At 39.2% G+C, this 144,179-nt stretch overlaps 1 protein-coding gene across 1 annotated transcript; it reads right to left on the reverse strand.

Annotated features, from left to right (window-relative positions):
- Positions 1-462: 462 nt before the first annotated feature.
- LOC136866382 (BSD domain-containing protein 1) lies at positions 463-94,392 on the reverse strand. The gene is made up of 7 exons (XM_068226852.1): positions 94,231-94,392; positions 87,777-87,893; positions 78,364-78,519; positions 59,691-59,876; positions 37,343-37,478; positions 15,068-15,451; positions 463-2,047 (listed from the first exon to the last, which is right to left on the reverse strand). Exons 1-7 carry the CDS (start codon positions 94,390-94,392, stop codon positions 1,944-1,946), a joined length of 1,245 nt encoding a protein of 414 aa, XP_068082953.1. The 3' UTR covers positions 463-1,943.
- Between the last annotated feature and the right edge of the window lie 49,787 nt (positions 94,393-144,179).

The following is a 144,179-nucleotide window of genomic DNA, read 5'->3' on the forward strand; positions in this document are numbered from 1 at the left end:
AAGATACTGAAGGGAAAAGTGTATGGGAACAACCCTCATACAACAGAAGAAATACAAGAGAACACTGCACAAGTCATTTCGAACATCACATAAGCGCTTTGCCAAGTGTCTGCAAACTTGTTTACCGAGGTGTCAGACGTGTTTGACAACCGTTAGATTTTTTAACCATTTGTTTAAAATCAAAATAAAAAACATAATATTTATTAACACACTTCGTTTTAATAACACTGATGAAGAAACGCTTTGGAGAATATCATGGAGTACGGTGCAGCGGGTTCAGTTGTGTCTGAGTGCAGGTGGAAGTCATTTCCAACATTTACTCTGAGAAAATTATTCTGACACATTACGAATGAATGCTGACAATGGCTAATAGTATGAAAAAATTCTCCTGGTAGGCTCTTTAACAACTCCAGTCACATTTTATAATTCATAGGGGTTCTCATAGAAATTAAAGAATATAAATGGCTTTTAAAAATTTATTTGTAACAATTATAACTGATATCTGGGTGAGGTTTCCAATGTTTCTGCAGTTTTTACATAGGACTATAATTTAGTCCACAAAAATAAGTCAAATTCACTCAGCATATAGTGCTTTAGAATCACTCATAAATAGTATGTACAAATGTTTAGTATTTATATTCTCTCAAATAAACCAATATTATAACTTTTAAGTTTTAATAGGGATATTCTGGCCTAAATCATCAAACTGTTTTTGTCTTCCAGTTATACTATATCTTAACCTAAATAAATTTTAAGAATTACAGGTCAACTACAAAGAGGAAATTATATTTGACAAAGATATTGATAAAGCTGCAATGATAATTTTATGGAAATATATCTGCATAAAATTCAAGATGTTACCAAATTATGTAAGCATTTCATGTCATTTCATTCAAGAACCAAATTCCTAATAAATACTGTAGCAACATTCTATTCCTCTTGAATTCAAAACTTATTTACCATCAAAAATGTTTTACAAATATATACAGTATAATTTTTAAAAGGTGTGGATTGTACATTAAACATATACAGAATATCTGTAATGAGAGATTCACTAGCTTCTTTCTGTGAGCAATGTTCTTTTTTTTTTTTTGAATTGGCACTAGAAAATTATTACCTCATCCATTAAAAACAGTACAAATAACATTAATAAAATTTAAAAAACCCTACATTAAACCATTAAATGTACAATATAAATATGCATGTTTATTTTAAAATTTGAAATGCTCAAGTAAAATAAACAATTTGACAAATTTAAAAACACTGGTATAGAAACTTTCACTGAAAATTAATTGTTCACAAATTTTCTTGATCATTGGTAATTGCAAACAGATAAAAAGACACAGGTCATGACTTGCCACATATACAAATAAAACAGTCAATGCACCTTGCAAAACAATATGACATTTGACAATGATTATAACAAAATCTCAATAAACATTATCAACATTAATATACAGCTTTAAAAAAAATCAGTATGAATCTTTAGAGAGAGTCTGTCTTCTTTTCAGAAACATTCTTGAAAGCAGTTAATTCACACATAACTTCTATTTAAGAATATCATATTGGAGAAATCTAAACCAACATTATATTCTTAACATGGTGGCTGAATGTATAAATCAATCAATATTCTTTCTTGAAAATTATACTAGGAATCTTTACCAAGAAAACAAATTAGACAACTCCATTGTTTAGAAAAAGAAGCTGACTCGACATATATTTCAGTTACTCAGATGAAAAGCAAGACAATATAAAAGGTATTTTGTTCTCCATATACATCAAAAAAGAAAAACAATGATTCAAATAAATTTTGATACAGGTTTTGTGCATCGATCACATAATTCATATGGCGTTCATTCAATCCAGATAACTGAAGTGATGCAAATGTTTTACAAATAAATGTACCATTTACAAATAAAATGATAAATTTGCACCTATTACAATTATGCTCTTACACTTGCAGCAGCAGCAGCAGCATGCGGTTCTGTTAAATCTGCTTCTGGTTCATCAAGATCAAACTCTCTCTCCCAATCTTCATCATTGCTCTCTGGGGAAAGAAAATTGCAATATTATTAAATATAAATCTATATTTTAGTGAATGTGCAAAGATGTGAATGGATAAAAACAAAGAAAGGAGAATATAGTTTCAGCATATAAAGGTACTGTTCAGAGCTCACGTGTTTGGTAGTGTAGGGTGAAGCAGGGAGGAGGGGGATGTTTTAGCTCCCATTGCCATAGCAACCTCATTCCTACTAGGTAGAGGAAAATATAGGCCCGCACTTTGGACATGTTCTGAGCTGCCTTCTTGGTGTTAATCAGTTAGTATCTGCACTCTTATAAAGCCACTATTATCACTCGCTGTTGTATTTATTTTTCTTTTGTGACTTCCAGAGAACGTTCTTTAATTTTATGACTTGGTGGATACATTTTCTACCTTCATTAAGTCTACCGCATGCAAAAAATGGAAAACAATTTGTAGCAAAACTAGATACATATTAGGGAACATTATTATGCACTGTGAGCAGTAGGGGGCAGATGCTGAAAGCTGTAAGATAAGTAAAAAGTGACTTTAAAATATTTGACAAAATTGAATTCTGGTGACTGTGTGACAATGGTTTTGCAAGAAATATATCCCTGTTCGATTCACGGCACAGTTCATGTTTTTACAGAAATAATTATCTCCTTATTTACTTGGAAGCGTATATAACATGGAACATGAAAAAAATGAAAATCATCAAGTTAATTCTTAAATGTTATCGAAAACCACATTTATACGAAACTTTCCAAACACAAAAGAAAGGACTGAGACCTGAAGAACTAAATACAATAATGCATTTTCATTTTTAATAAAAAGAGAACTGAAATTGTATAGCACTCTTTTTCATATTAACCCATTGCCATGCAGTTATTTTCCTTGAAAAACGTACCTTTGGAACACGACTATTTTTTTTTTTTACATTTTAATTTATAGATGCTAAAATTGTTACAAAAGCATAGTGCATCAAGCTAACATCATTTTGGGTTACAGTTTAACTTCCTACAATTAACTGAAGTCTTTTAACGTATGGTACACCTTGAAACATCCATCCACATGAAGGGCAGCTTTGCATTTGTTGCACTCGAAGCCCTTCCTTGTAGTCTCATTGGTGTGTTACCTTGAGATGGGCGTCCTGTAGTAGCATAATCAGGAAGGGTGACATCTTCCAGAATTTGCTCTGTAACGCTGACTCGGAATTATGAGAAGCTCATTCTCTTTTTCCTTGTGCTCAGCATGTCATGTGTGTAGCTAGAATTCTGCAATTCCACATCCAGCAAGTAGAAGTACAATTTCTTGTACCCTTTTACATACCTACGCATGAGAGAGTAAGATGTTAAGCAGTGGTCATGCGAATCCATGCCAACCTTTCCTGAATTGTAGTCCATTACAATGTTTGGGTTTAGTTTCTTCTTTTTACTTTGGCCATACTTCTTTTCAACCTCTAGAAAGTGTGGTGTAGCATGTACTGTTGACATCATGTAAGCAGATTTCTTGTCAATCCATTTTATAGCTAAGATACCACTGGAAGAGGCGAATGTGAGGTGGGCTTGAAGGTAGGTGGGATGAACTTTCTGCTTGGTCGCATTTTTTCAGTTGAATTAGTGTCCCTCTCCAACAATAGCCTGGATAATGTACGAGAACTGTACCAATTGTCCATGTCTCCGAACATCAAGTAATTCTTCACAAAGTTCAAGTACTACCTTTTCACTTGTAAACAGCTGGATTTCATCCCCTGCCCCCTCCACAGCCTGGTTTTCTCTTTTTGTATAAACCTTGAAGTTCCAACAATATGCAGTCTTAGGCTCACATACTTTGTAGATTTTCAAACCAAATCGTGCCATTTATGAGGGATTGTATAGGACATAACCTAATCTACCTCGGAACTTCATGAGGTTTTCATCAATAACTACTTTTTCACCAGGGGTGTAAACTTTCTGAAATATGCCCAAGAGGAGGTCAATCACTGGTCTTAGTTTTCTCAATTTATTCCTTCCTGTTTCTTGTGAATCTGTGTCAAAGTGTAGACATCTTTGTATTGCTGCAAATCTTCGGTAGGGCATTGTTTTCCCAAATATAGTGTACTCCAAAACCTTTTGTTTAGTCCAATAACTTTGCTGTGTTGATTTCTTTGACTGTGACATCAATATACAAAGAGCCAAGGCCGACGAGAAAGACAGGCCGCGGCGTGCACGTCATACTCTGAATGGCACGTGACTCAGACGGTCTTACTGTAGAGAATTCATCGCCAGGCTCACGCGAGAGACTATCGTAGCGTGGTAAATAAAATACATTTCAGCGCATTTCAACCTACTAAAAGAACACTACTGAACTACAGATCAAATGAAACAGTCTCTTACTTTTTTTTTTTTTTTTTTTTGCTAGTTGTTTTACGTCGCACCGACACAGATAGGTCTTACGGCGACGATGGGACAGGAAAGGGCTAGGAGTGGGAAGGAAGCGGCCGTGGCCTTAATTAAGGTACAGCCCCAGCATTTGCCTTGTGTGAAAATGGGAAACCACGGAAAACCATTTTCAGGGCTGCCGACAGTGGGATTCGAACCTACTATCTCCCGAATACTGGATACCGGCCGCACTTAAGCGACTGCAGCTATCGAGCTCGGTGTGTCTCTTACTATCCTTGGTTGAACAAAAACTAAAAATCTTACTGAGGTAAAGATATGCACACTCAAGATAATGTTAATGGTTAATAACATTCATGTAAGAAATATCTTATTGAATCCAGGGTGAAAGGTAGGCCTATTGTAAGGTATTTTCAATCTGGTTTCAGCATCATATTTAATACTTAAATTATGCTCCCTTCCTGAAAGTTACCTTGGAACCACCCCATTCAGTTAGAAATTAGATGAAACATAGTGTCTCTTACTAGCCTTGGATAAAAAAAAAAATTAAATCTTACTGCAGTAAAGAAGATATGCACACTCAGATAAATTAAATGTTGCTCATGAAACTGGCTAATGTACAATTAAGCCTATATTTACAATAACATTCATGTAAGGAATATCTTATCGAATCCAGGGTGAAAGGTAGGCCTATTGTAAGCTATTTACAAGTCTTACATTTGTTCCAATCCATACCTGGCTTCATCATCATATCTAATACTTAAATTTTCATTTTCATATATCTGTAATTAAACAGGATATGAATGTATTAATTTATCCAACTCATGTATTGCAGCCCAACATTGCTGAATGAAGTGAAGAACGTTGAGGTTATATACACATTTTTGTAAATAAATACTTACTTACACATCCACACATAACACTATGAATGTAAGGAACTGTTGCACAACACCAACATATTCACATACACACAAAATTTCCATTATTTCCTTCCATAATCCACAATAAACTAGTAATACCACTGCAAGAACACATCCAATAACCAGCTTCACTCTACCATTCCTGGGACTGGCATTGTCACGTGACTTTACCGGGCCATGGCTTGTCTTTCTCGTCAGCCTCGACAAAGAGCAAAGTGTGCTTTTAGCTCGTGTGGAGTGACTGAGAACTAGCGAGCTTCATCATAAGATTTTTTCATTGCTTTTTTTTAAAGCAAAATCAACGGTTTTATTTCCATAGGTGACTATGCTTCGCAGTGATAAGAAGAATATCATAAGGTTTCTTTTCCTCTACCACAACATTATGTATATATTCCACTTCCACATCTCATCTAGACTATGAATTGTGAATTGTATCTACGTTCTTGAATACTACGAAGAATATTTTAAGACTTCTTCTTCTCGTATATTTCTACAGCTAAGTGAACTAATTTCTTACAACAAATGTGTTTTCAGGATATTCTATAAAACATTTTTCCTCGTGTCAAAGTTCATCTTTAAAACAACTGTGTTTCAAATACTTTATTCCACATGCGATATGGCTGAAGATGACCTTTAAATAGGTCGAAACTAGTCCCATTAAATATTTAATTAATAAACACTATTTAATTTGTACTGAATAGGTGGAATAACTCACTTATTATTTTATTTGTTTGATTTTGTGCTGATAATTCTGTACTCCGCCTGAACAAAAATCCTGGTTTTCCTGCCAATGTACTTCACTTGTACAGGGTGGGGCATGGAAACTTCCTGTTTTGTACATGTGGGGAGGGGTTCAGTGGAAGGGGCGGAGTGGGATATTTGTATTCCTGCCAGTCTCAGTCGTGAACATGCTTTGGTCGAAGCAGCAGTGTGCTTTTGCCGAGGAGGCATATTTCTCTAACGGTCGGTCAGTGTTTGCAGTGCAACATGCCTTTCATCATCACTTCGATATTCCTCCACGAGGTCAAGTTCCTGATTGGAAATGTGTTTTAATGTGGGTGGATGCCTTCAGAGAAACGGGGAGTGTCTCCAAAGAAAGGAAAGGACCTTCCAAGACCATTAGAACACCTGAAAATGTGGACAAAGTTCATGTGTATATTCTGCGGTCACCCAATCGTTCTGTGCATAAACAGGCAGTTGCCTTGGGATGTCGTCCCGTTCCCATCGTTAAAAATTCTTCACTATGAGCTCCATTTTCACCCGTACTAAATGATTGGGGTCCAACAACTTACGGAGCAGGATTATGTAACCCGACAAACATCATGTGAACAGCTGCGTGACACCTTGCGGAATGACGCAGTTGTGTTGTTCTCTCATGAGGCACATTTTCACCTCAGTGGCTGTGTGAATAAATAGAACATGCCATATTGGAGTGCAACGAATCCCAAAGAACTTTATGAGAGGGCCCTTCATTCGGATCGTGTCACGGTATGGTGTGTCATATCAAAAGTAGGGAACATTGATCTATACTTTTTTCCAGGAAACAGTCGTGCTGTTACCGTCAATTCTGACTGTTATGTGACAATGATCCAACAATTCTTTTTACCTGCTCTCCAAGAAATGGATCTTGACAACGTGTGGTTTCAACAAGATGGGGCCACAGTCACACCTCCAGGGTTTCCATGGGTGTTTTGAGAGCAGTCTTCCCCGAACGGCTGATCTCCCTTCAAGGGATGTAAACTAGCCTGCACGCTCGCCTAATTTAGCCCCTCCAGATTACTTCCTATGGGGTTATCTCTACTCCCTAGTTTACAAAGATTGTCCCAACACCCTGGAAGACCTACGGAACAACATCCAAGCTGAAATTGACAATATCCTGGTCGATATGCTTGAAGAAGTGATTCAAAGTTTTCGAAGTTGACTGAATCAGTGTACTGACAATGGAGGGTGACATTTAACAGACATTGTGTTCAAAAGTGTAAATTCAAATTTCCAATGTCGTGTGGTGGGTGGAAAATAACAATAAAGTTGAATGAAACATGTAATGTGTTTTATTGCATTTTCAAAACAGGAAGAATCCACACCCCACCCTGTACCAATTACATCTAACTTTAGTCTATCAATTTCCTTTTTCAGATTCTCTAACCAAGCACAACGATTCAAACTTTCAACATTCCACACTCAGACTCACAGAATATCAGTATTCATCTTGCTAATGATTAACCACTCTTGTGTAGTTTCCTCCTGGAAATCCGAATGGGGGACTATTTTACCTGGGAGGGAGCTATCATCAGTACATCATTCATACATACAGAGAGAGCTGCATGTCCTCAAGAGTTAGTTTCCTGTTTCTTTCAGCTGTGTAGCAGTAACAACATGGCTAAGCCACGTTAAATATTATTAAAAGGCCATATCAGTCAATCATCCAGACTGCCAACCTTGGAACTTCTGAAAGGCTGCCACCACCCCCCCCGCCCTTTTCGATGAACCATTTATCAGTCTGGTCTCTTCCCCACTGCAGCAAGGTCACATGGTTCACAGAGGAGGTGGAAATAAGTACAGAGTAATTATTGGTAAAACAAAACATTATGAACAATTTATTTATGATGTGCAAAATTTCCCAACAACACCACACAGTACAAGTATGCTTGATCAAGTGCCAGTTTGCGCAGGAGCTCGGATGACTATGCACTTGCTTTGGCTGCTTTTTGTCTTGTCCACAAGAGGAAAACATTACAGAAAAACATTATATGTGGTGCAAAGAGTGGTTATTGAAAAGAAATACCTATTCAGACGTTAATTTAATGAGTGAACTGAAGATATATCCGTGTGAACGACGTAATTCTCTCAGAATGAATTAAGAAACTTATTTGAACCTTTTATCACTCGGAACACCTTTAATTAAAAAGAAAGACATGATCATGAGAGAAGCCATAACCCCCCCCACGAAAGATTAACAGCAACATGATATAGATGTCGATTCCCATAGGGAACCTGAAATATTTGTCCCGAATGAGTAAATTTATAATACCAATATAAAGTAAATTTATAATACCAATATAAATGGTCCGTTATTGGACATCATAAATTTTCTAGCTAACTCATTCCTGGTTGCCAGTTTCGTCCCAGTGTGCTAAGTCGGGCTCATCAGTTGGTAAATGGTACACCCACCAAGACGCATGGCTAGTGCAAACCGTGGAGGCCACTGGGTAGGATATTGGAACCACCGGCAGTGCCAACACACTATGAGAGACTTTGTCTCATTACCAAAAATTGATGCCTGCCTGGCCATCAGATGATGATTCCCATAGGGAATCTGAAATATTTGTCCCGAATGAGTAAATTTATAATAAAAATATAAGTGGTCCGTTATTGGACATAATAAATTTCCTAGCTAACTCATTCGGGACAAATATTCCCGATTCCCTATGGGAATCAACATCTATATCATCTGATGGCCAAGCAGGCATCAATTTTTGGTAGTGAGACAAAGTCTCTCACAGTGCATTGGCACTGCCGGTGGTTTCAAGTAGCCTATGCAGTGGCCTCCACGGTATGCACTAGCCATGCGCCTTGGTAGGTGTGCTAGGTACCAGCTGATGAGCCCAACCTAGCACACGGGGGTGAAATGCTGGCAACCAGGAATGAGTTAGCTGGAAAATTTATAATGTTCAATAATGGACCATTTATATTGGTATTATAAATTTACTCATTCGGGACAAATATTCCAGATTCCCTATAGGAATCAACATCTATATTAGCACACTGGGGCAAAACGCTGGCAACCAGGAATGAGTTAGCTAGAAAATTTATAATGTCCAATAACGGACCATTTATATTGGTATTATAAATTTACTCACTCGGGACAAATATTTCAGGTTCCCTATGGAAATCAACATCTATATCATCTGATGGCCAGGCAGGCATAAATTTTTGGTAATAAGACAAAGTCTCTCATAGTGCACTGGCACTGCCGGTGGCTCCAAATAGCCTACGCAGTGGCCTCTACGGTATGCAATAGCCATGCATCTTGGTGCGTGTGCTATTTACCAACTGATGAGCTTGACTTAGCGCAGTGGGCGAAACGCTGGCAACCAGGAATGAGTTAGCTAGAAAATTTAGAATATCCAATAATGGACCATTTATATTGGTATTAACAGCAACACTGCGATTTCTTGCGACCGGAAGGAGTTATGAATACCTCAAATATTCAACTATAATTTCACCACAGGCTCTTCCCACTCCCAGACCTTTCCTATCCCATAGTCGCCACAAGACCTATCTGTGTCGGTGCGACGTAAAGAAAAAAAAAAAGAGTTATTTACGAGGTGCTGAAAAAAGGATTATTTGAAAGGAAGTGAAACACCTGTTGCCTTAAATTATTATTATTATTAATTTTAAATTTATTGGCCACATTGGACCACTTGAGTCTTCCATGTACACCTTTTCTTTGAAGATTGTGCGGTTTGATTCTTCTTGTTCAGTACTACTTCATTCATTCTGATCGCAGTGTTTTTAATTCGTATGAAATCTCTACAGGCCTTCTGTGCATCATTTCAGTTGAAAATTTGTGATTCTTAAGAAGGGCAGTAATTTTATTCTTCTTCTCTGCATTTGTAATTTTGAGTCCAACTGTTTTGAATACTATGGTGAATATTGAAAATAACAGCAAGGGCAGCACATTGCAAGGCTAACTTAATTTTCATTAACAACATCACGAGTCTATTTTCTTTACTAATTTTGCATGTAGTAGTACTTGGCGGTAGATTTAAAAATACGGTATATTAAAAATTTCTTTGTTTGCACCAGCCAGAACATTTAATTGTGCTTCATCAGAAACTGAACTATAACCAAAAAATCATCTTTCTTCACATGGGGAGTCAGGCCCATACAATTTACTGACATGTCTAGGTTTAGCATGTAGTGTGTGAAAAGCGGATATATACTTGCTTGTGTGCTGACACTATTTCCATCCAAAACACAACTGAATTCAAAATTGCTTTCTGCATCAACATTTCTGTTTATCTGAGTTTGGGCATCAGCTTTCATGGTCACTAAACTGGCACTCTATCTTGCAGATCTCATATACCAGGTGTTGAAATTACTAAATTTCTATTTACACTTCTATTCTTCAATCACACAAATCTGCTGAGAGAGCCTGTTCCTGCTGACTTTCTTCTGTAACACTCTGGAAAGATACTTGGTACATATGCTGGACCTGCAGGATGTTAAGATTTACACCTTTCTATGAAATGTTTGCTGCAGATTCTCGATGATTTTGAAGGTGCCCACAAAGTATCACCTGCTCTATAAAATAAATTGTGTAAATGTGGTAATAAAGCTTGAGCAATCTGTAAATGCAAATATTATTTTGAACACATTTTGTAAAATTTAAGTTTGATCTACATTAAAGTTATTTGAATTTCTGTTGTAACGAGTTCAAATTATTTTGTGACTATCTGGTTTCATAATATTACAGATTTATGAACTATTTCTGTAGGCTATTAAGACTGTGTTCCGATTTCTTGTCATCTAGGTCTATTTCTGTAAATATAATACTTATCCACTGACTTTGGTAAACTATAAAATTTCACACTTTGCTCAGTATTAAGGTATCTATTATTATTCTAGCTTTCATTAAGACTATTGTGTAATAGAATATCTCTTACTATTATGATGTGTGCGCTTCAAAAATAAGGAGTACGGAGCTTACTTTGCAAGTATAGCATTAGTATAATTAATTATTTGGTTGTAGCTGTTAACCTATTTGTAAATTATGTCCATCCCCAATTACTTACTTCTTGTGATTTACTGTTAAGATCCACTGTCTTTTCATATCCATTTTGTGAGGACATGATGGAAAACTATAAGATTTCACACTTTGCTCTGTATTACAGTATCTATTTTGCAATCGACAACAAAGAACATAGTACTGCCAGAACGTTTTGACATTAAAAAAATAGTACTCTGAAGATGAAACTATAAAAGGATTGAATAAATACATGTAAATATATGAACTCCAACTTGTAAACATACGTACTCCAACTCAATGTTGATCAACATGCCTCTGAGTAGTTTTCGTAATATCCAACCACAGCACCACATTGCTATACACATAACGCCTTTACTACAAGTCTCAGAAAATAAAAATTTGTGTGGTTTGACGCCTCCTCTCCAATTTGGGCAAGCAACACCACATTCATCACTTTCAGAAATTTCTGTTTACTGTTATTTTTCTAGGACCCGTCACTGTCACCACTACCAATAAATAAATCTGCACAGCGTGGCATGTCTGAGTCACTTTTGCTCTTGCTTCTGTTCAGCATTTCAGAAATATCACTGCTTCTTAACAAATGGCTTTTCTGCGACATGATTACTGCTACCAGCTTTGGCTTGGATGGAGATGGGCAATTCTGGGATTTGCACTCAATGTTGAATAGAATGTGAAGTACAGTAGAAGTCCGCTATTCCGCTATAGCGAGTATGGTATATAACAAAAACCCTGTTATAACGGCAATGTTTGCCTGTCCCTTCAAAATTCCTATATTAAACTGTGTATCATCCTTCGGTTACAGCGAGAGCCCTATCACTGACGCATCCATTATTAAGAGCGATTAAGCGCTCACAAATTTTTTTGTTACTGATATTTATGCACCCAGTCATTATACTACAAGTGATCGATCATCTTTGGTATAGTTTTCCCGCTATGTCCACTAGCATTACAAGTTGTCCATTTCATGACCGTATCGATGTTTAATCAAGAAGTAAGTATAAATAACCACCTAATCGATACTTTATTAATGCCTCAGGCAAAATTGAATAAAATTAAAACTTACAGGACATGTTTCGACCACTTAGTGGTCCTCTTCAGCTGTATAAATAAAGAACTGAAAAGAAAAACATTGACAATAAGCTCTCTCAGCGACATTCAAAGGCAATGTCAGAGTCGATTAGTAATAGCCTACCCATCGACTGCTGTTCCGTAAACGAAAATGAAAGAGGAGAACATGTTTTCGTAATAAATGTGTAAATAACGTGTCCAATAACAGTTGTTAACTCGTTAAAGATAAAGGCTGAATAAACGATTGCTTAATTTTAAAGCTAAATACTGCAATTAAGTAAGAATGGGATACACCTCATGATATGGCAGAGTGCGTCATTGATTACAGAGGTCAGTTTATATTTTCTTGTGTCCGTTAAATTACAGAAAGGCTATTATCATGTAAATTTATAGCGAGAAGGTTATAATTTCTCGACTGGCGCTTGAAGTATGTTTACATCAAACATATAGTACAGTTAAGTTAGGATAGGTGATGCTGTTTGAATAAGAAAACGGAAACGTTTGTCACAAAATGCGATCGATCATATTCAGTACGGTATAGTTTTCTCGCTATGTGCATTTGCGAGATCTCTCGTCAACATTTGTTGGCGATGTTAAAGTTGATTAGTAATGCCCATCGAATGCTGTTCTCTAAAGAACATTGGAAATGAAAGAGGATAACATGTTTTCGTAATAAATGCGCAAATAACGTGGCCGATAGCAGTTGTTAAGTCGTTAAAAATAAAGGCTGAAATAAATGATCTTTTAATTTTAATGTTATATACTGACTGAAATTAAGTAAGAATGTGATACACCTCAAGATATGGCAGAGTACATCACTGATTTCAGAGGATAGTTTACGGTAAATTTTCTTGTGTCTAGTTAAATTTCAGAAAGGAGGTGCGTTTGAAATATGTTTTCATGATACATATACGGTTAGGTGACGCCATTTGAAGAAGAAAACTGAAATGTTTGCCACAGAAGCCTCTGGAGTGATACAGTATTTCTCCGAATCCAAGACGACGGTTTTTTTCCTCAAAATCTCATGTGAAAAATCAAGGGTCGTTTTGCATTCGCGGCCTGACAGTAATGAACACCACTGGCAAATACCTCAGTAACCACGTCGTTTCTTTTCACCCCTGCGCGTCCACACACAAAACTCGTTGATAATAAACGACTGCCTCTTTATCATACATCGCTAGCTGCGGCAACCGGTTGTACAGTGTCTGTGTGTAACGTCACTGGATCTCGGGAAATAGTGAAGAAAATAGTGAAGAGAGAATGACATTCTATTATCCTCTACAAAAACGTTTCTCCAATCAGCAGAATGGCATCAAAACATGCCAGCTTTCGAATTCTTAGAAAGACCACGGCTATTCAGAAGCAGAGTTATAACGCGTCTACTGTACCTGACGCTTAGTAAAATTAAGTTTTATAGACAGCAGGAATATTTTTGTGATGGATCATTCTATTGTAAAGATAAGTGGAATAGGTATTGCTGGCAAATTTACAACGAGTTCTCATCGATGTTATGATCCCAATTTTAGGTTAATGGCTATTAAACACTTGGAATTGTATAATAATTGTGCAGCCACAAGAAAATACGGCATAGGCCCAACTAAAGCCAATATTCGGCGTTATCGTGTAGGTAAAGTTAGCTTAAAAAGGCGTACTGTACAAAAAATGCATTCAGTGGCACGCAACAAGGATGCTTTAAAGAATTCGAAGATGAAATTGTGAGGTATGTGCACAAAAAAATGCAAGGGCGGAATTGCCATGCCGTGGCGCAATAAACTTGTTCGTTGACCTTCAAAGCCTGCGATTAGGCCTATACATCGTTAATTGCTGAAGTTGAAGAACCCGGCAAACGAGACGTGCGTGTAGCAGCAGCCAGTTATATCTGATGCTGAGTGAAAGTAACAGTTTTATAGTAAGCAAGAATATTTTCCTAATGGATCGTCGTATTGTAGAGGCGTGTGGAATAGGTATTGCCGGCAAATTTTCAACGTCTTCTCTTCGATATTATGATGCCAATTTTAAGTTAATGGTTAATGAAATAAAGAATAATTGTACAGCCAGAAAAAATATGGCATAACTAAAGCAATGTTTGGCGTCGACAAATAGTCTAAAAATGCGTACTGTATAAGAAAGGCATTCATATTATTTTACAAAGCACATTTTAAGCCTGATTTAAATTTTTTTGAAGGAAAAAGTGGGGGTCGTCTTGGATTCGGAGGAACGCAGTAATATATTTTTTTTCAGAATGAATTTAATTGTACACTTTCACGTAGTATCGGATTTCGAAAAATAAACAAGTAAGCCGTAGTGTGGATATTATCCGCGAAAGCACAAGTTTTGAACAAACTGACTCCCGTTTCATACTGATTTTACTGTGTAAGGAGGTTTTCCCAACTTTTATTTAAAAAATCAGATATAACGACAATCCTCTATACCGAGTATATTTTTCGTTGTGAATACTCGCTATAACGGACTTCTACTGTAATTGAGATAATCAAATGCAGTTTTCCCTGCTAGAAAGATTAATTCTTCCTCATTCAAAGAATAAATAATGTGTCATGCTATCCCCTGGTAGAATATCTAAAATACAGCTTAATCTGATCAAACTCATGTTATGTCTCGTGCAATATTACATGGCTAGAAGCCATGAATGTATACCAATGAGTTAATGAAGAAAGAATCATAAATTCTAGTACGATGGAAAAAATGAGTAGACTTTAGTGGAGGCAATAAAGAAAAATCACTTTGTCTCTGTTTTGATATTGATCAGATGAAGAGTTTTCTAAGAAGTCTCATACCTATTTGATCAACAGTTCTAATAAATGTAGTTTGCTTGTAGAGATGTTCATAAAGTAATTTCACACTACTCACCAAACGGAATCTAATCCAACCGATCCACCAACTGACTTACCTTTATCACCGGAACAAGAGGATGTGTGACAACTAATTCCATCAGCTGAAACTATCACCAAATCTTTTCTTTCTTTTGTTTTGAGAAGATCTAAGTCATATTTAACAGCTACTCCATCTCTGGATTCTGATTCCTTTCCGGTTTTCACATGTGATGTAGTATTGGATGGATCAGAAAATTCCTCCAGTTTAGTATCTACTTGTGCAACTTCACTAATGCCACTACTTGATGCAGAGTAGTGATTGTCTTTGAAATTTTGCACCAACAAGCTATCATCCTTATTACCATTTCTGTGCAACTTTTTGTCCTCACATTCTTTTTCATATTCTTGAAGCAATCTAATTTGTTCCTCTTCTGAGAGTTCAATGTTGGTAGCAAAGTCTTCTGTTAAGAAACAAGAACAAACTGAATTACAAAAAAACAATTCTTTTTAATTCATACAACATGTAAAGAATAACTGAATAAGAAAGTTAAGGACAGTGAAGGGAACAGATGGAGGTATGATGACAGTGATGTGAAAATGGTTACTCTTTAAATTTTAGACCATATGATGAATCTCTGTGCTTGTGTTATTGATAGCATTTTCACCTCTTAATGATGATGATAATAATAATAATAATAATAATAATAATAATAATAATAATAATAATAATAATAATAATAATAATAATAATAATAATAATAATAATAATTGTATCACGGGTACACCTTCTCCGGCTATTTCAACTGCGTGCCTTCTTTAGGGCCATCTATTTCAGTGAACTCGAACTTTTAAAATTTTCTAAAACTTTCTTATCCAATGGTTAGATGGTACTGCCATCTATTATCTAGCGACCTCCAGTGGACTAAACAAAAATTAATTTCTGAACATATTTCAGTTGTCGCAGTTGGTAAACCTGATTGTTTGTTTATATGTACCTAAGTTGTCAGGACCTCACCTGGTTCCTCCTCTAAGGTAATCTGCCTATCACATGCCTGTAAGTTCTCTAGCCAATCAAACCTGGGGGACCGGGCGAGTTAGCCATATGGTTAGGAGCGTGCAGCTGTGAGCTCGCATCCAGGAAATAGTGGGTTCGAATCCCACTGTTGGCAGTCCTGAAGATGGTTTTCTGTGGTTTCCCATTTTCACACCAGGCAAATGCAGGGGCTGTACCTTAATTAAGGCCACGGCCGCTTCCTTCCCATTCCTAGGCCTATCCTGTCCCATCGTCGCCATAAGACCTCTCTGTGTCAGAGCGACGTAAAAGCAAATGGCAAATTTGGGGGAGTGTATGGAAATTTAGCCTATCAGCTCTCTGGGATTTAATTTAATCTGGAATTTTCCCCTACGGAGCTATTTAAGGAGAGCACTTTAGGGCAGTCTTGTCTGATTTGCTTTGGTTATTGAGAGTGCGACTTGACACGAGGTGAGAGAGGGCAGGAGGCAGGGTGCGGCTGGCTTGAAGAAGATTCAGCGCTAACAAGTAATGGCAGAATTTACCCAAACATGTGACTGAGCCGGTGTGTGTTCGAGGGGAAGATTTCAGGAGTTTTCTTAATATCTAATATGTCATCTTTTCATTTTGGGCTGAAATGTAGGACCTTCTGTGCAGTTTTCGGACTCTGTTTATATTCCCTACTGGGAAAATGTCCGGCTCCATGGCTAAAGGGTTAGCGTGCTGGCCTTTGTTCACAGGGGTCCCGGGTTCGATTCCCGGCAGAGTCGGGAACTTTAACCTTAATTGGTTATTTTCGCTGGCACGGGGACTAGGTGTATGTGTCGTCTTCATCATCATTTTATCCTCATCACGACGCGCAGGTCGCATACGGGAGTCAAATCAACTGGCGAGCCGAACTTGTCCTCGGACACTCCCGGCACTAAAAAAGCCATACGCCAAGTCAAGACTGGGAAAATGTTTCATGTAAGGGAGCACGAGTGGTGACCCTCAGAACTCTCCTCTTCTTTTTTTGGAACTGGGTGACTTAAGTTTTCAACCTCTAAATTTTGGATATTTTGTCTCAGTCTTTAAATGTTCCCCCTTTACCCTTTTTAGTATGGGATCAGCCTCTGTGTCATTGGGCCTTAAGCCCACTTACGTTCTTGTCTTTTTCCGAATGTTTGTTAAGAAGTGCTAGTGTTTTGCCTCCTTGCCTTTTGTTAATGGCCCGTTTTGTGTAACCTTTTCTTTTCCTTCTTACAGCCTTGTTGTATGGGTAATTATGTCGCTGTAAATTTTTATGGTTCTTCGGGTAACCATGTCTATACGTTCAGATTCCCTTAAAGAACAGTACCTAGAACTGATTGTGAAACTTTGTAATAGACAAGCCCACCATGGGACAACCACTATGAAGTGGGGTCACCCTAGGTGTTACTGAGTGTAATTTATATTTTAAATAGCATCTGAGTGCTTGATTGAGGCTACCTCTATTGTATCTTGGAGCTGATAATCCTAAAATCTTGTACCTGTTCGGAGCAATTATGCTCCTTCATAATATTGTACCTGACAGAGAGGAATTATGCTCTTTTATATGCAAGTTAACAACTGGGAGTTTCTCCCAATTAATCTTGTACCTGATCAAGGACTTCTAAGTCCAATACATTGTTGGAGCTGACAAGCTCGTTGTTAATGTGGATATCCCTCAGTAATATTTCTACTGTTTCTTGCCATATCTTACTCTCTCTCAATTTTAAGAAAGGAGCCAAAGGAGCCAAATTTTGTTAAAGTAAATGTTTGCTCTAAGTGATCCCCTGTCCAGCCATTCAACCTACGCACTTCCCATTGCTCGGTGAGCAACGGAATCACGGTAATAATAATAATATATGGGTAGTGGGGATCAACCTGGGAGTCTTTATGACTCTGGCAAATGGGAGTGAAATGCGTTGTTGCCAGTCATCTGCAACATGAGAATATTGGATTCAGCAAGTGAATCCAACTCCAACTAGCCTCCTTGACTCCAACTCCAGCACATAACCTGCAAGAGGTGCTCCTGCTACACAGAGCAACCCAGTGGAAGGTTGGGTAACCAATCCCAGTGGGAAGCTGGGTCGGTGAATCTATTAGTACTGGGGGCTTCAACGCTTACAACCTTGATAGTTAATAACTCATCACCTTCGGGTGAACAAAACTTACACACTTGTGTGACAGACTGTGTCCAACATGAAATACAAACTTAAAAAAAAAATAGAACCCAGGTGGTAATCAATTCACCCTCGCTTATGAGGGAGTATGTGGTTCGTCGGATTCTGGGTGGCCTACACCTTCCTGTGACCCAGTTGGAACTAAGAGAAACCATAAAAGGAACATCACATACCTAGCTATGTTGAATACAAACTCCTTGATTAAAACTGGGAAACCTAAACACACACCTGAAGTCCTGAACGACAAGAACATTAGTGCAGCAGCCCTACAAGAGACTAGGGGTCGAATTCATAGACAGCACTTACACTTAAGTGCCCCTTATAAGCCAGGTTTTATTTCATATTACCTACTTAAGTGTCCCACTTATTGCTATAAGTGGACCTCCCACACACACTTAAGTGTCTCACTTAAGTTGCAGCAAGATGGAGGATGATTTTGCTGAATATGTTGCATTTCATTCATAGAGTACTTTCCGTGCACACAGTAGAGATGAAAAATTCTGTCGAAATGTAATGTGACCAACAATTTAAAGAAGGTTTCCTTTCAATAAAGTGAGAGTTATAAATATTCTTGTTCCTTTCATTGAGAGAGTGAACATAATCTCTAGAGGACTCACTATCTCACCATTAATGAAGATATTGTTTTGAGATTTTATGCCACCTATTAATTTCAGGTTGTTGTTATTATTGTTATCATCACTATCATCATTACTGGTATTTCGCTTAATTGGAAACGTTTTACAAGTTTATAAGTTATCAAGACTGTAAGCCTATGGAATAGTAGAGAATTATACTGACTTATAAGAAAAATGAACGTGTTGCACTACCACCATTTATTTTAAGGTTGATTTGTGCTAATTATATCAGGTTAGTCAACCAATTGTTTGCCGGATTAGATCAGAAGTTTCTGACATTATGGCATCGCACATCAAAACATAACTATTTACAATTTATTGGGGAAGTAATTAGGCCTATTACAACGTAGCGGCTACGGATATATTGTATTTGTTAAATAATTAAAAGCGTTGTAAGGCTAGATATTCTACAGTTGGATGAATATTTGTATAGGTTCAAGTACCTGGATAACTATAAACATATTATATTAAGAAGAAAATTAGACTGGGCATTTTCGTAGTTTGCACTGTCCACAACAAGTTTTCCCCACGTCATTCATATTCTGATGTGAAACTGCGTTGGTCTACCTGTTCTATATTATGTGCATGTACTTCGACACAAGTTCTTGCAGGTGCCGTCTCAGTTTGCTGTTTTGTTATCAATTCTGATAACCAAATACAATATAGATGATCTTTTAACCTAAAAAATTTTGCGCGATGGGCATAATATATAGCACTGCCACATCTTCAGTGATACTGTATTAATGAGCGTGCTCTCTAAGTGCCGTCTATGAAATGTAAACTCATATAAGTGAATACTTATTATAAGTGATCCCTTATTACTTAAGGGTTCCACTTATGTATAAGTGCTGACTATGAATTCGGCCCTAGGTTCCAGGACAAAGATTCTCGAGGATACAAGATATATAGGGGAAAACCTGGTAAGAGAGTCATGCAGAACACAGCCTTCCTGGGGACTGGCTTTGCAGTACACCAAAGACTGGTTACAAGCATACTTGACTTCTCCTCACCCAACAACAGAACCTCGATACTATCCTTCAGATGCAATAATAGAGGATACTCTATGGTTTAACTTCCATCCTCCTACCAATAACTCCAACAGGAAAAACCCAGAGATCACAGACCAGTACTGGGACATCCTCAAGGAAACCCTAGATAAAGTCCCACATCACCCACATAACTATACTGCTGGAAGATTTCAACGCCCAGATCAGGAGAGAAAGGAAATACCAAAATACTGTAGGAAGATACCCTGCCCACAGGAGAACCAACAAGAACGGGGAACGCTTAATCAGCCTATGCAAAGTATGGACTACTCTTGATGTCCACAGCCTTCAAATACCTACCCAGGAAGGCCATGACATGGCACAGCTAAAACAGCATGTTGGCTGAGTTCCAGATAGACAGACTATGCAGCAATAGACAGGCAGCACCGCTGCAACATTACAAACATCAAGGTGCTAAGAGGAGCCAACATCGACTCTAATAATTACCTGTCCCTGGTAAAACGAACATAAAGCCACTAAAAAAAGACCAATGGTATGTTAGTGAAAAACAAGAAGATCCCTATATTCGATACCACCATACTTGAAAATGACAGCACAAGCCACCAAGAGAGACTTAATCATAGCAACAGTAGGATTAACATCACTGCAAAGTGGGACCCCACTTCGGGATGCCATAATAGCAACGGTACAGAAGATGATCCCCTATAGACATAAGGAAAATTAGCATCCATGGTGGTCCAGCGAATGTGATGCAGCAATAGAGGCCAGACAACTAGCATGTGTCAAATGGAACTAACATAAAAACGAAGCCAACCTACAAGCCTTTGTTACATCACTTCCAGAATTATAAGAGGGGCAAAGAGGAAGCACAACAAAGTCCTAGTCAATCAAGCAGAGGAAGACTTCAGAAGGAAAAACTATAGAGACCTATACATGGGCCCCAAACAGCAGATGACCCAGTTCGTTCCCCCTCCCTTACATCTCCAGAAAGCAGACGTATCACTGTGCCTCAATGACAGTGAATGCACAAAGTCCCTAGGAGACTACTTCCAAGCAATCCTAAATGCCGGAGAACCTGCCCAACGACTCCCAGTTAGAAAACCTGCTAATCCTAAGTATATCCCTCCTCAACATACGAGGAAGTAAAAAAAATCATAACACACCTCAAGAACAGCAAAGCCCCTGGGGAAGACAGGATAGTAGCAGAAATGTTGAAACCTTCAGGCACATGCATTAAGTGATCCTTGACATATGGGCTAGTGAGAAGCTCCCAGATGACTGGACCTTAGCCGCTATCCCTCCGATCCACAAGAAAGGGAACAAAACAGACCCCGGCAATTACAGAGGTATGTCACTCCTTGCGGTCACATATAAAATCTTTTCCAAGATCCTAGAACGGCATGTAACGTGACATTTTGACAATGAGTTAGGAGATTACCAAGCGTCGTTCAGAGCATCGAGATCCTGTATTGAACATATCGTCCCTACTCTGGCAAACTAGCGAATCTGCAAATTGTTAAAAGGTTAGAGGAGCTGAAAGAAGTAGTGATTACTCATGTCAAATCAATTTTTATATTTAATGATTGGTTTTATGTGGTAGGCATACAAAACGAGTTGCAGACGTGAGACTTTGTCAGAGGGTAGACAATATATAACCAATAAAATCTACACCAAAACTTCAGAAGTACAGATTCCCTAGTTTGTCACTTTCGCTAGTTTGCCAGAGTGGGGACGATATATAAAACCTCAAGACATTATAGCATAAAGCGAGCCAGACAGTGGGTAGTTACCTTTGTCAACTTCCAGAAGGCATAAGACTCCATGGATAGAACAACTCTCTTCAAAATCCTAAGGGAACTAGGACTCAATGAGAAAATAAAAAGGTTAGTGCAAGCCACCCTGCGAAACACAACTTCCAAAGTAAAGATTAGAGGACAGCTATCAGAGAGATTCCCAATCAAAACGGGATGAGGTAAGGCAGCCGGGATCTCAAGTGCAGTAGAAGTCCGCTATAGCGAGGACGGCATATAATGAGAACCCCGTTATAATGACAGTTTTTGACTGCCCCTTAAAAATTCCTATATTAAACTGTGTATTATCCTTCAATTACAGTGAGAGCCCTACAACTGACGCATCTGTTATTACGAGAGATCAAGTGCACGCGATTTTTTGCATTACCAATATTCATACACCCAGCAATTATATTGAATGCGATCGATCATCTTTGGTATAATTTTCTTGCTATGTCCACTAGCGAGCTCTGTCGTCGATATTCAAAGGCGATTTTGGAATATATTAATAATACCCGTTGACTGCTGTTCCATAAAAACAAATCGAAATGAAAGAGAAGAGGTTTTCGTAATAGATGCATAAATAATGTGTGATAGCAGTTGTTAACTCGTTAAAAGTATAGGGTGAGTAATCGATCGCTTAATATTAATGCCAAATACTGCATTTAAGTAAGAATGGAATACACCTCAACATACGGCAGACTGCATCATTGATTTCAGAGGTTACTTTATAGTTTCTCGCGTCTGGTTAAATTTTGGAAAGGCTATTATGATAATGCTTGGGACACTTCCTGGTTCCCTTAAATTAGGTTAGGTGACACTGTTTGAATAACAAAACTGAAGCGTTTGACACAAAATGCGACCTTTGGTATAATTTTCTCGCTTTGTGCACTTGCGAGCTCTCTCGTCGATATTTAAAAACGATGTCGGAGTCGATTAGTAATACCCGTCAACTGCCATTCTGTAAAGAACATTAGAAAAGAAAGAGGAGAATGTGTTTTGTAACAAATACATAAATAATGTGGTTGATAGTAGTCGTTAACCCATTAGAGATAAAGGCTAAGTAAATGATCGCTTAATTTTAATACTATATACTGAAATTAAGTAAAAATGTGATACACCTGAAGATCTGACAGAGCGCATCACTGATTTCACAGCTTAGTCATGTCAGTTTACATTTTGGTACGGCTATTCCCATGTAAATTTACAACGAGAATGTTATTTCCCTACCGGTGTTTGGAATATGTTTTCATGGTACATATACGGCTAAGTTAGGTTAGGCGACACTGTTTGAATTTAAAAAATGAAGTGTTTGACACAAAATGCGACCTTTGGTATAGTTTTCTCGCTACGTACACTTACAAGTTCTCTCATCGACATTCAAAGGCAATGTCAGAGTCGATTAGTAATACCCGTTGACTGCTGTTCTGTAAAGAAAATTCTAAATGAAAGAGGATAACATGTTTTCGTGATAAATGCATAAATAATGTGGCTGATAGCAGTTGTTAACTTGTTTGAAATAAAGGCTGAAGTAAATGATTGCTTAATTTTAATGTTATATTCTGAATTTAAGTAAGAAAGTGATAGACCTCAAGATATGGCGGAGTACATCACCGATTTCAGAGGATAATTTGTATTTTCTTGAGTCTAGTTAAATTTTGGAAAGGCTATTCCCATGTAAATTTACAGCGAGTAAGTTATCATTTCATTACAAGCGCTTGAAATATGTTTTCATGATTGTATCATACGGTTAGGTGACGCTGTTGAAGAAGAAAACTAGAACATTTGCCAATGAGGCCTCTGGAGTAATACTGTAATTTTTTCAGAATGAAATTAAACATACACTTTCACGTAGTATCGGATTTCAAAAAATAACAAACGAGTAAGCAGTAGTGTGGATATCATTTGCGAAAACGCAAGTTTAGAACAAACTGATGGGCGTTTCATACTGATTATAATGTGTATGGGGTATTTCCCGACTTTTACGGAAAATCGGATATAACGACAATCTGCTATAGCGAGTATATTTTCTGCTGTTATGAATTCTCACTATAATGGACTTCTACAGTACATTATTTAACTACATCCTGGAAAAGATTATCAGGGAATGGACCAGATCTCTACCAGTGTTTAAGAATGGGGGTCAAAGCAGACAACCTTTGCTGATGACCTGACCTTATTAGCATACGACATAAAAGAGGCCAAAACGCAACTCCAAACACTACACTCAATAGCCGCTAAAATAGATCTCCTGATCAACATTGGAAAGACCGAGTTCATTACCAATATCAAAGGTGCCCCTGGAACAATGAAAGTCAAGGACACCGAGCATATCAAGAAAGCAAAAACTGTGAAGTACCTCAGAATGTGGATTTCAGAAGACCTTAGTGAAATGGTTGGTCTCGAACAGAGAAGAATCAAACTATACTACGTATACCATGCCTGGAGAAAACTGTACACCTTAAAACACCTATCGATGAATGCCAAACTAAGATACTATAATGCAATTGTTAGACCGTCAGTCCTCTACACAGCACAGTGCCTATATCTAGCTAAGTAGCTCCACTAAGAGCCCTCAATGTATTGACTCAGGACCGAACCTGCCAAGCTGGGCTCAGAAGGCCAGTGCTCTACCATCTGAACTACTCAAACTGGCACTTCTCATCTCCCTTTAGTAGTAGAGTAATGTTTCATTCATAAACCTTTCTTGATAAATATCCTATGCAAGAGAGTGAGCCACACCAAAATCTGTTTAGTAGTTCTTGAAATTAGCCTGCACAAACACGACACACTTACCACGTATTTTATTTTATATATATATGTATAGATATTATTGGTCATATATTTATGCTAACAATTAATAGTTATGATTGTGATGCACCTTACAGACATGTGAAAAATGTCAGCTTCATTCAGCACCTCACTTACTATATCCAGATTACTTACAATACTTTATATGGAACTAGATGCCAGTAACAACGAGGAGAGGGGAATTCACATTAATTATCATGTTTACGAATTATTCACTGTTTAACAGTCTCAGAATCGATGTACTGATGTAGGCTTTCATAGCCAGTTAACACGTTCATTCCGACGTGTGCCATTGGTGGTACACAATTAAAAAAATTACCTCTCAAAAATTGCTTGGTATATAGCATTGCATTCCTTAAAAGACAACATTGGGTTTTTATTTAAACAACGTTGTTTTTCACATGAAACCCCTTGATCAATGGTCAGTTTGGTATTATAACAGTTTTAGAGACATTTTACGCACTTTATTTGACAATAAGTGGCAATCTCATGCTATCGTGTGCCACCAGTGGTACATGCAATTTCATGGTCACTGAAGTAGATTTTGAAGATTTTTAATTTCCAAAACTGCTTGTATGAGTGCTACACCTCCCATAAGCAATCAGTAGAGTGCTCCCTCAATGTATCTATGAACCTCTCACGTTCGACAATAATGAAACACTTTACAGTTACATTGTTTACGGTCTGCATCGTTTTCGTAGGCCTATCGCATAATATGGTACTTTTTGCTGGAGCTGTTTTAGGAAAAGTAAAACCACATTCCCGTTTTAGTTTGTGGTAGGCCTACATATTTATTATGGATCCCGATGAGATTGAAGGAATTCTAAATGAAAGTACGTGTGTCTGAAGTTAGGACATATTAGTATCTGGAAGAGAATATTTACCATTAGACACTGAAAGTAATAGTGACCTAATTAATGTGGTAGAAGAAAGTGAAGAAGAATGAAGTTATTAAGAAAGGAGTGATGGTAAACCAGTACAAACGGTGGGGTGAACTGACTTGAAAGCCATGTGGGGGAAGTTCCTTTTTCTGGACATTCAGGGCTGCAGTAAGATTTGAAACACACTCCGACCAACCAGACGAAGTGGACCAAGAAAAGAGGTCTATCTACCTGATTACAGTGCCGTATTATAAGAACAAATACGAACTGGACGACATAGAAGTGAGGGGTCTCATGATCGGTGCGAGAGGGACAATCGCTAAGAAGATGATAGAACTGATGAAGACCTTTAACATCAGTACCAAGGAGTTCATCGACTGGGGGCTGAAAGCGCTCAGGGGTTCTCTTTTGATACTCAGACACCACCTATACTCGCCAGACTGAGAGTCGCCAGATTGAGACATAATTTACTTGTTTTATTTTTGAACTAAATTGTTTGTGTATTCTTTGTCTTTGGCAGCCTCCAAGTGTAGGAAGATTTTGAAAATAAAAAGCAATTTTTAGGTGATGAAATCTTAGATAATTGTTTTAGAAACCAACAGACATGCACGGTGAAAAGGCACTCACTAATGGCTCACCTTCCGTTTAGGAAGGACTGTATGAAAGAAGCTGTTTGGAGTTCTTATGATCATGGGCATTTGTCCTTCCCCCCCCCCCCAAAAGTACTGGTCTAACAATCCTATGTATGGAAATGGGGTTATAAAGAAAACTATGACAGTGATTTGACACCCTGCTGAAATGCTTGCTTTTCCATAATAACGAGAAATCAACCATTGTTGAACCTCGTCTAGCAAAAATCAAAACCTGTGTTTTCTTACACTATAAAAGTCAATTTGCATTGGAATTTAATAAATCAACCTTATTATAACTATACACAATTTTGTAATCTTACAGGTTGTTTAATAAATGAAATGCTATTTTTTCATAATTAAAGGAGGTTACTGAATGACTTATTTACAGGCTTTTTTTGCATCAATTTTTGTTATATCATGTACCACCGGTTGTGCACAATGTATAGAATCCTAATAAACCCGAAGCATTACTCTATTCCCTTGCACAAAATGTGACTACAATATAAAGCAACATGTATCTTGAACCACATTGTGCGCCACCGGTGGCGCATGTCAGATTTTTGTGTGTATTACGATTTCACACAGTATACATCATGGTACCTCAAACATGTTTAGAGTATGCACTGTAGATTAATGTCTGAGATCATCATCATCATCATCATCATCATCATCATCATCATCATCATCATCAGAGCCTGATCAACCCCCTTTTGCAGCAAAACCCTTCCCCCAAGGTAACTACACTACTAGGTAGGCTACTCCAGCGGTTGAAGCTCCCACTGGCTGGAGCGCTATGATGTCACGTGATATGAACGATAGCGAGTAAGGTACACAGTCGCAGTACAGCAAGCCTGTTAATTCTCAAACCTGTGAAACATCTTCCCAATCTTTCATCAAATAATAATCTGGTTTAGTCCGATTCGATAAGTAATGGTACTTCCAATAGAGTTCAAAATAAGATGAGTGAAAATGCGTTAAATTTTGTCACATGCTGAGCAGGTAGAACATCAAATATCAAATACATGACATATAATAAGATAAGAAATAAAATATTGCAATGCAACTCAAATTGATTCATTTCTTTGCTGATGAAGTAAATATTTAGATCAAATGGCATAGGAAAATATGCATCATAACGACATTTTTATGGAATTATATTAATTAAAACTTACGTGTCAGGAGACTTAATCAGTTGATGAACCAACCCAAAGCTTACCTTCCTACTGGCATTTTTTCTCAGTGCTAGGTCCTTACTCTTTGCATTTAAATGCCGTATCCTATTAAATGTCCTGGTCCTTACGTAGAGAAAAATTATTTTGTCATGGAATATTGGAAATTTTGACTTAATAATAGAAATAAGAGTTTTCATTATGTTTTTGCATCTGGATATAGCCTGACCGTGAAACACACCAAACGTAATTTCAAACTGGGCTATGTTTTTTGACCACTCATGACTGGGATGGGTGAAACCCCCTTTTGAAATAACCGAGATCCAGTTACAGGTCTCTTCTCGCAGCAGTGAAGAGTTTTCTTTCAAGGCACTAAGAGTTTCATCAATCAAGCGACACTTGAAAGCCACATAACCCGTGCGGTATTTTGGGGAATCTTGGGTGACATCCTCCCCTCCTACCGACTGACATGAACTCTCCTCTCTTAGCAACTCGGTTTCGACATTCTCGACGAACAATTCAGTTTCTGAAGACTCCTCAACAATGTCAATGCACAGTTCATTTGTGACAAAGAGATTTAAATTTTCTTCAGACTCGCGTTCCACAATACTTGTTGATGAGCCACTGAAGTCTTCTCCGACCGACGTGCTTCCAGATAAAGGAATCGAATTTGCATTTCCTGATAATAACAGTAGCCTAATTCCATTTCTCACTTCAAGTAGAGTTGGGTTGTTATAAAAAGCTCCCAACCCAAGAAAACGAGATAAAACGTTCTCCAAACAATCCTGGTTTAGGAGCGATGTTAGTACACAATTAGAATTAAAGAAGGTTCAACCTATTCAATACAAAGTGTGTTGTACAAGGTCTTCACAACATGTTATTTATTATTACTAGTACCAGTTTCGACGCTTAATGGCGCAACCAACCAACCAACCAACCAACCAACCAACCAACCAACCAACCAACCAACCAACCAACCAACCAACCAACCAACCAACCAACCAACCAACCAACCAACCAACCAACCAACCAACCAACCAACCAACCAACCAACCAACCAACCAACCAACCAACCAACCAACCAACCAACCAACCAACCAACCAACCAACCAACCAACCAACCAACCAACCAACCAACCAACCAACCAACCAACCAACCAACCAACCAACCAACCAACCAACCAACCAACCAACCAACCAACCAACCAACCAACCAACCAACCAACCAACCAACCAACCAACCAACCAACCAACCAACCAACCAACCAACCAACCAACCAACCAACCAACCAACCAACCAACCAACCAACCAACCAACCAACCAACCAACCAACCAACCAACCAACCAACCAACCAACCAACCAACCAACCAACCAACCAACCAACCAACCAACCAACCAACCAACCAACCAACCAACCAACCAACCAACCAACCAACCAACCAACCAACCAACCAACCAACCAACCAACCAACCAACCAACCAACCAACCAACCAACCAACCAACCAACCAACCAACCAACCAACCAACCAACCAACCAACCAACCAACCAACCAACCAACCAACCAACCAACCAACCAACCAACCAACCAACCAACCAACCAACCAACCAACCAACCAACCAACCAACCAACCAACCAACCAACCAACCAACCAACCAACCAACCAACCAACCAACCAACCAACCAACCAACCAACCAACCAACCAACCAACCAACCAACCAACCAACCAACCAACCAACCAACCAACCAACCAACCAACCAACCAACCAACCAACCAACCAACCAACCAACCAACCAACCAACCAACCAACCAACCAACCAACCAACCAACCAACCAACCAACCAACCAACCAACCAACCAACCAACCAACCAACCAACCAACCAACCAACCAACCAACCAACCAACCAACCAACCAACCAACCAACCAACCAACCAACCAACCAACCAACCAACCAACCAACCAACCAACCAACCAACCAACCAACCAACCAACCAACCAACCAACCAACCAACCAACCAACCAACCAACCAACCAACCAACCAACCAACCAACCAACCAACCAACCAACCAACCAACCAACCAACCAACCAACCAACCAACCAACCAACCAACCAACCAACCAACCAACCAACCAACCAACCAACCAACCAACCAACCAACCAACCAACCAACCAACCAACCAACCAACCAACCAACCAACCAACCAACCAACCAACCAACCAACCAACCAACCAACCAACCAACCAACCAACCAACCAACCAACCAACCAACCAACCAACCAACCAACCAACCAACCAACCAACCAACCAACCAACCAACCAACCAACCAACCAACCAACCAACCAACCAACCAACCAACCAACCAACCAACCAACCAACCAACCAACCAACCAACCAACCAACCAACCAACCAACCAACCAACCAACCAACCAACCAACCAACCAACCAACCAACCAACCAACCAACCAACCAACCAACCAACCAACCAACATCTTCAAGAAACATAATATTAAAATTTCGTTCAGAACCAACAATAGAAATATAGAAATAGTGCACAATTCCAAGTCAATAAACAAATCCGACATTCACGCAAAGTCAGGCTGTTTTTACTCATACATCAGACAGACTGGAAGAAGTTTCAAAATACTTAGAACACGTCAATGCCATTAAGTATAATAGTTTTTCTGCAATAGGCCAACACATACATGACTCAAAGCATAATTTCACTACCATAGAACAAGACCTAGAAATTCTCAAGAACATAAACAAAGGCCCTTTACTCGATGTTACAGAAAACTGTTTTATTCATTTACACCAATTTTTCAATCCCAATCTAAACCTCAATGAAATTTCAGAAAAACCTAATATTCTTTTCGACTTCCTAATTGAAGTCTTTAGAGGCATCAAATCCACGAAGAAGAAATTGATCTTTTACGCTCTGCACAATGCTCACCTATGTCGCACACTACCACCACTCCATCCCCCTGACCCGCCTTAAACTCCGCCTTCCCATCCCTTCCTCTCTCCTCCCCCCTCCCTCTCCTTTTCCTGCCCCTCCCACCACACCTCCACTCACACTCAACTTACTTACATCCATCTCACTCGTCCACAACCGTTCTCACAACACACAACCAGCACGCTGAACAAGGTGAGTCCCATATTCCATCACATTCGGCCGCGAACCCATCTTTAGCTATCCATTTCATTAACTTAGCTTTTCTTCCTTTTAAGCTTCATCACCTATGTTGAGCTGAGACAACCTCAAAATTCAACCTTATTCAACCACTCAACGTCAGGTGTACCGGCCTTAAACAAATATTTGATGGTCTTGCCAACCACACACAACACTGGACCTGGACTTACATATCTCCACTGATAACAACAGAAGAGTGGACAATTTTACCGCATCGTTTTATTATTATACTAAGACTTTTACTCTCATTCATCAGACCAATTTTATTGTACAATACCTACCTGCCTCATTAGACTATAACGCCTCTATGCGTTATATTATGCCATCATATTTTACTCGTTATTCATCTAGCTCTTAATGTAAAAACAGTCAATCATTTGTACTTTGCAATGCATGTATCATGTCTACAATTTTATGTTGTGTACCCTGCCCACTTTGTGATTTCTAGCTGATGATGATGCCATTAAGTGTCGAAACCGGTACTAGTAATAATAAATAACATGTTGTGAACACCTTGTACAACACACTTTGTATTGAATAGGTTGAACCTTCTTTAATTCTAATTGTGAATCTCAGTTCAATACAGGAAAATGAAGTTCTTAACTTATAGCGATGTTAGTATGTAAGAAATACCTTGCTCTTTCAGGTTCTCAAAAAGTCAGAGTAAGGACTTAATTGAAATTACAAATTCCTTCTGAAAAGGCAGTAGACTGTTTCTTTTGCCAACCCTTATTTGGGAGATAATGTCCAGAAATCTTTTCAGGGTACTTTCTTTGCTGTGAAGATCAAGTCCGTAGCCACTTCTGAGAGGAGTTTTATGGTCCTTGGGGATTCTAGAATTTAACACACTGAATACGTCATTAACCAACTCGAATAACTCACTTTCATGGTCTTTATGCAGGAAGTATTTAACTGCCTTAGCAGAATGCTATGAAAACAGCTGTGCGGCTAATCGTACATTTTGATGACATCGTCCAATTACACTCAGGTGAACATAATTGATATGATATGTTGGTGTTAAGTCCCCACTTTGTTGTGCTAACAATTCTTGTATCATACCACTACGTAATTCAGTTCTGTCGGGCAGCACAAAACCTTCATCTAAGAAAAGGTTCCTCAAAAGCTTTTAAAGATGAGACACATCACAGAAAACCCACACTTTTCTTAATTTGTCCACGGGATTATAAAAAAAAAGTGTTGGTCATATTTACATGCAGCTCTTTCCACACTTTAGCATTTTTCCCTCCCATATCACATGTTACGGCAACCACATTAATGTGGCAAGCTTCAATGTTTGTTATAATGTCCTGCAGAAGTTCGGCTGTCATGGTCTTGTCAAAGTCATAATACACAGGTTGTTTCCATTGAGAAAACAAACCTCGAACCATGACAACAAGGACATTCCTGTACGGAAAGTATTACATCATTTGCTAAATCATAACAAATATGAGAGTCAATATTCATCTCATCAAAACTCAAAACAGCATATTTTTCCAGGCCTTGAAAATTTACTGAGTGAAACTTTAATAAATGGAGCACTTCCTTCAAAATACCAGGTCTGCATTTCAGCTTTGTATCCACTTCTGGAATGTTGATCTAGCAGGTAAAGGCGTGTTTCTCTTTCTAAGGTAAGCATAAGCCTTCTTAGAAAGTGCCCTTAATGCAAGAGCACTTGCATTCTGAGGACCATTTCACTCTTTTCTTCGCGCTTAGAAGACACCGTGTCTGTCCCGGTGTAAAACATTTTGACAGTAATTTCTCTACTTTTTTGATAACATGTTGTGTCACTTTGGGTGGTGACGGTCATCTTTTGACTGATACGATATACCATGGACCTCAACATTTTTTAAGCGTGCCTTTTGTAGCTTTCAGCGTCACCAACATAACAGCATGCTTCCTTTTTTAATGCTTCGACTTGTCTTTGAAGTGTTTCCATTTCCTTGTCCTTATTATCTTCAATTGAGTCTGTAATAGTTGACTGGTTGAGTTTCCTCTTCCTAGGGGATAATGTAGTCAGAGTACACATCACCCTTTTCCTGATATTTTGACCTTTGTGCCGTATATCTCATTCAGTGGAAACCTGTGGAATGCCAATACATACGTACTTTAGAACAGTGTTTTGGACACAATTAGGCCAAGGTTTTCAAAGCAGCTTATACCATTAGATTAGAGGACAGATATGGAAGTAAAGAATACATACCTGCGATGTAGTTTCACTTGTACTAGGTCCTCCATGCCAGTTGGGAATAATTTGAGATGGTACAGCATCTGGGCAAACCTAAAGGCTCATTTTTCATATCTCGCTCGTAATCTGTTGGAAGAGAATGAACAGAATATACGCGAGATACGGATTTAACTTATCAGTTTGCTTACAGCGAGAAATCCACAAACGCTTCAACTCGTCATTTTTTGGAAACTATGATACATAACACCGGTAATTTAAATCCATAATTACGACACTGTGCCACAGCACAATAAATACGACTTTTAACGTTTCCACTGATCATTACACTGCACAGGTTCACACCAGACCAAAGCACAAAGCAGAACTAACTGCACAGTTCGGTTGTTACATGCCAGAATTAATATAGGATTCGTCAACACAAATATTATTTTATATTGTTATTTAGTATTGTTAATCATTACAAAGTTATGTTTAAATTTATTTCATAATTCAGACGTCTTATATAACTAATTAACAAATAATATTTCTCTCTGTCAAAAATAGCTATTTAATAAAAAGTAGGTCCTCTGAATGAAATATTTGAATATTTAAATAAACATAATGACAGTTGATGGAAATATGACCATAAATATAATGTATTATTTATTATTCGAGAAAATTAGAAGCAAAGATATACATAATGTAGGTACAGGTCATAAATATCTTTAAAACTACTAATTTAAGGGTAACTTTTTTGAAATACATTAAATCATTTTGGAATCCCTTCCCCACAAAACCAAAAGAAATAATTATAAAACTAATCAGTTTAGAAGTGTAATTTTACCACTTGCTCTCTTAGTTTGTGGTCGCCTCATACTGTGCATACTGCATACTAATATTTAATGCATAGACACATTATCATTTGTGTGTATTACTATGAGGTCATTCTTTGTGTATCAAGGCAGGAACGTTTTTCGCTGATTGAATATCCTGAGCAGCTGAAGACCCTCTCGCTGGAGGCACTCGTAGCGGGTATGTTAAGCACTTTTTTCACTACACAGGCAAGTCGGCAGCCTGTGCAAATTTTTTTTCACCACCGCAGTATATTTTCGTCACTAATAAATTCTTTTTGCAGGTACCTACTGACCTCATGATGTATCATTGGTGAATTTACCGCCCAATCATCAAATTTTGCTTTCTTACGTTGCACTGAATTTTCATTTGAAGAAGATGGGACTTCTTGTCTATTTTGATTGGGTAGCTGCTCTGAAAATATACATGCTCAAGTTATTGATATTTTATGTTAATGTTAGAATATTAAAAATATCTAATTTGCATAGGTATAATACATAATAATAAAGAAGAAATAACCACAGAACCTTACCTTCAACACATTTGTCGAGCTGCCTCAAAAACAGACATTTGTTCTCCTGCATTTAGTTTCTTTAATGTGTGATATTTAGGCACCAAAAATGTTGCAATTCTGTGTAACATAATGACTTCCATTTTCTGCTCCAGGAAGACACCACTGGTTTGTTTCAAACGCTTCAAGTACTGAAAATTAATTTAGTATGAAAACATTTTTACATTTAAATATCAGAAGACTCGCATTAAAATTTAAAAGAAATGAAATATTACCTGTTCATTGTCATCCTGTGGAGAACAATGGGCTTTTAAGGCATAAAACCACGGAAGGACCAGATGTAAAGTCGGCTCCTCATCACCCTCAAGATCAATTGTGGCTTCCTTAAATGGCTTAAGAAATGTTATAAGCAGGCCAGTAATGTCCTGATCATAACCGAGCATTTTATCAGAGGCACCCTCCTTCTTTAAAATAGTTCTCACAGCACCTATCTGGGAGTGAATTGATTGCAGCATGTCAAAATAACTGTTCCACCGAGTGGAAAAAGACATATAGTGCACACCCTTGTAATTATCTGTCCACAGGTCAGTGGTACTCGCACAGATACCAGATTTAATAGCATGTACTATATGGGGAAGCGTTTTACTGTACACTTTGTCCACGGAAGTTTGTACCTTCCTAGCACCTGTGACTCAAGACGGTATAACATTTTAAATATCCATCGAGCCATACTTTTTGCCCATTTCTATCAGCGTTTGCCCTAAATTTAAAAATCCCTCACCCTCAATAGTTGTAAACGGTCTCAAGTCTTTGGCGCACGTTTCCACGCACTTGTCAGTCACCAAGTCCTTGTCCTCTTTCAAAATATTTTTAGACTGTGGAAAAATTGGGTCAAATTTGCAAACATGTCGCAACATACTTGAGGTCCCTGAATGGGTGCCGAGTAGCTTTTCGCAAAAATTGCACTGCAAGTAACCTACTGGCTTATTTAATACCTGTTCGTAAACATATGAAAATTTTTTCCCATGCTAGACTTGAGCCCTGTTTTATTGCTAGAATAAATTCATCACTTTTTAATTTTTCTTCGATTTCCTTCCCGGTTGATTTGCTCATTTTCCTGCTGGTTCCACCTCAAACTACAATAGAGCTGCACTTGACGCAATACATAGCTACACTAACATATAACGGCACATTCACGTTGCATCGATAGCAAATTTCACGTTCACTCTTGTCAAGTCCGGCAGTCCGAACGGGTCCCAGGCAGTCAGGCTTAGGGAAACCCAGGTTTTGGTTTGCTATGACTAGCGCGCTCAGTACATGTGCACTCTTGCTTTGCTGACACTCAAGCTAAGCTGCTTTGCTTGTTGCAAGCCAGCTTGGGGCAAGCAAGCCTGAAGTACAATTTGTACACCCTTAGTCTGCCTCACTACAATGGCCCACCTAGTCAACGGATGTCTCCTTCTAGGTTACTAGTCTGTAACTGCCTTTGTCCATTTCCAGGGATTAGTTCTTGCTACATGCCCAGCCCAGCTCCACTTCTGGGACCACTCCTCCTTTTGAACGTCCTTTAGACCAGTTTTAAGTTTTATGACATTGTTACAGAGGAGGTCTCTCAGAGAAATGGACAGTAAGCTTCTTTTCATCTTTTACTGAGAGACTAGAAGTTGCTTGACCTGTCTTTTAGTTAGGAACCAGATCTCAGGACCATTATGAGAACGGGCAGAACACAAGTGGCCATTATTTCCCTTCTGATGTTAATCAAATAATCATTCTTGAGAATGAAGTTAAATCTTCCAGGCAATTACTGCTCTTCTCCTGATCTCTTTATCCAGCCTCCTGTAAAAGGACACTGTCTGGCTTTAATAAATGTATTCATCCATGTATTCTGTTGTCTCTCCGTTCAATTTTATTGGTTCCTCAAGGCTATTTTTCATTAACATGGTCTTGACTTTATTCATTAGTAATCCCACTCGCTTACAGTGCTCATGAAGGTTACTCAACATAAACTGAAGTCTGAGCGATTCTTTGAAAACAGGACATCATCATCTGCAGCATCATCTGAGACTTATAGTGATGCTAAGATCAGACCAGATTTGATGTTTGTTCAAAAGGAGGATTTGTTGAGTTTATCAGTTTATTTCATCACTTTTAAAGTCTGTGGTGTATAGAGAGCATGTGTAGGACTAAGGTAAACATGTCAAGAGTACCCATTTCTGCTACTGAACACTTTGAATTGTAAAATTCCTGCAAGGTGGATGGCAACAAGCAGATGTTGTCACTATGTTAGAGTGAGTCAGAGTGATGTCTCCAGAGAGTGGGAAAAGTTCAGGGAGATATGAATGGTTGCTGATCCGCCACTGCTACCCCCTAATTTTGCCATGATATCTGGAGGGCCACTAGAGTAAATGTATCAGATCAGACAACATAAAATTGGTGGTACAACAGAGTATTGATATGAAGGAGACCTATGCCAAAAGCTCCTCTTAAAATTCATCTTAAGGCAGCTCGTGTGATGTGGCCGACAACTCATAGCCCATGGCATCATAACATCTCTTTTCTGATGTCGTCATAAATTTGCACCCACACATAGGGCATTAGAGTCTGGAGACCGTCTGGCGAGAAATGGAATGAGCCCTTCATACTGGAGTGCCATCAGTAGCTACAATGTTCTGTCATGTTTTGGGGTGGAATCATGTTTGGTCAACGTACACCTCTTAATTCCTATCCAGGGTAACATGACTGGTCTGGCAAACATACACAACATCCTCCAACCTGTAGTTCAGGGCTTTACACTAGTAGATGATAGTGCTCATGCCCAACAATCCAAGGCAGTAAATGAGTTCCTCGATATGCACAGCATACAGCAAATGGTGGCAATAACTTCCACAGTCAAACGATGGTCCTCCATAACCTGTTGCTCCACTCAAACAATCTTGTTCTCAGATTGGCTTGCCTGAGGCTGTTTTAGTTCAGTTACACATGACATTCTGCCTTAGTTGAATTTTAGTAGCCATGAGCACAAGGTTTTCATGTCCATGACACCATCACTACAGGTTTCACTCAAATGATGATGATTTTCAATTAATATGATACCATGCAAGCAGAGAAAATGGGTGATACCTGGTTCTTGGAACGTGAAAGCTGCCATATTAAGTATCCAAAATATCTCTGGTTTCAAGCTGCTGCCACATGGCTTCTGTGAGCCTGATGATGCAGTCATCTGTGTCATATATTCACAAAGGATATTCATGTGTTTTAAAATGTGTCCCATGTTTCTGCCTATCATCATTTTGAAGAAAAAATGAGGAAACCTTAGAACATGAATGTACCTCATTATGAAGTTTGTTTTGACTTTATACCATTCCAAATTCATTTAGATATACAAATAAAAATAATATGTGATTACAATTGCCAGGCTTGATATGAGAATGGGAAAACAAGTAGACACTGAAAGCATGGCTCCTACTCAATCAGGCTTAAAAAAGTGTAATCTTATTGATTTACCTTTCTCCCAGCATAAATTCTCGGCCGCTTGCTTCTCTCTCTCTGCTCTCCTTTCAAGAGCTTCCAGACGAGCCTCTTCATCTTCCAACAGGGCTTTGGCGAACAAGTAGCGCTGCCAGAACAACGCATGGGACACCTAGACATCCATACTTACATTTAAATGAAAGGAAATAATTCTCTGGAATAATTGGTGTTTTAGTTACACAATAGAGTCCACATTCACAAAATATACTGTCTTAGGATGTATAGGATATTAGGATGCATTTGGAGAGAAAAATAATGACTTGGGTAAAGCAGTAATAATACCTATACTCAAGGAGGAGGATACGTGACAATTATCAAAGAATCACACTCATATCTCAGGTAGCAAAATTATTTGAAAGGGTATTAGAAAAGAGAATGAGAAGGAAGGTGGAAGGACAATTACAAGAAGAGCAATATGGCTTCAGAAATGGAAGATCAACACTAGACCCCATCCTCAGTATGAGGCAGTTAATGCAAAAACATCGCAAATACTGAAGAGATATGGTGATAACACTCCTTAATTTACAAAAGGCTTACACCCAAACCAAAGGTATTGAAAAGTAATGCAACAGAAAGGATTCAGAAAACAAAGAATATATGCAGCAGTGTCCAGACACATGTGGGGAGAACAGAGCAGTTTTGGAATGAAACTAGACTATGACGAGGAAGTGAGCTGTCACCACTGTTATTCAATACTTCACATCAAAGCCTGCACGGTTCCTATGTAACATTGCATCATCCATTTTCGTGAAGCAAATTTACTGCAAGCCATAAGACACATTTATGTTGAAAAGCTTCAACTTCAATACAAACAAGAAGTGAGTGGCACCTTCAGTGTTGCCAATTTTAAACTGAGTTCACCAAAGATTCGCTAGAGGGCTGACATGATAGTAAATATACCCAAATCTATGAAAATACAAAGTGTGAAGAATTAGCTAGAAGGCTGGAAAGTTAAAACTTTATTTCTTAAATAATGTTTTAAAATGTTGGCTGAAGTTATGTGGTTAATTAGAAATCATCAGCAGTTATAAAAGAGAACCATATAATATATGGGTATTATCCTATGACCAAGCTTCTTCAAAAATATAAGTTGTAGGCCAACCGGTGGATTAAGCTCATTTTTTTTTTTTTTTGCTATACGTCGCACCAACACTGACTGGTCTTATGGCGACGATGGGACAGGAAAGGCCTAGCAATGGGAAGGAAGCGGCCATGGCCTTAATTAAGGTACAGCCTCAGCATTTGCCTGGTGTGAAAATGGGAAACTACGGAAAACCAGTTTCAGGGCTGCCAACAGTGGGATTGGAACCTACTATCTCCCGGATGCGAGATCACAGCTGTGCGCCCCTAACTGCACGGCCAACTCACCCGGTGATAAAGCTCAAAAGTACCCTCCTGGTCTCTCAGACTGCCAACACTTTGACATGTGGGGAATACGGCAAAAGGCCATTTAAACATTTTCCTACATTGACATGGTCAGGAGGATACTTTTGAGCCTAATCCACCGGTTGGCCTACAACTCATATTTTTTAAGAAGCTTGGTTACAAGATAATACAGGTTCTCTTTTATAACCGCTGATGACTTCTAATTAACCGCATAACTTTGCCCAACATTTTAAAACATTATTAAAGAAGATAAAATTTTAACTTTGTTTAAATTGGTATTATCAACAAATGGGACACACACAAGGAACAAATTTGAACTGAGTGACACACTTCAGACATCCAGTCCAACAGAAATTGTTTACAAGTGGTTAATTTAACAAAACTTTTATTTGAATTTCACATGTGGTGTTTTAAGAGTCTTCTACTTCATTGTTATATATTTTAATGCCTGTCTTATGTTTTGTGATAATGTATATGATAAGGGATTCTAATGATTGTACCGATGTTTAGAATTATAAGGCTGAGGATGACCCCTGGTTGGAATGAAACTGGTCCCTTCAATAGTGAAATGATCTAAAATCTATTTGTCATTTTACTTATAGCGTACTGAAAGGTGGATAACCTCCTACCTATTATCCTGATTACATGTCAACATGGATAAAACGTTTTCTTAACTAATGAGAACACACCAGTTCTGAGAGAAAATTTCCCCACCCATAATACCACTTCTCAGCCACAATATAACTCCTGTTACAATACAGTAAAATACCAGTATAACAACATTTTGGGGACCTCAGAAATTAATTTGTTATATGAAATTTTGTTGTACTGAAATAAGTCAATTCTTAAGAACTCACCCATTGCTAAACCTGTCGAAGAATCTACGATATTTCAACATGAATTTACACATAAAAACCTTAATACTGTATTTATTAAATGAAAGGAAAATTAGGATATATATATATATGTACAAATATGAAGTAATGATATAAAGTACAGGTATTTGCAAGAAGTTTTCAGCATCTCAAATTTTACTCTGTACGGTACATTATGTCCTCGACTTTATTTTTTGAAAACGTCTGTAATTTTCTTCTGAACACTCCCAGACACAAATATTCAAGATAGTCAGCAACCACCACACTTGAATTTAACACAGATTCTGGCACATCACTTCGTGACAGACGAAAATCCTGGAGACTATGGGCCATGCTGTTGACTGCATAAGAGTCAAAGCCTGTTGAATACTTTGAGGCACATCTTCCCCTTCCACCTCATCATCACATGGACTCCTATCACTTATAATATCTGCCACAATCTCTTCTTCAGTGATTTTCTTTTCCACTAACACAACACAGTCCATGTTGACATAATCAGTAGGATTTACACTTGTTGGCACATCCAACTTTTCACACAAATGCTTCCAGTTCTTCTCTGATTCTGAATCCAACTCTTCACTTTCTGCAATGTTATCTTCTCCATAACCCACTTCAGCTTTTCTAAAGTAGTTCCTGATTACCTCTTCTTTCAGCGATCTCCATGCAGCACTCAACAACTGCATTGCTTCCAATAAGTTGAAATTAATGTCTCTCTCTAAGGCAATGTTACATACGGTGTAGCATATGCCAGACCACACGAGCTCGGTAATGCCACTTCACCACATGGATTATCCCCTGATCCAGTAGCCGCAGGACTGAGGTAGTGTTAGGAGGCAAAAATAAAACTTTCACACGCTCCAAATGGTGAGGTACACAATTCTGAGAGGAGCAATTGTCTCCTCTTTTCAGCCTTCATCAGGCGTTCCAGGCACAACAATCACTCATCGAAAATCACTGATGTCATCCATGCCTTGTTATTGCGCCTATATTGACAGGGCAGATACTCCCTTGAAGCACCTTGGCTTCCCAAACTTCCCAATTATGAGAAGCTTCAGTTCATCTGTCATCGTGGAGTTGGTGCAGAAAAGAGCCGTTATCTGTTCTTTTGAGCGTTTGCCCCCAAAACACTTATTTCCCTTGAATTCAAGGGTTTTGTTCGGCATTAATCTGTAGAATAATGCAGTGTCATCTGCATTATAAATATCTGTCCGTGAATGTTCTTTCGAGGCAGCTAATAGTGTCACCATCCGCCATGAAGATGCAACTTCCTTCGGGACACTGTTTGCTACACCATTTACAACCTTGTGGGAAATACCATCTCAGAACCTATGAAGCCAACCAGTGTTCCCCACAAATTCAAGAAATCCAAGTGAACGTGCACAGGATCGTTGCTCGCTTGCATAACAGCGGGTCACTGACAGGAATGTTTCTGGTCCGCATTTCGACAAATCACATATAAACGGCTTTGTCCACCTCCTCATAGTCTGCTGTCTTCATCTTCTTTGGTTGGGGGCCAAGGGCAAAAGCATTAATATTCTGCTCTATCTTACTTTTCTGTTTTGGAAAAGTAGATAGTGTTGAAGTGCCATCCTTCTTCGCTATTTCTCCTTTCTTTCCTCCTTTCTCTACTTCCCGAATGTTTCACATTTTTCTTTTAAAGAAAACTGCTTTCGCTTCTTTTGATCCATGCTGGTGAAAGAGTTAACTGGCATACTAATACACATGTTGCTTCATGAACGAAAGATAACAAATTTGTCATGATGAGATGTGAATAAATGAAATGCAGCACTGAAGGCAGAGATGTGAAACTGTAATGTTCGTTTGTTGATTGTAAATGAGGCATTCCTATCCAGTTTATCTACTTTTTATGTATTGGTTACTTTGAAATTAATATTAAGCTCAACCAATTGCATACATGTATGGAAAATGGCTACGTGAACCATATCCCGTAGTAAACATGAATGCTGTAATCCAAGACGTGAACCCCAATTTTTAAAGATAATTTTATTAATAGAAAATTGGCTATAATTTGCTTTTTATGTATATGAAATTAATCCTACATAACGACTTTGGCCGGGATTCTGTGACATGTATAATGCAATGGTTCATAACAATGCTTCACTATCGGACAAACAGAAATTTCATTACCTTAAATCTACACTTTCAGGCGAGGCGGAAAATCTCCTGCAACCTGCCGCTTACAAATTCTAATTACGTCATTGCATGGAATTTACTTAGTGAAAGGTTATGATAATAAACGATTAAGGCGGAAACACATTACTGTCACTTCACGTGAGTTCGTGTGTTATCGTGGCACAATCGAACCTGTCAAGAAAGATGTGCTATGCCTTTTCTATACTGTATGAAATGTAGAATGATCACACTGCACTAATGTCACGGCTGGTGACAGGCTCTTCATGCGGAGCACAATTTTCTGCTCTTGCACATATCTGGCGACGTGAAGTGCGAATAGAAGCAGTTTCTTTTAGGATATGGAAGAAATGTTAATTGAATTGGTGCTGTGGGTGCATGAGAATCTGTATGACATAGGTTCGATTAACTATAGAAATCAGTAAATGTGGCACGAGGCATGGTACAAAATAGGAAAGGAGTTTAGACCACACGTACTAATTTTACTAGGCACTCATTTGTTGAAAACAGTCCACAATTGGGCTTATGATTGTTATCCCAATAATAATAATAATAATAATAATAATAATAATAATAATAATAATAATAATAATAATAATAAATGAAATGGCGTATCTAGTTTTAATAGGATTCAGTTGTTGAAAACAGTCCACAATTGTACTTATGATTGTTATCTCAATAATAATAATAATAATAATAATAATAATAATAATAATAATAATAAATGAAATGGTGTATGGCTTTTAGCGTTGGGAGTGTCCAGAACAAGTTCGGCTCACCAGGTGCAAGTATTTTGATTTGACGACCGTAGGTGACCTGCGCATCATGATGAGGATGAAATTATGATGAAGGCGCATACACCCAGTCCCCGTGCCAATGAAATTAACCAATGATGGTTAAAATTCCCGACCCAGCTGAGAATCGAACCCGGAACCCCTGTGACCAAAGGCCAGCACGCTAACCATTTAGCTACGGAGCAGTACATAATAATAATAATAATAATAATAAAAAAATTAAGTCCTACACAAGTTACAAATAATCCTGCTGAATTAGAGATCAGCGGGCGAGTTGGCCGTGCGGTTAGAGTCGCGCAGCTGTGAGCTTGCATTCAGGAGATAGTGGGTTCGAACCCCACTGTCGGCAGGCAGCCCTGAAGATGGTTTTCCGTTGTTTCCCATTTTCATACCAGGCAAATGCTGGGGCTGTACCGTAATTAAGGCCACGGCCGCTTTCTTCCCACTTCTAGTCCTTCCCTATCCCATCGTCGCCATAAGACCTATTTGTGTCGGTGCGACGTAAAGCAAATAGCAAAAAACGAATTACATATCCAGTTCATTTCTTCTTTGTCAATTTATTCTTCCATGACGAACTGTTGGTAATTGCCATGGCACAGAGTCTTCAAATGAGTTGAATTATTTTTTGAAATTTCCCATATCTGAAATGCTTGTGCAGGATTCCTCCGAATAAGTTGCAAATGCAGAGCGTACTTCGGCCAACAATTTCATCCTTGATGAGATTATGTAAGTAGGTGAATTCATTTTTTTTTTCAGCCTGAAGTACATCTGAATTTTTTCCGGATGCCCATATAGCTTCCTTATTAAATTGTAGTATTTACCGCAAATTACTTTCATGCACTCACAGTAGTTTGCGACAGACAGTACTCATGGCAACAGAAACATCACAGGCAATTAAAAGATCATCAGAATCCGATGAACTGGATGTACTATCGTAGCTTGCCATCGGTCGAAGTATACAGTGATCTGTGAACATGAGGACAGTGTGTTTCCTGTCTTCACGCCGCATGCAGTGACATCATCAACCTCCCCTCCACACTGACTCAGCTCAGAGATGGTTCACGTGAAGTGACAGCAGTGTGTTTCCGCCTTTAATTGCAACTAACCACATCCACCAGCTTTTATAACCTATAGCAATCAGTAAGGAATCTGCATGTGAATTAGCCAAATTGATTAATACAGTATCAAGCAATATGAACGCATTAGAAGCACTAGACATATAATTACTGAAAAGCTTGATCCAACCACTCGTAAGGCATGGGAGCTGATGCTTAATGATGAACCACTCCCTTCCTTTAAGGATTTTATTGCGTTCCTTGAAAAATGCAGACAAGTGTTGGGAAATTTACAACCCAACACAACAAGCAAAACAAATGAAACAAGGTGCACTAAACCTAATAAGCCAGATAAAGGTAGGCACTTCTCAAATGTCGGTAAAAATGCTTGCACACACTGCCAAGGCCAACATCCTTTGTATAAGTGTTATGATTTTTTTAAGCCTGAGTATTCGCAAAAGAAAAACATTTGCTCTTAGAAACAGTTTAAGCGTGAAATGTCTGAATACAGGACACGAGTCTAATCAGTGTGAAAGCAAGGGTATGTAAAGAGTGCCATAACGTTCATCATACATGATTGCATTTTGATAACAGAAGTCATCAGTTCAGTTCTCATGGAGGTAATTCTAATGCATGTGAGAACTCGCGCGGTGCTGAGAGTAACCCAGGAGTTATTTCAGCATCAGACAGACACAAGTATCACATATATTACTAGCCACAGCTGTCATTTAGGTCAAGGGTATTCATAGACTTGAATTCTTGTGCAGAGCACTCCTAGATGGCGGATCATAAGCTAGTTACATTACAGAAACGCTCGCTCAGTGACTTAGATTAAAGCGGTCATAATGAAATGCCTATATCAGGAATTAATAACACTAGTGGTGATGTCAGTATTACCTTGAGAGATAACAAGTACTCTAACAACCTGACTTGTTCAGGGTTCTCAGCCAAAAAGTCAAACTAATTACCATGACATTTCCCTAACAAAAATTTGGCATTTGCACAATATTTAGCAGCCACCTCCACCCCCATTAGCTGTCCAACACACACCTGTACACAATATTTATTACTCAAATAGGAAATACCACATTTTAAACAGTAGAATACATATAATTTAATAATGATCTGCCAGATAATAATAAATGTTAATACATTTTATTTGAAAATGAATAATGAAAGTATTACTATGAAAATTACTAATGACACACAAGGTTGGTAAAAAAAAAAAAAAAAAAAATGCAGCACAACAAAATTACACACAGTTTTTTTCTGGTTTTGAGTAGGCATATTTTATCTTCAATTCTGGCTTCACATCACTTATTCTTTGTTTCTCAGCTTTTTTCCTGTCCTTTTCTTTGACTTTCAGGTATATCTTCTCCAAGTAACCCTGGTATTTCTTATGAGCACATCTCACTGATAACAACATTCTATGATTAATTGGTATACATCTGACACCTCCATAGTACAAAAAAGAATCATACACTTGTCTTTGGGAATAATTGACTCCTCATGCATGTTTTTTTTTACCAAAATTAATTCATTTATAGAAAAGCTATTCTCCACTGCAGCATTTCCATGAGACAGTATGCGACAAAGGCTTTATTACTTGCCAAAGTTCACTATACTGTTTGTTTTCTGCTAAAATGTCACCAAAGAAAATGTTTAAACCCATACCATCATGAGATATCGAGATATATTCTTTGAATTTAGTGTCCAAAGCTTCCTTTGATTTACAACAAAGAGAAATAATTACATTGTGCTTTAGCCACAAGTTATTCTGTTAGCTTCACGCAATACTTCCAAAACATATTCCTTTCGGGTCTGATCAAGACTTGGTTGCTGATATATGTGTGGTCAAACTCGTAAGACCTTTCACTAATCTATACTTTAAAGGACTCTTATCCAACTGTTTTGTAACAACTGCCACTAATATTTTCTGATATTCGTGTTTAAAACTAAGAATTTCTCTATCTGACAATTTTAGTTCTTTAAGTACCTCTTTCGTACTAAATCCAACATCAACTTTAACCTACCTCAATTAAGTTTGTTGGGTGCTGTAGTGTAACGGTTCAAATCCCGTTACAAGATGATATCTGTACTTTTATTATTTTATCTGTATTATTATTATTATTATTATTATGTCAGTATTATTATTATGTTATCTGTGATATTGTTACTATTATTGTAATTATCAGTTTTATTCAATTCGATTTTGCAATTGCCTGTTGCTTGCAAGACTGTACTTAGATGTATGCATATATACGTATGTGTAGAATAACACTCAATACCTGTACAGTGAGAATTGTTGTATATATCAGAGATTGGATGTGACATTGGTGCATTGTGCAATATTGTTGGCGATTCTGCCAAGTCATTGCCACGCCATGGCTATGTCATCGTATTTAGTTAGCACTGAGTTCACTTTCTTTGAGAAACCCAACGAGCCGGCGGCGGTTTCACAACTGTATGTAATATTTGCCGCGTTGTGGGAGTATGTCATTGTTATTTCTGGAGATTACGTAGCTGTGTCAACCAACGTCTATATAAGGTGGGTGCATATTGTAGCGTGAGTCATTAGTTATACGGATGCAGTACAGTGAAGAAGTCTACTAGATCAAGAGGCCTTAGCTGGTCAGTGAACGAGTGTGAACGAGAGATGGTGAAGACTCAATGAGCCATTAATTATTGGTCATTGAGAGAGTGAGACCAAAAGGTTGGTCGCTCACTCAGTTGAAGACACGGACGCAAGGGCTTACCATGAAGTCAGAGAAGGCAACCCTGGACCTGCCAAGAGGTAATACCATATTGACTTACAAAGAAGTCAGATGATATGGAGAAGAAGCAGTCATAAGGATGTATCACCAAGTTAGGCGCGACACATCTACAGTAAACACCAGATCAAAGGAATACGTCGTAATTACACTCAAAGTGTTGAAGGTACAGTCAAGTGAATCAGTGAGGGAAAAATTTCGTATAAATTGTTAAATGTCCGGTCAAGAAGAATTCAAATTCATGCCTAGTTTCTTTCAGTTGCAATGTCATAATTTCATATTCTCATCTGTTTTATCGCAACAAGACTCACTATTTTTTGATATATTATTTAAAGAATATATATTGTTCTATCAAACGAATTCATAGTTTTATTTCATTAACAGTAAAATATCTTAACCTCAAAATTAATGGGGAAACCAAACGCCAATCTCCTTTTCCTAGAACTTATATGGTATGTTGTCAAAAGTAAGCTTATTACCCCACACCCTAGAGATAGTCAAGAGTCTCATTCTATTATTGCTGCACTGAGTGGTAGCTGGCGCCCTTCAAATAACGTATGTGTAAGTAAGCAGGTAACAAGTAAGTGTGAGTACAAGGTCCAACAAGTGTGTATTTTATTTAATGAATGTTAATTTTCAGATTTTGCATTTTAAATGCAGATATTCAGATTTTTCAAGTTAAATGCAGATTTATATGTTTGTAAATTTAGTCAGACAGTTAGGAAAGTCACAGTAGATCAAGCAAAATCACACTCCTAATATCAATGGCATTTGCCATTTTATTATGCTTGACAAAGCGATTCATCAAACTTCTTAATAGTTCATTCAGATGGGAATACAAAAATGGAGCAAGCGGTTTGATACTCTGAAATCCCCTAAGAAAAGGTTTTAAAAAAATGCTAGTTTTCATTTTATAAAAGGGTCTTGGATTTGTTCTTTAATATTTTCACAGGACACTTTCTGGCAACTTAGCATTTGTAACATATGCCTTGATGTGGTGAAATACTTCTAAGGTTCGTTCCAAACAATGAACATTTTCAAGCCATCATACTGTACAAATACTTCAGTGGGAACACTGTACTACCAGTCACTGCAGTGAATTGCGACCGGCGAGCTGGTGAATCTTTGAATAAATAATACATGTTACGCAGGAATGAATTAAGCTCCCACTTTACAGTCATTATGCCTGTTTTTTTGTTTTTTTTGGCTAGTAGCTTTACGTCGCACTGACACACATAGGTCTTATGGCGACGATGGAATAGGAAAGACCTAGGATTTGGAAGGAAGCGGCCGTGGCCTTAATTAAGGTACAGCACCAGCATTTGCTTGGTGTGAAAATGGGAAACCATGCAAAACCATCTTCAGGGCTGCCGACAGTGGGATTCGAACCCACTATCTCCCGAATGCAAGCTCACAATCGCAAGAGCAACTCGCCCGGTAAACCTGTTTTAACAGCTCCATTGATGACATGCAAACCACACACTCCCAGGTTCAATAACTTTTTCCCATCAGGATTTTCTGTCTCCATTTTCACTTCAAACTTCCTGAGAAAGCTCAAGTTCACATTAGGCCCATCCATTGAGACCTGCAACAAGTTTTATCTTTGAAGAGGTTGCAGTCCATGATTAAATTTCTGCAGCAGATCTTGGCGAGTAGCACGACCCAGAAAAGCACTGTTCCAATATCTAAAAACCACTCAATGACTGTTGATATAAAAAAAAAAATCTGACAATGAAATCCATTTGCCCTTCTTGTGTTACCTTACTGAGTGACTCATGAAAAGAAACTACATAGTCGTCACAAGTTTTCAAAATTATTTGTTAATAACTCACCGAAATGTGGTGCAATACAATGATTAATCACGTAGGAATACTAACTTTCATCAAAGGTGAATTTCAATGCAATTGCATTATCTGGGAACATAAGTTTAAATGTATCATGTATATCTGCACATGAGCTCCACTTGTATTTACTAGCAACAACTTTTAATGCCCATAAAATTTCTGCTTTGGCTACTTCATCTTTATTAAAATAAGAAGTAGCACAGTGTACTGACTTTTGACTTTCTATCCTTGCCTCAGTCTTTATTGTTTCTGTTGAACTAACATATGGTATGACAGTGGCATTACAAGAGATCCATATCCAATGTCTACACTTCTTGTTTCTGTTGACTTAGTACTTGACTTCTTACTTCAGTTTAACTAGTGCTAGGTTTGACAAAAAATGATGACAATAAAGGCTGTCTTGATTTAATATTCTGAAGCTGAGTGTGTTCTGGTCCAGTTCTATGCGAATTAAATGCCTGGCACCACATATTGCTGAGTTTAAACTTCTTTCTGCACACATTACAGTAGACTTCAAATTTATTGTCCGGTACATCACTGAGACAATCTACAAACCCTGGATTAAGGGTTGAATCCAGCCACTGATAGTTGAAAGCTGTTTTTTCTTCCCAACTTATCTAATGCATAGCCCTAATCTGAAACAAAAGAAAAGCATGTTAATTGTACACAAAAACTATATCAAAGCACAAATACATTTATCTCAGCAATGTGAAGATACTCTGCTGGGATAAAAATATACTTGTACAGCTTGTCAGGGCCAGAGCCACCACACACTGTTCAGCATTTCAACAAACTCATCTTGTTTTAATGCTGTCATAGCCTGAAACATGTACAATTTCAATTTAAAAAAATAAAATTCAACTTACCTCTCAATTCATCACTTTTCCTCGCTTCAAAGGATTCACAGGTTGCAGTTTGTCATCACCGTCATCAGTATGAATTACCTGACACATAACAAATTTGAGTCAACTTCCCTGACAATCCTGGACTTTCCAGGTCGCTTGGAACCCTGTTGTTTTATACTACCAAGTCCTACAGGACAAATGTCTTCTACTCACATTGATGTTAGTGATTGGAAATTCCCCAATGACATTCAGTTAGCTGATGAACAATTTAATGTACCCTCTACAATTGACATACTGAAAGGGTCAGACCTTTACCCATATTTAATTAGGTCTAGGTGTTTAACCAGAACAAGAATTATCCTGTTTTACAAGAAACTCAACTAGGATGGATTCTACCGGATGCATGCCAATGAAGAGTCAGTACAACAGTACTACATTATTTCAGTCTGCACAGCCCAATGTAGATTCTCAACTTAGAAGGTTCTGTGAGCAGGAAGAAATCACATACGTTCCTCGCAGTAAGGAAGAAGAAACATGTGAAGAGCATATGAAGAATCAGCGAGGGATGAACGTGGTTGTTTCATTGTAAAATTGCCATGGTGAGAAAATCGCCCACCATTAGGAAATCACTTAACAACGCAAAGCATAGATTTCAACTTTCAGAAGGAAAACTATCCAGGAATGCCAGACTTAGAGAAGATTATACTCAATTCATGAAGGAATGCATCGATTTGGGTCATATGCAACCAATCTCCACAAATTCTGACGACAAGGTTCTTAATGACAATTTGCCAGAGAAGGGGATTTTCTACTTACCACACCATGCGGTGGTCAAGGAAACCAGTTCCATGACAAAAACTAGAGTTGTTTTTGATGCTTTGGCCAAGATGGCTACTGGACTTTCCTTAAACGACACACTGTTAGTTAGACCCAACAAACAAGATGACTTGTTTTCCACTGTAATTAGATTCGGGACTCACACTTATGTGATAACTGCTGATATATTGAAGATGTTCCGCCAGGCCCTCATCCATCCAGAAGATTACGATCTGGAATTCCCCTGACAAGCCACTACGTCATTATCAGTTACTTACTGTGACTTATGGTACAGCTCCAGCATCGTTTCTTGCAACAAGATGTCTTACTCAACTAGCCCGTGAAGAAGCAGCAAATTCTCAGCATACTGCTAAGATACCTAACAAACCGAGATATGTATGTTGATAATTTACTCACAGGAACAGACGACTTAGTTGAAACACAAGGGTTGCAAAGGGATTTAATACGTACATATTCTTCCGAGTGGAAGATTCATGTTACACAAGTGGTGCTCTAATCATTCCTCACTTCTTCTGGAGATTCTTGAACATCAAAGATAGACGCAACTTCTCTGCAGGTTTGATCATGATGGAATTAAGACGTTGGGATTACACTGGCATCCGTCGCAGGATACGTTTTAATTTGAGATACATGTTGAGTCACATATGGGCAACATAACGAAGAGAAAGGCTCTTGCTATAATCGCCTCAATTTATGACCTACTTGGTTTATTCTCTCCAGTTTATAATGTCATACAAAATATTCAGGCTACAATTATGGCTTCTTAAACTTAATTGGGACGAAGAATTTCCAGAAGCGCTAAATGATAAATGGCAAGCTTTGTACAGTCAGCTATCACTGTTGAATCAAATATCAGTTCCTAGGTTTATTAAGGTTAATGGTAAAATAACCAGTGTAGAGTTTTATGGATTCTCGGACACCTCAGAGCAAGGATTTGCTGTGTGTCTATATTTACGAAGTGAAAATGGTAAGAGAGAAGTTACTTTCCATTTGATATGTTCTAAATCGAGAGTAGCTCCATTCAAACAAATTTCCATTCCAAGACCTAAGTTACGTGGCACTCAACTTCTCGCAAATTTGATAAGGAAGACACTTCCTGCTTTATGTTTGAGCATAAATTAAATTTATTTGTGGACGGACTCGACGATTGTACTCTCTTGGCTAGCTGCAATCCCTACAAGGCAGAAGACTTATGTAGCTAACAGGGTTTCAGAAATACAAGACTTCACTTCCGACTACACATGACAACATGTACCCTCAGAGCACAACCCAGCTGATTTACTATCAAGAGGAACACACACATCGGATCTGATCGGTAATTATCTTTGGTGACATAGACCAGCATGGCTTATGAGAAACAAAGACCATTGGCCAACTCAGCCAACTTCAATACCTGAAGAATCACTTGGTGAGGAATGCCAAGAAGTGACCTATTTGACAGTCACACAACTGACTGAGGATATAACTGCAAGATTTTCATCATTAATACGACTTCAGAGAGTATTAGGATTATGTCTATGATTTATTCACAATCTAAGAAATTTTCTGTCTAAAAAAAAAAAACTGGATTTCTAACATCCGATGAACTAGCACTCACACTTCACAACAGCCTGAAGTTAACCCCGTCAATAGCCATAGCTACGGAGCTTAAAGAACTCACAAAGGTTTCTACAGTTCAAGCCAAGAGTAAACTTCCTAGCCTACACCCCTTTTTAGACAATACTGCTTTCAACAGGGTGGGCGGCAGGCTTCAATGATCAAAAACATAAAATAATCTTGCCTTCTATGAGTCATTTAGCTAAACTAATTATGCAGCATGAGCACAACCGACTATTGCATGCGGCACCTCAATTAATTAATTCATCTCTACGTACTCCATTTTGGATCATTAACAGAAAACATATCATCAAGAAGATTGTGCATGCATGTATAAGCTGTTATCGCTTCAAGGCTGCAGTGTCTCACCAGCTGATGGGACAACTTTCTAGCTCCAGAGTGCGTCCTTCGCATCCATTCTACAACTGCGGAGTTGACAACACTAGACCCTTCACAATTCGAACCGGTCAGAAAAGCAGCAAGGTAATGGGTAAATGTTATACTGCTGTTTTTATCTGCATGGCTACCTAGGCCATACATATCGAGTTGTCAGTGACTTCCGATACCTTTATCACAGCCCTTCAAAGATTTATGGCACGTATTTTAGGGGTGCTAATAATACCATAGAGGCTATGTACAATCTATTCAAGGACAGCAATTTTCAAAGGGACATGTCTGAATTTTCATCTACTCGTAGTTATGACTGGCATTTCATCCCTGCAGATTCACCCCATTTTGGAGGACTTTGGGAAGCCGGAGTTAAATCCATGAAGTACCACATGCGTAGTGTGACAGGTAACCAGTGTCTTACATTTGAAGAGATGTGCCCAGTGTCAACACAGACTGAAGGCTGTTCGAACTCTCAACCTTTATGTCAGATGCCTTCTAGTCCTGATGACCCACAAGTTCTTACACCCGGTCATTTCCTTATTGGTGGTCCTATTGTAGCACTTCCTTACCCTACCCTAACTGATATTCCTATGAACAGTTTGTCCAGGTGGCAAATGGACTACAGCAGAAGTCCGTTATAGAGAGAATTCATAACGGCAAAAACTTACTCGCTATAGCGGATTGTCGTTATATCCGATTTTTCGTAAAAGTCGGGAAAACCTCATACATATTAAAATTGGTATGAAACGGCAATCAGTTTGTACAAAACTTGTGTTTTCATGGATAATGTCCACACTACGGCTTATATGATTGTTACTTTTCAAAATCCAATATTACGTGAAAGTGTGTTTAATTTAACTCTGAAAAAATTATAGTTTCACTCCAGAGACTTCTGTTGCAAAGTTTCAGTTTTCTTCAAACGGCATCATCTAATCTAACCGTATGTGTATCATGAAAACATATTTCAAGCACATGTAGAGAAATAATAACCTCCACGCTAAAAATTTACATGGGAATAGCCTTTCTGAAATTTAACTAGACGGGAGAAAATATAAACTATCCCCTGAAATCAGCGACGTACTCAGCCATATCTTGAGGTGTATCAAATTCTTACTTTATTTCAGTATATAACATTAAAATTAAGCGATTGTTTACTTCAGCTTTTATTTCTAACGAGTTAACAACTGCTATCGGTCACGTTATTTAAGCATTTATTACAAAATGTGTTATCCTGTTTCATTTAAAACTTTTCTTTAAGGGGCCCATAGACGTGCAATATTATTGCGCAAAATGGATTGTGCAATATATTGTTAGCTGCTCATACACGTGCAATATCGGGGTTTGTGCAATATAACTGATAGTGTGTACTTAATATTGAAGGGTTGTACAATATATTGTGCAAATCGGTCACAGACATACAATATGCGTTGCAATATATAGTCAGTCCATGCCGTTATTTTCTTTGGTGAACATGTTGAGTGACACTGATCTTTGCCGCGTTTTGCGCACCGTGGGCGTAAGTGCCAAAAAGAAGCAGAAATGGAAAAGAAGGACATGGGTCAAACAGTGGTTTCTTTTCTTTTTTTTTTTTTTGCTAGGGGCTTTACGTCACACCGACACAGATAGGTCTTATGGCGACGATGGGATAGGAAAGGCCTAGGAGTTGGAAGGAAGCGGCCGTGGCCTTAATTTAGGTACAGCCCCAGCATTTGCCTGGTGAAAATGGGAAACCACGGAAAACCATCTTCAGGGCTGCCGATAGTGGGATTCGAACCAACTATCTCCCGGATGCAAGCTCACAGCCACGCGCCTCTACGCGCACGGCCAACTCGCCCGGTAACAGTGGTTTCTAGACAGAGAAAGGTACACTCATGAAAATTTACTCACCGAACTGAGAAAATGCGAGCCAAATGATTTTCAAAACTTTCTGTGCATGAATGGTGAATTGTTTGATGAACTTATCGCTTTGGTTACGCCTCAAATCGAGAAAAAGAATACTATTATGCGAGATGCTATTCCCGTAAGTCAACGTTTGTCTATAACCTTACGTTACCTCGCCACCGGGAATACCTTTGAAGACCTCAAGTTTTTAACTGCTGTTTCACTGGCTAAAATTTTCAGGAAAAAGAACAATGTCACATATAAAACGGATAATAACACTAATAAGATAATTTTCAATTCAGATAAGATAGAGAATAAATGTATATTCAATAAATCAGGAATTTACAAATTAACATGCCAAGCATGTAAACAAGGATACATAGGACAGTCTGGTAGAAGTTTGGCTATAAGGTACAAAGAACATGTTAATGCGGTTAAACATAAAAGATATTCGGCAATGGAAGAACACATGATTGAAATGAATCATAAATTTACAGACATTTCCAATGACATGAAATTATTACATTTGGCCAAAAAGGGAAAATTAATTAATGTTTTGGAAAATTTAGAAATTTACACAAAAAAAAATTTTTGAATCAAGTTTAAATGAGAGAAGTGCAGAAGATAACCCACTGTATAGACTAGCATATGATCATTTAAGGAGCAAAAAGAGGAAAAGAAGAAAAACTTGAAGATCCGAAATTTATATAGTATTCTCATTCAGTTCAACCAAAATTTTACGTATTGATCATTTTTTAATATTTCTTTTTACTCTTTGATATGGTGTATTAGGACAATACTTCTTTAAATGGTAAAACAAAAGATTGTGTGATATTGTTTTGTTCTTTGATCTGACCACTGAGGAAGGGAATGGTTGAGATTCCCGAAACATGTTTGGTTTAATAAATAGTTTTTCTTTCATTTAATGAGTGTATTGATCAAGGCAGATTCAAATAAACTATTTTAAATAGTTATATTATACATTAACAACTGCTATCGACCACGTAATTTACGCATTTATTACGAAAACATATTCTCTTCTTTCATTTCAATTTTGCTTTACAAAACAGCAGTTGACGTGTATTACTAATCGACTCCAACATCGCCTTCAAATGTAGACCAGAGAACTAGCAAGTGCACATAGCGAGAAAACTATACCGTACCGAAGATACTTAATCAAACTTTGTGGCAAACGTTTCAGTTTTCTTATTCAATCAGCACTATCTAACCTAACTGGTTCTGACAAAAGTTTGTTAGATTCAGATGGTGATTTGAGTGATGTGGTTGACATCGCTGTACGCGAAGTCCTCAGTTTGTAATCAGATACGATTGATAGTGCGCAGAATGGCAATCTGCATGTCACGACTAATACAATGCAGTGGGAAACCTATCTAATTACGTGGGTCAAATAGAACAGTTTATAGGAAACCCAGGACCTCAGAATGATGCAGTTGGGGAATGTGATGGTGTGACGGTTTTTAAGATTTTCTTTACGGACCAGTTATTGGAACTATAGTTTGTGAAACAAATTTATATGCTGAGCAAAGAATCCGATCTAGGGGCTTATTTCCACTTCATTCCAGAATGCGGGATTGGAAACCAACTGACAAAGGACGAGATATACTTCGTGATTGCTCTTTATATGCTCATGGCTATAATACAAAAGCCTATGTCACAAAGCTACTTTTCTAAAAGCTCTATTGTGTCCATGCCAACTTTGGGTCAGTTATTTCAATGGATGTATCTGAATCAATTAGTAATTTTATGAATTTCAACAACAATGAGGCACTTGATCTATATCAGGGACTCAACAAACTTTTCAAAATTTATCCGATTATGTTGTGTACTACAAACAGAAAATTCGTAGAGAGACAGCGTTTCGGTGTCCAGACTGCAAAGCGGGCCTCTGTGTTGAGGGATGCTTCAAGACGTTCCACACCAAACTCAAATATTAAGGTAAGATACCATCATATTATCCAAAAGAATGGAGTTTTCTAAACATGCATGTGCAAGTTTGATTGAAATCCGTACAACAGTACCAAAGTTGTGCTGCTTTGAATAAAGCCTTGCATGAATCTGGGAAAACTTAAACACTGCGCTCAGAACTCATCCTGCAGCACAAAGATGACCGGGCACTTAAATCCACCGCACTGAGGGGTTAAGCAACGCAGTAAATGGACAACAGCTGTTGCCAACATCGTGCCAGGGATGCCTGTACTCTTAAACCAGTACAGTGGAAACTAACTGTGGTAAACAGAGTTCACGAAGGACCTGATGGACTTATACCGAGTAGTTGATGTTCGCACTCCTAACAGTATGCTTTGCAAAGTAGTGAACAAACTGTGTCCACTACCCACTGAATGATGTAGTGATGTGTTTTCTCTTCTAGATACTTAATTCCAGTATATTTGTGTTGTATATATGTTGATTTGCATTTGTGTATTTGAAGTAACTTGGAACTCTCAGTGACAGCAACATTCAATGACAATGATTTATACAGTCTCATATTTTATATTTCATATTGCATATTTCATAATCTGTATTTACCATTCAGTGTTTTATATTTCATGTTCTTGTTGTGCTAAGTCACGTTCGATATAGGTGGATGGTATGTTTGGACTCAATGTTTCCTACAGTTGCTCCTTGGAGCACTGGGTGCTGCTTTTTCTGGCCATACTTGTACGAGATTAGCACTTCCACTTTTGATACGTGCTGTGCGGATGCCATGTATGTGACGCGATATCTCTTGCCTCAACACGAGGCACAATATATTCTTGTGTATCAATGCCAACCAGCATTTTTTGTATCAAATACAATTTTAAAATTACACTCCACTATTTTATAAACTTGTTTGCAATTTATTTTAACATGTTACCAGAAACTCTACAGCACCTTTAATGTAAACACATTCCTTACAGTTGGCAAACAAATGGAACATGTTAAAGTACTGCATGAGTACCAAATAAAACTTCTAGCAGTCCAAGAAACCAGGTTAACTTCAGAAGTAGTATCCATTATGAGTAACTACAGAATACTGAAGTGTCTACCAGACATAAGGAAGAAAAAGTCAGGTAACAAGAGAGTCCCCAACCATCTTGGGAACAGCCTTCTTTGCTCACACATCTATAACAGATGCCATTACTGATTTCACGCCCTCATTCCCAAGACTTTCGATTCTAACCTTTAAAGGTGAAAACAAATCTTATGTAATCCTCAATGCCCATACTCCAAACAATGAGGGTAACAGAAAGATTCCAGAAGTCCACAAATTTTGGTCTGTATTTGAAAGATAACTATGCAAGTACCTATCATCAAGTAAAATATCAAATGAACAGAAAATATTCAATGAACAAACTGGAAAAGAAAAGAAATATAGGAAAATAGTTGGAGGATATCCAGGCCATTAAAGGACAAACCAGAATGGACAAAGGCTGACTGAAGTCTGTGATTCGTTCAGTCTGAGGTTGATGTCACCCCGGTTCAAGCAAGAAACAAAAAGGATGATGATGATGTGGAGATCACCGAATCCAGCTTGGGGGAATTTCAAATCGATCATGTGGCAACATCCAGTGCCAAGGGAATAGTGTCAGGGTTCAAAAGGGAGCCAATGTGGAGTCAGACCACTACCTACCTAGGGTGAAGATAAGGTTCATACCCAAAACCACCAAGAGAACCCCATTTAAAATCAGAAGACTTACGGGAGACGAGTTGAAAGTCAATCAAGAAATTATGCAGGAGTACCAGAAAAAGCTTGAATCCTTAACTCAATCTAAAGAAGAATCCCCTCTACCATCACTCAGCCTATAATCACTTGGAGGGATAGTCGGCTGGATGTTGTAGTATATTACTGTGAAAATCAGTAAAGCTCACGCAGTGAGAGTGTAATTTTCAATAGCCACTCAGCCTGGCTGTAAGAGAGTTTACCTGTACACTGAAAATCAGGCTTAGAATTAATGTCATTATGTGTGTGAAAGTCACGAATCAAATGCTGTTATATCACGTGCTGTCATCACTGTCATTTTCACTTTCTACTTCACTCAGTGAATTGAATCCTCTGCTAATATTTAAACAACCTGAATTTTCACAATTTGTTCAATTTTAGTATCATGCAAAATATTTCCAGGTTTCTGCCTGTCACTGCCTTCTGTATCTCACACAATAAAACCTCGTTAATATGTTTCTGCAGGGAACAACAAAAAAGAATGTGTTAGGTGAGAAAATGTACTACTGAATATACAAATAAAAACTATCCAACAGGGATATGGAAAAATAGATAAGTTTTCCCCGACATGAAGGCATTTCACATTGTGTATCCGCAGGTACATTGAAAACTACACTTAGCATTTCTAAAGATGAGAGGAACGTATTGAAAGGTATGAAAAACATGAGAGAACAAATATGAAAACCTTTTCTGCTGGGGCTTATAAAATAATAAGTGCACTGAACAGTGTGAATAACCATCAAACAACAAATACGAAAATATGTGCATGGGGCCAATAAAAATATCAAAGTATTATTGCAGTTCACACTCTGTCTAAAACAAATGTTAGAAGAAGCCTTTATTTCAGAGCAGTGGGTTATTATTATTTTCTGGTCACACTCTTAAACAGTGAACTGGAGGTTACACTCGACCAAGTGCAATAGAGAAGAATGGCCGCCATTTTGAATAAACTTCGACCAACTTGAGTCGAAACTCGAAGGTGTGAGTTCAACATTCGCGACCTTTGCACGTTTTAAGATGTGGACACCAGTCCACTTTTTGACATGTTTTAATTTTGATTTTATTAGTAAGGAATTGCACTATTTTTTCCGTATCCATAACTAGGCTCTCATAAGACAAATATGCACCACGCCCGTCAATTTCACATGATTATGTTCTTAATCCAGATATAGGCTACTGTACCACGGAACAAATACACTTCTACATGTACTAAGCGATAATAGCGAAAATTTGTGATGCGACAGGTATGTTTATATGTTCCTAATCCCGATATAGGCTACCGTATCACGTAACAAGTATTCACTACACTTCACTGTACCATTCAACACAAAATAAATTTCTAACTTCTGAATGAAATGCGAAATACACGTACAAATAGGCTCACTGTGTTATTCAGCAATCTCCCTGCTAACTGGCAAGCAAAACTGAACATTCCTGAGACTAATGGCTTGCTTCCCGAAGGTGCAACTTATCCTGTGAAGCTCAGGAATTTAAGGTCTTTTTCCGTAATCACACAACAGTGGCGACGGCTCTTACCCTAGCTGGAAATCAAGTTTCCTTCACAAGCGATGACAAATAACATTTTCAGGGCTAGGAAAAATATGACCGCACTAAGCAGTAATAGCAAAAATTCGTGATGCGATAAGCGAGGTATTTTTATATAGATCTAATACGATGAGAATCGGGAATTCGAATTTACAATGTAATAAGCGGGAAAACGTGTTAATGAGGAATGCACTAACAAGGTTTCACTGTATTTCATTATGCCTGCATTAACTCCTGCAGGGAAGAAACTGGTAGCTCTAGCCTCAAGGAACTACACATAAAAGGAAATATGTTACTAAGATCCACTATGCTTAAGTACACTACAGATGTGAAGTGTCCAGATATCACTTTACTATGCCATATGTGGGAAAGGGTACATAAGGTAAGGAAAAAATAAAAATAAAATTTTCATGAGCTTTTAAAAAGCTAGGAATGTAAATTATGTGAAAGGACAAAGTATAGAGTAAATAGAATGAATAAACCACTTAGGGAAAAGGCAGGAAGAGGACAGAGTTATTTCAGACTATTTAATACATTACACATTCTTAATTGCAAAATATCAAACCATCACTTCCATAAATTCCATCTTAATTTGCCAATTCATAAGTGAAATTTTAAAATATTTTTCTTTACCTGCTCTGGCACTAGTTTGTTGTATTGACAATGAAGTTCAGGACTAGCAGCCATTAGTTTTGATAGCCGTTCAGGAGTCAGCTGGTCCTCCACGATTTCCAGCCATGCTTGGTACTGTGGTTTACTGGCCTCATCGGGGTCAGTCAGGAATGTATTAGGATCAACAGTCAATGCATGAAGTTTTTTCTGAAATACAAAAAGAGAAGTAAAACATTTAAACTATTAAGTTTCTAATTATTTTCTGGTCAAAATAACTATTTATTTTTAAAATAGAAGAGGAATTTTGCATTATACAAAATAACACTTGGGGTAAAAAGCAGGAACAAGACATGGTGATTTGGACTGTCGAATATTTTACGGTCTGGTTGTATAAAACTTTTGATCTGAGTTTAAAGAGGAAAAATGGCTGCCAGTCAAGTTGAACTTCGATTTTCCGTTGTATAAATGCTAATCTAAGATCATCTCGTCTTGATCCAAGTTCAGATTTGACTGCCGAATATTCGTCGGTTAATCTCCTTGAACTTAGATCATTATCATTCATATTAAACATTGAAGTAGACCTGAAGACTTGAGAAGTGTTTCCTTGTATCGTATCTGCGTAAGAATACCGTACCTTAATAATATCGAGGTGTGTTATAAATACATTGAATGCTAGTAGTTAAATAATATTGCTAAAGATCGCTCTATTTTTTCAGAAGTGAGGTTATGTGAATATAATATAAACAATAGCCTACTGCTATACCAACATGTTCTTACTTAGTTTTCTATTATGTTTCAAGTTTACAAAACAAAGCACATATATTTTCTTTAGCAGGGATGTCAGATTATTCCGACTTTTCGTCTGATGAAGAAGAGTTGATTTTACAACGAGCTCCTCGCGTCTTTCGGCACAGACGGAATCCGATTATTGAATTGTGTGAAATGTTCAAAATAAGATTTCGTTTATCGAAAGATTTTGTGGAACGACTGGAACTAAAGTTAAGGGACCCACTACAGAAACCTAGTCAAATAAATTATCCCCTGTCACCCATGTGTATGTTCCTAACAACTCTTAGGTTTTATGCTACAGTAAGTTTTCAAATGGTTGTTGGAGAGCTCTTTAACACTGACAAATCAACGGCTTTCTCTTTCAACTTTGATGTCACCATATTGGTTCTTTTATTTTCTATTATATGTTTGTACCTTGATAGTACAATATCCACCAGATCGCCATTTTCTTTCTGTGTAAAGTTCCTTCCATGTTTACTTCGCGAGATTACAATATTATTTTCTTCTCCTTCTTCGACAGTCACGGCAATTTCGTATTTCATTTGTTGACAGTCAAGGCCAGGTCAATCCCACTATTTAAGTATTATCCAACGGGCCAAACTATTTCGTATTTCATTTGTTTTGCGGTGTTGCCATGTCCAATTTTTTGAACTCCGATTACATTTGAACTACACATGTGTAAACCGAGTTCAGTTTTATACAACGCGATGAAGTCGTAATCTCAGTTCATTTTCAGAACTAAGTTCTTAATTGATCTCCAGTCAGATGTCTTTATACAAACGGGCCTACGTGTTTTAGTTGCATAAAATTAAAATGAGACTGCCTTTTCACTTTTGTATATGTGTTTGAAATTCAGATTTTGTTTCCTCTGTACTACTGTTGTAAACTGATGCCAATTTCATTTGTAGTCATATTATTTAAAATATACATAATATTGAGCAAGCTGACTCATGATCCCAATTTCACAGCTCTGATTCCAATTGAGGTAGTCTATTTTTGAAGGGTGGTCAAAAATCTTGGCTCTCCATGTCACTGTTGTTGGCATGTTAAAGATCTCTGATGGAGCATTCAGTGTCACCCAACAGAGTTAAAATTATCTCAGCCATAGTCTCCAAAGCCATAAAATTCTTCTTTCGTTGCTAGATGGAATGCTGAAATTAGTAGTCAGGTCATCTAGATGGCACCACTTCAGAAGGCCTGCGCTATGGTAGCCAAAATCACCAGCCTCCACAAAATCGCCCCAAAAATAGGATTACAATTATCCTTTGAGCAAACTGAGATCAAGCCCATGAAATCCCTAAGCATAAATAAAGTCTTCATAACCGATAAAAAGAAATTAATGTAGATTTAAATAGCTTGGAAAATTCATCACACACAACTTAAAAGAAAAAGAAACATGGATAAACAGGACTAACAAAATGAAAAAAGCCCAATTTCTAACCTGGTCATGGTATAATAAGAAATGCCTGTCAATAGACACTACAAAACCATAACTCTCCCAGAAGCCATGTATGCTTGTGAAACCCTGTTCCAAATTAAAAATGAAAGAAGAACTGAGTAGATACTCAAAACTGAAAGAAGAATCATCAGAACTTGCATAAATAAATAAATAAATAAATAAATAAAAATACCAGATCAAAGAAGTCTGGAGAATCGTTTCTAATGAAATTGTCTAATGAAAGATTGACCCATTCACCAGCACAATGAAGAAAAGTATCTTGTATTACTTTCACATCTTGCAACTGCCAGGAAAACAGATTTTTTGATAACTAGTGATGAGAAATCTTGAAAAGATGACAGGAAATTTACGAAGATCTCAAAGCAGCTGGACTCGAGATAGCAGATGCAGAGAACAAAAATAAAATTAACATCCTTCTTAATTAAGACTCACAAATTTTCAGCAGAAATGATACATAGAAGAGCTATAGCGATTTCAAATTAAGTGAGAAAATTACGATTGGAACGAATGAAAAAGTAATGGGCAGATCACAAGAACCGAACAGTACAACCTTCAAAGAGAAAGTGAATATGGAACAAACTCAAGTGGACCAATGTGGCCAATAAAGTTAATAATAACTAGCTGAAACCCATGAAGACATGACAGTCAATGGGGTAAATATTTATTGAAAGATTTCCTTACATGCAACATTCCTTATACTTTTTTTTTTACAATTTTCTTTACGTCGCACTGACACAGATAGGCCTTACAACGACAACAGGAAAGGAAATGGCTAGAAGTGGAAAGGAAATGACTGTGGCCTTAATTAAGGTAGGCCTACAGCCCCAGCATTTGCCTGATGTGAAAATGGGAAACCATGGAAAACAATCTTCAGGGCTACCAACAGTGGGGTTCAAACACACTATCTCCCAAATGCAAGCTAAGAGCTACGGGACCCAAACTCAGCAGCCACTTGCTCAGTGCATTCCTTGTACAATTACCTTTTGGCACTATTGCAACTTAAAAAATTGGTCTCTTGACATTGCAAAATTTTATTGGCCATAGCTGAAAATTGGCTGAAGTAAATAGAGACCTTCAAGTCCCTTGAGGTTTACTGATCGTGATGCAAAAGGCCAAGTAAATGGAAACTGATGCCTCTTGAAAGAAAATGGAAGTGTTTTATCGGATATTGTAAAGTCAATTCAAGGGATTAGAGCTCTCTGTCCAGCTTTATCTCCACTTATTATTTTCAAATCTAAACAATATTCGTACACAGTTCTTACAATTAGGTTCTAATCTGGTTCCGTTTAGGAGCTACCAACAAACGTACAGATTTCTAAGGAGCATACTTGCAAAAAATCAGCGAATACCTTTTTTTTTTTGGTGGGTTTGCCCGAATATTATTATGTAAGCAGCATATTTTGAAGATGGGTCTAAGAGAAGATTATTCAATACAATTATAAATAAACGTTTGGCAATAAGCATGTGGCAAAACAGGCAAAACCTTTATGAAATCTTCCCAAAGAACAATAATTTTAGCACTAGAAGGAATGGAATGTCATTACCTATGATATATTTTAGAAGACAATTCACACACATTACGAATGACTATTTGCTATTGGGGCTTTATCCCATATTGAGCCATGCTAATCAAATATCATCAGCTGCTTAGGAATTTGATTTTAATCCAGACACCCAATTCGCATTTAAATTTAGAATGTATATTTTGTAAATTTTCAACTGCTGGACAACGAAACAGCAACTATTGCTGTCCACATTACTGATATAATATGAAGCCCTAAATTGAAGCATATTTTATTACATATCCTAAATGATTTTCTAGTACCCCTGGACCATCGATAAACAAAAGCATCTTCGACAATTGTGTTGTTTTGTTGGAGGACGTCAATGACTTCATTGAAAACTGAAAGTTGTTCCTGGTTTGTTATGAGGACCACATCAGCCAAATCAAAATTAGCACATTAATATGAGACACGGAGGATCGATTCACTTCGCTAACTACCAGAACGGAAGAAGTTCACAGCCTCAGTGTTAAAATATCTTTGAAATCACTCAAGCTAAGAAATATACGGAGAGACGACATGGAGAAGGAAACATTTAAATTTATCTGAAATCACTTCAGGCTATCAAATATAGGGAGAACTACGGAAGAGACAGTAAAATTGCGCTGAACAGCTTCTTCTCGGCCAAGCAACCTGCTACAACACAGACTGGAAGGAGGCTCATCAGGAAGACATCTGACTGTGCATGCATGCTTACCCACTTTCAACTCCTCTTTCGTGCACATGCCTCAGTGCTCTCACAGTTCAGGCAGCCTTGAAGTACTGATGAGCGCTTTGGCCAATCAGATTGCAACATGTTTTAAACAATTTAAATACATATGGCCAGAATTTTTATGCTTTATAAGACACACTGCAAATCTACAGACTAAGAGCTTTTGTCAGAATGCTTTACGCTGTCACTCGGTTCAGTCGTTCTCTCAAACTCGCTGCAGCAAAAATCAGTCTAGTGTTTTAAAAATTAGATATGTTGTTGAGTCATCAGTCCATAGACTGGTTTGATACAGTTCTCCATAACATCCTATCCTATGCTAATCTTTTCATTACCGAGCTCGATAGCTGCAGTCGCTTAAGTGTGGCCAGTATCGAATATTCAGGAGATAGTGGGTTCGAACCCCACTGTCGGCAGCCCTGAAGATGGTTTCCTGTGGTTTCCCATTTTCACACCAGGCAAATGCTGGGGCTGTACCTTAATTAAGGCTACGGCTGCTTCCTTCCCGCTCCTAGCCTGTTCCTATCCCATCGTCGCCGTAAGACCTATCTGTGTCGGTGCGACGTAAAGCAAATTGTAAAAAAAAAAAAACTTTTCATTTCTATGTAACTACTACTTGGCCTACCCCTATCGCTCTTACCACCTACACTTCCCTCAAAAATCAGCTGTACAAACCCTGGGTGTCTCAAGATGTGCCCTATCATTCTATCTCTTCTTCTGGTCAAATTTAGCCAAAGTGATCTCCCCTCACCAATTCGATTCAGTATTTCTTCATTCGTGATTCTATCTATCCATCTCACCTTCAGCATTCTTCTGTAACATCACATTTCAAAAACTTCTATTCTCTTTCTTTTTGAGTTAGTTATCGTCCATGCTTCACTTCCATGCAATGCCACACTCCAGACGAAAGTCTTTAAAAGAAAAATCTTTCTAATTCCTACATCAATGTTCGAGGTGAACAAATTTTTTTTCTTAAGAAAGGCTTTCCTTGCTTGTGATAGTCTGCATTTTATGTCCTCCTAACTTCTACCATCATTAGTTATTTTACTACCCAAGTAACAATATTCATCTACTTCCTTTAAAACTTGGGGCCAATGACCTTAGATGTTAAGCCCCTTTAAACAACAAACATCATCATCATCATCATCACCTTTAAGACTTCATTTCCTAATCTAATATTTCCTGCATCACCTGACTTCATTCGACTGCACTCCATTAGTTTTGGACTTATTCATTTTCACTTTGTATTCCTTCCCCAAGACTCTGTCCATATCATTCAGCAATTTCTCCAGATCTTTTGCAGTGTCAGATAAAATAATATCATCAGCAAATCTCAGGGTTTTGATTTCCTCTCCCTGGACTTTGATTTCCTTTTCAAATTCCTCTTTGATTTCCTTTATTGCCTGTTCTATGTAAACACTGAAGAGGAGAGGGAACAAACTGCAGCCTTGCCTCACTCCTTTCTGGATTGCTGCCTCTTTTTCAAAGCCCTCGATTCTTATCACTGTAGACTGATTTTTGTATAGATTGTAGATAATTCTCCTTTCTCGGTATCTGATTCCGATCACCTTTAGAATTTCAAACAGCTTGGTCCAATCAACGTTATTGAATGGCTTTTCTAGATCTACGAATGCCATGTTCGTGGGCTTGTCTTTCTTAATTCGGTCCTCTAAGATCAGGCGTACAGTCAGAATTGCTTCATGTGTACCCACATTTCTTCTGAAGCCAAATTGATCTTCTCCAACTCAGTTTCAACTTGTCTTTCCATTCTTCTGTAAATAATATGTGTTAAAATTTTGCAGGCATGAGATACTAAACTAATGGTGTAATAGTTTTCACACTTGTCAGCATCGGCTTTCTTGGGAATAGGAATGACAACATTCTGCAGAAAATCAGACGGCACTTCTCCTATGTCATACATCTACACACTAAATTGAATAACCTCTCCCGGCTGGTTTCTCCTAAGGCAGTCAGTAATTATTCTGAGGGTATGTCATCAATTCCTGATACCTTGTTCCTACTTAGGTCTCTCAAAGCTCTGTCGAATTCTAACCTCAAAATTGGGTCTCCCATGTCATCAGCATCAACAGCCTCTTCTTGTTCCAGAACGCTATCATCTACTTCTTTACCTTGATACAACGGTTGGATATGTTCCTGCCATGTTTTTGCTTTGTTTTCTTTCTCTAGAAGTGGTTTTCCACCTGCGCTTTTAACGCCTTCCTCTCATGTTTTGCCCTGAGCCATCACTTAGCGTTACAGCTCATGTGTCGACCCTGAGTCGAGTCGACACAATGTTTCGCCGCTCGTTGCTAGGTTACCTGGCATGCCACGGCTTTTGTACTTCGTTTTGTAAGTGCTGGTCCCTTCCGGAAACTGACAGAAACCAAACAGGAGTGTTTTAGTTTCTCTTTGCTCGGCAAAACTGCTTTGTTTCCTTGACAAAGGAAAGCAGTCGCGTGAAGCAACATGGCACTGCACAGCCTGACCGAAGCTGAGTTTCTTGCGTCTATTTCTGCTGATTTTGATGATAGTGACCATAAAAGTGATGAAAATTTTGAATCTGGCAATGAAAGTGATATATCAATTAGTGATTCAAGTGACAATATCAGCATCGCAAGAAATTATGGAGGAGGCGATAGTATTATGACTCGTCCTGGTCCCAGTCAGGTTTTTCTCCGGGTACTCCAGTTTTCCCTGTCATCTTTCATTCCTGCAACACTCTCTAGTATCATTTCATTTCATCTGTCATTCATCAATCATTGCCCCAGAGGAATGCGACAGGCTTCGGCAGTCGGCACAGTTCCGTCCTCGCCGCTAGATGGGGGCTTCATCCATTCCATTCCTAACCTGGTCGAATGACTGGAAACAGGCTGTGGATTTCCATTTCCCAGTCCCAGTCATACAGTGCTGACTACACACATACCTTGGAGATCGTGGAGAACGGATGATGCAGGATTACCCAAATTTCCTTACAGGTTAGTCAGTGGATTCATAAGTTGTGGCAATAGACCTAAAAGAGATCTAGAGTACTGGTAGCTATTTTTTACTGATCAGTTGCTAACCTCTATTGTCCATGAGACAAAAATATTAGCCAAAATGAAAATACAGCAAAATACTCCAATTCAGAAGAGATCTATCTGGTTTTCTTAGAAAGCTGTGACTTTGGAAGAGCTGAAAGCATTTATTGGTGTAACATGGGGATGAACAGTAAGGCAGAAATGCAGGATTATTTTGTGAAGAATGGTTGGATACGCAACCAGGGCTCCATCAAGGCATTTGCTTTGAATGTTTCCACACACTAACATACCGTTAAGAAAGTGAAAAACATTATTTTGTGTCATACATTCCCTAATTTTGTAGTTCCTTCCTGTATATATTGTTGCAACCAGTACTTAATACCAGGGTTTAAAATATGAAGAATGCTGATAGAAATAAATACAAGTTAGGAGGAATCAGGTCTTACAAATAATTCGAGTGGAAAGGGTTAATATTCATACACCTAGTTTTATTTTCTCCAAAGGTTTCCTTGATTTTCCTGTATGCAGCATCTACCTTTCCTAGGACCATACAACCTTCAACATCCTTGCACTTCTCCATCAGCCATTCTTTCTTAACTGTCCTGCACTTTCTACCTACTTCATTCTTTATTTGTCTGTATTCTTTTCTGCCCTCCTAATTTTTTTTGCATTCTTGTACTTTCGTCATTTGTCAATCAGGTCTAATATCTCTTGAGTTATCTATTGTTTCTTAGTTGATCATTCCTTTCTTCCTAACTTTTCTTCAGGAGCCTTACTGATCTCATTCTTCACGACTGTCCATTCTTCCTCTACTATGTTTCCTTCCGCCTTTTCATTTAGTCTTTGTGCTACATGTTCCTTGAAACAATGCCTTACACACTTTCCTTTCAACTCGTCTAGATCCCACCTCCTTGCATTCCTTTCTTTAATTTCTTCAACTTCAGATGGCATTTCATGACCGACAAGTTGTGTTCAGAGTCCACGTCTGCTCCTGGGAAAGTCTTGCAATCGAACAACTGGTTTCTGAATCTCTGCCTAATCATAATGAAGTCTATTTGATACATTCCAGTGTCTCCAGGTCTCGTCCACGTATACAGCCGTTGTTTGTGGTGTTTGAACCAAGTGTTAGCAAGGACTAAATTATGATCGGTGCAGAATTCAACCAGCCAGCTGCTTCTTTCATTCCTTTGTCCCAACCTAAATTCTACTACTGTATTACCTTCTCTTCCTTCGCCTACCACTGCATTCAAATCCCCCATCACAATTAGATTCTCATCACCTTTTACATATTGTATTAAATCTTCTTTCCCTTCATATATTCTTTTGATTTCTTCATCATCCGCTGAACTAGTACGCATATAGACCTGCACTATTGTTGTTGGCATTGGCTTGGTGTCTAACTTGAGAACAATAATCCTTCTGCCATGCTAGTTGTAGTAGCTTATCCGCTGCCCTATTTTCTTATTCACTAGCTGATGTACCTGTGCTTCGCTACAGGATTCTCAGAAAGACTGTCTTTGTGGTTTTCCTACCTGAAGTCGTCAGTAGGAATGTAGCGATTAAAAGCAATGTTATAAAATACTCGATCAAATGAAAAACCGCAGATTTTCTCACTTTTAACGAACAGTACTACGGTTTTGACCGAACAGTCCAAAGTTCCAGTGCTGGAATGACCAGACTGCAGACAGCCATGAACTCTCCTCTGCCATTATTCCATTAAATATGCACACTGCTCATTCCAATCAGTGCCTCAAAGTAGGGATTGAATAGCTCGAATGCTATGTTGAACCAGTGTGTAACGTACCAGTAGTATCAGAAAATGTATGAACCACAGGAACAGCATGCTAAAGAAGAAAAATTATCTAACTCCCCAGCTACTTCCCGCCAATATTCAGGCAGGCTGTTATTTTCAGTACGGCCGGGCGAGTTGGCCATGCGGTTAGGGAGGCGCAGCTGTGAGCATGCATCCGGGAGGTAGTGGGTTCAAACCCCACTGTTGACAGCCCTGAAGATGGTTTTCCGAGGTCTCCCATTTTCACACCAGGAAAATTCTGGGGCTGTAACGTAATTACGGCCAGGGCCGCTTCCTTCCCACTCCTAGCCCTTTCCTATCCCATCGTCGCCATGAGTCCTATCTGTGTCAGCGTGACGTAAGGAAAATTTTAAAAAAGCTCGGTATACAACAGTAATCCCATCTATCGGAGATAAGCGACAACAGAGACACAAAGCACATCACAACAAACAATGGTCAATGTAATGTTATTGTTGATCAATGTTATGAACTTTCTCTATTGTAGGCCTTCACACTCAGTTTTCTTTTGAATCTGTAATATTAGGGCGCCTTATAAAATTAATCATAGCTTAGACTGTAGTTCCTTGTTGCTGGATTTTACATACCGATTTTCATTAAATTCTGTTTACCCATTTTCTCGTGGCGGCGCTGATATGGACTTAGCATCAAAAATCCAAATTCATAAATATCTCTGTTATCATAGCCGGTACAGTAAAAATATATGACATAAATGGTCGGAAATTTAATAACATATAATTTAGTTCCATACTATTTGTCAATAGGATCACTAATAACACAAATATTTGATAATTCAATTTTAGGCCTTCCCCTAATTTGCCATTTGACCCAGCGTGAATAAATTATTTATATACCGGGCGAGTTGGCCGTGCGCGTAGAGGCGCGTGGCTGTGAGCTTGCATCCGGGAGATAGTAGGTTCGAATCCCACTATCGGCAGCCCTGAAAATGGTTTTCCGTGGTTTCCCATTTTCACACCAGGCAAATGCTGGGGCTGTACCTTAATTAAGGCCACGGCCGCTTCCTTCCAACTCCTAGGCCTTTCCTATCCCATCGTCGCCATAAGACCTATCTGTGTCGGTGCGACGTAAAGCCCCTAGCAAAAAAAAAAAAAAAAAATTATTTATGACCTAGATTGTAGAGACTTATTCCCCGACTTTGCAGACCGATTTTCATTAATATAGGGCAAATAATAACGTACATATTTGAGAAATAAGTTTTAGGCCTTCCCCTAAACTACCATTTCTCTCAGAGTGAATAAGATTATTTATGGCCTAGATAGTAGCGACTTATTCCCGGATTTTAAATACCGATTTTCAGTAAGATAGGACCACTACTAACATGAATACTTGAGAATTAAATTTTAGGCTTTCTCCTAAACTACGATTTCTCTCAGCATGAAAAAGATTCTTTATAGCCTAGATTGCAGCGACTTATTCTTGGACTTTATGTACCGATTTTCATTAAATTATCTTCAGCCATTTTCTCGTGATGCGTGTACATACATACATACATACAGACAGACAGAAATTACGGAAAATTAAAAAGTGCATTTCCTTGTTACTATAGATATGACCGATACAGAAATACCATCCTTTTTAAATTTTGAGCAATGTACAGACAAAACTCTTATTTTATATATATAGATTATTAAACCAACTCCTGAATTTCACCGTCTGATTTTGTGTTTATAATTCTGTAGTCGCCTGACCAAAAATCGTGCTCTTCCTACCAATGTACTTCACTTATACCAACTACTTCTAACTTTAGTCATCCCTTTTCAGATTCTCTAACCTACCACAACAATTCAAAGTTCTAACATTCCACACTCCGACTCGCAGAATGTCGGTATCCATCTTCCTGATGATTGACCCCTCTCATGTAGTCCCCACCCAGAGATCTGAATGGGTGACTTAACGGTATTTTACCTCCAGAATATTTTACTCAGCCATCCCCGCAGTGTAGGGGTAGCGTGCCTGCCTCTTACCCGGAGGCCCCGGGTTCGATTCCGGACCAGGCCAGCGATTTTTACCTGCACCTGAGGGCTGGTTCGAGGTCCACTCAGCCTACGTGATTACAATAGAATAGCTATCTGACAGTGAGATGGCGGCCCTGGTCTAGAAAGCCAAGAATAATGGCCGAGAGGATAAATATGCTGACCACATGACACCTCGTAATCTGCAGGCCTTCGTCTTCAGGGCTGTTGCGCCATGGGGGTTGGGTTGGTTAATATTTTACCCAGGAGGAAGCCACCATCAGTACATCATTCACACAGAGAAAGCTGCATATCTTCAGGAGTTAGTTACGGCTGTAGTTTCCCACTGCTTTCAGCCATGTAGTGGTATCAACAAAACTAAGCCATGTTAAGTATTATTACAAGACCATATCCGTCAATCGTCTAGACTGCCGCCCTTGCAACTTCTGAAAGGCTGCTACCCTCCTTTCGAAGAACCATTCATTAGTCAGGTCTGTAGACAGACACCCATCCAATATGGTTGTACCTATGGCTCAGCTATCTGCTTCACTGCGACACGCAAGCCCCCCCCCCCCCACCGCGGCAAGGTCACATGGTTCACAGGGGAAAATAGAAAATATATATAATCAATAATCTCTTGCCTAATTTACAACAGGATCAAAAACATTCTGTAACCATAACTTGAACTCATGATAAAATATTACAAGTGTAGAAATACACAGCTCTTTCTCTCATTCATATGTTTCAAGAAAGCATTTATGATAGTATCCTTAGATCATATGGTCTTCATCCCAAATTAATCATCAAACTAATTTAAACGAACATGAATTCCAACGTAAAGTTCAGGGGGGATAAGTGTCAAGAGCTTTTACAATAAAAACTGGCCTCAGACAAGCTGATGACCACTGCTTTCCAATATGGCTCTCAATTACATCATAAAAGATTGGCAAAAAGTAAACCTACCTAAAATCAAAATTGGAGCAAAACCCTCAATAAGAACAAAATGCCTGGGTTTTGCAGACAATTTAGCTCTCTTAGCCACTGACTTGGAAGAACTTTGTGCCTAGATCACCAGTCTCCAAAAAATTGCCCTGAATATAGGATTACAAATACCCTTTGAGAAAACATACAATGTCCAAAAAATTAACATAGCTCTACAATTTAAATATCTTGGAGAAATCATCATACACATCTTAAATGAGGAATAAACAAGGATAAATAGAACTAACAAATAGAAATAAGACCAATTTCTAACCTAGTCAACGTATAATAAGGAATGCCTGTCAATAGACACTAAGATCCAACAACATAAAACTGTAACTTTGCAGAAAGCCACTTATGCTATGAAACCTTTTTTCAAATTAAAAACAAAAGAACAACTGATCAGCTCCTGAAAACTAAAAGAGAGATCATTTATTTTTATTTATTTGACCTTAGCAGTGGCAAAGTTAGAGCTTGTGGCCCTCTCTTACACTTAACCACATGAATTACAATTTAATACATACATAAAAGAGATTTACTATTCTATTATAAAATCAAGGATAACTAACCTAAATAACACATATGAAGAACATATAAAGAAGAATGAAAGCAAAGCTCAACAAATAAAATAATATAACAAGAAATCCAGAGCGGTCCGGCCTTGCAGTGAAGGGGGCAGTGCATCCGCCTGTCACCCGGCAGACCCAGGTTTGATTCCCAGCCAGGTCAAGGGTTTTTAATTGTAATGATTAATATCCCTTGCCTGGGGACTGGGTGTTTGTGACATCCTTAATCTTCCTTTCCTCACACACACAACGGTGGTTTATACAATATGGTGCCAGTAGGAGCAAAAGATGCACATGAGTCGACGCAAAAAAAATAAAAAAATAAAAATAAAAATAAAAATTAAAAAAATTCAAGAGCATAAAAGTAAAAAAGAATGAGAAAAAGTCATAATGAAAAAGTTAAAATACAAGTGTGGTAATAAATGGTGATCTATGTACACGAGTTAAAAGCTAAATATCATGTATATTTATAACAACCTAATAACTTAATAATTATAAAAACAACAGCGTTTTTCAGCTGTACAGTAAAATGTCAATGTTACTAGCCTACAAACCACAATCACACAGCCTATCAGGCATAACCAATCACACAAAACAATCACCGGTACTCAACAGGTAATCTCTGCAAGCTATTTTAGATTTTGTTGTGTTAGAGTTCCTGACAGCAGCTGGAAGAGAATTCCAAAGTCGTGACCCAGCCACAACGAAGGATCTTGGTTGATGGGAAGAGCAAGGGAAGTGCCATATCTAGTGTTACAATTATGGAATGAGAATAATAAATGGAATTTTGAGAAAATGTATTTATGTAGATTTCCCTTCAGAGTTCGATAAATCAACATAAGTATGTGAAACTTCCATCGCCTTTTGGGTTTCAGCAAGGAAAGAACTGTGTAGCTAGGGGTTATGTGAGCATCATAACTCAAGTTAAAAGCAAATTGAAGACCAGAGTTCAGTGCTCGTTGAAGTTTCGTAGTTTGTTCACGTGTCGTATCAACGAGGACAATGTAAAATTTATAATGTCCAATAACGGACCATTTATATTGGTATTATAAATTTACTCATTCGGGACAAATATTTCAGATTCCCTATAGGAATCAACATCTATATCATCTGATGGCCAAGCAGGCATCAATTTTTGGTAGTGAGACAAAGTCTCTCATAGTGCACTGGCACTGCCGGTGGCTCCAATTAGCTTACGCAGTGGCCTCCATGGTATGCACTAGCCGTACGTCTTGGTAGGTGTGCTAGGTACCAACTGATGAGCCCACCTAGCACATGGGGGCGAAACGCTGGCAACCAGGAATGACTTAACTGGAAAATTTATAATGTCCAATAATGGACCATTTATATTGGTATTATAAATTTACTCATTCGGGACAAATATTTCAGATTCCCTATAGGAATCAACATCTATATCATCTGATGGCCAAGCAGGCATCAATTTTTGGTAGTGAGACAAAGTCTCTCATAGTGCACTGGCACTGCCGGTGGCTCCAATTAGCTTACGCAGTGGCCTCCATGGTATGCACTAGCCGTACGTCTTGGTAGGTGTGCTAGGTACCAACTGATGAGCCCACCTAGCACATGGGGGCGAAACGCTGGCAACCAGGAATGCGTTAGCTGGAAAATTTATAACCTCCAATAACTGACCATTTTTATTGATATCTGAATATTGATCGTGTCAAAAGCACTGCTGAAGTCGAGGAATGTGAGTATAGTCACTTGTCTTTCGTCCACTGCTTGTCTGATGTCGTTAGCCAGTTTCAGTAAGACAGTTGCTGTATTATGGCCTTTCTTGAAGCCAGACTGCAGTGGATCCAAAAGGGAGTGAGAGTGCAGGTGTTCCTGTATTTGAACATGTACCAACAATTCTAGTGTTTTGGAAAGGGCAGGAAGAATAGAAATTTGATGGTAATCGAATAAAAATTTCGAACCTGGGTTCTTAGGAAGTGGGATGACATTAGCTAATTTCCAAACTGTTGGTAGTGTGCCATTCTTCAGATAATTACAGATATCGGTGAGAATGGGGAGAACAGCACCAACAATATTGTGCATAAAAGTGATAGGAATATCAACGACCCCACTCGCCCTAGATTTAATAATGTACAGGACTTTAACTTCATTAGTGCTGACTGTACGAAAGGCAAAACAAGGGTGATTTTGAGGGACAAGTGATGGGCCGTTATCTGTCTGCCGTCGGTTAAGATGATTAGACTGAATCCTGCCTTCCATGAAATACGTGTTCAGCTGGTTGAGTGGAATGTCGGGTGCCTAGTTCTTTTCCCTTGTTCTACCAATGCCCATAGCTCGGAGATGCTTCCAGGCACTAGCCGTATTTAAGTTACTTACTGAATCACAAACATATTTAAATTTAAGATTACGTATCATTTGTTTAGTTTTACTCCTAAATATTCTGTAATTTTCATAGTTTGGTCACAAGTACATTTGTAGCATCAGCATCACACTGAGACATTATGTTTTTAACCTTAGGGGTTAGGTTTCCAGGACACTCTAATCTGTCTCTTCAGTGCATGTTTTTTATATAGGCTATGTATTAATGAATTAAATTTATTAATTTCTGTATCCATATCATCTAGATTCAAAATGTCATGCCACAGAAGGCTGCAAGCATCATATCTGATTCATTTTGATGTCTTTTAAATTCCTGCGTGTTACTTATCTAGGTTTATATTTTGGAATACGAATCGAGTAAGCAAGGAATATAAGGCCATGGGTGGACAGGGCCGGTACTGAAATTTGTCCATGAGTTACAACATTTTGAGGGTTATTAGTCACTTTAAGATCAATTAGGGTATGTGAAATGTAGTTAGTTGTATACACACGGTTAGTCTGGTGAGAGGGAAGGATTGTCGCAACACATGAAGAAAACAGGTCTTTAATCTCTTAGTGTCACATCTGAAGCTCACCCTCTGTATGGATACACGCCAGTTACTCCAAGACTCAAATCAAGGAAAAGTTTCCTCAGAACAACAGAGGCTCTTAACGGGACACCTCAGCAATCCCGAATTGATAAGTGGCGTGCAAGCTGCACTCGCTCCGAAGAATGGTTGACTCAAGTGAAGAATTACCACCTGGTCACATGGAGAAATGGAGTACTTGGAGATCACTGAACAGATTACGGGCAGGCGTAACAAGATGTAAAAGCAACCTGCAGAAGTGGGGTTTCAACACCTAGTCATCATTGTCTGAGTGTGGTGCAATCCAGACGTCTCATTTGCTGCAGTGTAGTAGGTGCCCTAAAACATGCACAGTACAAGATCTACTCCAGGCAACAGAAAATGCACTGGATGTCGCCAATTTCTGGGCAAAAGCAGTATAGAGGTTTTTTTTTTTGATAAGTGTGACTTTGTATATAATTCAGTAAGAGTATATATGTATTTATAGTATTAATGCTTCTGATATAAATAAATAAATAAATAAATAAATAAATAAATAAATAAATAAATAAATAAATAAATAAATAAATAAATAAATAAATAAATAAATAAATAAATAAATAAATAAATAAATAGTGTCACAGGTCTTGATAAGTAAATTAGTATTAAAGTCCTCTAAGATTATAAAATGTTCATACGATGGTTAGAATGAAGGAGATCCGTATCAAATTCGGCGATATGTGATAGTTTAGGTGGTCAATAACTCCCAATAAGTATTTTCTGTCCACTCGCAATTACTTCAACGAACATGAATTCTGTCCTCGGTATCTCACTGGTCGATGAGGTGCCAATAACACTGCTCTTGAGGTCATCTCCACAATAAAGAGTGAGACCTCTACCCTCTTATTTGTATGATCATGACGATAGAGATTATAGCGGTGAAGGTGAACCATACTATTTGGAAATGAGGGAGACAACCAACTTTCACTGATACCTATCACATGGACGCAATTTTAGTTAAATATACCCTTAATTTCGTCCAAGTGTGAGAGTAAGCTTAGGCTGTTCAAATGACAACACTGTAGGGCATGAGGATACAGTGAAAGTTCTTGTTTCAGAAGGCTACTGGCATCAATGGGCTGGGATGGAGTGCTATTGTTAGAGCTATGGTAACTGTTGGAGGGTGGACCTGTAATTAGCGGGCTGAAGAACATGCCTGAACTAAGACAGAAATCTTACCTGGATATCCTGATGGAATGGACCGCTGACTGGTCCTCTAACACACATATGCGCGCACGCACGCACGCACACACACACACACACACACACACACACACACACACACACACACACACACACACACACACACACACACACACACACACACAACAATAATATATCAAAGGCACATCACAACAGTTTCTTCACTCTGATAATCCACCTAGTCGCCCCAAGTGTGAATTAATCTGCAGCTTCTTTCCATCTTCTAGATGAACAATAACACACCCATCCTAGGTCAAAACCCGGCGCATACCCCAGAAGTCCCATGCTTTGTTTAGGAGTTCCTTCCATGTGGACGTCAGGGATTCCGTGATGAACAGCTTTGTACCTTTCAGTGCTTGCTTGAAACGCCAGATGCGGTCTCGTTCATGGTACCTGAGGAATTTAACTGTAATAGGTCTATTCCCTGCAGACACCACCTCAGCCGCCTTCCTCTTAATACGACCCAGTCTGTGACACCAGTCTATGCTGGCCATAGACAATTGAATGTTCAGCTTACTTTTCAATATTTCCAACACCACAGCATGGGTATCCTCACTGGGTGTTTCAATTACGCTGTGAAGGAGGAGGTAGTTCCTCCTGCTGTATTGTTCTGCCTCGTCAAGCTGAATATCTAGCCAAACTAAATGTTCTTGTAGATGACCTACCTCATTCTTCGTGTCGCTTAATTCTGCAGATGTAATTTCTCGGAAATCCTGGAAGTCTGATGCAAGGCCGGTTATACTGTCGTTGGGGTTGGTAGTGCTTGCTGCACCAGCAGCCATGGCTTGCTCCAAGCGAACTTGAAAATCGGAAATCCGTTTTTCAAACTTCATCAGACGTTCATTCATGGCCTTCAGCGTCATATCACTTCACTACTGTCCAACCTGACAATTAAAATGATACACTGACAAACCCTTGTAATATAATAGGATGGTTTACTTGCTGATATGGCAGGTGAATTGCAGAGCTCGTTTACTCGTGCTGTGTAGTGCGCGCCACCTTGCATAAAAAGTACCCGGTTGAAGGAACATGGAGAATTCTTCATAATAAAACTCTCTATCAAGAGACTGACCCAATCACTGGCACAATGGTGAAGAAAAGAAACTTCACATTTCTTTCACATCTTGCGACTGCCCGGAAACTGGATTTCATGACAACTACTGTACTTGAAGAGAAGACAGGTGGACAATGGATCCACAAAATTAAGCAAGATGTCAAAGCAGTGGGACTCGGGATAGCAGATGCAGAGAACAAATATAAAATTAACACCCTTCTTAAGACTCGCCAATTTTCAGCAGAAATAACACATAGAAGGGCCACAGCTTCCTGTAACTCCGCATGATATTCACGGGCATGTCTGCCATGGAGAACTGCAATTTTCACATATGACTGCAGTTTCACTTTAATCACATCCATTGTGGATCACAGCTGGATGCACACTGACTGTGTTAAGCACTAAAACCTACCTTGCCCACAGATGTTATTTTTCAGCCACCTTCGGTAGCGAACCTTTAGTTTCACCATTGACTGTCATAGATAGCCTGGGCATCACTGAAGAGCCATATTAGGGAAATCAAGAGCAAAGTACTGTAGTTACCCGTTGCTTTCCTTCGCATGTATAGCCTACATTCACAAAACATATCTCTAAACAGTAAGCAAATTTCATACCTGGAACTTTGTAAGAGGAACAGGCTTAGAATCGAAGATGACAATGGCTTCCTCATCATCATCTTGTGGTATAGGATTGAGGGCACTTGACATCTGACCTAGGAACGATGACAAACTGCGCTTCATTGTATTTGCTGTAGACTCTGGTTCATCTAGCTACAAATGAAAAACAAATAATGCATAATGAGCAATCTTATGATTTAGAGGGGGAGAGTAAATTTTTCAGAACAAGCAGTGCAATAGATGATTTAATAACAACTATGAATAACTGAAATGAGGATCATCATTTATATTAACAGTGCAACAACTTCTGGTTACAGATTTGACTAAGATACTCTATCTGTGGATAAATTATTATAGCAGCACAGTTTAAAAATGATGCTATTATAGTTATTATATATGTGGGGGGAAAAAAGGGGTAATATAATCAATACTGGACATTAGATAGGTTAGTCAGTAAATTTCAATAAGACACCACTATCATACATCACACCTGCAATACGACCATCTGAGAAATGACAACCCTTTCAGAACTCACGAACATAATTCTGAGGTTCACCATCCTGATGGATTGTAGCATCAAAGAAAGGTTATTACAAATAATCATCAGTTGATGGTAGAGTAAGTTTTAGGTTCAAAGAAGAGAATGTCAAAAGCAGGTGATACTCATGCCCATCAGCAGCTACAACTCCATACATGGCCTCCAGTCTGAGTAGTTCGTTTGCCACATTAATGAAGCCTTTCCCTTCCACAATTTCAAAGGGTCTTAAATCGAAGTCAAAGAAAAGTAAACATGCCTTCAATATGTCATCCTTGTTTCATTAGGTACCATTTTAGCCTGGATTGGGCACAAGCGTGTCTTCTAACAGACAAAGTTAACTACTTTTATACTTTAATATGGCAAAACACTGCACACATTAAACATAAGCAATGCATTTATTTGCCACTGGATCCACAATTTGGGAAAATTCTGCACTAACTGAACATGAAATATTTGAAAGATTTCAAAAAATATAAATCATCATCTTAGACTCATCCCACTCAGGTGGGGTCAGCTTTTCTAGTAATTGTACTTTTTTTTAATCAGCATTGGTACTATTTAGGTCCTTCCTGATGCAGGCTTTCCATCTTAATTTAGGTCTTCCCAGAGCTGGCTGGCTTTCTACTAACTGCCTCTCCACTTTGTATGCCACATAATCTCCTGGTCTTCACTGAAGGTGACTAAACCATCTCAGTCGATTTTCCCTCAGTTTCTCAGAGATTGGCAAATGGTGTCATTTGGAATTTTGTCCAGCCTGGTTACACGGGCCCACTGGAGCACCTTCATTTCAGCCACATGAAGTTTCTGTTCATCTTTGTAGCCTGGCACTCCGAATCATGTAGCATGGCTGGACAACGGGATTTAGTCATTCAGGTGACGAGGGACCTTCCTGTCACAGTGAACTCCGACAGCTGCCCACCGCTTCACCCCGCCACTGTTGACCCGATTGGCATTATCCTGTATCACTAATCCAATATATCTGAAGGTACTGGTTTTTGCTATCTCCTCATTCCCATTTTCATTTCGTTTTGCTCTCATCTATTCTTTGATTTCCAGTGCAATTTGATGACCTTATAGAATTATTTTCAAACAACTCACTTTTGGAATGGGATTACTAATGTTCTGTATTCACTGATGATAAGCCAAACACTTACATGTCAGGAAAGCCACTCCTGCCTTTCAGGTATCTGAGCTTGAATGTACCAGCAAAGCAGTGTTGCATAACCATTCTGACACTTTTCATAGTGAAGTATGAAGCTATTACATATGTAGGATGAGTTTGTGCTTCAGGTTAAGAGTCCTAGCCTGCTGCCAATCTTTTGTTCAAAGTAAGTTGAATGTGGCACATTCGGAACTTCATTCTAGTATTAGAATTTAATAAGCCTACAAAACAAAATAGGTTGATTTAAAATAAGTTTAAAAAAATAGAAGAGCTGTATTAACATGTACAGTAGTTAGCACTTTTAAATTGCATTCCTGATTGTCCTGGTGATGTATTTTTACTATACTGTGAAGTTCTGGATTCAGTCAACCATTGAGACTACCATGAAATCATCATGAAGAGAATACCCAGTGAGATCACTCACCGAGTTCAAACGTCCTCCCATAGAGCAGCGCTAGTGGAGCCAATCACCAACGCTACATGGTCGGCTTTTTTAGTGGATGTTACACTGATATGCAAATAACGAAACACAACACCCAATTGTTTATCTACATATTAAAAAAAAATATGAAAACTAATGTCAGTCAATCCGGCCATTCTATCCGGTCGATTTCCTTCATTTTTTCTTTAACTGAAAGGTATTCATGCACAGATTTGTCATCAGGTACTATAAAACACTTAACTTCCGCCTTCCTCAAATTATTTGAATTTTTCAATTTTTTGTCTCTTTGAAGCAATCATATCTTTGGCTCTAATTGAGGTACAGAGTTCCTTTTGGCCTAAGAACACTCAGTGGATCAAGCTCTTTCATTTCAGCTCTTAACTATTCAAATTGGTTGATTCTGAGGAAAGTTATGAGTGCACATTCAATTTGACGTCTCATTTCTTCAATGTTTTTCTCATTGAAGCAATAATATCTTTCGTTCTAATTGAGGTACGCAGTTTGTTTTGGTCTAAAAACACTCAGTGGATCAAGCACTTTCTTTTGAGGTAATAACTACTTAAATTGGTAGATTCTGAGAAAAGTTATGAGTACATTTGTCTCTGTGATGAAGATCTTTGAAGGACTTTTTAACAGTTTGGCGCGTAGTGTTGTTCCAAGGAACGTTAAATTCAATTTCTTTGTGTGATGTATTTTCAAGTGTTTTGTTGACATAATATTACATTATGTTACCACAGCAGATCATGAGCTTTAACTCGAAACTTTGCAAATACATCCATGAGGACAGTAACAAACACCATCATACTTTGTACATTGCGGGCGGAGCCAGCGGGAAACTGCTAGTACTTATGAATAGAGAAAGGAATTTGCCTATTTGCCTATTTTATTCCTGTGTTCAGAAACATAGGCTTTTGAGATATAAATCTGTTTTAGGGTCTTTTTAGCTATATTTCATTGGTTTTATTGTGCCTATAAATGCCTATTTCAGGGGTTTGTGCCTATTTGGAGTATAATTGCCTATTTGATGATTTTTTACTGTATTTTAAAACAGCCAATTTTCTTCCAGTGCATTACATTGTAGTTAGTGTGTTCGACAGAATTATCTTCTCTTTTTTCAATGTCTGTTTACCCCACGAACAAAAATGGGAATTCTCAGAAGTCACCAGAAATAGTTCTAGAGAGATTTCCATCAGGAGAAACAAGGAACCATTTGACCTCGAAGCCTTCAACCACCCCCCAACCTCCTAAGACTTATGCGAGAACCAGTCAACGTTGAACTATGTTCCACAACCCATATGCCCAGTACCTCCCTTTCAATGTGAACTGTTGTATGCGTACGCTTTATGTTCAGAACGTGTTGTGATTTATTGTGAAGTGGAAGAAGAAATGTTTGCGGCAACACCCAAAGAAAAATCATCGAAGCCCTACTGGCTGAAGCAGTGGATCACAGGGGATCCCAATTTCACTACGGATGGAAGGGTTAGTTTGTCAAGCTTGCTGTGAGGAGGTAAGTTCCTTTTACCACTTTTGTGATTGATAACTATGATCGCATTTCATTGTAGCATATATAGACCTATTTATGTATTGTGGCAATTTGTTTTGTTGCAATGCTGTATTAACTGTGAACTTTCAATAAGTTATACTGATAAAATGTAAATAATCATTAAATTACTGAACGAGGAGTTAGAACGCCAGTGGTCACTTGTCACAGAATGGATGAAAATTAAATTGGTTTTTGAACTGTGATTCATTTCCTTTGAAAATTGAGATATACAACTGAAATGCAATTTTTAAAACTCCCTTTAAAAAATAGTGAATTCTATTACACTTCCACTAAGCCTTCGCGAAACACAGGTTGCAGATCCAATGTAGCCCGGCTAGGACGATGCTACAGCGTGTTTTACAAGGTTGCCAAGACTATCTTTACAAGACCAGGTCAGCAGAAAGACCGTTGGTATGGATTGGTGAGGTCCGGTTATTAACCGTTGTGCTTGGGGAGTGGGGGAGGCAAAGAGATTCTGAGGGGTGTAAGCTCCCAGGTTAACAAGCCTCTAACATCCTCTCTAGAGTCTTGCTAAATTGTGACAAAAATAATATTATAGGCTCATATCATGACAATTTCAAATTACGCGGTTTTTAATTTTCAACGAGGGTGGCGGCTTTGTGGGCACACATGATGCAGGATCTAGTGCAGGAAACAGAAAATAGTCTTCATGACAGCTGACCTGGCTGACCAAAGCCGGCGAATAAAAACAAATAAAATGTTCACAAATTTGAGATTTATAGTACCTGCATTTTCATTCTTCTTCTTCTTGTTTCTGAATTTGACCACCTATGGACCGCAATGAACCTAAGACTTTCTCCTCTTCTTCTTTTTGTTCTTCTCCTCCCAGAACCTCTTCATTCTTTCACTTTTAATCTTCCTTTCTTTCTCAGATATGACCAATTTAGGTCTACATTTTGGTGGTTCATCCTGGAATGTTTTGATGCTGTACACACGGCTTCTAAATTCTTTTCTGTTGTGAATCATATCCATTGTAAGTCCACTTTCTACTGAATCTCGTTTTACCTTGTCGACCCACTTCGTTGAAGCTTTCAGTCCAATGATGTACTTGAATATTTGCTTAGTTAGCTGTTTCTCATCCATTCTTTCTAGATGCCCATAGAATTTTAGCCTTCACTTTAGCATGGCGACAGTGATTTTTTCGGTGTATTTGTAGAGATTATAATTTTTTCTATTCCTCTACTCCCCATCAGTATTTTTCTGTGGTCCTAAAATTTTTCTTAAGATTCTCCTCTCCTTTTTTCGCAATCTTGAAGCTCATCCTTTTTATTCATTGTCAGGCTCTCTGAAGCGTAGAGACCATCTGGCTTTACCACTGTGCTGTAGTTTAGCTTTCATTCTTCTATATAAGTAAGAATACTATTAGGGCCAGCTTTGTGGGTCCTTGGCAAGCATAAAGGATGGATCTCTCCTCTATGCTACTCCGGTATCATTTCACGTCTTTTGTATTATATCTTTCACCCAGTGAACTCGACACGATACTGCCAAATTATAACTGAAAATCCTTGAGGACATATTTCCATGTAAATGACTACTTTAAAGTTTCGTACTTCTAGAAACATCATCTCTAATAGTATTTTTTTAATGAAACAAATGCATGATATATACTAAGCATTATTGCCAATTAGCCTGAATGTAGAAATTTAAGATACAGGGACAATGTAATTTACGTCAATTTTATTATTTTTCAGATCAAATATGAGAAAAATACCACATAGATCAACATAGAAATACTGCTATGCATCTGGTACGAGTACAGAAATCTGTATCAACACAGCCTTTCTACCAGTCCACTTTGGGCAGCGACCAACAATCATTTTCTTCAGACCTATGCACTGCAATGTTGGGAGCTAATATGCCCCTACATAAACCGGAGCATCTTCAAATTATCACAAGCTGCTGGGAGCAATCACCAAGTTGGAGAAGAGTGGCATGCCACTGGTGGAGTCATTTAGGATTGTGGAAGAAGTCAGGGGAAGTTTTGACCGAACCTCTGAGAAGGCAGCCGCTGTCAGCGAAATAAAACCAGATGAAGTGATTTCACTGAAGTTTTTTCCAATCACTTCATGTGATGTTGAGAGATCTTTCTCTCAGTACAAAAGCATTATGCATGAGAGGAGAATAAGATTGTTACCGGAAAGCACTGAAACGTCGCTTGTAAATTCCTGTTATAGTAATTGAGTGTGTTATTAAATTATAAGTTATTTTTTGTGCCTATTTTACACATTAGTGCCTATTTAAATGCCTATAGTGGCTAATTTAAGAGCCTATATGCCTGCCTATTTTAATTGTTTTTAGTGCCCATAATTCTCGTCTCTACTTATGAATGATACAGCCGGAGAGTTGTAAATAATATTCTCAGTCCCCACAAAGAAATATCTTTGGACTTTAATAAGAGAACACATGAGATAAAATGGAACATTACGAAAAGCGAAAGCAATATTGTGCTTTACTTACTTTGAAAAATTGTTTTAACAGAGCACATAAAACATTCTGTGTTCTTAATCTGCCCCTGTAGGAAATTAATCCTAGTTTTGACTGAGGTAAGGTAAGGTAAGGGTGTATTCTGCCCGAAGACAGGTCCGAACCTCCACAGAGGTATGCCTGAGCCGGAGTTTACATACGGTAGGGTGGCCAGTTCCTTTCTGTTCCTTCATTCCCTTACCCCTCACCAACAGCGTGTGGCAACCCATCCAAATCTTGACACGCCCAATGTTGCTTAACTTCGGAGATCTCACGGAATCTGGTGTTTCAACATGGCGGGAAGAGACATTAAACTTGCATTAAATTACGAGTTGCATTCTTTAGTTGTCTTTTGAGAGACACTATTGGCTTTTGGGCATCGGTAAGAGAAGTAGACTGGCCATGAATTTGACTACGACCAAGCTGAGCTTGAACCTTACTGCTCACTGTTGTCATCACTGCTTCACTCATCATGATTCACGTTCCTTATCCTCTTGATACTGTCTTAATTCCTTTTCCTACAGGGTGCCTTTCACGATTTTACCTCAGTGGATAGGTATTTTGGTAAATTTGGAAAAGTATGAGGCATTGCTCCTCACACGAGGAAATCCAACGCTTTACCGTTCACAATGAAACAGTTCGCCTTTATAAGCTAATTAAATCTGCTGAAAAATGCAGGTCACATATTCTGCTTTTGGCTGACAATAATTATTGCTTATCTTTCTGCAGAACAACTCTCATCCGCTTTGCAAACAGATAATTTTCTTTCGGTGGTATAAAAAATTGTCTTCCTTCTGTAACCCGATTTACAACCAAGAACGAAACAGTACGGCATATTCTCGAAATAAGAGAAAACTAGTTTATTCAACATACAAAGCACTACACAGATATTAATACAGACTTTTGGAAAATATCAAAACCAACAAATTCCCTCGATAGGAGTTATATTATTTTTTTTGCTACTTGCTTTACGTCGCACTGACACAGATAGGTCTTATGGCGATGATGGGATAGAAAAGGTCTAGGACTGCGAAGGAAGCGGCCGAGGCCTTAATTAAGGTACAGCCCCAGCATTTGCCTAGTGTGAAAAAGGGAAACCATCTTCACGGCTGCCGACAGTGGGGTTCGAACCCACCATCTCCCGGATGCAAGCTCATAGCTGCGCGCCCCTAACTGCACAGCCAACTTGCCCGGTACGACAATGTTAAGAAAGCGGAGTGATCACACTAGGTATTCTATTTGTCATGTTGAAATTAATGGGAACTAGTCTTGTTAGTCGCAGATGCTCCATCATACATGGTGAAAGCTAGAAAAGGACTGAAAGTTCTCGATCCAAAAAATGGTGCACCTATCATGCCTTATTAGCTCAGGAAATATAACAGAATTTTCCTGATGTTGACAGCTTAATTTCAAATATCATGAAAATATTTGTTAGCCTCCACTGAGGGTGGCAAAATTTACAGAACACACACAACTGCACTCTCTTTTGCCCTAACCAGTAATTATTCAATGGGGCAAAAGCAGCAGAGTATTAATAATAATAATAATAATAATAATAATAATAATAATAATAATAATAATAATAATAATAATAATAATAATAATAATAATCGTATGACCTCAGCTACCGTGTGCAGACATTTTGATTTGACGCCATCTGGCTGTAGCAGAGTATTACTGCGATATCTACAAAGCTGTGCAAAATAATGTTTCACTGTTTGATGCTAGTGATGCTTCACCCATAAGAACTGTTCGAGGACCATTTTCTAACAGTCGGTCTGGAAATTGGAGCCATATTAAGTCAAATTACTGAAGTAATTTAATAATTTAGAGACCAATGGTTTAGAGTTATGCGAGTGTTTGGAACTTGTACAAGATTTAAAATGCAAAATAGGAAGGCAACAGGCAGTACAGCTGTTTCTGTAAAGAACAAGCTGGAAAAAAGTGCCCAGTGGGAATCCTCGATATTCCACGATGTGCAATATTAGTGACATACTGTACAACAGGGTACTGAAATGACCTGGAGAAGATGACCTACAGTTTAACTAATAATAATGTTATTTGCTTTACGTCCCACTAACTACTCTTTTACGGTTTTCGGAGATGCCGAGGTGCCGGAATTTAGTCCCGCAGGAGTTCTTTTACGTGCCAGTAAATCTACTGACACGAGGCTGACGTATTTGAGCACCTTCAAATACCACCGGACTGAGCCAGGATCGAACCTGCCATGTTGGGGTCAGAAGGCCAGCGCCTCAACCGTCTGAGCCACTCAGCCCGGCCTACAGTTTAACTGCAGTGACCTGATTTTGTTTCAGTATGCACCCATTATATCTTACAACAATGAAAGGAGCTTCTAATACGAAAAAGTGGTGGGTGACAATAAAAGAATTTGAAGATGCATGTGTTTATTTCATGCAATGCTGAGAAGAATAGGGAATAAGTGGTATGTAAAGTTTTAATATTCTACTTCCATTAAATTTTTATGCCCACGGCAACTGTCAGTGCATTTTACATTCTGATAACTAATACGATTTTCATTGGTTTGTGGGAACAGCAATGTGGCCTATGTCACAACTGAGTAAGAATGCAATACTAAAGAAAAATAACTTTAGTACCAACCAAAGTTTAATGACTGGTAATGAATTAATGATATAGACTAGTGGAATTGATAAAAGAACTAGCAAGGGTATTAACAGATGTAGTGTAATAAGATTGTATACACTAATGAATATCATAAATACTAATGGCAAAAATAATTAATTATTGGAAGTTCATATGTTTGGTCATATTTAGTTATTTTTAAGAGCATATCTGGATGATTTTTAGGTCATAAACATCCAGACTCTAATGATAATACAGGACATTTCAGATGGATCTCAACTACCACAAAACCTACTACCGGTGAATTCATACACTAAATCACTAGTTTATGGCTCATGATTGACCTTAATAACAAAGACCAATCCGCATGCTTTAAAAGGAATTTGACAGCAATAGTAAGAGAGTAATTAGATGAAGTGTGATATGAAGATAAAGAGATCAGATAAAATGGCTAAATGCAGCATCAAAAATATCAAGCAAATTGAAGTCTCACAGTAAATAGACATGATGATTGAAGAGCTTAGTTTGGAATCTGCAATTTCCAAACCACATGTTGAGAAAGCTAAAGATCTTAAATAACAACGTAGATGTATATAATATGACACAATAAAAATTACTGAGAGCAATGACATGTCCTTACTTTTAATTTGTCCTTTAAAACTGTGGTCGTAGAACTAACAACACTGGTGGCTTCACTCTTCACAGCTGAGGAAAATTCATCCAAGTCACGTTTAACAAATTCCAGCACTTCAACAGACTGAAACAGATATCACAATGATCCTGATAAAACAAATGAATATCTGAAACTGATACAAAAATTACAGTTACACTTTCCTTCATTGCTTAACGGACCAGTTCAGGTTAAAAAAAAAAAAAAATTAAATATAGGAAATAAGAGTGGATTCAATATGAATAATAAACTAAATTAATTGTAAAACTCAGTGACAATTGAGTACCTCAGTAGACAGGAGCCAGAGTGCATGTTTCACTAGAAATGTCCAGTGCTGTTAAAAAACTAAATTGAGATATGTCGTATTGGACACTCTTTATTCATGTTTTCAATATCTGGATCAGATGCTGCACCTCCGCAGACCATCCTACAACACGACTGTGCACAGACAGAAAGTTTTGAAATGTGGCTCTGGAGGAAAATGATGAGGATTCCTTAGACAGCTCATCGCATGAATATGTCGATTCTGAACCTACTTCAGATAAAAGTTTATCTGTCGTGCGAGGTCTCTGCAGATCATATGCTACTCTGGTTATATAATGCGCTGAGAAGGTAGTCTTCAAAAGTTGATTTTTGAGGGCAAAGTCCATAGAATCAGTCCACAAGAAAAAGTACCAACACAATGGGTTGACGTGATGAGTGGCCCCTTACACAGTTATCTCCAAGTAACCACACTTAAGAGTTTGGATAGAGAAGAATGGTGGAGTATGGTTCAAATCAGCAAGATGGCCGAATTATGATAGTCGTGACACCTACTACTCGTTTACATTTGGTGTTCAGTCATTCGGCTCTGATGTCAAGTACAGCAACACGCTGAATCTATGGCTGCTCAGTTAGTAAGTCCTTGGTAATACAATAGTTCCTTTCGCTCTAAACTCTTTAGCCCCTGATCGATCAACACACAGTCCATTCTCAATTCGCCCTACTGTTTTTGTATGTGTAGCAGTCACACATCTATATATATATATATATAAAATAAGAGTTTTGTCTGTACATTGCTCAGAATTTGAAAAGGATGGTATTTCTGCATCAGTCATGTGCACAGTAACAAAGAAATGCACTTTTTACTTTTCCGTAATTTCTGTCTGTCTGTATGTATGTACATGCATCACTAAAAAACGGCTAAAGAGAATTTAATGAAAATCGGTATGCAAAGTCGTGGAATAAGCTGCTACAATCTAAGCAATAAATAATTTTATTCACGCTCATAGAAATGGTAGTTTAGGGGAAGGCCTAAAATTTAATTTTCAAATATTTACGTCATTAATGGTCCTATCTCATTGAAAACTGGTATACAAAGTCAGAGAATAGGCCACTATAATCTAGGCTATACATTATTTTATTCACGCTGAATGAAATGGTAGTTCAGGGGAAGGCCTAAAATATAGGTCTCAAATATTTATATTATTAGTGATCGTATCGATAAATGCAACATAACCAAAGTTTTATAGAATTTCCGACCATTTATGTCTTATATATTTTTACCGTACCGGCTATGATAACACAGATACTCATGCATTTGTATTTTTGTTGCTAAGTCCATAACGACGCCGAGCCACGAGAAAATGGTTTGACAGAATTTAATGAAAATCAGTATAGAGAGTCGGGGAATAAGAAACTACAGTTTAAGCTATAAACAATTTTATTCACCTCGGATGAAATTGTAGTTTAGGGGAAAGCGCCTAAATTTTAATTTTTAAATGCCTATATTTTTGGTCCTATCGAAAAGTGCTAGATAACAAAAGTTACAGAGAATACAATTTCCAATCATTTATGTTTTATTCAGTTTTACTGTACCGACTATGATGAGTGGTATTTCAGAGTCAGAAGAAAACTAAATGTGAAGGCCTGCAGTATCGAAGGCGCATAACGTTGATCAACAATAACATTACACTGACCATTGTTTGTGATGTTATTTGTCTCCCTTATGTTGCCTTTCAACTCCAATGGATGGGATTACTGCTGCATACCGAGTACAAAAGCCTGACTGAATATTGGCGGGAAATAGCTAGGGAGTTAGAAAGCTTTCTTCTTTAGCATGCCATTCCTCTGGTTCATACATTTTCTGATACAGCTGATACGTAACACACCGGTTCTTCATAGTACGGTATTCCAGTTATTCGATCCCTACTCTGACGCGCTGTTTGGAATGAGCAGTGTGCATACCTACTTAAGGCAGAGGCTGACTTAGTAGTAGCAGCAGTAGCAGTAGTAGTATGACCTGGTCTAGAATAACAATTTAGACCTATTCCAAAGTATAGCACCACAAATAACTTAACTCAAAAATTCAACCATGAAAAGAGCCGTTTCTTAAGAAAAGCCTCTTCTTCTTCTCTTTTATTAAATTCTACATTCATCTTATTCCAAATTATCAGTGAAGAGGGGGTTTCTCCTCTGGCTTGGAGGAAAAATTTGCCTCCAAGTCAGATAGATTTTTCCGCCGCCAGTGTAGTGAACTGATATTTTCCGACTCATCGGGTACTCCTAGGAAACAGATTAGTAAAAGGGCATAGATTTGCCCTGGGAGTCTCCACTATTCAACCTTCTCCCCGCCGGAAAAAGACGAAGAGTGTTCACGAATCACGGCTGTCTGAGGCTTGGTCATTCCATCTCTGGAACTGTGGACTGTTAGATCAACAGCGTAGTCCTGTTCGTTAAAAGTGAGAAAATGTGTGGTGTTTCATCTGATAGAGTATTTCATACGAAAGTATTGCTTTTAGTCGCGCCATTCCTACTGACGTCATTGTAATGTATGTTCATTTCGGTTGGGAAAACCACTAAGACAGTCTTTCCGAGGATGTAAAATGCAGGAGGAGTGTGTCTACAATTATAATGAAAACTCCCCAACCCGATTGTGACTGATGGTAGGCAAGCGGGTCTATCATTACAGTGAAAATTCCCTAACTCAGTCTTCATATGAGAAAATATGTTTGGTGACTTCCCCGTCGTGTTTCTAGGGTAACGTTAAGAGCTATGGAATTGAATACAATCTTGCTCACAATGTGTACACTAGAATTCCATAGCGAAGCACGGGTACATCAGCTAGTTATTCTCTAAAATCCATTTAGACCTGTCAGTAATGTGAGACTCATGCGATGACTGTATTTAGTCCACGGACATTCTCACTGCTCTTGCCACTGTCTTCTATCCCCTGAGATAAACAAACACTATATCTTCGTTATGCCTAGGTTTGTCTCTTCATGCTCCCTACGAGTCCTTATAATATGGAGATTGCAGTTATAGGACAGCTGATCACAGTAAGGGGCATACTACCAGAGAAGTTTGTGAAGTTCTTAAAGTCCTTCAACCCTTTCCTAAAGCACTAATAATCAATGTGAGATCCAAATTTTCAAGTATCTGACCATTCCTGATAGTTGATAACGTGTATTTTTTATATATGCAGCCCCCTAATTTGTGAAGTATTTCTAAATACATTTAATAAAATATTATATTAGATATATACCAGGACAGTGACATGATTTTAGATTCAAAAATACACTTTTGCTACTAGAAACTGTCGGATAATGTCATTACTTCAGAACGTGCTAATATTTTAGGTGACCAGCATTCAATGGCACCCAATACACTACAAATGTAGTCTGATATACTTGTCAACAAACCTTATGCCTTTGTACAAGAAAAATTGACAAATGCAAAAAATATGAATTAATAGACTTCAGATTTGCTGATCATACTGGAGCTGATCAGCAATGATGCAACGCACCATCTGCAGAAGAAGTGCCTACGTTTTGTTTCTGAAGATGGTGAACCTCTAAGCCATCATTATGTTGTTGCTCATGGTAGGCAAGGGGGCCCAAAACTATTAGCAACATTAAGCCCTAACTGTGATTTGATGATGTATCCCCTACTCTTTCCCTGTGGTGAAGCAGGCTGGAACTCACAGTTGCATCACTATGATCCTCACAAGCAAAACAAGAGCTCCAGAATGACCAAGCTTCAGTTTGTTATGATGAGTCACATGGTAAGATTTCCAGAAATGTGACACCCACCTTTCAAAATATGGTTTACACAGGGGCAGTTATATATTGCATTCAGATATGCCTGTTCAGTAGAAGATGTAAAAGTCAAAATTAAGCCTATCACGAGACAAAGTACAATGTCAAGAAAAAGAAAGAAGAAAAAAAACACTACTTGTCTATGATGAGGTTCTTCTGTAACAAGTTTCATTCATTCAAGGTACCAATTATATTTTAAGGAAAACACTGTTAAAATATTAATAGGTTCGAATCCCACTATCGGCAGCCCTGAAAATGGTTTTCCGTGGTTTCCCATTTTCACACCAGGCAAATGCTGGGGCTGTACCTTAATTAAGGCTACGGCCGCTTCGTTCCAACTCCTAGGCCTTTCCTATCCCATCGTCGCCATAAGACCTATCTGTATCGGCGCGACGTAAAGCCCCTAGCAAAAAAAAACATATTAATACATTTATCGTGGAAATCTCTTCAGGCATTTAATGATAAACGATTTCCTTAGAAAAATCTACATACCTATGAGACTACAATGATCTCTTTAAAGCAAAGCTTATAGAGAGCTAACCATGTTAAAAGAGGACTAATAAAGATATCACTGCAGTAGGTTATCATCCTGACATTGTCCACTTCGGTAGCGTAATGGTTAGAGTTATTAGCTGTCATCCTTAGAGGTCTCAGTTCAAGTACTGGTACTGCCAGAGATTTAAGATTCGTAGGAGAACTGGTGCATGGTTAAAAAGATAATTTTTTTTTTTTACAATGTGCTTCATGTCGCACCGACACATATAGGTCTTATGGCGATGGTGGGATAGGAAAGGGCTAGGAGTGGGAAGGAAGCAGCTGTGGCCTTACAAAGACAAAAAATAAAAGGTACAAACAGCTCATACATTAAGTGATTTTAATTATAAACACTTAATTCCCTTGGCATGGCAACAGGGTGTTTGTGGTGTCTCCAATATTCCTGCATCTGGCATGCCACATAAAACACTATCCTCCACCACACTAACAAGGGAAGGGCGCGTACCGGAGAATCACCGAAACTTACGTAAATTTTGCACACACGTTAAATGAGGCAAGAATAACACAATGGCCAAAACATTTATTTCGGAATTTAACTTCTACAGAAAGCATTAAAGTTTGCATATTTGAAATGGCGCGCTTGGCTACGCGGGAATGCAGAGCGTGCTGGATTTACTCATCGAGGGATTGTGTCACTGATCTTTCTTATTCTATTAGCAATTGCATGGCAAGTTGCGAAGATAATGTAGCGGCGTTAGGAGAAACAATTTAATTCCTGCTTTAAGCAAACTAGAGTCCTCATCCTGAGGTGGTGCAGCTCTTTTCAGGCACGCCCCCAATGGAGGTGAGCAGCATGTACCAATTCAACCACATACCAGCCCTCCCGCCATTCTTACATTTCTGGCTGTACCGGGAATCAAAACCGGGTCCCCGAGGATGGCAGCTAATAACACTAACAGTTATGCTACAGAGGCGGACAATTCTTGAATTGATTACAGGTCAATAAATGAAATAGAATAAGAGTGTTATGGTGAAAATAAAGGTCAATCAGTATAATAAAGGATGTTACACAAAAAGACAAATTACTCCTTATAGTTTTTTGCAACGATGATGCCCATGGTAGAAATGTTGAAAGTACGAAGCGACTGCACACCTAACAAAGTGAGGATAAGAGCAAGTGGAACATTTTAGGTCACCGCTGTCAAAAAACTATTGCACAGGATGCTCAAAGGCTCCTGGCTTTTTGGACAAGTACTGACTTCGGCACCAGGTATGTTGCCACACAAAACAAAAATGAGCAGATGACAGATGATGGTATGTCAGAGACTAAATCTTCAAGATGGTGTTCCTCCGCTGTAAAATGATATCCAAATTTAATAATTGAACAGTGTCAATCTACGTACAAAACCTTTTCATACACTAAACCCGTATACATCGAATGGTTGACAGGAAGCTATGGAACTAGGAGGGATCATCACCAGTTGTACGGTATCTTAATTTTGTGAAGACTTATGCCCAGATAAGGAATCCAGAATGAGCGCTACTTTACCGGACGGTGTATTTTGCTTGAATATGCCCTTTGTTCAGTTGTATAGATCACATTTTTCTGGATTTAGTTCAACCAACATGAATATTTTCTTGCAAAAACATGTTCCTTCTAACAGTCTTACAAAACAAACCTTTCACTCCATTAAAGTGATGCATAAAGACCCCATTAGTTCAGCATTATGGTGTAGCTGTGGTGATGGACACCACAGATTGCACTGCAGCATAACTGATTTTTCCCCTTTTAAAGTTAATATCCTTCCTGTACACATCTCCAGGCTGAACCCACTTCTATCACTGTTACACACGTTTCCAGGTCCGTAGGACTCTATAACAGACTTAACTTCTTCTAAAAATATTTCTGCTGCTGCCATACTTTCTATTTCTTTGTTGGTCTGCTTTTTCGTCGGTACAAATGATTTCCTTTGTGACACAATACCATTGCGCTTCTTAAAGTTATGTACCCACATGTGGCATGCTTTAAACCCAGCGCACTGCTGGATGGTCACATCGTGACAATTATTTCATTATTTCGACGGGCAAAATTGATTTTTTTCTGACAGTATATGCTACTGCCCTTAATTTGTCGTGGCACGAGCCACTGTTCTTTAGATACTTTTCCCACAAATGTAAATCCTTTTTGCTTTTGACATGATGGAACCTTTGTTTCACCAACAAAAATGAAAGTGGGCCCCTCTTACCACTTCTCCAATATTGAACAGCTTTCCTTTTTTTAAGCATATGCCAGCGTGGCCTCAAATCAGCTGCTGGACACTGCGAATTGCAGGTAGGGTATGGAGTATCGTTGATCTCTCGAGGAGTGAACCCAGCATGCGGTGCAGTACTGCGTAGCCGAGCATGCAGATTCAAACATACGAAATGTAACACTTTCTGTAGGTTGCACAAATTAATTTCCGAAAGAAGTGTTTTGATCATTGTGTTATTCCTGGTTCATTTAATGTGTATGCAAAAAGATCGACGATTTTCCGGTGCGCGTCCTTCCCTCGTAAGATGCAGTTTCCTATCTATGGCAGATGCTGTCCACACTCGTCGGATCAATTGTTTTATAAGGACTACTCCAGACTTACAACGCGTAAATATTCACCCTAGAGGCTGGCTGGATCCTCAAATAATACCAACAATAGGTTATCTGGTTATAGGGAAACAGTAAAAACCGATGCAAGACATAATGAGTGAGGTAGTTTGCTACTGTTTTCCTGACTGGTTCATAAACTGCAGCATGAAAGAATGCATGACTGACCTTATGAGTAGCACTTTTTGTAATACTCAGACAAACTAGTTGTGCTCTGAACGTCATGGACTCAGCACTGCCCATAATTCAGTAGTTTCCATACTGTCAAAGCCATACATGAAACAGACCTCAATTAAAGGTACATCTTTTAGATGCCCTGTGCCAAGGGACAGATGAAAAATTTCTGCATCCATCAAGAAATAGCGACAGGTGAAAGACTAACAACAGCCACACAAAATTCTTCTTCTTATTATTATTACTACTACTACTCTGACATTCATCTCAGTGTCATTCTTTATTATCTTGGAACCATGATTTTGTTTTGCTGTGCAAGCCATTAGTTTTTATAAATAACAATATTATTGTACTTAGATTGATGCTTCCATGACTCATTTTTAAAAAATGCTATTTTTCGGGGCGTCAACCTAGAAAGATCTTTTGCCCCTACTTGCACCATATGTTAGGAACCTGCGTGTATTTGGAAATTGCAAAAATGTAAAGTGTTGAATGTGAGGAAAGGAACATTAAGGACGGCACAAACACCCAGTCTCCAGGCCAGAGATATTAATAACTTACAATTAAAAACCCCTGACCCGGCCGGGAATCGAACCCGGGGCCGCCGGGTGACAGGCAAACGTGTTGCCCTCTACACCGCGGGGCCGGACTCCACGACCCATAATAATAGACATGATAATACAGCTTTTAGGCTTTTGTCGCGTAAAGAAAACAAAGGGAAATTCTTTACATTTCGCAGAGACTTAGCTCCGCATCTTCAGAAGAAAATCTCATCTCTTCATGAGGAAGACTTCTCTAATAATGACTGTTTGAAATTGAGAATACTTTACCACTGGTCTGTTGTTCGTAGTACTCTCGTTCGTCGCCAGATGGCTCACCGTGGGAAGTGACGACTCCATCTTAGCTTGAATTAAGATATACAGTGGACACCGCTTATTATGATCACTCTGGGACGAAGATGATTTGATAACATTAACTGACTGATAACAGTAGCCAAAAAATAAAAATTGATACGCAGCCTCCTGTATTTATTCATAACCTACATCCACTACAATACAGTTAACTGTTTTCAGCTATGTAAAATAGTTCCTAATTTTTGTTTATTCTGGTTGTCTCTCAAAAGTCCATTAATGAATCTTTCATATTCATAATGTTTTTGGAAGTCCACTGACCTACGCTGAACACCTCATCACAAGATATTTAGCGCCTGTCGCATTTCAGCATTCATTGGTGTTTGTGAAGTTTCGCCAACATCGTCATCATCAGCATCGCTATCTTCTGCTCCGGGCTCATTACCTCTCATATCTAAATCTGCGGAAGCAACTGCCTCGCATATGTCGTCTTCTGACTGTTTTGCAACAGTAATGATGCCCTCATCAATGTTCATCCATTCCTGAAATTCATCTTCCGTTAAGCCTGCTGGACAAAGTTCAACATTCTCCTCTCCTTTTAGTAATTCTCTTGCATGCACTCTACTCGCATACTTGAGAACGAAATCCTTGAAAGCAAATGTGATAACATTCATGATCACAATACACGGAAGATTTTCAATGTTTCAGTATTTGTCCGTACCGGACTTCATAACAGTAATTATATAATACGGTTGATAACATTATCCGTGATTACAAAAAACGGTGTCCACTGTATCCTGTACAATACGAATGTGTGTTGTGAAATAGACAGCAAGGTCATCAGATGAATCAGAGATGAACATGGTAGAAGGGTTTGTAGCAAGGATGTAAAGGAGAGTGCATATTAGTCACTGCTAAGACCACAATTAGAGTATGGTTCCAGTGTATGGGCCACTGTCGCACATAAAGCGGATGACAAGATCAGCAGTAGTCACGTCATCGGCTAGTATGTGTTCGAGTGTTTCCTGCAGGCTGAGGCTCCGTCCTAGGCCAGAGAGATCGGCGCACTCTGTGAGGATGTGGGCCACGGTGAAGTATGCACCACAAGAACACACTGGTGCGTAGATTGTCCATGACCTATTCTCAGCCTACAAAATACTATGGCTTCTCTCTGCGAAGGCCGGAAAGAGTACCGCCACACGGAGGTTGTATTCTTAATTGCTCTCAGCTTGTTGGGAGTTCAGATAGTTAGCCACTCGGATTCCCAGGACGCCAAGATGGTTCGACATAGTTGAGAACAAATATCTTTAACAGGTACGTGCATAGGTATTGGAGGTAAAAGTACCTCTTCCTCTGAAGCTTCATCTGCAAGTTCATTTCCCGCAATCCCAATGTGGCTTGGAAGCCATGCGGAAGTGATTCTGGTGCTAGCATCACCTGGCCAGAAGATCATGAATCTGCTGCACCAGTGGGTGTTGCAAGAAACAGGTTTCAATAAACTGTAGAGAACTTAATGAGTCAGTATACATACATCAAGTCGCAGACTAACCACGGAGGTACCTCGCTAAAAGTCTGTTCAAAACAGCCACCAATATTCATATTTAGACCACGACACAAGCTATCAATTCGAAATCCGACCGGCCGTGTGCATTCGGCCAGTCTTGGTACCTCTGGTCGTACTAGGTACTAAAGATGCATTGATAGTTTGAATGTAACGGCATTTCATGAATTTTGGTAGCGTACGTGAGGAGTAACTGCTGCCTCCTTATCCGTAACGATGGAACTGCCGTTTCAGCGAGTAGGCTGGAAATGGGGCTCGTACGGAAAGCTCCCGTTGCCAACATAACTCCACTATGGTGAATACTGTCTGAAAGGCTCAGCACAGATTTTGATGCTGAGGCATACGCCGCACTACCATAGTCCATTCGGGACAGGACCACTGCCATGTAAAAACGTAGCAGCACCGCACGGTTAGCCCCCATGAAGTGCCGCTGAGAAACTTAAGCATGTTAAATCTCTTCATACCGGGCGAGCTGGCCGTGCGCGTAGAGGCGCGCGGCTGTGAGCTTGCATCCGGGAGATAGTAGGTTTGAATCCCACTATCGGCAGCCCTGAAGATGGTTTTCCGTGGTTTCCCATTTTCACACCAGGCAAATGCTGGGGCAGTACCTTAATTAAGGCCACGGCCGCTTCCTTCCAACTCCTAGACCTTTCCTATTCCATCGTCGCCATAAGACCTATCTGTGTCGGTGCGACGTAGAGCCCCTAGCAAAAAAAAAACTCTTCATGCAGGCAACCTTCATTCAACTTGAAAATCGAAGACCATGTTGCAGGGCCCATTTGTCAACTCGGTTAATAGCTTGATGTACCTGTCTCAGCAAATGCCATCCTTCCGGTGCTATAATGCAGAGCTAAATGGTCCACATACAGTGATGGAATGACTGCCGGCACAGCAGCGGCAACTATGCTGTTGCTGGCAATTGCGAACAGCGTGACACTCAGTACAGATCCCCGTGGTACTCCATTTTCCTAAACGTAATACAGAAGAAATGCATTCCCTACTCAGACTCAAATGAGCCGGAGGGACATGAAGTTCTCAATAAACATTAGCAAATTTCCCCAAAATTCCCACTGGTGTAGTGTGGAGGGGATCCCATATCGCCAGGCAGACGATGATGATGATGATTATGCTTGTTGTTTAAAGGGGCCTAACATCTAAGGCCCCTAATGGTACAAGATGGACGACATAATATGATAATTAAAATTTTAAAAATGTATTAACTGACTGGAATTTAAAACAATGAAGATGAATAATGATTGTGAAATTAAAATAATCAGTGGATCTAATTCGCAAAGCCTTATTTTCGGTAAAATGAAAGCTGATAGTTTATGGTAGAATAAGACATTGCCTTAAAATTCAATAATATATCATGCAAATGACTATTAAAAGAAACATTAAAATAGACAAACACAAACTAAAACAGAGTCAAATTAATAAAACATAGTGAACAATAATACAAAGATTAATACGGAACACTACATTTATATAAAACAAACACTATCCCTCATACAACAGATGACGAAGTCAGCTGACTGCTCGCCATCTCACAGGATGGGGGAGATGGTACTCGGAAATTTTAGACTACGGTGCAGATCGACCAGGTCCATGCACTCCGTAAGGATGTGTAACACGGTAAGATGATCGTCGCAAGTACACACTGGAGGGGGTTGTCCTTTCAGTAAATAAGAGTGCGTTATTATACCGTGGCCGATATAAAGACGACATAATACCACTGCTTCTCTCCGAGAAGCCCGAAGGGAAGTCCTCCATATCTCTGTTGTACCTTTTATCGCTCTCAGCTTATTTCGAAGTGGCCTGCTGCTCCATCTCCGAATGGTACATAACCAAATGTCTCAGCTGAGAGCAAATATCACTTACGGGAACCTTGTAAGGCAACGGGGCAATTTAACTGCCTCCTTGGCAGCCTTATCTGGTAACTCGTTTCTGACCACATTGTGTAGCTTGGGAGCCACATAAACGTGATTCTGGTGCAGGCATCCGAACACCCGGCTAGCAGGTCCTGGATCTGCTGCACCAGAGGGTGCCGAGGAAAAGAGGTATCAATAGACTGTAGCGAGCTCAAGGAGTCAGTACACGGCACAAAGTGTCGGCACTCATCGGACAGTGCATACCGCAGAGCTTCAGAGATAGCATACAGCTCTGCTGTGTACACACTACAGGTTTCCGGGAGAGCAAAAGGAAACCTATCATTGTCGACAACGAACGCACAGCCCACTTTCATTTCTGCCCGCGAACCATCCGCCTAAGTGATGACTGAACCTGGATACCGGCCAACAACGGACACGAAGAGCCTCCGAAAAATCGAAGGGTCAGTGTTTTCCTTTGGGCCAGTGTGCAGATCCAGGATTATTTCAGGTCGTCGTATTATCCCACTTGGTTTTATGACAAGGCAGGGAACTGAAGGTATATCAAACAATCCGTGACTGCTATTCAAGCGTATTCCAACTGGACGCGTTGCTCGAGGATAAGCAGCGTATAGCCGACGGTTTCTATTGTGAAATACGCAAGGATACCCTGGGTGAAGTGGCATCTGTCACACTTTTGCAGCACAGGACAGAAGCATTTGCTGGCGCCTCAGATGTAATGGCGACACACCAGATTCAGCGAGCAGGTTAGCAATGGGGCTTGTACGAAAAGCTCCCGTTGCCAACCTAACCCCGCTGTGGTGGATGCTAATCACTTTCATCAGAACGCTTTGCCTTGCTAATTCATATGCAGCACTGCCGTAGTCTAACCTGGATAAAATATGTGCCCTATAAAATCATAGGAGCACCGTGCGGTCAGTCCCCACAATTAGTACTGCTAAGAAACTTCAATATATTCAACTTCTTAGTGCATTGCTCTTTTATCTGCCGCACATGTTGCTCCCACGATAATTTGCTATCGAAAGGAGCCCAAGAAATCGATAAGTGTCAACCACAGCAAGAGCACATTTAGAGGTTGAAAACCGAAAGCCATGTTCTAAAGTCCACTGTTCCACACTCCTAATAGCTTGCTGTAATTGATGCTCTGTGACTGCCATATTAAGCGAGCTATAATACAGAGCAAAATCGTCCATATAAAGCCATGGTATTATTGCTGAACCCGCAGCAGCGATAATACCGTTCATGGTAATCGCGAACAGAGTGACACTAAGAACCAATTCCTGAGGAACTCCATTTTCTTGAACGTGGTATTGCACATATGCCCTCCCTACTTCGACACGGAATAGACAGGGGGACAAAAAATTCACAATAAATACCGGCAAGTTACCTCGGAATCTCCACTGATGCAGGACTGATAGGATACCATTTCGCCATGTGGTATCATAGGCCTTTTCTAAGTCAAAGAAAACAGCCACCAAATGCTGTTTGCAGAGAAATGCATCCTGGATAGAACTCTCCAGGCGTACCAAGTGTTCAGTGGTCAAAACCAAATTGGTACTAGGATATAAGTCCTTGTTTCTCCAGACACCACACAAGTCAGCGATTTACCATCCTCTCAAATAGCTTACACAAACAGTAAGACAAATAGGTCTGTAACTTCCTACATACTTAGGATTTTTGTCAGGCTTGAGGACATGAATGAGTATGTCCTCTCGCCACTGATACAGAAACATGCCCTCTATCCAGGTTTGGTAAAACACACGAAAAAGATATAACAGACTATCCTCACTAAGGTATTTCAACATCTGGTTATGGACATTGTCTGGTCCAAGAGATGTGTCCTTGCTAAGCGCCAAGGCGTTATGGGAGTGGCAAAACTAAGGTGATGACGTTCTGCCTCCCGCTTCAGAGCGAGGAAATCACGATTGTAAAATCCGGAGCCAGACACATCCGCGAAATGACTGGCTAGATGGTTAACAATCGAGAGCAGTTCAGTGACGATACTGCCTGCAATGCAAATTCCCGGTACTGAAGATGATCCTTGGATACCTGAAAAGTGTCGAAATTTAGTCCACATTTGAGATGACGGAGCATGCAACATCATAGATGACACATATCTCTCCCACGAAGCTTTCTTACTCTGCCGAATAAGAACTTGCGCCTTAACACGGAGTTTCTTAAATGTTACCCAATTGGCCACAGTAAGCTGCCTATGAGAGTGTTTATGAGTGTCACAGCGTTCATGGTAGCTGCAATTTCTTCGTTCCACCAAGCAACAAGTTTCGGGCTCCTCAGCAGCATCAAAAATAACTTGTGTTATATAATTGATATCGCAATCTACACTCCGCCTAGTCACATCGTTAAAGACAGCTAGTGATATGAACTTTGGCCAATAAGAATCCATCAAGGAGGAGCCTCGACGGATTTCTGTTTCAACAACATAAGAACAATGCGAAAATGGTCACTGTCAAAGAGATCGTCTGTATTCAACCGAAACAGGGGAAGCAGTGTTCAGCTGCATAGACTGGGACAAGGCGTTTCAGAGCCCCATATACGGTGATGGGAACTAAAATCTCCCATACATACTGTTGCTATGACAGGCAGCGGAACGCGAACTGCTACAACCTCCAGCAGGGTTTTCAAGTGGAACCTCTTCGCTATACATATCAGAACGGACAAAAATGCCAATGCCACCGGAAGACCAGTTAGCATAATGTCGTTCTGTCGAGTATAGTCTGAAATTTCTCAAGACTGTATGATGACCAGGTCTGAGATTAGTTTCCTGAATGCAGACTATACTCGTCAAATACTCAGTAATTAGCTGGCGCAGCTCAGCAATATGCCTATCATAACCATTACAATTCCACTGTAACAGTGACATACTGTATACTAAAAGAGAGAGTGTTAGGTTATGAACGATGCTCTCAAACCTAAACACTATCAATATCTACAGTACATCTACGGATGACAGCTTGACGTCCATTCCGTCAACAACAGATGGTGCGACTGATGCCCAGAACTTCGATGTATTGTAGGGGCGGGATTTAGGTCTACGAGGGGTGCGCGCAGGTTTTGGAACAGGCGTACCTGCTGGTGCTGATTCATACCCTCCAGATGGAGGGCATTATTTCCCCTCAGCAGGAGAGTTGCGGGAGAAGGCGCTCCGCTTCTCAACCTTTGTTTCTTGTTTAAACATGGTGGGATATATTTTCCCAGCCCTGGTCGACGATGCCGCTTCCACCGGTGTGGGAGAGGCTTTTGCCAACCTCCTTGGTGGGGGAGACTTTGCCTTCCCCCCCCCTTGCTGCGCAAGCTTAGGAGTCCAAGCCGGCACAGACTTCTTTCTGCTTTGAGCTTTTACTCTTTGAGGCATTGCTCGCAGAAGCAACAGCCGCCTTGGGTGCAGTGATCACAACAGATTTAGAAGATATAAACGACGAACTTGGAAGATTCTGTGCTATCTTCGTGTAGTCTAACATCTTAGCGGGTGCATTTATAGAACTGAACTTACGGCGTGCTTCCTGGTAGGAAAGACCGTCCAGGTTCTCAAATTTCCTGGATCTTCTTCTCACCGAGATATACAGGACAATTCCGATCTCGGGGTGAATGAAGACCAGGGCAGTTAGTGCAGCTGTAAGGAGTTGTGCAGTTTTCCGCACTGTTAGCTCCTCTGTAACATGTACCACATACAGACTGATTTGAGCAACGAGATACCATGTGCCCAAACCTCTGGCATTATCGCCAAGTAGTATCGTAAGCTTTCTCCAGGCCAAAAAACACGGTGATTAGCCGTTCCTTTCGGAGAAAGGCCTCCTGAATGGTGCTCTCCAGCCTGACCAGTTGATCAGTGGCAGAATGATGAGAGCGGAAACCACACTGGTAGTCAGACAAGAGACCTTCCTTTTCCACTGCCCACACAAGACGCCAGTTACCCATCCTTTCAAATAGCTTACAAAGGCAATTTGTAAGGCATATTGGCCTACAACTATTCAGAAGTTTTGGATCCTTACCTGGCTTGGGAATTGGTAGCACAATTCCCTCACGCCATTGAGATGGAAACACTCCCTCACTCTACAACTCTCATTCCAGGAAAGGCACGTTGTAGGGATGCGAAGCACTAAAGGCAAAAGAGAGATTATGTGCCTCTACTTCGCGCGTAATGGTAGAAATGCAGAGTTGTATCTCCCAGAGCTGGACGAATCTGCGAAATGTGATGCAATATGGTCTGCAATGACTGAAGGAATCGTAACTATATCTTCATTAATGGAGATTCCGGAGACTGAGGGCACATTCTGTATTTCGACAATACAGAGGAGTTTTTGTCCACACTTGTGATGAGGGAGTATGTGCCGTCATGGAATACAAATACTTTTCCCACGTTGCTTTCTTACTTTCTTGAATTTAAAAAAACGGGCCTTCGCGCACAGAAGCTTAAATGCGATATGATTGGCCATAGTAGGATTCCGACGATAATGCTTAAAAGCCCATTGGCGATCACGTATGGCTGCTGCAATTTCGTCAGTCCACCATGGGACCTGTTTCCGGCGAGGAATACCGGAGGAGGAAGAAACTGTTTCCTCTGCAGCAGCCAGAATTCCAGTAGTAATGGAAGAAACGTGGCCATCAACAGACGCCAGCATGTCATCAGCCATCACTGCGCGCCTGGAAAATTCTGGCCAATTTACCTGCCAAAGTAACCAGCGCTTGGAAACTTCAGATTGTCTTTGATTCAAGAGAGATAGAATTATCGGAAGTGGTCACTATCACAGAGGTCGTCATGTACTTGCCACCGCAGCAGGGGAACTAGCGCACGGCTGTACAAACCAACATCCAGGTGTGAGAATGTGTAATGTGCACTGCTGAAAAGTGTCGGTTCCCCTGTGTTAAGCACACAATGATCGAACTTGTTGATCAATCGCTCGAGCATCCTCCCCTTAGCAAAGGAAGACGGAGAACCCCAGATTGTGTTACGGACATTCACGTCCCCCAGCAAAAGAAAAGGAGGAGGTAACCGAACGATCAAATCTTGTACTGCTTGCATTTAAAGATCGTGTTCCGGTGGAATGTACATGTTGCACACTATTGTTATTACTGGCAACGGAGTGCGAACTACCACTGCATCTGAGTACGGAGCGGAACTTCGTCGCTGAAGATGTTGGAGCGAACTAGGGTACAAACTTCCCCAGTCGCTGTGCCATCCTCAGATACTCTGTCTTTGGAATACAGACAATATCCTCTTATAGTCGTATCGTGTCCAGGTAGACAGACTATGGAGGCCGTAGAAGCGGTTATCAATTGACGCAACTCAGCTAGGCGATAGTGATAACTATTACAGTGTAGATTGGTAGCATTACAAAATTAGGTCAATTGCTTGCCCTTCTTTCGGTCAACTACCTGCCAATTTCCACCGTCTTTGTCAGTGTCTGTTTTGTCATTGTCACCATCTACAATAATAATGGCTTCAGTCTCCATTGTCTTCAGCAGAGGGTGATTTGGAGACCGAGTCCTCCATAGATGGTGAGCTCTCTGACTTGGAATGGTGGGTCTTCTTCCTGGGAGAACCGAGTTCCCCAGAAAGGGATTGAACATGAGGCCGTCGGGGCCTCTCGTTCTTTCCCGCCATTTCCTTATTCTTTGAAGGAGAACCGGCAGATGGTTTGCTGGTCTTCTTCGGCGATTCTGTGATCCCGATGGGGTTGGAGAAGACTTTTTCTTCAACTTCCCAGAGGAGCGCTGGGGCTTCCCTTTCGCATCCTTCTTGACCTTTGCTTTGGTAGGAAGGCTGGAAGAAGGCTGTGAGGAACTGTCTGCTTGCTAGATGATGATTTCTCAGGAATGGTTGCTACAAAACTTGGGGAAGTCATTCCCCCCCGCACTTGTAGGGGAGGACTTCCCAGCCGAAGGTACCTGGGAAGTGCCCTTTCCAGACGTTTTTGGCAATAACGTGCTTACCAATGCTTTCATTGTGATTTGTTCTTTCTTTTCTTGGTTATTGGTGCTGTGAGGAACTGTCTGCTTGCTAGATGATGGTATCTCAGGGGTGGTTGCTACAAAACTTGTTGCAGTTATTGGTACTCTCACTGCCTTATCAGTAAATAAGACGGAGAATTCCGGAGGGACCGATGTTTTAAATTTCCTCCGGGCATCTGGATAAGATAGTTTATCCAGTGTCTTAATCTCCTGGATCTTCTTTTCTTCCCAGTATGTGCCCCTTTTCCACATTCCCCACAAGTTGCTGAGCTTTGGCCGCGTGGTGATGTGTGACCAAATTGTTGGCAGTTGTAACAGCGCACAGGTTCCGGAATATAAGGTCGAACTGTCAGCGTATACATTGAAAGTTTAATTCGTTCAGGCAGTGTCTGTTTGTCAAAGGTGAGTATAAAAGCACCTGTGTCGTGAAGATTGGCTCCGACACGCCTCTTGACGTCAGAAACTCCCCGACGTGCAAGGCTTCGGGTGAGATCATCATCAGAGCTTTTACTAAATCCCTGTGAAAGATGACCCCTTTACAGGAGTTCAGGGACTTGTGCTTTTCCACATTAACAGGTACTGGTCCGAACATTGTAGCTTCCAGTAACCTCTTACTCTATACAACCGTAGCAGTCTTGATAAGTACGAAGCCGTCTCGCAGCTTCTGCATCTCATCAACCTCTCCACCAACAATATCCTCCACAGCATTACTAATTAGAAATAGATTTTCTGGAAGGAAGCTCTGTCCATCAGCTCTGGAGGCAACCAGGAATTGAGGCAGATTTTCCTCAGATGTTTCCCTACTGAACAAATTATGGGCTTGGTTGAAACATTTACGTTTCTTTGTGGTACAATTTAAAGATGCAGTTTTAAGGCCTGAAGCCTTTGATGAATTAAAACCAAACTAAAAAATCATGCATAGTCCCATGAGTGCCCGGGACATAAAAGGCCGACCTTCGGCAGAGCTCTGACGTACCAAAGGCAAGGCTATATACTCTAGAGGGCGCCCAGTATCTGGAGGGGGATCGCTAAGAACTACTCTCCCAGTAGCCATGCAACACCGCACCACGACCCGAAACTTGTGATTGGGGGAGGGTTTAACCTCAGTAGAACTTTACTACCCGAGGCAGAGAGGTTGGCTAGATAGGAAGAGGAATGAAATTTAAGGTGAGAGTAGAAGGGTAGAAAAAGTAATGAAGAATACAGAGCACAGGCGTCTCTCAGGCAACTCGGAGGGGGGGACACCTTGTTAGTCTGGCCCTACACGGAGGCCAATCCAGCACGGGTAACCTTGAGCTGGCACAGCCCTCGGGATCAACAAGCATGCAAGCCCCCACCCCGACGTCAAGGTCTTGGTGTCCCTAGAGGGGGTGTCAGCAGAGAGATGCCATGGAATGACATTAGTAGACAAATAATATGAATGGAGTTTTTAAAAGTAGGAAAGATCACAATACGAAGATAAAGTTGGAATTCAAGAGGACAAATTGGGGGCAAATATTCATTTATAGGAAGAGGCAATAGTGATTGAAATAATTTACCAAGAGTGTGATACAGATCAATTTCCAACGTCTTTGATATTAATTAAGAAAAGACTAGGTAAAGAAATGATAAGGAATCTGCCACATGGATAAATGCCCTAAATGCAGACCAGTAGTGATTGTTTGGTAGACTTTCTTCATCAAAGTTTATAATTTTCATGTTCTGTACTGAAAACATAATTATTGTAGACAAATGAGGTAATCCACCTAATCAATACAATATAAAATTAGACCTTTTTAAGTCACCGGACTCACTATACCACCATGGCTAATATTGCTCATCTGATTCCTATATTCATAAAATTTGCTTTTGTTAGCTTTCTTTCCTGATCATTTAATAATCTCTTAACTACATTATATAAAACAAAGTAGTCCTTTAAAAGGAACTTCCTTTTAATCAGTAGATCTCTATCAACTACTGGCAACATATTCCATTAGCCTTAATTTGAGAAATATTTCAATTAGCCTATGTAAAATTTCAACTTACCTTGTCCTTAGCTGCTTTATACCATGAATCCCACCAGCTTCCTTCCCTGGAAAATACAGAGGTAATCTTACTGCTATAATCTCTTTCTATTTTTTTTAAGGCTGATCAAATTGACTCATAACTAGGGTTGCCATAAGGTTCAGGATGAAATTCAGGACACCAATATCGGTAAGTTCCAAACATACGCACCGACTCCACAGGAGAACTTGCCCCCATGCATAGTGGGGACGCAATCGTGTTTTGCTCTCGTAAAAATATTTGATATATTCATCCTTGCCCCTGTGCTAAAGACCAAAATTTGGCGCCTATGGTTCCAACAAGTGTATTTGGACAATTCCATGTGAACTGTCCTGTCCGTTCCTAAAAGACATACAGTAGAGTCTCGCTCAACCGACCTTCGCTTATCCGACATTCCGTGTTATCCGACACTGATAGGCTTAATTTGAACTTTAGGTGGATGCAATTCTGGGACACGGGGTGTGGAGGGTGCGACTGTAGGACAAGCACTGGCAGTCATGCGGTAGGTATTGGTTGGGTGCGGATGTTATAGTTTTCATATCCTCTGTGAGTATGGCGAGTAAACGTAAGAAAGTGATTGTTTCTGTGGAAGAGAAGTAGAGTTGGTTAAAGAGACTGGACAAAGGGGAAACTCTCCAAAAAATGGTTTCAGATTATTGCGTTGGACGTGTTACAGTGGGAGACTGGAAATATACGAGGGAATAAATTGAAAAGTGGTGTTCTACTAGAGAAACAAGTGATGCACTGAAAATTAGAAAGAAAAAGAAAAACAATGAAAAATGTGAGTACGAAAAAGTAAGTGAAGCACTATTTCTTTGGTTCACTAAAAACCAGGAAAAGGGCTTGTCAATATCTGGCCCCATTCTGCAAGAAATGGCGGTGTATATCCAGAAGGAGTTTAATAAAGGGACCCTAATTTTTCTGTCAGTGCTAGGTGGCTTGATCGGTGGAAAAAACGGTACGGCATTGGGCAGCTTAATATATGTGGAGAAAAACTGTCAGCTAAATCTGATGAAGTTGTGAAATTTAAAAGACAATTTCAAGAAATAATTCTTGCTGAAGGATTAACCGGTGATCAGATTTTTAATTGTGATGAGACTGGGCCGAATTTCAAGATGATGACATCAAAACTCTTGCAGCCCAAGCCAAGACGTCTGCACCTGGCTACAGGCGTAGTAAGAAAAGAGTACTTCATCTACTGTACAATTGAATTAATAAGTCAATAAGTAGAGTACCGTAAAACATTGTTTTAGTACTAGAGTATAGCCTTCCTGTTTGTTTTAGTTCATTTTCAAAGTTATTCCGTATTATCCGACATTTTCGGTGATCCGACGTACTCCAGGTCCCGTTTAGGTCGGATAATCGAGACTCTACTGTACTTGTTATATGATGTTAATGTTAAAAATAAAATAGAGAAATAATAAGAAATCATACTTTAAGTAAAATAACTACTTTAGAGACCACTCAAAAATTATATTTAATATTCAATATTATGTGGATAGATTTTTAAGTAACAGATGGGACATTCCCTTTCAAAAGTATTTGAGATTTTTAAAAAATAATTTGCTATTTTTTTTTAAATTCAGGACATTTAGAGATTTTTAAAAATTCAGTCGGGACATATGCTCAAATTCAGGACAATCCCGCTTTTTCAGGACGTATGGCAACCCTACTCATAACAGGCAAATTCTCTCACTGCTGTGCCCCTGCTCAATATAGGTTAAACACCATCATTAATAAATAACACGATGCATGAAATATAACAACACAGAGGAGATTACATTATTAATAATATAAAAATTAAAACAACAAATTAATACATGTGAAAGAATCAGAAGTCTTATATTCTGTATGTAAGCTTACCTTTTTATCTGTGTACTTCTCACTGTACCACAGTAAACCACAAATTTTGGAACAAAAGATTTAAGATAATCACCACTGTTAAGTTAAAGGAAAAAGATAGGGGAAAAAAGAAGAAAAAACATCAAAGTTCGGTCAAACTTAAAAAGAGGAACTCTTGAAAGTTCCCCAATATTTAATCTGGGGTCCCTCTGCCCCTTCAATACAGATGCCACTTTCTGTATGTGTATGATCCCTGTATTTATCTGGCACCCCATTCTGAAATGTTCACAAAAATCTTTCAGTGCGTGCTGCATTTAGTTTGGTTTCCACATGACACCACTCTCAGGAGAGGCATCTCGGCAATGTTAATTCACTGACTAGTGTAAGAAATATGAATCAGCTGCATGATGGTTCTTGTCTGACAGCTGGAACCAAGCTATTTTTATCCACTTCTGAATATCATTAGAGCTGTACCTGAACGGCAAGCTAATGTGGAACTACCTACTTCCCCGAAACCATAACTCTGAAGAATGTTAGCCACCTTCTGTGATACAAATAGTAAGAAAGTCCAGTAAGTTATATTAAGTTTAATACAAAGGCATTCTATTGTGCCTTGACCATGTTTCCATAAACAACTTTCTCACTTCAACAAATATGTTGTAAATCTATATGAAAAAAAGGCAAAACAAGCAATTAAATGCAAAATAAAATGAATATATTCATTTTTCTTCAAAACTCTCACAAATATGAAAAATATACAAAATAAAATACCTTGGTTGCATTTCTTTTGAAACGCAAAGGTATATAAATATTACTTAACTATGATGCTTCAATAAAAACCTTGCATTTAGCCTACATGCAAATCCTCTGACTAATTATTATAGTCTATTATGGATCTGGTGCACCCATCCTCCCATTTCTGAAGCTCATTAGAGCTGAAAATTTCCTGAATCTGAATGGCAAGCTAATGTGGAACTACCTACTTCCCATAAACCATATCTATGATATGACATGTGTGGAGACCTCTATCACTACCATACTTGAAGAATGAATTTGCAACTACTCATTCCAAACTAGGATCTAGCACAGATGTCCAGTAAATACTTCCCATTCCATTACCAGAGGAACTGCCAAAACCAAAAGGTCCCCAAACTTACAACGTCCAAAATGCAAAAATATCAGTCCGATGAGGCCTGTTGTTCAATGAGAAATATTTACCAAACGAAACCAAACCCTATGGCACTACAGCCCTTGAAGGGCCTTTGCCCACCAAGCGACCGCTGTTCAGCCCAAAGGCCTGCAGATTATGAGGTGTCGTGTGGTCAGCACGACAAATCCTCTCGGCCGTTATTATTGGTTTTCTAGACCGGGGCCGCTATCTCGCCATCAGATAGCTTCTCAATTCTAATCACATAGGCTGAGTGGACCTTGAACCAGCCCTCAGGTCCAGGTAAAAATCCCTGACCTGGCTGGGAATCGAACCCGGGCCTCCGGGTAAGAGGCAGGCACGCTACCCCTACACCATGGGGTCGGTTCATTTACTATACCCACAAAAATAATATATTCTTGAGGATTTTTCTTTTGAATTCATCACTTTGGAAACCTTACTGTCAAGATTTTTTCCTCTTCCTCTGAATTACAAAGCATTTAAAAATGCATATTTTCAAAAAGAATGGTTTTTATTGTACCTGCAATGGCTGACATTTTTTACTACCAGAAGAATAAACTTATTCTCTACAGAGACAACTTCTACCCCTACCATCCATAAAATGTAAGTCGAATTACAAAATACTGGTGCTGCTATGACAGGAAGCCCTGCAATGGAGGACGTGTGACTAATGCAGATTTGGATACCATCATTATTAAACAAGATGGGATGGAGAACCACTTACACCCACCAAATATCGTTGATAGCTGTATGCACGAAGTGCTACACAGAATAAGCACACGAACCCAGGCCAATCGCAGGCAACTACCAGCTGCAACTGCTGGAGAGGAAACTGCTTGTGTACAGAACGAGGAAGTTGTAGTATGTCTGACTCAAAGAAATGCAATATGTCGGATGATTTGTTATCAGCAAAATGAAACCAGTCCTCGTGTGCCGAACGGTTTGAAGGGGGAGGGGATCACCACAGAATCATGTAAAAAAAACACTAACAGGTGAAAAATGATTGATTTATTATTTGGATCTACATATAATGCCAATAGAATTATAATTTTTCAACAATAAGGAACAAAGAATTTTCATCACTAAGTGGTGACGGTACATACAAAGCTGTGCCCACCCAATTTGCTCATCTACTGTACTGTATTTACCATACATGGACTGGTTAGAAATTATTAATTTATGTGTTCTGTCTAACTGTTTGTCAAACACAAGATATGTACTCATTATGCCACTCTCAACAATTCTGTTTTAAATCCCATGTTTTTGGTCAGATTTTGAGGTGACTGTATGCCTGTAGCACATTTTTTCCAAACAAACTACTACACGTTGCCTTTCTATTTTATGGTCTCTATGGAGAAATGTGGTTAATAAAGGGTTACAAAAGGCATATCTAGACGTGGACAACCCTCGTATAAGGAAGCAAATTCATGAAATTATGGCAATGCCTTTCATTCCTGTACAAGATCTGCGCTTAGTACAGGATTCATTACACGAAAATTTTAATTAAGAACTTATAGAGAGTTTGCACACTATGTAGAAATGACTCATGTCTTTCATAGGTCAGAAAGAGGAAAGAGGAGGGGTGTTCCCCCACACTTCCAACCTCAGATGTGGAATGTGTGTACATTAGTGTTAAATAATTGACACCGCACAAACAACGTAGTAAAGGGATTCCACTCTCAATTCCAGAGGTTAGTTGTATCGCACCATGTAGTACTGTGTAAATTAATTGAGACAAGCTCATATTTTACAAGGAATTGAAGTTGGTTAGCTGTAACCAATTTTAAAGTGTTTTAGACCTATAGTGTTTCCCCTCCCCAATTTCACTTCCATGAGTGTTACTATAGTGCAACGTGAATAAATAAATTTTGCACAGTCAACAAATGCCTACCAAACGTAAGGATGTAAGGTGACAGATGGGAAAGAGTATGAGTATTTCATAATATTCACCAACACAAGTAAATACTTTTAGAAGCATAGGCCTAGATTCTTTGAACTATGGTATTCAAATTCAAAGAAACCACAAAAAAATATTCCAACAAAAATGTTTATTGCTACTGTGATACATTTATGAAAGGAAATTGGTACAGCAAAACTACTGTTGTACTGTACACATGCAAATTGCTGTTCTATTCAAGGCTATTTTTTAAAATTCATTCTACCACAGAACACCTAAATATTCACAAGCAAGTACAGAATCAAACTGTTTTGATAACTAGTAGATTGTCTTAGTACATACTCCATGATAATGTGGAACTGAGGCAAACATTGGAGCGTACAGTTTGTAAGCACTCCTTGCACATACAGTGAACATTTATATGGCAAAGAATACATCTTCCCTGAATAGCTTCAACAAGAACAACTGTTCTCCTATCTTCAGGAATCAAATCAAGGGGTCCCAGTTCGATCTCAAGACACACAACGTGATTTGTCTTTGAAATTCCAAGTGTAGCAATTTGTGGACCTCCATTACCATACAGTTTCCAAGATGGTACTACAGACAAGTAGAGACCATTTGCAAATAGAATTCACTAACATTTTTCAGACTGCAGCTGGGGACCGTAGCTTGATTGCAATTGATCTAAATTGTCCACTCATCTCATTCCTCCATCACACTTCCAAACTAAGCATGGTTCTGTTGTGTTTACTTTCTTTTTTGGGGTGCCTGTAATACCTTTTAGCTTTGCCAAGTGACTCATGCAGGCAGTAGTTAGAATACAGTCACTATGGAATTATCATTCCAATGACAAAGGATTGTATCGGTAATTAAATATCCCTCTCTCTTTCTTCATTTCTTTCAAAGAAATTAGAGGACATCATCTAGTTCTACCTTACCTTTCTGTTCCAGTGGCTTTAAATCCATTTTCTTTCAACAGTTTCAGTAGTTCATGCAATATAAGAAACTTGTCAAAGAATACTTCAACCTGCAGAGGGCTGGGAACATCGGCTAACAGTTCTTCTACAACTCGTATCGCTCAAGGACTGCTGGGACCTCCATCAGTATTGCTGCTGTAAATTTGCATATGACAGGGGTGTCTATATTACTGGAACACAGCATCCAGATCTTATAGCTGAATCAAATAGTTTTCCCTTTATAAACATTTTACAAGTATTGTGCTCGTAATATAACACCGTTGCCAAGAGTTTGAAGAAGTATACAAAAGTATATCATAAAATGGTGATATTCTACTAATTTATCACCCACAGCCAACTCACTGTTGTCCATCAAATGGAAATTATTTTTGATATCACGGAACTTCTGTCATGCCATAACAGTTGGGATAATTTGGTACTCGAATATCTTCAGCAGAACTCCAGAAGAAATCACCTTCGGGGAAGTGATAACATCCACTAACAGAAGACCAAAGAACTATTCCAAATCACTGATACCAGTATTTATATCTATTTCTCTGTCTTTTTGATGAACATACAGTTTTGTCATTATGTCCATGTGACTGAGATAAGATTCTGGTAGCATTTGTTTTAAATCTCAAAAGGATTCAAAGCCTGCAGTTCAGGATAATTGTCAGTTAATGAAATAAAATTCTCTGGTTGATAAGGAGGGACTTCAGTAAAATCAGTTGTTCTTTTCAAGTAACATGGTGCCTTACCTTTTGCTTTGCTAGAAGATTCTGCTGATGAAAATTCCAGAATACAGGGGCTATTTGTCGATACAACTATTTTCCCACACACTTCATTCAAAAGATTTTCACCTACATCATCTTCATTGGTACCATCAGGTTTCTTTCAGAGGTAACAGAACAATATCAAATTTGGGATCATATCTTCTAAATATTCATACAGTACATCAGTTTATCAAAATAATCAACTTTTTCAAACATTAAAAAGCTGCCATATTTTACTGCACTCTAGCTGCCAATGTTCCCATGTGGGTACAATGATTTATTTACTTCATTCAGACAACAGCAATAGGACAAAATTGGGAACAATGAGTGAGATGTTTTTGTTTGCTTATTAAAAGTTGGTAGTTTCTAAACTGGAGGAGGCTGTGTGTAGTCAATCTCTTATATGATCCTTGTAGTCAATTAAGAAAAACTGACAATGTAGGCACTATTATATACTGTTTCCATTTGGTGGAGGGCCAAACACTTAACATCTGGTGGCCAGAGTGATGGCAGAATAGTTTTCTCGTCAGTGTTTTGTGACTACTTCCGCAATAGAGAAGACTCAACGTAGAAGAAAAATCGACAGACCATTGTTTACCCGACATTCCACTGCTCTTAATAAGTTTCTTGAAGAGAAGAAATATGAAGAAGCTTGCGCAGCATTTGCTTCTTTGGAACAATATTTCGAGAATATCAGAGCCCAGAATGAAGAGGTTATGGAATGGATGTTAGATAAGGATGCTAGTGAGGAAGAATTAGATCAAGAGGCACTACCGGCCGATGAGTACAGCAGTAAGTACAAACTGTTGAAAGTACGGTGCTTAAAAATTGATTTTCTAGACAGTCTGTCGCAAGTGAAGATTCAGCAAATTGAGGAAATGTTGCTTAAGTAAATAGGAAAATCACGCTCCCAACCATAGAATTTCGTAAGTTCGGTGGTGAACTCGGAGATTGGTTGACATTTTGGAACCAGTTCCAGCGTATTCATGACAATATAGAGATTGCAGCAGTAGACAAATTTTATTATCTGATGCAAGCTACAGGTGACAATTACATGTCTGTGATAGAGACACTTCAAGAACGTTTTGGGAGGGAGGATCTTCTAACTGAAGTTGTGTATATTAGGGATCTTCTCAGATTGACCCTTCCTGCTAGTAAATCATGCCGTTCCCTCATGGAGATGTATGATAAGCTGGAGTGTCATTCAGGGGCACTTGAATCTCTTGGTGTCATAACTGGGAAATGTGCAGCAATCCTTTGCCCTTTGTTAGAATCATGCATGATGGAAGACTTTTAGTATGGCAGCAAGTTCACTGTATAGTGATATTGCTAATGCAGAACAACGGCTTACTACCTTCATGTCATTCATGAAGGCTGAAGTTCAAAATGAGGAAAGGATCCATGTTGCCATGTCTGGTTTTAAAGTCAGCTGATAGGGCAAAGAAAGTGCAGAAAGATAGCAGTCCTAAATCGTGTTCAAGGCAATATGTTCCTACAGCAATGGGCTTACTCTAATTCAACATCATCATCATCATCAGTTAACCGTCCCCAGTTTCCCAAGTGCGGTGTATGAGCGCTCGCCACTTCAGTCGATTCCTGTACTTGGTTCGAATCCACTCCTCTACATTCTGGATTTTGTTTGACTTGTGCGATCCATCTCCTTCAAGGTCTGCCTCTAAGTCTTTTGCCGTCTAACGTTTTCTCCAACCATTCCTTAGCTACTGAGCAAGAATCCATTCTCATTACATGGCCATACCATTTCAGTCTTGATCTGATTATGGTATCACATAATGATTCTCTTATTTGAATCTCTTGGCGAGTCCTCTTGTTGCGGACCTTCTCTCTCCTGGTTTTTCGTAGCATTGTCCAGAGGAATTTCATTTCTGCAGCTTGGAGTCTACTTTTATCTCTGCCTGTGACGATACAAGTTTCAAGGCCATAGGTTATTATGGGCAAGAAGTAAGCTTGATAAAGTGTTCGTCCCAGAGAAGGCTTCTAACCTGATGGTAAAGGACAGCTCTTCTTTGAACTCTGTTTATGATTTCAGCATTTGATCGGTTATCTTCAGTCAGGACACTACCGAGGTATTGGAAGTGGTTAACTTCTTGCAATTTCTGTCCGTCTACTGTGATATTAGCTCCTGACTTTTGTCTGTTGACTGTCATAACAACTGTTTTCTTAAGGCTGATTTTAAGTTCAAATTCCCTAAAATGACAATTCCAAGCATTAATCTTTCCTCTCATTACAGAAAAATAAATATTCTGCCTGTATATTTTGCTGTGATAAGACATCATAGCAGCACTGACTGCTACAAAGCACATAATATGCCTCTCTTGGAAAAACTTGAAATTATTAAGGATAAGAAATGTTATTTCATTTGCATTAAACCAAACCATGTGGCTAAAAAGTGCATCTTTTAGCAAAAGTGTTTGATTTGTGATAAGTGTCACGTTATCTTGTTACGTCCAGATTTAAAAAGAAGTAAGATTATAGTTACCAGTAATGATTCCCGCAGGCCTGAAGTCATGACTGTGCAGAAGGATGAAGCCCTTGCAAATCCAACGTGTGATAATAGTATGTTGCTTCCCACGCTTCTGATGAAGATTTGAGGGAATGGATCTGAACGTACTGTGAAGGCAATTCTTGATATAGGGTGACAGTGATCGTACATCTTGAAGGGAACAGCACGGGAAATGAATTATTCACCTCTCGGGAGAGAAACTATTGTCCACTCACTATTTGGAGGTCAAAAACTGGCAATTGTGAGCATGATAAATATAGAATTCATCTTGCGAGTCTCAGTAATGACTTTTTGTACAAGTTCGAGGTCTTGGACCAAGACACTGAAAATCCACAGCCTGTTTCCAGTCATTTGACTGGGTCAGGAATGGAATGAATAAAGGCCCCATCTAGCGGCGAGGATTGGAATTGTGCCGGCTGCCGAGGCCTGTCGCACTCCTCTGGGGCGATGATTAATGAATGACAGATGAAATGAAATGATACTGGAGAGTGTTGCTGGAATGAAATATGACAGGGGAAAACTGGAGTACCCGGAGAAAAACCTGTCCCACCTCCACTTTGTCCAGCATAAATCTCACATGGAGTGGCCGGGATTTGAACCACCGAACCCAGCGGTGAGAGGCCGCCTGAACCACGGAGGCTCTGCACCAAGACAATATCTGTGATAATGTAGCTCATATTCAAGATAGGTCAGAGAAATAGTTGATGATAACAATTTGTAGGAAGTCATAGGTACTCCAGGCCCTATAGAAATTCTTCTGGTGCTGACATTGCTGCCAGACTCTTCACTGGCAATGTTAGAAGTGTATCATGTGGTTTGGTAGCTATGGAGACTAGGTTAGATTGGACCATTTTTGGTGTAAATATCCCAGTAAACAACCCAGAGATACAACTGCTATGATTATCACATCTATGCTAACTAATGAATTAAATATCTCAGATTTTTGGAAATTGGAATTGATTGGTATTACTGATCCTGTTGATAGGAAAACAAAGCTTGAATTGCAGGTGGAAAATGATAAGCATTTTCAAGATACTGTAAGGGTAATTTGTGAAGGTCGATATGAAGTTCAGCTTTCCTGGAAGGATGGGCACCCTCCTTTTCCATAGAATTACACCTTGGCAGAAAAATGACTGGATTCCACTGTCAAGAAGTTAAAGGCTAATGTGCTGTACTTAGAATATACACAGTTTTTGAGGAGTGGCTTGAAGAAGATATAATTGAAAGAGTTCCTTACGCACAGATTGTTGGTAATAGGTGTCATTATCTTCCTCAGAAAATAGTACTACAAAAATTAGACCTGTGTTCGATGCATCAGCTCGTGAAAAGAAGAGCCCATCATTGAATATGTTCTTGGAGAAAGGGACACCATTGATAGAACAGATCCACCACTTCTTTTAAGATTACGTCTGAAGCAAGCAGGAGTTGTAGCTGACATCAGGTGAGCTTTCTTGCAGATTAGTGTGAATGTAAATTATAGGAACTTCCTACGCTTTTTATGGGGAACATCATTATTTATCGGCACAGGAGAGTTGTGTTTGGTGTTGTTTGTAGCCCTTATCTGTTAAATGCAGTCATCAGACCTCATCTCACAAAGGTTCTTGATGAATGTCATCAGGGAGGCCACAATTAAAAGTCTTTTAGATTACTTTTATGTTTATAATGTAGTCATGGGTATTAATGACGAGGATCAGCTTAGAACATTCATTCAAGAAGACACCTCTGTCATGGGTGATGGAAAGGTCTTACGGCGATGTTGGGATAGGAAAGGCCTAGGAGTTGGAAGGAAGCAGCGGTGGCCCGAATTAAGGTACAGCCCCAGCATTTGCCTGGTGTGAAAATGAGAAACCATGGAAAACCATCTTCAGGGCTGCTGACAGTGGTATTCAAACACACTATCTCCCGGATGCAAGCTCACAGCCGCGCGCCTCTAACCGCTCGGCCAACTCACCCGGTCTGGGACAGAAAACACGACACTCTGGCCATAAGCCCGGACTGTTTCCGAAAATTTCCAAAAAGACTATTCTTTCCACACCCCATAAGGTGTTTGATCCAATTGGTTTTTCATCTCTTGTGACCTTAGAGCCAAAACTTATCTTAAGAGAATCATGGAGTTTGGGTGGGATGAAGAGGTGGATCAGAGCATTGCCAACAGATTTGCAAAATGAGCAGATGATATTGCATGTTTGAAAGACTTGAAGATCCCAAGATAGCTACCTACTAACAGTGAACCTGCTGAATGGAGTGTGCATACATTCTGTGATGCCAGCAAAATGCCTATGCGGCAGCTGTTTGTATTTTGTTGTTTTTTTTTTTTTGTTTTTTTTTAAGAGTGGAGACGATTCAGCAAGTTTATGTACAGTTGATTCAGGCGAAAAAGATAATTTCTCTTTCTAATAATACAATCACAACACCTTGTCTAGAATTGCTTGCTGCAATGATAGGTGCTAGGCTTCATTCATGAATCACTGAATATATTCCCAGTAGCTGTGAAACATATTTCTGGAGTGATTCATGTACAGTCATAGCATGGATTAGAAGAGAAGATCAGTGGGCTACCTTTGTGGGGAACCAGGTGAATGAGATAAAGAAGCTGACTCAAGTAGAACAGTGGTATGATGTTCCAAGTGTTTGTAATCCTGCTGACCTGCCACCTAGAGTTTGTTCAGGGAAGGGCTGCTTCATTCATCATGGTGGGAGGGACCTGAATGGTTGTACCAACAACGTAGTAGTTGGCCTTCAGCCGAAGTCAAATATGAAGAGGATGGTACTATTCAAGAAGGAATACTATTGTTTCCTCTACGCTATGTGCAGAAGCTAATATTCTCTCTCTCTTTTTTTTTTTTGTTTGTTGCTAGTTGCTTTACGTTGCGCCGACACAGATAGGTCTTATAGCGATGATGGGGCAAGGAAGAGCTGGGAGTGGGAAGGAAGCGGCCGTCGTCTTAATTAAGGTACAGTCCCAGCATTTGCCTGGTGTGAAAATGGGAAACCGTGGAAAACCATTTTCAGGGCTGCCGGCAGTGGGGTTCAAACCTACTATCTCCCGAATACTGGACGCACTTAAGCGACTGCAGCTATTGAGCTCGGTCTAATATTCTCTTCCAAGTGATTGGTACTACAGGTAGGCATACTTTTCAAAGAGTGAAAAACTATCAGAATGGTTGCTTGGATGTGTCAGTTTGTAATAATTGTAGAGTGATTGGCTCTGAACATTTTGCTTGCTTGTTGTTTTAAGGGGCCTAACATCGAAGGTCATCGGCCCTCTGAACATTTTATGAACAAGACGGGACCCCTTTCTACTGAAGAAGTTACTTCTGCTGAAATAAGGGTCTTGAAACTAATACAGAAAGAAACATTTCCCAGTATTACGGACCCCAGAATTTCAAGTCTACAACCTTCAACAACAACGTTCAGTAAAAAGTTTTCTTATCAGCAGTAAAACTAACAATATTTATTAAAATCAGAACCAAATTCATGTAGGTTGCCCAGGAAGTAAATTAATGATTTTAAAAACACATTTTGGCCTTTAAAGGAATATAAAAAGGAATTTCAGTAGAGATAATGAACCAAGAATAGAAAAATTGACAGCGAGACATTGGCATAAGCAAGTAGAAACAATGCTAGGTTCATGTAAGGACCCTATGGTCGTCAATCAACTCTGCCAAGTTTTTGGTTGACTCTTACGACAGGCAGAGGATACTGTGGATATATGTAACCGCCCCCACTCACAAAGGGAATTTGTTCAGTGGTTATCACCCAATTTATTTAATTAATGAAACATGATACTGAGAGGAACAATTTTATTCTGTATCAAAGTCCTGGAAATATGATCTGAACTACCTCCCAATGTAATAAGGCATACAAAACTCCTGTAAATTTGTGTTCCATATGCAATTATATAAAAGGATGGGTTCTTATTCATGTTCCTTTCCTATTTTATGACTTAAATCTGCCACTTGTTTGTTCATGTCCATATTATTGAATTTATTCTGCTATCTAGGTTATTTCTCTCTATTCACAGCCCCAACATATTTGACTTACTAAGTCATATGCACAGGTTTATTCAATGTGTTCATCCTAACTTTGTTTAACAATTGATTTTCTTCATACCACTGTTCCCATCCTACTCCCTCTAGGTTATGAACATATTCTGAATGTGAACACATTTTGTCAAGTAACAAACAATTGTAGGTATAATCAGGTCTGGAAAATAGACCTACTTCACCCTTGCAAAATGCATTAATTTATAACTGAAATTAGCACCACAAAGACATCTCTGTTTCCTCACTATACTGTCAATCACACAGATCTTTTTTCATTGCTACCTTCCCATGTTTCCATGAAATGGGTGGAGTACCCAGGATCAATTTAGGTCTTGGCCGAGGGTTTAAGACAAGATGCTTTTCTTGCTGCCATGACATGTTTCTAGAGAGAATCCAACCTCATGGCACCTGGATTTGAACATGGAACACTCAGGTTGTGAGTCGAGTAGCTAAAACAATGTGCAAACATGCCGCCGCCGCCTCCAACCCCCCACATATGATCAATATACCGATACATCTTCATTAGAGACCGTCATGCATTTCAGCATTCAGACTGCAAGCCTCTGTGAATTAAGCACTTCCACAATCCTTTTTTGCACCTAGCTCTGTGGTCTTGTTTAATTCCATACCTCTAATCACCAAATTATTTATAACTGAGAATAGCCATAATTGCCTTGGTCTCTATCTACTTCTCTTAAACCCCCAAGGTCTAATCTATTACTGACATAGGTAACTTATCTTGTCCCATTCACATCATCCCACCTCCAAAGGCGGCTTATATGTACAGATTCCAGTGGCATATGCTGTGCTACCACACCTTTTCACTGGTTGGTTTAACATAAATGTCAAGCGTTAAGTGTTTTGAGCTGCAGCAAACAGAGTAGCCTGTTGTGTTGTCAAGGCTGTTTCACAAGCTACTGCTACTGCCAATACTCAACACCTGATCAGTGGAGATGGTAGCCTAAAGTTTAGCAAATAAAGTCTTAAGCAAATTAAAATCTGGCTTGTGGCTAAATGTATTGAATGCTTGCCTTGGTCCGATGGCCCCGGTTCAATTCTCAGAATCAACCCCCTCAAAATCTTAATTCCCCTGGCTTGGGGACTGTGTGTTTATGACATCTTTGCCATTCATTTCATCCTCATTAGGTCAGCACCAAGCCTATACAGATGCCATGCACCATTATTATTATTAAATTTAAAATGTTGAATTTTACAGTATCACCAGCAGTCGTACCCATCATTCACTGATTTATTAGCCTCTAGTAGATCGGTGGTGGTGTCGGACACATGATTACGGGTTTGATTCCAACCAACAAAAATGAACACTAAACCTGAAAGACTGCATTTCATTTTAGCAGATCTACCTATAAAAAGAAAATTATATTACTCCTATAACAGCAGCCCTGCAGTGTCTTCCTACAAGGATACAGAAGTAAACAGGAGTTAAATACTTGCCCTCTGCTATCTATATAATTAAGTCAGAAGTATGAGGTGAGGAAGTATATACGATGAGGAATGTATGGTTGTTTAGAATTGAACCCATGATCATGGGTCGGACAGCACCACTGATCTACCGTGGAAGCTAATAAACCGCTGAATGCCGGGTACAACTGCTGGTAATGATGTACAATTATACATTTTAATTTAACAATGATAATACTAGTGTGTGCCTTGGAAAGGCTTGGTGGTGACCTAATGAGGATGAAATTAATGGCGAAGACATCATAAACCCCCAAACCCCAAGCCAAGGGAATTAAAAGTTTGAGGAGGCTGATTTGGAGAAAGATGTGGGATAGGCTTACCATTTTTACCTATCAGCAATTAATTTATCTTTATACTTCAGTTGTAAGGATGGTTTATCCAGTAACTGTTTTATTACACACAGTTCAGCCATTTCATAATTTTAAGTAACCCACATGGTCAAGCACATTATACACTGTAACTTCAAATAAACTAAAATTGTTCCGAGAACATTAATAGTACAGAAATAAACAAATAATTTTCAACTATAATAAGTAAGATGTCTTGCACATGCAACAACAAACACATGGTACCGTAGCTCATGGATAAATCATGTCAGTTCAAAAAATTTCGGAGAACTTTGAGCTATCTGTCCTTCGTTAGCAGTGGCGTACTGACGGAATAACGCCTTGCTCACCTATTCCCTCGGGTCCCACACCTATCGGACATTCAGCAGCAAGCCGCGTGAGGTAAGTCTAGGGGAGAGGGATGCAGCGCGTGGGTTGCAAGATCAGTCTCCGATAACTTGCTCTCAGAATTACGAGCAACATCTTTTTCCTCACTGCTTTCAAGTTTTGTAAATGGAACGTGTCAGATGCTTACATTATAGTGTGCATCAGATTTTCATTGTTCTCATTTCAGGTTTGGGCTTCACCAACAGCTTTGGTAGCCCTCCATATATGCCACTGACAGTTTCATCCATTGAGTTTATTCCCAACTTAGCCTTTATCTCCTCATTCTGAGTATCCTCCAGTCATTGTCCCACCTGTTTGTATCAGCAATCATTCTCGCTCCTTTCATGACAGTTGCTTCCAATTTATGAGTCCACCCAGTTTTCACTCCCATACAACAAAGATGGTCTGAAAACAGACTGATGTATAGTTTCACCTGATAACTCACATCTTTTTTGCAGAATACTGTTGATCACAACCGCAAGCTTACTGCATCTTGATTCAATTTCACTTATTCTATCATTCTGGGATGGAATGCATTTTAAATAACTGAAATGATCCACCTGTTTCAGTTTCATATTCAGATTCCTGATCTGCCATTTAACATTCCCAACAATTGTGTTTATGCTCTGAAATGATCACATCCAAGTCCTCGATACAAGCAGACATTAAGCTTAGCTGCAAGGTGGTGGTGATTACTCTTTTAAGACGAATAACAACTGGACAATCATCCGATCTTAACATTAATGACAGGAAAAAATTGAAGATATCTGAACCTTGCTATCAGCAAGAAAAAGGGAACAGCCGCCAAGAGTGCAAAAAATGAAAGACTCCCTAGGTCTTGTAAACCTAATGCCGAATGTCGGAAAAAAAAAAAAAAAACAAGAATTGACCAAGAGAGGTCAGACAATTAAGTCGAAAGTGAGGAGCTATCATAAGCTAGTGGAAACAATGTCAGATTCAGCTAGGGCCTCCCCGGTTCCAAATCCACAGTCCCACCAAACCTGAGAGGCCCTCTGGGTTGTCCCTTTTAGTCACCTGTACCGATATGTAAGAATGTATTCTGCCACCTCCCCCACCCACAGCAGGGGTTACACGCTTACCTATCTATGATACTGGGCAAAATTTCCAAGATCGTATATAGTATGTAAGCAACTGACGTAAGACATCCTAACACATTTTTGTTAAACCTAAGGCAGACTAAATTAAATACAAATGATTAACTAAACTTCCATTTCAAACTAAAACCCTGATCAACAGTACCATATGCAATTTTTTGTATGTGCTATCTCTATCAAGAATAATTTACCAATATTAAATATTAAATAGCCATACTAGAAAGAATGATATGAGTGATGTTTATAGGCATATTCAAGAGGTTCAATATCATGTTTTAAATATACATCTTTATTATAACATTGGAGCATTTTATAGATAGATAGATAGATAGATAAAGCCTTTTTCTGTGGCGAAGTTAGGACTCTTGGCCCTTTCTTACACTTAACCACACACATATTGTTATTATTCCATATAATGATATTGATTAATTGTACATGGGTAAGAAGGACGTAAGCTCCTGAACACAGAAGAGGTGGAAATGGCAGTTCAATCAATGAAAGTCATTTGTATTTACAAGAAAACTCACGCCATGATCGAGATGTACTTTCATGTCGGATAGCGTTGAATCCACAGTTTAAGAATGACGGTACATTCAAAGACATGACAGAAGAAGGCAGATTTGTACAGCTGTTACATTTAATGCATTCAATTGAAAACATACATGACACACTTTATAACTCGCCTCAAAAAAGTAATAAATGTAGTGTACTAAGAATAGGTTCATAATGAAAATATTTAAATGATGAATTACGATCTATTCCGTAGCAGAGAAACACAGAAGAGAAACTGAAACTTCACTGTAATTTACCTACTCCCAACATTTAGGACGACACGGAAATATGCCATGATCCACAGTACATTAAATATTTTAAATTCCCAATAATCGTTCTCACGTAATGAAAGTCTTTAATTATTCTCATAAGGGTCACTACAATTTAGCTAGTCTCGAATCTACATATTAACATCTATAAAAATCTTGCAAGAATTCATGTTTACCTTTCAGCCATATCTGAACTGGCAATATCTGCTCCGAAAAAATGCAGTAATTATATTTTTATCTAACCATAGAGATTGCTTGCCTTTCACACACACACAGGAATTCAGAAAATAAAACCGCACTCAAAGTTCGAAATTCTTCAATGTTATTGTTTACCACCACTCAGCCATGATTTTGTGACGTCCTCGGATTAACTGCATTTCCTACCGACTGATAGCGCATTAATCGCATAATTTTTCCTCGCACTTTCACAAGAAAGAGAGAGAGAAGAAACAAAAGATGCCCAACTTATTCAAAAGCAGAGCAAAGATATATAATATATTTTAAATAAAACTATAAGCTAATATCGGAAAGCATTTATGTGTTATTTAGCTACGAGTGATTACTAAATTTGCAGCACTCTCTACAGGTCGGGTTCAGAACTATCTAGAACTCTGAAATGCCGTTCTGCCCCGTACATTGTAATCTTCTTCTTCTGCTTGATATTTGGTTGGGCTCTGTATATAACTAACACCCAGTTCCAATACTTTGTAAATGAAACACTGTAGAACACTCAGAAACAGTTAGTTATTTAATATATTTAATGCAGCCAAATAGCCATAACAGAGAATATAGGTTACATTGATGGGTTACATATTTGCATAATCACGTATAGACATTGTTCTTCTTGTACAGAATTCAATGTGGTACTGTTCACACGTTTTTCCACATAGTTTGCACTCACAGTCTATACTTGGGTCATGGAAGTATTTTGATTTGCAGAGTAGGTGATGAAAACCGTGAACTGCTAATCTTGTAATGACATGTCTTAATTCAAAATTAGCTTTTGTCCACGAGCGATCTATCATTGCCCCTGTGCCATAGAAGTCTGGTTGGACTTCTTCTCTCTTCTCCGTCAGATTTGCTAGCAGTTTCTTTGATGCACCGGTGTTCGGTAGTGGCATACTTGTCCTGAGATCTTCTATGAGAAATGATTCCCTTGCGAGGAGATATACAAGTCTAGATCGTGTTGTTTTTGATACACCTATCACCTTCTTTATATAGTTCGCTTTCACCTTTTCCAAGGTTGATAAGTTCCTCGTTGTTAAATGTGTCCAGATAATTTCAATGCCATAAGTCATTATTGGAAGAATTTTTACTCTGAATAGCAACATTGCTGTCTCCAGACTAAGTGATCTAATGTCTTTTATTTCATGCATTGCCATCATTGCTTGAGTTGCCTTTTCTGTGACATGTTTTGTGAAACAATATGCGCTCGATTGCAGGGTGATGCCTAAATATTTGAAGTCTGATACTATCTTTAATTTTTCATCCCGAATGAAGGTCTCTGCTGAAGCGGGTACTCTCCCTCCTTTCCTGAACACCATGGTGTCTGTTTTTGAGATGTTTATGAACAGCTTGTTTTCGGAGCACCAGTTTTGGACGTCATTTACAGTTTCCTGTAATTTTGTTATGTCTCTTGAGCCAATTACAATATCATCGGCATACGCGCAAGAAAATACTCCCTCCTTTTGGGTAATTCTTAGGATATCTGCGGTTGCAACTATAAACAGCAAAGGACTCAGTGGGTCACCCTGTAGGACCCCGTTTGATTGAGCTATTGGATCTGATAGAGTGAGGTTATCCGAAACTCGTACTTCGTTCCATTGTAGTATTGATGTGATGAGGTAGGTCCATATGTTGTTCGTGCCTAGCATCTCCTTAAGCTTGTCTATCACTAGCTTCCTGTTTATCAGGTCAAAAGCTTTAGTAAAATCTATGAAGATGGTGTAATATTTTCCGTTGTCTTCTAAGGCATCCCAGATTTGGTTTAACAGGAGTTCAATAGCGTTTAGGGTAGATCGTCCCTTCCTAAAACCAAATTGGTTCTCTGGCAGATGCTCATTTATTTCCTCATTTATTTTTCCTGTTATAATTTTGGTGAATATTTTGAAGGGGCAGTTTTCCAGTGCTATGCCTCTGTACTTATTGGGATCTCTTGGGTCTCCTTTGCCTTTATATAGAACTTTTACAATTGACTTTCTCCACTGGTCGGGAATGGAAGCTGTTTCTATACATTTGTTATATAATTTTGTCCATATAGGGGCTAGCAGGTGTGCAGTGTCTTTTACATATTCATTATAGATCCCGTCCGGACCTGCGGCTTTCTTGTTTTTGGTGCTGTCTATAGCGGTTCTAGTTTCCTCTATGGTCAGGGGTACCCAGTCTAATTGTATATGTGGAGTAGTGGTATGTAGATCTTTTCTGGGGTGCGCTGGACCTTCGATGTTGAGAATCTTACTAAAGTGCGATTCCCAGATTTCCATGTCTATGTAGTGCGTCTGTTGTTGTTTCTTTGGGTGTAGGGCTATGAACGGATTTTCCTTGGCTTCCTCTGCTAGCTTCTTGCTCTCCGATTCTAAGTAGGCGCGTTTCTTTTCTTTCAGTGTTCTTTTGTAGAGTTTCCTCTTCTCATTGTATATGTATATTAGACTTTGATTATTCACGTTCTGCCTTAATTGTTGCAATTTGTCTAGGGTCTCCCTCCTCAGCCTATAGCACTCACTATCAAACCATATCTTTGTTCTTCTTGTGGCCCGCGGAATGGCGGCCTTCTGTAGGATTTCTTCTATTATTCCTGTTGCATCATCCAATTTTGAATTATCTATTAATGTATCTAGATGTGTAGTTGAATCTAGCATTTCTTTAACTTTCTCAACATCTATTTTCCTTGAAAGGGGGTGAATTGTCTTTTTCTGTAGTTTTTCCCACTCCCCTTGGATACGTATTTCAATTGGTAAGTAAACAGTTAGTTATGGTACATTGTAATAACTGCTTCCTTACGGCAAAATTCGTAACTAAGCACAGGTGACCACGGCCAAGTGGATCCCTCGTCGCGCAGAGCGACGCATCAAGCCGGCCGTGAGGTTACTAACACACAAACCAGCGGAAGCGACACAAACACACACACACACACACACACACACACACACACACACACACACGCACAGATGGGTGCGCACAGGCGCACGTGCACATACATGGAGAGAAAGAGAGAAAGGGTGGCTCTTTCAGGGCCACAAATAAGTGACGACAAATGTAATTTCGTTGTAAAAGTTACTGAATTTTAGTAGAATTATTTATAACAGATCTGATGTCAGTTGTACACCACAGTAATGCCTCCTGCACACAGGGACAGTACTGGTGGCCAGGGGCGAAGCGTCAGGGTAGACAGCGTGTGCCCTTAATATTTTGTGAACGAAATCTTATCTAGTTAACTTTTTATAATAAGTATTTCCACATTCATGACATTATTGTATTCCCCGCTTTACTTATTTTCGTCAAACTTCGGCAATACTAGGGCTCGCGTCAGTTACATGAAGCACGTAGGCGAAAGTAGACGCTGTCCATTCATTCTGTGTATGTTCCCTTTGATTTTCAAAGCTTTCAAAGAGAGCAACACTAACGCTATCTGTAGGAGCTGACAGTGCAACTATGACTTTCCTATAGCGAGATTTCTCCGCCCAGTAGACAGACTTGCCAGCGTCTCTTGTTGCTCTCATTGACTAGTATTTGGATCTCAGGTATAAATGTGCTCTTATTGGCTACCATCTCAGACATGCTTTTAATGTAATTAATTCGAATTAACTTCATTATAAGACACGTCTCAAACTAAAATGATAATATTCAAATACGAAATATAGCACACTTACACCTAATAAATGAACGACAGCATGAAAACCTTTCAAGTACATTCATTTTCTTGCCCACCAATATTAGTCACGATATTATAACCCCAACAACTATTGGCTTACATTCTTAATAATGAACTCCAGAGTGTACATAAGGAAACAACAAAATTGATTAACTTGATGCCGTATATTCCGTTAACGTCAGTTTCTAGCGATCACGCAATGGGTGCCTTCAAGCGAATTAAAACCTATTTAAGGAATTCGATGACCAACCATAGACTGTCTAACTTGGAAACTCTAGAAGAAGCTGTTGTGGCATCTTAGCAAGACCCCCGACTTCAAAACGAGAGTAATAGATATATTTGCTGAAATGAAGAACAGACGGATTGAACTCATTTACAAGAATATTGTTTAAAGTGACTTGTACGAAAGCCTATTTATTTCTTTTATTAAATCTACATAGAAATGAAATATATTGCTATTTTTTATTCTAAAAGTATGTTATTTGACAACTCCCGCTGCCTATTTAGTCTACATTTAAAATAAAACGAGTGCACGTAGGCTTATAGTTTGTTATAGGATTTGTCTTATTTCAGTCATTAATATAATATTAAATATAGATCTGTATGCGTCGAAAACAAAATTCAATATATAATATGATTAACATAGTTTAAAGTAAAAAATCTCTGCCTACCCCCTTCTGAGTTCATGCTTCGCCACTGCTGGCGGCTAGAAGTGGCAGCCAGTGAAATGGCTGGACAGTAGGCTTACACACGACGACAGTAATGGCTTCCATTTTTATGATCTAGTGGCAGCCAGTAGCCAGTTTTAAACGTGGACGTGGTTAATGGTGGAACTGTTTGTTTAGGACGTCTGTCATGTTTTCACTATGAGTGTTTGGCTGTTGTTATGATGATCTTTGAAGAAAAAAAAAGTATGGCTGACGGACTGTAATGTGTGAAATTGAATTTTCGTAATATAGTGTTTCTTTTGTAGCAGTTGTGAGTGTTTATTATGTGATCAACTGGTTATACCTATACCGGGTAGGCATAGGTCCCTAGTAAAATTGTGGCGACCCTGCCAGGATACGTATTTACTTATACAACTTGTAGATTGTGTTGAAATGGAGAAGTTAACTAAAGCTCGGAGGCCGGTTAGAGCGACTTTTACGAAAACATACAATTTGCTCTTACAAAATTTAAGTCAAGAAATACAAGACAGCATTCATGAAGACACGTTGCAATCCTTGATAAATAAATTGGAAAGGTTAGGAAAGGAACTGGCACCGTTGGACGAAAAAGTGTTAGATTTGTTGCTGGAAAGAGAAGGAGACGACGAGTATGACAGTGAGTACGAATCTATAGACAGTTTTAGAGACAAATTAGATGATGCAAGACAAATATATGCCCTGTGGTTACAAGCTAATAATAACAATGTGTTGGAATAAAAAAAAGGCAATTGTAATTACCAAAGATAAAACTCGTGAAATTCGATGGGGAGGTTAGGAATTGGTTGGAATTTTGGGGACAATTTCGGCGCATCCATGAGGACTCTGAAATTAAGGATGAAGATGAATTTCAATACCTAATCCAGTCCACGAAGGTTGATAGCCGAGCTAGAGATTTAGTTACCAGTCCCTACCCTCACTGCAGAAAATTACTCTAAGGCTGTAGAATCCCTCAAGGATAGGTTTGGAAGAGAAGATTTATTGACAGAATTCTATGTCAGGGAGCTCATAAGTCTTGTAGTAAAAAAATGTTCCTCAGACAAGGGAGAAGCCTATGCTTGCTAGCTTATACGACAAGTTAGAAGCACAGCTGAGGGCTTTAGAATCAATAGGCGTTACTCGAGATAAGTACGGCTCGATGCTCTTTCCGTTAGTAGAATCTTGCTTGCCTGAGGAAGTATTGCGTGTCTGGATGAGGAGTTCATCAACGACTAAAACGGATCAGGATAATAGACATGCTGACAAACTGACCGCGTTACTTGGTTTTCTGTATGGTGAAGTAGAGAGTGAAAAGAGAATTACATTCGCTCAAGCTGGTTTTGGACTCTAATAAATCGAGGAGTGCTAAGATTATGAACGGGAGCGGGAGGAGCAAGGTTTAGCTACTGCTAGTGTACTTTTCGCTGGAAAAGGAAACAGTTTGGAGTGTGTCTTCTGTAATAAACCGCATGACAGTAAAGGGTGTCATCTGGCTCAAGAATTGAACTTAAGGGATAAACATAAAAGGTTGTCAGAGAATAAAGCTTGTTTTTCATGTCTGAAGGTCGGACATAGGGCTGCTAATTGCATTACGAAACTAAAATGTCTCGTGTGCAGTGATAAATATGAGGCTATTATGTGTCCCAAATTAGATGTAAATAAAGGGGGTTATAAGGGTGATGAGAAGAACCAAAAATAGGGTTCAAAGTTGTCAGGTGGCCCAACTGTAACCCTTAACACCCAAACCAGTGATGTTTCGGAAGTACTGTTACAAACTCTTGTAGTTAGGTTAAATCATAAAAGGAAAGAAAGAACTGTGCGGGTATTGCTGGATATAGGCTCGCAGAGATCCTATCTATTGGAGAAAACTGCCGTGGAAATGGGGTATATTCCATCAAAGCCTGAAAAAATTGAACACAAGCTTTTTGGGGGTGCTTCAATCGGTACAAACGATCATAACATGTATGAGATAGCTATTATCAACCTACGTCATTCAATTTCTCATAACATTAAGGCACTGGGACAAAAGGAATTCTGTGGTACAATTCCACATTTAAAAAGGGGGTTCTTGAATGGATGAGATCAGAGAAAATAAAATTTGGCTCTCTGATTATGGTCCAGAGCCATCGGAGATTGAGTTACTCATTGGTGCAGACAACGTGGGAAGTTTATTGACCGGGGAAATAAACAAGTTGAGGTCTGATTTGGTTGCTGTTAGGACCACATTTGGTTGGACAGTGATGGGACGGCTCTGGAAGACAACGGAGAACTCTAAGACAGTGTCTATGGTGAACACTCTGTTAGTGAGAACGGCTTCTTTGAGTGAACTATGGAACTTGGAAAGCATAGGAATTTGTTATCCTACCGAAATGTTGTCAAGAAGGAAATTGAAATGGCAACATTGAAACATTTCCAAGAAAATGTTAAGATAGATGAGGAAGGACGATATGAAGTCGCGCTTCCAAGGAAAGAAGATCGGCAGCAACAAGGATGTTGCATTAAAAAGACTGGTTTCTGCAACACACCGCACAATCAAGGAAGAAAATTTTGAGAAGTACCAGCAGGTGCTCCATGACTGGCAAGATGAAGGGATAATTGAAGAAGTTGGCCAAGAAAGCTCTCAGGATGCTGGGTACTTTTTACCGCACCGAGGAGTGTTTAAGGAAGGATCGACTACAGCAGTGAGGCCGGTGTTTGATGCTTCATGTAAATCGAAAGAGGGACTTTCACTCAACGACTGTCTGGAGATGGGACCTAATCTATTAGAAGTAATTCCATCTATTTTGAACCGGTTCTGTTTAAACAGGATTGGCGTGATCTCAGACATAAAGAAGGCCTTTCTTCAAATCGCAGTCGCTGAAAGGGATCGAAACTTTTTGAAATTCCTGTGGTGAGAGAATTTTTCTGAGGGCACTTTAAAATATACCGCCACAAACGGGTTGTTTTTGGAGTTAACTGCAGTCCGTTTCTACTTGGAGCGGTATTGGATCTTCATTTAAAACAATTCATGCTTCCTTGAAACCGCAGATAAACTGAGAACATCTCTGTATGTGTACAACTGCGTCACTTCCGTGAATACAGAAGAAGAAATTAAACAATTTGTGGATGAGTCGAAGGAGCTACTGTTGAAAGGAAAATTTGACCTAAGAGGGTGGGAGTACACCAGGTTGACTCTGGAGGATGAAGTACTTAATGTGACACCTGTTTTGGGTTTGTTGTGGGACCCCGTAGCTGATGTTTTGTCAAAATGGTTAAGTTGAATGACTCTGATGTTCTCACAAGGAGGGCAGTTTTGTCAATGACTCAAAGTATTTTTGACCCAATTGGTTTTACTTGTCCGGTTGCCATTGTGCCTACGGTTTTACTACAGGAAAGTTGGAGAGAGAAAGTAAGTTGGGATAGTCCGTTAAGTGAAGACACCCAAATCAAATTCAATAAGTTGTTGAATGAGTTGTCCTCTGTTGCTGAAATTAAAGTGAGCTTTGAAATTGCTTTGAAATTTTCTAGTGAGGACAAATCGTCATGGAGTATGCATGTATTTTGTGATGCCAGTCAAGTGGCTTATGCAGCCGTTATTTTCTTAAGATCTTTCAATGGAAAAGAGTTTGAAGTGCGACTGGTCGCAGCAAAATCAAGGGTAACCCCCTTAAAGAAAATAACGATACCGAGACTGGAGTTATTTGCCTGCACTATAAGCTCACGTCTCGCTTTCTCTGTGAAAGAAAGTTTGAATCTGACGGACATCCCGGAGTACTATTGGAGTGACTCGTCTTCTGTGCTATGTTGGATAAGAAGAGAGGAAGCTTGGGGAGTGTTCGTCACTAACAGAGTGAAAGAAATTAGATTATTATCAACTCCTAAGCGTTGGTTTCATTTACCAAGCACAGACAACCCAGCAGACCTACCTTCGAGAGGTTGCTCTACTTCACAGCTGATTTCTTCTCGTTGGTGGGAGGGACCCGCTTGGTTAAAGTTGGAAGAGAATAGTTGGCCATCGCGCGTTGTAGAAATTAATGAAGTGGAGGTCAATGAAGAAAGGAAAAAAAAAACCTTTTTACGACTACTATGCTTGTCTCCTAGGAAAAGCAGTGATATTTAAGATTCTTTTCTCAGTATTCAAGAATCGTCAGAATGGTGGCCTGGATGCTGCGGTTCATCAACAATGCGAGAAAGGACGTAGAGCAGAATGTTGCTTCTGAATGGGATTGCTTTGAAATTTCAATGGCGGATAGACGACTGTTGAAAATTGTTCAAGAAGATAACTTTACTGAAAGGGACAACCAAAAAACATTGTGCCTTTTCAAAGACCAGCTGGGCCCCGTCAGGGTTAAGACAAAAATCACCAACAGAAAGGATGAATACGATTTCCGTAGACCTGTTTTATTGCCATGAAATCACCCTCTGGCTGAGGTGCTAATCAGAGAACACCATTAATTTGAGGGCTTCTCATGCTGGTGTTCAGATTCTACTCGCCGTACTGCGGGTAGTTCGGGTGAAGACATCCTCAGGAGAACTCATCCGTCCTACGAGGCACCTTTATCCATTAGAAGTTGAAGGTGGGAGTGAGGAGATGGCCTTACCCAGTGATAAGGTTCCTGAGACAGTAAGTCTCGGCAGCCGCAACTTCACCAGGAGTGGAAGAAGAGTTAAAATAACTTCTCGCTTCTGTCTGTAAACATTGTGTTTTGATTGGTATCAAAAGGTGACAGTATGTCATGTTTACACTATGAGTGTTTGGCTGTTGTTATGGTGATCTTTGAAAAAAAAAAACAAGTATGGCTGACGGACTGTAATGTGTGAAATTGTATTTTCGTAATATAGTATTTTTTATAGCAGTTGTGAGTGTTTATTATGTGATCAACTGGTTATAAATATACCGGGTAGGCATAGGTCCCTAACAACGTCCGTGTATACTCAGTTACCGTATCAGAGGATGTGTAAGAACATGGAGGGGGTTGATGAAGAGTACGAGGAAGCTGTTGATTAGGCTGTAAGTGATATTGTACATTGTTTAAGTGAAGAGCTTCAAGAAATATTAACCAAAAGTAGGACGTGCTGGTTTAAAGACTGGGTGTGTCGTAGAGATCATCTAGAAGCTTCTTCTACAATACTTCGGGAACTTGCCGAGGAAGATCCTCTAGAATACAAGAGAATTATGAGATTGAGTGCGGGGCAATTTAACGAACTGTTTAATTTAATTGAACATAAAATATCAAAAACAGATACGCTAATGAGGAACGTAGTTCCTGCCCGCCCAAAACTAGAAGTTGCCTTACGATTTTTAGCTAGTGGTGACAGTTACCAAACTCTAGCAATCATGTTTCGAATACCAGCAAACACCATTTCTAGTTTTATGCCAGAAGTACTTACAGCAATAACTTCAGCATTACAAGAATACATGAAAGTAACATCTCACAAGTTATTGCGTACTAACTTGTTTATTTATAGTATAGGGTACCGGTATCATTTCATAATCATTTGCAAAAAGAGTAGAAAATTCAGTTTATACTGTATACTGGTGAGTTCAAAGTAAACATGTGCGGAAATGTGCATATCTTTTAGGGGTTGTCACTTCAAACAACTATGCTAACCATAAAAGAGGTGATTAAACCAAAAATATCAATTTTCTGTAGAGCACTTTATTATTAAATGTAATGTTAGTTATAATGCGTTGTAAAGTGCACAACAAATTGTTTGCCATGTAATGTCCTTTCATTGTAAATTTCTGTAAACCAAATCTCCTTCAGCTATACATTCGTTTGGAATGCTAGAGTCGTCATCAGAATCTTCCATGTAGGACGAGGCTCCAGATAACATCGGAGAACGTGAAGGTTGTGGGGATTCTAACAACCTCAATCTCTCCTTTGTTAACATGGATTGAATTTCGCAATGGCAAGTAAGGCGGTTTCTCATGGGAAGGTCCCGCAACTGAGATGCAACATATTTGCCAAATACGTCAACCTCATCGGGCTCGACTTTGGTTGAAGACGACGGGCGACTCTCAGTTATTTTTTGCAGTTTTTCAATCGCACACTCAACTTTGGATAATTTGCTTACACGCCGTTTTTTTCTACTAGGTGTTTAAAATGTAGAAACAACTGGGGATTGTGACGTGTCCTCTTCAGTGGATTTATCAACATTCTGTTCACTATCAACAGTTCGTTGTTCGATTTCTTCATCTGTCCCATCATCTTTTGCGCTGGTAGCTGCTGTAACCTGAAATTAAAAGACGACAAGTAATTTAACGAACTCACACCTATCTATGTTTGTGTAAATGTATTTGTATGCACTTGCAGGTAATTTAGATTTTAGCTAATATTTATTTTTTAGGTTCCACAAACATTGGAGGAATGAGTGGAAATACAAAGAAATTTTGAAGCAAAATGGAATTTTCCTTTATGTTGTGGTGCTATTTACGGAAAGCATGTGGCCATAAAACGTCCGCCTGGGAGTTGCTCTGAGTTTTATAACTAAAAAGGAGGTTTCAGTGTTGTACTTTTGGAATTGGTAGATGCTGATTGTAAATTTCTATACGTAAATGTGGGAACCAATGGAAGAGCCAATGACGCAAGTGTATTCCGCTTGTCCTAGCTTAAATCAGCTATAGACAATAGTAAGCTCAATTTTCCTAATGGCTACTTTATTTTCGGTGATGACGCATTCCCTTTGTCACCGAACTTAATGAAGCCCTATTCAAAAGTAAATTTGACATTACTGGAACGTATATTCAACTATCGTTTATCGCGTGCACGCAGAGTGGTAGGAAACGCGTTTGGTATAATGACAGCAAGATTTAGAATATATGGAAAGGAAATCGAAGTTGATTTACAAAGTGTAGATCTGATTGTACAATGCACATGTACTCTCCAAAACTGGTTGCGAACAATGTCACCAGCAACGTACTTTGAAAGAGGATGGGTTGACCACGAAGACAGTGACACAAGAGTTTTTCACCCCGGCCAGTGGCGTTCCACTGGGACAGAACTACCGTCATTGAGAGGAACTCACTCGGCATGCACATATTCGAAAAGAGCTTCGGAAACAAGGAAGAAACTGGCTGAGTACTTCAGTCTGCAGTGAACCATGGTAGTTTCGGTACGTAGACGTCGTCCGTGCCCGCTCCACTTCCTTTTGATTCATTCACTTTCAGGAGTTCACCTCTGTGCATGGCCTTCATAACCTTCATACGAGCTCTCAAAAAACTCAAGTTAGGAACCGCGACCCCCAGTCCTATTAATTCACCCTTTAACTTTATCATTGAAATCTTCCTCTTCTCCTTGTTGGCATAATCAGAATGACGAACGTTCATAGCAGTTCATAGTTTATGTAAGTGTCTAAAAAGTACCTATATTGTCTGCACTCCATTTAATACTAGCAGTTGGTTTTGTCTTCACTTCCACAGATTGTGAACACATTTCGCAAGGAATGTAAATACAAAAGTAAATCACAAAAATTGGTTCCTCCCTCAGAGTCTAGCGCACCCGGGTGTAAGTCTAATGGGGCTTATGGTTCCAATCTGTAGCTAGCTTCAGGTAGTTTTAGTCTCCCATTTTAGGTGGCGCTGGAGTTCATTCATAACGTGTAGATAGTTATATACAGGTTCTGTAGATGGCACGCAAGTAAGCATGAAATGAGCGATGTTAATAATTAAAGGCAGTTTGTCTCGAAGTGAAGTATTTCAAGTCTAACCTCAATCAGTGGGCCTTTCTAACAAATTAATTAGTCATATAAAGTCAAGCATTATGGAGATAATATTGCTGGATTGAATCGAATTCGACTTTACCCAATCGATTAACCTTGTTCGAACTCGTATCGATTTTAAGCGATAGTTCCCATGCTGCTATTGCGTTGTATTCTATCCTCTTTGATTGTGTTGTTATTTGGCGTTCTATTCTATCCATGTGCCTGCGTTGTTAGAAATAGAAATCCAGCAAACAAAACGAGGAGAACAACTTCCTATGGATAGAAAGAAAAACTAAACTGTTTAGTTTCTGGATGTGGGAATACCTCACGGAATTCTGACGTAAGGTTTCATAGCCTCCCGAAATCCGAAGGAGGTAAGAGGTTATATTTATATATATTTTAAAAACCTGTGAAATCATTATATTTTACGGCATAACATCACGTACACATTGCCAATTTTGAATTATCTTATACATAACTATTCTGTGTCTAATCACTAACGTTTACTGTTACCATTTTACTCTTTCTATTAAATGATATAGATTCAGCGTTTCTAATTGTACTTGTATCATTTGTTGCAGATTTAAGGAGTGGGTGGCATTTTGCCAAAACGAACGGTTGTCGGGGCTGGCGCCGAAGGACTGTTCCCGTTTATATGTTTGCAGTGCCCATTTCACCAACACATCCTATCAGAACGAGTTACTGGTGAGGCTTGATAGGAATGCTGTACCTTCATTTCGTGCACCTTCTCGTCCCCTCAATCATGTTCCCCACGTATGTCCACCTGTCCAGCCTTCTCCTCCTGTCTCTCCTATTCCTGTAGAACCTTGTAACCCAACTGCATTTCTGTCCTCAAAGCAATCTTGAGATCCATCCTTCTTTGCCCAGCACTTCAACTCCTACACCACGCTGTGTATCTCGCCTTTCCTTTGGTCCTCAAATCCCAGATGTCTCCGGTACAAGTCTAGGATGCCTACCACTTGAGGAATCTTCCGAGCCTTCATTTGTAGCCTCTTCTGTTACTGATTCAGTTATTAATGATACTGATACAGGAAATACCTCATTATCAACTGGCTCAGGGAGGAGAAAAAGGAAGAGGTTGACCTTGTCTCTGCTGAAGATGCGTACTAAGAAACTTCTGAATTACGGTCAGATGAGAAACAAGGCCTTCTTTCGTTTGCAAAAGAAGTATTGGGCTTAGAAAAGGGAGCTGAGAGATATTTCCTTTTGTAAAAGCAAGCAATTTTTACAGAAGCAAATGTCTACTTCTGCAGCTACTATTTTCAGGTCACAATTACGTTGCTCGAAGAAGAGACCACGGGGAAGGCGCTGGACCATAGAAGAGAAGATCTCAGCACTGTCTGTTTATAAGAGGAGCCCAAGATGTTACCCAGTCCTGAGTAAAGTTTTTGTGCTCTCTTGTAAAAGGACACTGCAATCCTTGATTATGTCTGTGCCCTTCACTGCTGGGATCAATGATGCCATCTTCACCACACTCAAGCATTCACTGAAGGAAATGTCGGATCGTGACAGACTGTGCTGATCTTTGACGAGATGTCACTGAGAGAGGGCCTGCGTTAAAATTCGAAATTTGATTGCATTGATGGTTTGGAGGATCGTGGACACCTGGGTAGGACTAACCTTCCGGCGAAGTATGCTCTGGTGTTCATGTTTCGTGGACTGGTATGGAAGTGGAAGCAGCCCGTTGATTTTTACTTCAGTAACAGTGGGATGTCACCAGTGTACATAAGCAAGCTCATCCTGCAGGTGCTCGGTGCTTGTTTTGATACTGGAACCAATATCATGGTTACGGTGTGTGATCTTGTTTCCAGCAACAAAGCAGCACTGAATGGGCTCACGGGAAAGAACTTGTTATCAACTAATGATCCGGTTTTCTCCTTCCGAGGCAAGAGCATTGTCACCATTTTTGATCCTCCCCATCTCCTTAAGTGTGCTCGGAACAGTCTCTTGAAATATGATGCGAAAATTGTTGCCACGACTACCAGCTTGCAGTTTGAAGGTGTAGCAAGCTGGAAGCACATAGAGGCAGTATATGAGGATGACAAGAAATTTCGATTTCACGCACTCAAGAAACTGACCGATACACACATAGCACTTGGTTCCCGTGCGGGGATGAATGTCAGCATTGCTGCCCAAGTCCTCAAACACTGTTGTTTGTGCCTTGCAAAATGGAGTTCGAAATGGTGAGCTTCTGGAATTTTAAATGTACAGGCTGTAGAAAATTACTCCTGACGATCAATAATTAATGTCCAGTTTCATTCATTCACATTATTTATTTTAGGCCTCTTGCCATCGGGTGGCCTTGCGGCCGCAGAATACTGCAAACTTTTTGACGACTTAATGGATTCCTTCAATGGATGTTTGCCGTATCCTATAAGTGAGTACAATTGTAGCATATTTCTTATAATAGGAAAGGGCAAGTATACCTAGGTAACAGAAAGTTACTAATAATTGTCACCATATTACTGACTTGGTTTATCTTGTACTTTCTTACAGACGGAACTCAACTCAAAGTGCGATTGGAAGTTAACAGTCCACATTGGAAGATGTAGGAAGAGGCCGTAAATTGCTTGGACTCTTTGATTTTTTTAGTACCTTCCAGGGTTGTCGGTCAGTCTCCAAAAGAGAAGAAAATGCCCTTCCAGCATTACATCCGTTAAGGCTATGAAGCTTTTATGGACAAATATCAAGTCTTTCAACCGCACCTGTGAGAACCTGGCTGCTGAGGTTCGCTATTTGCAGCTGAGGTATCTTAATCTGGATGCTCTTGAAAATGTGTTTGGGTTAATTCGATCACATTGTGGTTGCAATGATCATTCAACAATGTGGCAGTTTGTAGATGCACTGAAGACCTGCATCATCAATGGTTTGGCATTTGGAGACATCCTGCGAGGTTCCAATTGCATGAACGATGTTGCAGAGCTTCTGTCCAATTTACGACAGTTCCTTTGTGGTGGTCATAAACCTAATGTGCCTGAAGATAACAATATACCTACTTCCAAGCCTGTGGATGACATAATGTCTGTCACTGTTGATTCTGATGAAGCCAGATATCCAGGTGACAGCGTTATGCGCTCTACAGCCTATGTTAGTGGCTATATTGCAAAGAGGCTCTGGGACCTTGGTCCCTGCGAGAGTTGCAGGTCTGTTTTGTGTTGTGCCAACACAGATATTTCTCTGCATGAAGTCATTGACTCTCGAGAGATGGACCCAAATCAAAGACGCTTGACATATCTTTCAGAAAGTCTTATTTTTGCTGTTGCTTGGGGCGTGACTCTCGTTGAGAAAATACTTTATGCAGATCGAAAGATGGCAGATTTGATTAAAACTCTAGCAGGGAATTTGGAAAGAGAGATTGAATTTTCTTGGCTTCACAATGTTGGTTGTGACCTTGGCAATATTTTACTGCAGAAGTTTCTCAGAGTTCTTTGCTTCATCTGTGTAACTTGGTGGTGCACCAAGTATAATAGGGAAGTCAAAGAATCTGCTAAACTTCAGCGTAAACTTTAAAAAAATCAATGTATTATAAGCTTCATTGGTTCCGTATCTTCTAAGTAGGCTATCTGTCTTGGTCTGATACTAGAAGTTCTACGTTTTTTATAATACACTAGAGTCCCGTTAATCCGAAAGTCCAGATAATCCGAGTTGAAATATTCATTTTTTTAAAAAATATCCTTATTGAAATGAAAGAACATATTACAGAATGAAGATTTACTCGCATTTTATTTGTCATATTTTACAAGAATAACTTAATGGAAACATAATTACTCATCATAAACCATCAATCACTGGTCGTTTATCTTTACAAAGTGTGTTAGTTTCTTTTGCCGTGGTGGTTTCTGCTCCTTTTTTAAAAGTTTCGATTTCGTACAAGGTAGAGAATGTTATTTAATGACTAACTAATTTGCAGGGGCTTTGCGTGGTATTGTTGCAGTGTTGCACAACTCCCAATAACTTTGCACTTCATTTGTCGTCTTTTCTTCTGATGTTTTAATTTAATAAACCTAACATATATTCTAAAACATGTTAAAATCACCGTCTTTGGTCGTTCACTGTACTAATGCTTCGTAACGGACCAATGGACGCCGCTGGCTTCGAATCAAACTCAGGGAGTTTGTTTTCCTACGGCAACTCCCTAGCGGGCATTGCGGCGCAAAGTACCTCAGCAGGGACGAGCCTAAGCCTGTATAGCATCTGGTAGCATGCTCGCCAGTATCGTTCTCAGGGAATTGGACGAGACTAGCAAGTCCCCTATCGAGAAACAGTTCCAAATGTCCCCGTTAGATTGCACCACACTATTCCTACTTCCTCTCCTCTCGCAAAGGTAATTTCATTTCCATTTTTTAAATTTACAATGTTTTGCCTTACGTTGTACCGACGCAGACGCGACGATGGGATAGGAAAAGGCTAGGAGTTGGAAGGAAGCGACCGTGGCTTTAATTAAGGCACAGCCACAGTATTTGCCTGGTGTAAAAATGGGAAACCGCGGAAAACCTTCTTCAGGGCTTCCGACAGTGGTGTTCGAACCCACTATCCCTCGAATGCAAGCTCACAGTTACGCGAACCTAACCGCACGGCCAACTTGCTGGGTAATTTATTGTCCACGCCATACCAGACCACCCACAGTATTACCAACATCTTGCTTCAATGAAAAACAGGAGGGCAAATTTTCAATTCAAGTGAGGCAAAACTAACTGTGCCAGGCTGAGTGGTTCAGACGGTTGAGGCTCTGGGCTTCTGACCACAATGTGGCAGGTTCGATCCTGGCTCAGTCCGGTGGTACTTGAAGGTGCTCAAATACGTCAGCCTCGTGTCAGTAGATTTACTGGCATGTAAAAGAAATCCTGCACCACAGCGTCTCCAAAAACCGTATAAAGTCGTTAGTGGGACTTAAAGCCAGTAACATTATTATGAAGAGAAATTCTAGTTACAGTGTATAATTAGCGTCTTATTTCCTGGGGTGTAATTGCCAGATATATTTCAGTTTTAGTAGGAATCTAGTTCATTACTTAATGATAATAGAGTTTCTTCTTATTTCTATAAGCTACAACAATGTGACACATCAAATTTTTGTACAACACCCAGCTTCAGATATCACCAGTCGCCACTGCTAATTTGTCTATCTTCTCTTCCTACAGTACCGGTTCTCTGTGGTTCAGAAATTACGAGTGGAAAGCAGTAACCACTTGCCCAAGCTGAGCTTATCGTTCCTTCCACATACTTGTGCTGGATTTCTTTCATATTTACTGTCTGAAGCCCCCACTTGGTCTTTCAGGTTTACGGTGTCTGTTGAGTCTCTCACTTCAATTCGAATTCTCAATCAATCAATCAATCAATCAATCAATCAATCAATCAATCAATCAATCAATCAATCAATCAATCAATCAATCAATCAATCAATCAATCAATCAATCAATCAATCAATCAATCAATCAATCAATCAATCAATCAATCAATCAATCAATCAATCAATCAATCAATCAATCAATCAATCAATCAATCAATCAATCAATCAATCAATCAATCAATCAATCAATCAATCAATCAATCAATCAATCAATCAATCAATCAATCAATCAATCAATCAATCACCACTGATCTGCATTTACGGCTGCCACGCCAGGAGGAACTTGTAGTAGGATGTGCCGGTCTCCCTTTGGAGTCTCTCTGGGAGCAGCCAACGATAACCAGAAACCTCGAGATGATTAGGTTATATTCTATCACACTCAGTCAATACACCAGATACATTCAAACAGACTGGTGTACATAAAGTCACATGTAAAAACTGTGCATGGTTTTACACTGGACAAACTGGAAGAGGATTCGACATCAGAATTCAAGAACACCTGGTGGTTCTTCGGCTACATAAGAATGAAAAATCAACAATTGCTACACGTCTATATGACACAGGACATGTAGTATCAAATATTCAAAATCCTTTCAGCATTTTTCACACACATCCAACACAAAAGGGATAAAATTAAATATTTCAGAAACTATAGAAATTTGTAGAATCGATGCTCAATGATACAATTGAAAATAAACATTTAAAATAATATTAAACTATATCAGCTACTGTATATTTCATAAACAACATACACATAAAACTGATCAAACATAGATGTAATAAATTCATAATGCACATTGCCCCTACTCTTTACTGAAATAGGTTAACGATGTGATGTACATTTTTTTGTCTCGCATATAGATCTGCATGTCCCAGGACCTAAACCTGGTCCCTTTACATGTATGTATCTGATCTTTTTAAATTAAGGAGAGAGAAACTCACCTAAGGTAAGTTTCTTCTAACTTTAAAGATATTCGCTATCGGGGAGAAATCCTATCCGGTTATGTATAAAATACATGATCGGAATGAAAAACCCCTGCTTTAACACGCATCAGTATTATCTTCTATATATTAGCTACGGTCCTCGGGTTTTACGCCTAGTAGCCAATTTTGAAATTTGGAAAAGTCTTCTAATCATGTTGATGCCGCGATCTTGAGGACCGGCAGGGATACGACCTAATACACCTAGAGCTGTCTTGTCTATGAACCTGCGTATTGCCGGTATTTGTAGGGAGGTAGTCTTCGTAGATTCGTGAATCGAAGGGAGTTGGTCATAATGGATATGGCCCTGTTTTGCAAGACCTGTAGTGCTCTATTATATTAAGACAGGCCTAATGCAGGCTAGCTGCATCCTCTTTTTGAGTTGAAAAGGCGACGTTAAACAAATTATAATAAAAAAAGGGATATGTTAATACTATTTGGAAACAGTTGTGTATCAGGTAGAGCAACAATTGAATGCCATCATTTCGCCACAGGACTATAGAGCCTAGACTCTGAAACGCATTGTGAAGCAGATTCATCGAAAATTGTGACTGGCAACGGATTTAATTATTTATAAACAAAGGTGTTACACTTAAAATATTGCCACTGAAGACAACAAAATTTGCCAGGTTCTTGATATGCACTCAGTTCGACAATGTAGCTTTATATGAGGAGGATCGCTGGTTTTGTAAGACTGCAATGTGAATAACCGCAAGTAAAGTTACATGATCACATTTCATATTAGAATTCACTCTGTTA

The sequence above is a fragment of the Anabrus simplex genome, chromosome 3 (assembly GCF_040414725.1).
Source record: "Anabrus simplex isolate iqAnaSimp1 chromosome 3, ASM4041472v1, whole genome shotgun sequence".
NCBI lineage: Eukaryota > Metazoa > Arthropoda > Insecta > Orthoptera > Tettigoniidae > Anabrus > Anabrus simplex.

What these genes read in the sequence shown, in the direction of transcription:
- LOC136866382 (XM_068226852.1), bottom strand. Translation starts at nt 94,392, where the DNA reads ATGTGGGTACATAACTTTAAGAAGCGCAATGGTATTGTGTCACAAAGG. An exon ending in AGTCCTACGGACCTGGAAAC is followed by an intron (nt 87,894 to 94,230) that starts GTGTGTAACAGT and finishes TATCTGTTTCAG; the next exon opens with TCTGTTGAAGTGCTGGAATT. An exon ending in TTCCTCTTACAAAGTTCCAG is followed by an intron (nt 59,877 to 78,363) that starts GTATGAAATTTG and finishes TTTGTATTTCAG; the next exon opens with AAAAAACTTCATGCATTGAC.